The sequence below is a fragment of the Lonchura striata genome, chromosome 2, assembly GCF_046129695.1.
Source record: "Lonchura striata isolate bLonStr1 chromosome 2, bLonStr1.mat, whole genome shotgun sequence".
In the NCBI taxonomy this organism is placed as follows: Eukaryota; Metazoa; Chordata; class Aves; order Passeriformes; family Estrildidae; genus Lonchura; species Lonchura striata.
The window spans coordinates 7,523,665-7,667,843 of NC_134604.1; the positions used below are offsets into that span (position 1 = coordinate 7,523,665).

At 37.4% G+C, this 144,179-nt stretch overlaps 2 protein-coding genes across 2 annotated transcripts; one reads left to right on the top strand and one right to left on the bottom strand.

The window, feature by feature from the left end:
• Positions 1 to 14,194: 14,194 nt before the first annotated feature.
• Positions 14,195 to 67,241, top strand: TMPRSS15 (transmembrane serine protease 15). Its single transcript, XM_077790355.1, is given in 28 exon segments — positions 14,195 to 14,339; positions 16,942 to 17,072; positions 17,359 to 17,426; positions 18,231 to 18,272; positions 20,500 to 20,642; positions 22,389 to 22,433; positions 24,291 to 24,303; positions 25,139 to 25,227; positions 27,131 to 27,250; positions 33,741 to 33,849; positions 36,473 to 36,582; positions 37,456 to 37,593; positions 39,225 to 39,374; positions 41,617 to 41,719; positions 42,160 to 42,310; positions 43,534 to 43,675; positions 46,892 to 46,981; positions 48,236 to 48,361; positions 48,817 to 48,948; positions 50,139 to 50,249; positions 53,097 to 53,229; positions 56,897 to 56,992; positions 60,866 to 60,915; positions 61,349 to 61,523; positions 63,110 to 63,291; positions 63,509 to 63,604; positions 64,496 to 64,635; positions 67,044 to 67,241. Coding segments are annotated over 28 exon segments (3,228 nt in total).
• A 4,073-nt stretch (positions 67,242 to 71,314) lies between these two features.
• Positions 71,315 to 97,514, bottom strand: CHODL (chondrolectin). The gene is made up of 7 exons (XM_021532455.3): positions 97,421 to 97,514; positions 81,837 to 82,149; positions 81,002 to 81,159; positions 77,299 to 77,346; positions 76,845 to 76,928; positions 75,452 to 75,554; positions 71,315 to 71,451 (listed from the first exon to the last, which is right to left on the bottom strand). Exons 1-7 carry the CDS (start codon positions 97,512 to 97,514, stop codon positions 71,367 to 71,369), a joined length of 885 nt encoding a protein of 294 aa, XP_021388130.1. The 3' UTR covers positions 71,315 to 71,366.
• Between the last annotated feature and the right edge of the window lie 46,665 nt (positions 97,515 to 144,179).

Genomic DNA, 144,179 nt, shown 5'->3' on the forward strand with positions numbered 1-144,179 from the left:
TCAAAAAATCCACCAAAAGCAAGCGGGTCTTTTTTCCTCAATTTTTCATTTAGCTAGAATTTTATTGACTCCAAAACAGGGAAGCCTGTCTTTTTCCAAAACTCCCTTTTTTTAAGAATTGAAAGCTTTTAAGAACTGAAAGCTTCTGTTCTTGGCTTAAAAGCCCTCTTTAAAATTATAAAAAAAAAAAATCTATAATTAGTTTACTTACTTTGCCTACATTGATATTTAGGGTCAAGGAAGTAGCAATGGACTCAGCGTGTTTGCAGGGCTGCCAGATTCTGGTTCCATATGCAGCCCACTGAATTGAGCCTGACTATAGGTCCTGAATTTGTCTCCCTTATCCATGCTACATAACCTGTGTATCACTTCATCAGCACCACAATCCCCGGGATCACCTGCCTGGATTTGCTTTGATGTTGTTAGGCAGCATGAGGAGGCCACATGCTGCTTTCTGTGTGCAGTTCAGTGGTATGGGGTGAAGGGTTAATTCTCTCTAACCCCTCTTCAGTCATGTCTGGCTTAGCTGAGCCAGCTCAAGGAGCACAATTTTAATCTGATATAGCCCAGTGGCAAAAAATCCTCTCCTTTAGAGAATCCAGAATGTGCTTAGAAAGCACAAAAGGTGGTGTGACAGAGAAATCTGTTAGGGGTACAGATGGGCTTTGCCTAAATGTGCAGTTAACCATTAGAAGGATGACATACAGGTGGAAACAAGCTATTTCCCACTCACATTGACATATTCTAATGTTGTATTACATATTCTCATGGAATCAGAATAGTCTGGGTTGGAAAGGCCCTTACAGATCAAATAGTTGCAAGTCCCTACAGTGGATAGAGAGACACCTTCCACTAATTCAGAAACTTTCAGAAGTTATTGGAAAAGTTCCTTTGATATAATAGGAGCCTAAAATCTGTGTACATTAACCACTCCTTATGAAGAAGTACTTTAAGCTTAAAAATATATCTTAAAGTGTTCGAAAATAGACTGCTGTCCAGCAGGTCCCAAAATTATTGCTACTGGTATGTTGTTCAGTGAGCCCAGTTGAAATGTTGCAGTCAAATGTCTCTTTCAAATTTGTGATATTGACTTCAATGCACAATGGAACATGACTTTGAAAGATAAACATATTGTAAAATAAGGGATGGTCAGTGTAAATCCTGTAGCCAAAGGAGAAATCCCAGCAGTTCATACAGTAGTATAAAACCTGATCCATGAGAACGAAAAAACTTGTTTTCTAACATGGAAAGAGAAAACCATGTTTTATTTGTCTGAGTTAAAATAAGAATACTGCGCAGAGAATAAGATTCAGCAATAAACACAGTTGCTGCCTCTTGATAATGAATATATTGTTTCAAAAAGGGTGGTAGATCAAGCAAGGAGTATGAGTTTTAACAATATTGGTCTGACTATGAGTTTTGTTAATGCAGAGATTCATATCTTCTTGCAGCTCTTCAAAATTGATCTGTTAGTTAAAGGTTTCCTAACCAGGAGTTTAAAATTCCCTATTGTCTAAATAGTGGTAAGTATTGGAAAAATCCCCTTCACCTTTTCTTTTTTTTCCTCTCTTTACCTTGTCATTTAGTGTCACCAACTGTCACCAATGTGAAAGCTTCATACCATTGAAGTAGATGTAATGGTTATCAAATCTACTTAATTAATATTTATTTACTCACTAAATTGCATCATTAGATTAAGTATTATTCTTTTTATCTATTGTACTGGGTCCAGCTGGGGTGGAGTTAATTTTCCTCCTAGCAGCTTGTATGACACCATGTTTTGTAATTGTGTCTGAAACTCTCTCATATTTTGGCTGTGGCTGAGCAGAGCCGAGGTTGTCTCTATTCCCCATTCTGACTCCCACAGTCAGCAGGGTAGGACAAAGTCAGGTCAGAGGGATATTCCATGCCATATAACATCATGCTTAAAAATGAAAAACATTGGAACAACACTGGCTTGTATTTTATTGAACCTTTGGGATTCCTTGCTATGGTTTGGAAGTGGCGGTGTCAAGGCAAGAGCGATGGCACCTCTGTAGGAGTCACTGGGTGTGTTTGTCCCTATCCAGCTGTACTGCAGATACAGCTTAAATGGGAACAAAGTCACATTCTTTGGAAATTTGGAAGGGAAATTTAGAGCACCATTCCCCAGCTCCCTGTAACCAGGCTCCAGCATCGCAGGCAAATGCACAGCTCTCACACCTTTAGTAGACAGATTTCTATACAAAGTTTGAGAGGTGAACGTGTTTCTCATTCTTCAGCAAGTCAGGATAAAAACATACACAGTTAAAGGGTTGGAAGGGACTTTAGAGACCATCTTGTTCCAAACTCCTGCCACGGGCAGGGACACCTTCCACTAGACCAGGTTGCTCCAAGCCCCATCCAACCTGGCCTTGAACACCCCCAGGGATGGGGCACCCACAGCTTCTCTGGGAAACCTGTGCCAGGGCATCACCACCCTCTCAAGGAAAAATTTCTTCCTAATATCTAACCTAAATTTTCCCTCCTTTAATTAGAACCCATTATTCTATCACTATAGATCTTGACAAAATGTCCCTCCTCAGCCTCCCAGTATATACTCACAGTTTCTTTCAACAGCTTAAGTAGTGCTTAACAGATTCTTTCTTCACTGTAACATGCAAAATTTCACATTACAGTAGAGAAAAGTAAACAATGAGTTTCTTTAAGAAGGAAAAAATTTAATAATTAATTCCTGAATTACTCATAGTTGACAGATTTTTTTCCTAACTTAGTCTATACATTGTGCTGTTTTCAAAATACATTACCTTTTCTCTTTTTTTTTTTCATTTTACCTTTTTTGATATTTCTTGTATTTTTTAACTGGATTGTGGTTTTTTCTAGTTTTCTTGCTTAGCCTTCCAACATGTTCCTCTTTAACTTTCATCCTACCAAACCTAAATCTCACTTTGGACACAATGCCTCCTAATTCTCTGTATTTTTATTTTCAGCGATGATTGAAGACTTTAGTTATTAGAAATTATGTTAAAATTCAGCTTTTTTCCTTTATTTAAATGTTTTTTCTCAATTTCTGTGATTTCTGAATTACCAAGTATATATTGTTGACTTACCCAAGGGTGGTGTAAATGCCATTTACAACCTCATCTGTTTCAAAAGCATAATATTTTTTTATGTATTCATAGGAGACGGCTTAAAAATATTTTTAAGCAAAAAATATCTCTAAATATTTAAACTTGTTTCACTAATTTCTAGCCAATAGAGAACATATGAAATTATATATCAGGAAGAAATTATATTTATAATTCCATTATCCTTTTACTTCTCAAGTGTTTATAATTTTTATAAATATTATCATTTATACAGTTGTACTATTACACCATTTAATAGGCATTTTACTAGCCTTCTTCCCCATTAAACATTACCCTTTTTCTTTATATTTGACTTTTCATGTGTTCACATATGACTGTAGTGAAAATCATTTTTTTGTGAGAGATTATGCTGTTTTCAGCCTCTGCATACTCTTTTTTTTTTGAAAATGCTGCAAAAATACATGTGGTGACACAATTTGACTTTATTATTTGTGACCTTGTTTTTCTCTTGGATAAACTTGATTTCAAAGTCTCAAAGAAAACCAGCAAGATCAAGTATTACTGGGTGAGAGAAGGAAAATGAAGGATCTTAGTGTGCCCAAATGAAACTCTAAGCTCATGGAAGAAAGTCAGACAAGTACTACAGTGTTGGAAAAGATTTTACTTAAGAAATAAAAAAAATAATAATAATAAACTAGATTATATTGTCATATCTGTTTATTTAGTAGCAATCATTAATCATGGTTATTATTTCTTGCTCCTGGAAAAGAAATAGAAGCTTAACATTTGTTATAAAATATGTGGGATTCATTCAGCATTTACAGATTCTGAATGTTACATCTGTCTTGTTCTGCCAACTTAAATCTGTAAAAACTTGTTAGACTTAAAAGTCCTTATTTTTTCAGAGCAGAGACTTTCAGACCATTTTATAGCAGACTCTGCTGAAAGTTTTTGTTCCCAAGACAATAAGTCTAATAACAGTAAATACATATGGATTTATTTCAGTTGTCAGTAACAGGAAAATCTTGCAATACAGTTGTACACTAACAATGATTCCTAAAATTCTATTTTCAACTCAATATAATCTTACCATTTTAAATTCAAGTTCAGTCTTTTGTGACTGAAACAGTTTAATTTTCCATTTATAATTTGAAGAATTGACAGAGGTATGAGAGAGGGAACTGCAGCCTTTTAGCAATAGAATTCAAACTTGGTTCCACTTCTGCAATCTTTCATCAATTCTATATGTAAATGAAAAAGAAGCAGAGATCTCAAATCCATCTGCTGGGCTTGTACTAAATAAGACATATTTTTAAAGGTAAATTGATCCAAAATGTGTTGTTTCTGCAAAGTTAGGAGAAAATCAAAGGGTTTATGGACAATATAACATTTGCAGAGTTATGACTTTTCTATTGAAATAATTGATATATATGTTAGCTGGAAATGCTAAAACACTTGTGTAATTGTATAGTGATAGATGAATACAAGTGAAAATGCAGATATATTTGCAAATTCTTAAATGCTTTTTGCAGAATTGCACTGAATCATCCCATTCCCATTGCCTGTCCCTTTCTTCCTACAAGGGAAAAAATATATGAAATCTGAAATATTGGCTACTTCTATAGGGGTTCTCTAAGCCCCGGTTTTTTACATTATTGCATTTGATCTGTTTCTAATTTTTTTTTGCTTTTGCCATGTTTTAGACAGACTTAAAAGAGCAAGTTTTTTCTCTTTTTGTTTTTGTTTGTTTCTTTTCCTCCAAACCATATGAAATCTGTCAGAGTTGATTTACATTGAGATGTAAATCCTTCCACACAGACTAGTACAGTTGCCCAGTTCTCATTGGTTTTTCAGTGGCAATTCCAATTTTTAAATGATGACAAACTGAGGCTGAAGGCTTGTAATAGAAAAAAGCCATAAAATTTCAAATATCATTGTTAATATCTCTGCTGTGTTTGATATCAGATTATTTTTCCCAATTTACATAGGCATTAAAGAAAAGAAGTTGTTGATAGATTCAACAACAGAGAGTTATAAAACATTTTCCCATTCAGTATCTTGGGAGCGTTTAAAGAGTTTTGAAATAAAAAGTACCTACAATGGGTAATGAGGAATAACTTGAACACAATGACCAAAATTTGAACTCTTGTTCAAATAGATGAGCCCAGTTATTTGAATCTTTGCGAAAGTAATTATATGCTTAGTTGTTTTCAAAATCCAACAGCATTTTCCTCATCCTTCTGTGCTACCTGTCAGCTACTGCTAAAATAATTATTGTGTTAAACATAAGACCAAGAAACCAATTGTGCTTAATTTTGTTTATTTATCATCATGTCAATTTCCAATGTGAAAAGTTAATTTGACACAATAGCTAAATGGATTATCATAGAGGTCTGACCTGAATATCTCTCCACGTGTGTCTAAAAGAATATAAATTACTTTTAGTTTAGTAGTTATTTAGATGGTCATGTACAGAGGACAAGAAAATAAGAATGACCAAATCATTTAGTGTTCTAACTTGACATCTGTGTTACCTGGTTTGGGGAATCTTTTAAAATGAAGTAGAAGAGTTGCCTTGTCATACCTTTCCTCCAAAACCCACACATAATTGTTGTCTTGCTGCTACATTAAGTATAAAGTGGGATTTTTCAAAGGATTCTGCACTGATATAAATCTTTTTCAAGTCAGGCTAAGCTTCTACTGAAAGCTGCACTACAAATTTCAAAAGGAAAGGAGCAAGGCTGAGGTTGAAAGTTTTTGGAAGGATGTGTAGATAATTTTTAACATCAAAAAAATGTCATGCTCCCAATATGCTTTGGAATATCTGTATTTAGAGAGTAAGTTTATTCTCACACTTGACACACTGAGCACTATGTAAATGCTTATCAGTTCTCTTTTACAGCCTCTCCAGCCTCAGCTTTCACCTCATTTTGTGTGCTATTTGGGAGTGAATGGCAAGGATTTCAGATTTACTTCTTCCTATCTTCTCCCTTTATTTCTGTAATCTGTTTCTAACCCACGTATCTGATTTTCCTTTACTCTGCCTGATGTGGACAACAGATAAGTAACCACATGAGGTGGCAACAAAAGGTATAATAATGGAGAAATTTGAGGGTTTGTTTCTTATGGTCTGTCCTGCAGAATCTCAGGCAGTAAAGAATATTATACCCACAGCACAGATACGCAGGAGAACAAATGTTCATAAAGCCAGATTTAATTTCATGTACAGATTTCCAAAATCATTCCAAGCTATCTTTGTATTATTGATTGTGTAAGTTAGCAACAGAGATAATTATTTCTCCTTGAGCATTTCTTACTTCTCATGTTATGGAGATACCTATAGTTAGGGTTTTTCAGAGTCTTAAGAAAAGAGATCAGTTTAAATATCTATTGGTCTAAAAGAGACAGATATTTAGCAAGAGGACCTGAGAATTTTCAAGTACTTAAATTTCAGGGAAACAAATGCTATTCACATTTTTAATAGTTAAAATTTAATGGTCTTTTAAGGAAGCCAATCTGTAGAACAGGGCACAGCAATGCTTATCAAGATCTGCAGTCAAGAGTGTTCATTGAACAGTTGAACTAACACTCATGAAATACAGATCTTAATGGTTTAATTATTTGAATATGAATATTCACATTTTTCATATTTTTTGAGACAAAAATCTCTGAGTATTCATCAAGAATAACAGTTTTCTAAGTATCATGGACAAACTTTGGAAAGAGTGCTGGAAACTACACAAAAGATGAAGATGGATTTTAATGTATCTAACTTTTGCCCAGATTTTTCCCCATATTTTGCAGAAGTGGTTTACGTAGGACACATAGAGGCTAAACTACCCCATATCTAAGTTTCAGACCTTTCCCTGTTCAGTGTTTTGTGGCCCTTTAACCTGCAAACAGAGATGAAGGTTTTCTTTCAAACTTCTTTGGAAACAAATACATGCAGACAAAGCCCTGTGATGTATAGTATAGAAAACTTAGTTTGCATTTATTCTATCATTCAGAACAAAAGGTAAGAATGAAAGAGGAGAACCATTCCCCTGCCACTTGAATTTTATTTTCAATGCTTCCATATAAGCCTACAAGGCACACAAATCTTTATACACAGCAATGTTCCTGTGATTTGTTTTATTCATAGAAACTATTACATTGTGGCAAATTTATTGCTGTTTTCAGTGACTGCTCCACACTGGCATCAATTTACATCAATTAATCAGAGAATTCAGAGAAGCAATAATGCTGCTACTTCCCCTTGACCTTTGTCTTTTTCCTGCCCATTTTGCCATGCAGTGTTATCAGCTGAGTTGACTCTGATTCTTTCCCTTGTGTGCTATATCTGTTCTTAACTCATCCCATTTACTTGTCACAGAGAACTTTGCATTGACATGCTCTTTCCATTGCTCAGAAGGTTCATGCTGCTTTCTGTTTTCTTCTTGATTGTTACTGTCTTCACTTTGTTTTCCCATGATCCACACATTTTTCCCCTGATAAAGGGGAACATAAGGAAGTATTTGCATGTAGTTCTTTAAACTCAGCTAATTAACTCAGTGTGGTCTATCAGTTTATTTTTTGAATACAAAGAATCGTGTTATTCTAATTTTATCTAATTTTAATTTACTAAAAATAAGACATCTATAATAAAATATTTATTTATGATATTTAGTCAGTGTAGAAGGATTTGATTGCCTCCAGAAGCAAATTCTTACCCTCACTATTGGGTCTCTAAAGTTAGGTGAAAGTCTTCCTTCATTCTCCAAGCCTGTTTCTGGCTCTGTGATCACTTCTGCTGAAGTCAACTGGATTAATCACAGATTTTCCTTTCTGGATACTTTTAATTATCCCCACTTTTTATTATAATATATTCAGAAACATATTTCTCTGAGTCTGACTTAAAATAAGATTCTTTGATTCTGTGTTGGAAACTGTTGAGAAGAGAAAGTGAATGTTGAGCTGCAGCCAACTAGTCAGACAAGACACGCCTGACCCAGGAAAGAACCTCACAGTGCTGTCCTGTGAGATCTTCCTGGATGTGCTGAAACAAGGAGAGTTTTTGTTTGCTTTAAAAAGGCCTTGCTCCAAATTCAGGCAAAGGTGATATATTCCAGTTTCACTTTCTGTGCAATTTTTTTTTTTTTTTCCCAAGACAGTCTGAAGAGCTATTGCTAATGACAGCAGTGCCTTTTAATTAATTTTCTGAGATAGACTTGTTAACATGAAAGCAGATTACTCACCAGCAATTTACTTGGATCTTTTAATTTAATAATTCAGCTTAATCCATATTTCTGAACACTTTTCATGGAATGTATAAAATCTGTAAGGGATTTACACTTTTTTTCTTCCTATTTGTTATGGTCTTACTGGAAGTCAGAATTTAAACTATGAGTGCACAAAGCAACATAGATATCTGCTTATGTGATGGGAATCTAAAACTTCTCAGAACCTTTTTTCAGCTTCAATATGGTTTTCCACACCAAGTAAATGTATTGATTACCTCATCCATTACTATATTATCCATGACTTTATTATTTTGCACATTACACATCTCCTCTGTTTAGTGGTCACCGCTAGAAAGCTTGGTAGGTGTGCATGTGAAAGTTCTTGGGCAGTGTCTCAGAGCAAACACCCAGATGACTCCAGGAGAAGATGTTCCCACCACAGTAAATCTTCCAATGTGATGAGACCACCAGACATCAACTCAGAGATTTCAATAATTGCTAGCTCAATATGCACTTAGACCCAGGATTTGGGGAATGTTCAGGGACTGAAGGCAGATACCAGGTCCAATTCCTTTCTCTATCTTCCCACCTTTGACATACCACAGCCAAATGGAGCCCTACATAACCCAGGCCAAGACTTGTTCCATGGCCTTGAAAGCAGGTTGGGGTTCTTTCAGTTTGATTTTGGAGGGCTTGGGATGGTCAATTTAATTTTTTTAATTATAATAAACTGCATTACTTCAGGAGGGAAATGGAGACACTGTTCCTTCATACCTTTGTTTTTATTAAAACAAGTATTCCCAAATTTGTTCTACACTTGTGTGTTCTACAGCATAGTTTTCTCTCCACCTCTAATCCAATTTAAATAAAATAATACTGCTCAATCTGACATCTTTAATACTGCATGCCCTTTTAAATTTTTTTGATCTTCTCTAAGAACCTCAGGATAAGAAATAACATTCCAGAAAACAGAATATTCAACAAGTCCTCCAAGCTGGGTTATTCTGGAAACTGGTGAAAAGAGGATGAATACAAAGACTATGTACTCCTCTGCTCCCCTAACTCCTCTGCTGAGTTATGTCTTGCTGAGTCAAACATGCACGAGAAGATCTTTGAAGAGAGAGTAGCACATTAGTGATGTATATTATGTGACTTTTAGTCAAGCAACATTTAATAATGAATTACACAAATAATTAAGTTTTTCTAACTAAAACTTCTGATAACTTTTTTAGGAGATGAGGTCCATGTTTTTCCCTTCATATGAAGTTTCACAGCTGGGTGACCACTACCATGGACATTTTTCATCCTCATTTTTTTTTTTTTTTAATATGGTGTTACTGCACTCCATCTGTGGGGTCCCCAGCACAGGAGTAACATGGACCTGTTGGAGCACATCCAAAGAAGGGCCATCAAGCTGATCAGAGGGATGGAGCACCTCTCCTATGAGGAAAGGCTGAGAGAATTGGAATTGTTCAGCCTGGAACAGCCTGGAACATCATTGGGATGATCTAATTGTGGCCTTCCAGTACCTGAAGGGAGCCTACAGAAAAGATGAAGAGAGACTATTTACTAGCACCTGGAAGGAATGGATTCACACTAAAAGATGGTAGGTTTAGATTACATATTAGAAAGAAATTCTTTAATTTGGGGGTGGTAAGGAACAGGCATGGGCTGGATGGGGCCCTGAGCAACCTCATCTACTAGAAGGTGTCCCTGTCCATGGCAGGAAAGTTGAATGAGATGATCTTAAAGTTCCCTTTTAATCCAGGCCAGTCTGTGATTCTACAGTTACTGAGAAGTTGTCCTTCCATACGATCTCCATTTTAAACTTCTCCTTTTAAACTGATCCTTTTGGTGTAAATAGCTCATAATCCCTTTCTGTACCTTCACAGCATATTTTTGATTTGGTTTTCTGTCTTCTTCTCTGGATGTCTGCAGAGGGAAAGAGACAGACACCTTAGACATCTGAAAAGAGCAGTCAAAAGAAATCTGATTTTCATTTTTTTGATAGGTCAGTGCAAGTCTGTGGGGGCTGACAAAATGTTTACCCGCAGAGAGCTAGTCATTAATGTAATATCAGGTTTTAAGTATGTTTGTGATAGTCTGGGTAGTAGAGGAATTATCTGAGCACAACAACCCCTCTCCTCCTATGTCAGCAGTCTTTTCACCCTGTGCTGGAGCCTGATCAAGCAAGGATATAAAAGCAGCCCAATAAGGCTACAAAACCTGTGGAGTTGCAGATATGGATGCAGTATAAATGACCTAAATTGTGAAGCCATTCGGATCCTACCCTGTCAATGGCTTATTTCTTTAAAAATATCTAACCTGAAGTTTCACTTGTATGGCTATAGTAATAATTATAAAAACCTAAATTATCAACATTAAATAAGTTGTCATCTTTCTCTGAGTTTTATCACTTTAATAGAGTATTTGCCTTTATATAATTTAAAGTATTTTAAAATCTTGTTGTATTTTTTTGCTCATAAAGTTCATAAGTAGAGTCATAAAACTACAGTTTATAAAATAACATGCAACTGATTTTATTAGTTTCAACTGAGTAATCTAATTTATTTTTAATTTTGCGTTATTTCCTTAGGTGATTAATTTCTTTGCTGCAGGGTGTCCATGACCTGTGAATATTCACAACTTGCAGTGGTGGTAGTAAACTGTTAGTAACAGTGGCTAATGCTCACTCTTTTCCTGAATGGATCATACCATTTCATCAGTTTAGTCATGTAGCAAACCTTCCAAATCCAACTTTCAGGAGTCCTATCAATCCACAAATGAAATTAAAGTAAAAAGCAAATTTTAGGATTATGCCAAAAGTTAAAAAAAAAAAAAATGCAATTAAGACTGCAGAAGAGAAATGAATGAGAAAAGTAATTATATGAGGAATAAAAGTAGAAGCAAATGAAGTCAATGTCTAGAGGGCAGTCTGCAGTCACAGGATGTGCTCGTCATTAAAAGGCATAGAAATGGCCTGGAATAAACTCCATAATGTTCAACCAAGTTCAACAAGTCCAAAGTCCAGCACTGGGGTGAAGTAACCCGATGTCCCAGTACTGATTGAGCCTGACAAGCTGATAGGGATTTCTAATTGCTGCCTCCAGATATCTAAGGGATGATTGCAGAGAAGGTAAATGGACTCTTCCCAGAATTGCAAAGGCAAAGCCCAAGAGGCAACACACATAAATTGCAGCAGCTGATATTCCAATAAGACACAGAGGGGAGAAGAAAATCACTATGCAGGCAGTCAATGCATAGTGTTTATGGAGCCTTTTACCTTAGAAATGTTTAGATCTTGCCTTGACATGGCCCTGAACAGCCTGGTCTTATTTCACTTAACCCTGTCTCAAGCAGGAGCGGGACCAGATGCTTGTCATAGGTCTTTTCCAGCATAAACCTCTCTGTTTCTGTAATTCCTGCCTGCTGGCAAGCAAGCATTGCCACACTGTTGAATTCTGATCCCCTCATATGGAAGGTTTACAAATGAAAACGTGGAAACATGGGTTCTTATATTGTTTTACAACCATCTTATACGAGTTCAGACTATAATATTTTGCAAACAAATTAATCCAAGAACTCACTTTTAATTACTATTGCCTCAGTGTTGAAGGCTTGCATATTAATTATTGCTACCATGGCCTTATAGCCAAATAAAATTGTTTAGCAATGACCTCATTTGCAGGAGTCACGACTCCAACTTGAGACTACCCATGCTAAGTTATGTCTTTGGCCAGACTGTAATCAATCTTTGTGAACTGTAAGTGGCCACGGGTTTTACTCCTCTGGGCTAATCTCTTCACCACTAGAGCATAAAGTCAGAATTTAAAATGCAGTGGTGTCTTTGGGTAATAGTGTTTGTCTTTTATTAGTTATATATGGTATCGATACAAATAGTGAAATTATGCAAAATATGAGAGAGGAATCCAAAGTCCATCTGCACACAACTCCTCCAACTTGAGATTAAAAAAAATATTTGATTAGGGATAAGACAGGACTAAACTAGTATTGTTTCAGGCAGCATGGACAATTGCAGTGATTTAACCTTACCTGGCTGCCAGTTGCCCACTCAGAAAATTCCTCAGTGCTCTTCTCAACACAGCAGGGCAAAAGTAACTCATAGCCATCCTCAGGGGGTGCAGGGAGATGAGGACTGATGTAAAAGCTCTCTGTCACTCCCTCCTCTTCACATTCTTCCCCTACTCCCTGCAGTGGCACAACTCTGCTAGGTGTGGGATAACCTAACAGCTGAGCCAAGTGAATTATTTAGAGACATCATCAATTTGTGTGATAGAGTCAGTGTTCAGAAAGGTGTCAAAACTTAAACCCCTTGAAATGAAGGGTATTAAAATTATTGCTGAGAAAGCACAAAAAGTTACAAAGCCACAGTTTAGCAGTGCTCAGCACTACGAATATGATCTGGTCATAAGTATGCATCCATGTCTATGCATTTGTATTCATATATGTGTGTGTCTGTGATATACAATATATACAAAAGCAATTCCTACTCTATCTAGCATGATGACCCAAAAATCTAATCCATTTGCAAGATACAGACTCAGTTTTCTCTTGCTCTGTAAGGGCAGTATGATTAAGCTGCACTGAATTTAGTTTTAAAAACTTTGGGTATAAGTAAATAATTATTTCTTTTTATCAAGGTGAAATATTACTATATTGCTTTCATTATGGTATGGTATTACACTAAATGAAGGTCAGGCCAGGATTTTGATTTTCATTTAGAACTTTATATAATTTCAAATGGCAATCCTTTAAATACCACAGTTCTCAAAGACTGGACAGAGAACTGCTATGTCATCCAGGAGTCTCATTTCAAGACTTTTTCATTTCTTCCCAATTTATATTATCTCAATTTCTGTCAATTAACAGATGGTGATAGTAGAGCTTCTCTCTTCCAAAGATTGACTCAGAAGTTTCCCTTTCCTTTGACAGGCAGGAATATGGCTGGTGTGCTCAGATTCTCCACAAGAAAGAGTGTCATACCACAAATCTGGGTTTAGTGCTCTGATTGAGAGTCAGAAATAATAACCCCTAGAGCCCAAAACATAGAATCAGTATGACTTTACTTTTCTGAAACTCAAGAGTTTTGACAGATTAAATTTATAACCAAATGGTTGCACTGCTTACTACACTGCCTGTTAATTTACTCCTGCTCTACTATTGTAGTAGCTCTTGCCATCCACAGTGCTTTTAACTTTATTAAGGACTTGCATCCCATAGCACATTTATGCCTGGCAAGAAAATACAAAACAAGCATGCATTTCATAATGTCTTCTCTGATTAGTTCTCCAGTTCTGTGGTCAAAGAACCATGCCTTACACAGATTAAATTTGTGCTGCTGAATTACTTTTCGGTGCTGAACACGTTGCTGAGCTATGGCACGTTACTAAACAATTCATTTCCCAGCACTTCCTTTATAAATAAAATTACTTTTAAAGGAACTTTTTAAGCAGAATGAAGAAAGATATGTCTTTCACTGTTGTCTTCATAATTACCCTCAGGATAATTAAGGAATTATCAAAAGAAAACTGTATAGGCAATAAATTCAGCAGTAATATTTTATATTGTCACTTAAAAATATCAAATTACAAGAAATAGTGCAAATCCAGTGACTAACCTTACATTTCTGTGGGTTTTCTTGTTCTTTATCTGAGACAAGTATCTTCAGTTCTTCTTCTTTGAGTGGATTTCTTTTCTTCTTATTTGCATATCCTGTGCATGATTATGATTGCTCAGGAATGTTGTAAAAACCTATGCCAGTGAAGTTTTATGATGTAATTAATTTACAAGCATATCCTATAAATATCTGTTCATGTGGATTATTATTTTCCTTCTCAGGCTGTGTGTTTTGTCAGTCCTAAATTCACAGAAGTTTTTGAGACAGAAATGAAGCTGCAAAAATCATCTGATAAGAAATATGTTCCTCTTAATAGCTATGAGATTTTCTTTGCTTCTCTACTTGCAATTTTTGTGTGTATTTGTGTTGGACTGATTGTGCTGTCTTGGTTATCAGTCCAGGAGTTGGAGCGAGGTAAGTAGCCAATCTTTAGATGCAGACCTTTAGGAATTCCTTTGAAGGCAGTGCTCTTACAATTGTGGTTGTATTTTTTTTTATTTCATGCTATGTTTTTAATGCTGGGGTCAGGGGAAATGGTGTTCTAGGGTTTATGTGTTTTTCTCCCCTGAAAATTGATGTGAACAAAATAGGGGGGGGGGGGGGGGGGGGGGGAGGAAACAAGCACTGGAATTATGCTCTAAAGGCATATAAAATAATTTTCATGGTTTAGGCTATGGGAAAGGTCCCTAAGATGCAATCCAAGCTATAAAGTTTGGCTAATTCCACCATATTCATCAATTAGTGAAGTTAATATGGAAAACTGTGAAATTTTGCCTTTTTCTCCATTTATGAGTTTTGAATCAGAATAAAAATAATACACTGAAAGGCTAATAATCCCCTAGAGTTTGTGGGGCCTAACTCTTGGAATCTATTTATTTTTTATTGAAGAAATATTTTTAAGTAATTTATTGGTGTGAGAGAGCTCCTGTATCAGTCAGCTGCCTGCACCATGTAAAGCTCAGGTAAAGTCACTCTTAGTCTTTATTCAGTTCTTGGAATGTGATGGAAGAAGTTACTGATACTCAAAGCAAATTAAATTATCAATGTTTCATGATTTTCAATTGGAATTAAAATTTTGGTTAAGAATTAATGTGGATATAAGTGGGAGGGTCACACCTGGAGGACATCACCCAGTTCAGGGCTCCAAAACACATGAGGGATATGGGGCTACTAGAGAGAGTCTCAAAGTGATTTTTGTTGCTGAAGAAATATTCTGTTACCTTGATGATTTTACTGCTTGCATTAACCAAAAATCCATGGTATTTCAGTCTGACAGCTAAATTTTCATGAAGACTGAATTTTCTGTAAGACTTATGTTAAAAAAAAATAAAAATAACCAACCAAAGCCATTATGTCGGAATATCATATTTGTTCCTTCAGTTGCCATTGTTTTTATTTCCAGATTTTAAAAACTGCACTACCTACCAACTTTCTTACCTTCTTACTAGAATGTTACCACACTCCAGTAAAATAAAAGAGCATCTTATTGAATCTAGAGATAGGGCTTTACTTAATGACCTTGTTTTTAGAAGAAAAATAGGCAAAAATTTGTAAAAATATGATTATAAAATATTTTTAATTATAAGTGATGTATAATTTAAAAAGGCTCTTGCTTTTTAGGAGTATTTTTTAAACAGATTTGATATTGTTTTAAGGAAAAGCCTTCAAAGAAGCTCAAAACATTCTAGTATTACTAATTGATATTAAATTTGTGTCATTATGCTATGCCTTCCATAATAAACTGTTCATTATAGTATTTATTGCTTATCTGCTTTTATTCAGTTATTAAATTATTTAGAAATGCCTCTGCTGCCCAAATTAATGTGCAAATAAGACCATATGCCAAAGTCAATATTATGGGTTTTATCTAACAGTAAATGAGATAAAAAGGAAGAAATAGGAAAGAGGGGACTGGGAGGGGAAAGTAAGGTGGAAACAGATTAAGTAGAAAATATCAACACTCCATAGATCTTTATGGCATCCTGTTGATCTTCTTGGTGGTAAGGGTTTCTTGAAAAACACAGAATCCAGTGAATTAATATACATTTGGGCCAGGTTGGAATGCCCAGGTTCCTGTTAGGAGGTGTCTTCAGGGAGGAGAAAGTTTTGGTGGTCACAACCTCTTTATGCAGTTTTGCCATAATGGGAAAAACTCCTTCATAGCAATGTTTAAGCCATGAACTGTAATATTTCAGTCTCTGAGATATGCTTTTGTCTTAAAACTTGCTTTGATATCAACGCCTTCAAACACAATCTAAAATGCCACTGGTACTGCAACTGGTAAGCAAAAGGCATTTGCTATCAATCAACTTTAATTTGGATATTTTCTGAGAATTTCCAGTGTGTTGCACAGTGAAGAATTATGTTTTAAATGTGTAATGAATTCCTTTATGAATACCTGATGTCCTGTAGCATATTAAAATCAAGATTAAATTTGCAGCAAGGACCAGTTGTCTAAATTCTTTATAAATTCTCCCAGAATTTCATATATGTATTGGTGAGACAAGTCAGGTCAAAAATAATTTAACTATTCTGACACTGAATATTTCCAATGCTGTCACTGAAACCAGTTTACACATATAAAAAAGAGCACAGCACAAATACATAAAGTGTGAGGCAATTCATAATACTTTTTTATCCACAACGCATAAAATACTCATAATTCTTCCTGTTCATCTCTGTCCCTTTTGCTAGACATAACTGGGCATGTCATTGTATCCTTTATGCACTCACAGTGTTGCTGGAAAACACATCTAAAACAAAATGGAAAGTAATGCCAAATAGGGGCAAAGAGTATTCATAAAAATATGATTACAATAGTTATAACTATTGTAAAACATCAGAAAACATCTATTTTTTTTCTTTAAACAGCACTAGGCAGAGCATCTGTGATCACAAAGCAGTAAAAAATCTAGAAATTATTGTATTGTTAATCTGTGTCAAATAAAATCTAATGTAATAGTTTTCATTTATTTCTATATAATTAAAACTCCTTTTTTTCTTTTTAATTATCTAGCTGAAGCAGATGTGAATACTCATGGCTATATGGGAATATTTAAAATATCCTCTGGCACATCTTTCAGTTCAACCTTACAAAACAGTTCATCAGCTGATTTCAAAGTCCTTGCCTTTGATATCGAAAAATTGGTAAGAACCTATCAGCTTGTGCTTTATTCAAGAGTATCTGTAGGTACATTAATTCCCTAACATTAACTGCTGTTGATGGGTTTTTCTTTCCAAAGAGTTATTTCAGGTCCTAAGCCTGGTCAGAACCCAATATATTCCTTATTTGAGAAAATCAGTGAATCATCAAATAAGTACCTTGCTTATGTAGTCAATAAAAAGTTATTTAGTACTAAAGCCATTATTATAGTGTGAGAATGTGTGTATTTTTAATTATTTTATTGGTTCAAGATTTCTCTTTTTCGTATAGATACAAAATATCTTTCAAGAAAGTGAACTGAAATACAAATTTGAGAGATGTGAAATTTCCCGGTTCAAGTAGGTACAGCTTAATTTAACACTGGAAATAAATGTCAAAAGTCCTCATTTAGATATTTCTCTCAGAAGTAATTACCTTGATTATCAAGATATCCTTGGGAACCTCCTGTATTATGCTTTTCACACCATACATCTTTCCAATGTGCTCAATTGGACACCGAGTGTGTTTCCCTGGGCAAACTTCCTTCTCAAGCTGATGTGTGTCCCTGCCTTGACCAAACCAGTAAGGCTGACTGCTAACACCCACTCAGAAAAATTCCATATTTCAAAGAACTGCTGAATTATTTTTTTGCCAAGGTGCTGTTTGCAGGGCTTCTGAGCCTTGCCACCTAAAAGAAATTTCAGGTTAGAAATCTCCTAGCATAAGCCTGGAGGCTCAGGCACTCTTATGTCCCTATGGATACAAATCCACTTAATTCACACTCCTTAGGGTGTTATCAAATAAGGCTGTCATTTGACACCAGGAAAAGCTGCAGCCTCTGCATCCTAAAAAATTCCATAAATCTGTACAGTAAGATCTGCTTCATTTAGTAAAGCTCATTTTCAATATCCTGGGGTGTTGGTTGTCCTACTGAAGGCCAGCTGACAAAAATGTCCAGGTTTTACAGCCAGGTCTGTGGTGTTAATTCCATCTTCACTATTCTTAATAACGTCCTGATTCAGCAAAACACCTGTAACACTGTCTCTCATTATTAAACTGTTCCAGGACGTGTCCCCATCCTGTCCAAAACAGTCTAATCTCAATGGGAACTATGTGGTGTTGGCTGTGGTTTTTCTTTTTTATTGTTGCTTCTTTTTCTACAGGAAATCTGAAGATGAGCATGGCAGATTGACATCAGAAACCAGGTAATTTAATATAACAAAGTTTACATAAACTATAGGCAAGAGTCAATGATGCTACTAATTTAGACAGTTTTTCTGTGGACTGTGAATAGATTTTAAAAAAACCAAAACTAACACTTTTAGAATTTAAATAAGGCCCTCTAAAGAGGATGAAGCTTCAAGACATATCTTTTCTCTTAAAACTTCCTTTAGGATTAGATGAAAAAAAAAAAAATGTGATAGTCCCTGGGACTGTCAATTTAGAAAGAAAAATGGAAGAGAGAGAAAGGCAAGAAACTATCCAGAAAGGAAAACATATAGGTTTGTGCTGAGTTTACTCATGTAAAACTGATGAAACTGAGCTCAGATCTCATGACACTACCAGTAACTCAAGTTTTAAATCAAGAGAAGTCTAATGACACACTGTGATAGGCAAGAACAAAACAGAGGACAAAAGATTAAGACTCTAGCAGATCTGAAGAGCCCTGGGAAATGAATGATATAATTGGTTGTCTCGTAGGTGAACCCAGAAAATTAAAGTACACATTGCATGAAAACAGATCAATAGTTCTGTGCTACCACATGTTCTTGTGATAGCAATGTAAGTACATGAAGTTGATAAATATGTAGAGGGGATTAGTTTACTTGAATGACTGTCCCTGAAAATAAAAAAAAAACAAAGAAGATATTGGGATACTATCTGACCATGAATATCAGTAAGTAATGGGAAGCAGATTTACACTGGAACAATCTTTTGATTGAAATACTGAGGACATGACCCCATTAGCTAGGAAGTGAAATATGATCAGTTTATGAAGGATTATATAACATTAAGGGAATGGACTACACAGCAGCAGGAGTGGGCCACTTCCAAAGTGTTTTCCTCATGGAGGTAGATCCAGTCAGGAAATCTGGTTTCTGCACAAAGAAAGGGACTATTCTCATCAAAATTTGGGCATCAAAGATGGAGATATCTCTGAATGGTTTGCTCAAGACTGTCTTTGTAAGTGCTGGGTTTTTAGCTTTCTCATCTGGTCAGTTTAGATGCCTTTTTTTAGGAGGACACCAAATTATGCCAAAGAACAGCTTATTTCTTTCTATCAACCAAAGTGAGAATCTAGATATCTTCCCTATAAATAACTGTGTTGGGCAAAACTCATTCCACCATGGTATCTTGACACAACAATCAGAAATTGCAGAAAATCTGCTGGTTTTGAATGTTGGATCCTGTTTTTAATATGATAGTAAGGATCTGTCTTCACTTCTGCTTTCCATAACTTTGTCTCAGACATTACGTTCTTTTCATTTTAAAAGTGTTTACCCCTTCAGGCAATCTGCTTGGCATTTCACCCTTGAAACGCTGCTGCTGAGTCACAAGGGCGGCAATAAAAGCTTTTGTTTGCTCAGCATGGCCTAGAGGTTATCAGAACTATGCAAGAAAGAGCTTTTCTACATATTGCAAACTGCAAACTATGCTCAGCAAAACAGGATTAATCACTCCTTACAAAGAGCACTACTGAGTCAGTTGCAAGTGGGTAGTTTAAGGATAAAAAAGTTTACACTTAAATTTAAGGAGGAAATGTGTATCTTTGGCAAGTGTCATACTTCAACATTACTTTAGCTGCAAACATAAAACTTCATAACAGTGAATAGAAAGGATGGAGAGAACAAACAGAAAATACTCTGGATAAAATTCATAGAAGTTAAATGCAGTTTAACCACAATTTCTAAATATCTCTGTTTTCAGCCATCATTGTTTCCTTGTGAGAATACAGGCAATCACACCACAGATCTGCAAAAATGCAGAATCCACAGATTTGCTTTATAAAAATGGTCACTTTGTATTATATTTTGCCATATTATACAATTTTTGTAATACTTCCATGTTCACCTTCAATATTTTATGGCTAAACCTATTGAACAACAGTAAAGCTACTTCTTTAGTTTTCCTCAAATTCAGCTCCATTGCAGCAATTGAAATGAATGTTGTCTTGTTTTGTTGTTTTTTTTTTTTTTCTGACAGTGCAAGTAAAAGTAGATAAAGAAAAAACAAAGTTTCTCCAAGGTTCAAACTGACCTGATGATTAAGAGATGTTTCTTTATGTCATCTTTGCCAGCCAATATTTAAAAAACAATCTGCCTTTGCCAATGGAACCAGTGTTAGAATGAACTATTCTCTAGATTATGTCATATTACTGATTTTTTTCATCAGCTTGAATAACTAATTAACTTCTATGTTTTGTATTGGTAGTGTGGTTGTGATCTTCACCCTTTACTTTACCAAGATGGTAACAGTTGAGAAAATAAAAAATGTGCTGGTTTTGGGTGTCATTGCAAATAACCCTAATCCTACCAAGGCTTTGAAAATCGATGTGAACAGCATACAAATCACAGGTAATTTTAGTAAGTTTTTTGTTTGAGGGGTTTTTTGCTTGTTTATTTGGATTTTTGTTTGTTTGTTTTTTGTTTTTAATTCTAAAAATCCTTCAGAATTGCAGGTAGCGGGAATGAAAGCTTTGGCTCCCAGACAGCAACTGGATTGTTACTTTTTCTCTTGGGTGCCATCCTCCCCCATTCCATAAGTTTCAGTAGCAGCAGAAAGAAGAATTTACAACCTTTTATAGTAGAAAGTATGAGCCAGCATTGTGTACATTCCCTAAGGAGGGAGTAAAGGGCAAAGTAGTGGTTTCCCAGTGAAAATGACTCAATTTCACCTCTTATGCTCTTATGAAGCATAATATTTGTAATTTTTGGCCCTCTAATTAAAGCAATTAAACCCCAGCCCTGTTGTTTCATAAGTAAAATACAGTTATAATTTTGTTCTGCTAAAGAATAAGAAAAGAGCTCAGAGCTGCAGTGAGTAAAGACTAATTTACTCAAAAATATGTCCTGAAGAAAAACAAACTGCTTTGGGAGAAGTGCACCCAGAGAACTGGCTCTATATTCTTGTAGAGCCTAGGTAAATGTAAATGGAATGAAAATGAACAGGGCTTTAAGGACTAGGTAGCTTTAAATTCTGCAAATATACAGATATTTCATGTAAGTACTAGAAAAGATATCAAAGTCTAAATGGGAGCCCATCAAGACCAATGGGAATCTTTTTTTTTTTTTTTTACCTGAATAAAGCTTCAAAACAGCCCCTCACTGAGGATGAGGTTAAAAAACAATCTGAATTCTTTGAAGCAGAAGTTGATTAGCTGACATTTGAAGACCTGCTGGAGTTACTATTAAATAAAAACTGAAGAGTGGCAATCTGCTGTGCCATGTCTCTTACTCTATATCAAAAGCTGCATTTTTTGTTAAGTTCTTCAAGTATTCAAAGGCTAAATTCAGAGTCTGGGCATATTTAGTTGTCTTTACTGTTTATTACAAATTACTGCACAACACTGTGGAAATTGATTGCTCTTATACTTCAAAAATGCCACCAAAAATAATTAAGAGCCTCTTAAAAGGTTCATCCATTGATGAACTTTGAAGTAGTCAAACTTTTACTTCTATGAATTATTCAAAGGACTATTTTCATCTGAGATAGCACCTGTCCATTCTACCAGGAGTGTTTCAATAAAATAATTGTAACTAATTAACAATCACAATCATATATGGCACTTTTGCACTGTGTATATCAATATGCTCTGCCAGAGACATTCCTATTTCAAAGAGGGAGAGAGGTGTCAAACAGGTGTGATTTGATTGAAATTACTTTTCACAGTGATTAAAAGTAACTTTCTTTCTTGTAAGCTATCCCAGGTTGATTTTAACTCATTCATCTCTTCTAAATACTGTTCTCTAAGACACAGGTGCTCTGCAAATCTCTATAGAATAAAAAGCCTTGAGAGAGATTTCCCAGGTGAAGACATTCTATGTGCAATACAATCACTAGGAATTGAGGATTGAAAGGACCTGCAGTGGCTTTGAAACCTCATAACCTCAACTCATTTTTGGGATCTTTTCTCCTTGGGAAGATCATGGAGTTTGAGAAAAGACTGGGTAACAGAATGAGGCAAAAGGAGGGAAGCAGGACACTGACAGGGATTCAAAGAGAAATAGTCACAGCTGGTTTCTTTTTAATCTTTATTTCTGTCATCTAAAACTAGACACTGTGCGATAAAAGAAGTTTATAATGAACTTGCTTTCTTCCAGAAGCTGCTGAAAATCCTACTACAATGATGCCTTTAACCTCATCAGGTAGGTATCTTTCTCAAAGCAGGCACTAATTTTAGCTTCCAATACAAGACGAAGGAAAACAAGACTTGCTGTTCAGCTCACACAACTTGGTAAAGCTGCTCTGGCTGCAGCTGAGGCTTGACTGCCAGGGTCCATTCAGTGATAATTAACTGCTTCCACCATTTCTATTTGAGAAAGCAGTGAGTGAACTGTAGTCTGTACAAAATCTGTAGGAGCTTAATTAGAGTATCAAACCAAAAGCTGAGTCTCCTTTAACCAGCTGAGCTGCAAGCTGAAGATTTTGCAGATTTAGGGAGGTAGATCAGGCTGGGGAGTCCTGCTCTCATGTTGGTGTTATTGATTTGCTAAACAACAGTGACAGACAGATTTTCCTTCCACTATCCCTGGAAATTTTACGATTCTAAGACATGAAGCAGACAAACTTAGTCTCACAAACCTGCCAAAAGTCAGCCAGAGATATAAACAATACAATAAGTGCTTTATAGCACTAGGTGCAGCTAGTCACATACAACTACAAGCAAAGTATCACATACAAACTCTCCAGGGCAGGGTACCAGAGCAGAAGCTAAACAACTGCCCCTATAAATATAGGAGACAAGTATTTATTGATATTCTAATTACAGCCATAGTAATGAAAGGGTTACTATTAGTCTGGTTACAGGTCTGCCAATGTGCATAGTCCAAAGTGTGCAAATCCTATAGGCTATTCCCAGAGATACAGTTTAAACTGCTAACATTCAGTTTTTTCCCCTACCTGTCCCTTCCTCTGGTGTGCTATCTTAATGCTCCCCTGGTCCTAAGTTCAATGTTGTTAATCACCCTCAAGCAAAAATTTGGAGACTGGGGAAGGTTCCTAAGGAAAGGGGAAGGGAGTTGGGAATCGTCAGCACCCAAGGTTGGAATGGAAACCATATTCCTGGTGTGAATTTCCTCTCCCTTGGCTTTGGTTTTGCTTGAGGTCACTTTTGTACTTTTTGTTAATTTTGTCTACCTCCTTTTTCTTTCTGTTTCAGTCCAAATGTCACAATATATCCACGTTTTACCACATGTGTACATTTACACATTCTGGATGCAGGGTTGTGGCCCTGCTGACCCTGAAAACATCCTTTGCCATCTCACCCTGTTACTTTAGTGAGATTTTCTAGTAATTGTGCTTATATCACTGCTGCTTCTTTCACTGTCCTGTGTTTTCCTTTAGGGATTTTTCTGTCAACTTGTGCTTGCACTTGTGGGAACATCTGTCAACAGTTTTGTCAGTTTTTTGTGGGAACATTTGTCAACAGTTTTCAAGATGTAGCTCCCTGATAACTGTTTCCTTAGAATTGTTTGCTCCTGTATGCATCTAGGTTTTAGGTCTTGGAACGTTTAATTCCTTCTAAATTGGTTATCCTGTAGTAAATGTATAGACAGATGTGTTGAGATAAATATATATATATCTTTGATATATATATATATATATATATATATATATATATATGTTTTTTTGTGTGTGTATCTCTTTGAAAACCTGTGATGGTATGAATTAAGCTTTTTTTCTCTACAGTAGCTGTGAGAACAGTCCATCTATTCACTGGTCTTGTTTTTCTCTGCCAAAGAAACTGTGTCCCTAAATCTGCTGACACAGAATGCACAATAACCAGAATGGTCCAGTTTAGTCTAATAGTATTTGCTAAATAAGCATGTTTTGATAAAAAATTGGTGGGAAATCCTCCTGCAAGTTTGTGCACTAGATCTGGGAGTGCAGGAATATCTAACAAAAGTGGTTGATGGCCAGTGATCAGAAACTTCTGCCCACAAATCTGATAGGTGACAAACTATAGAGAAAGCCTTACTGCACCTCCCACATTATTCCTTCAGACCCTTAATATTATAAACCCTATATACTATATCCTGCAGGTACAGGATCCAGTACCTGCAGTGACATGGGGATTGTTTTCAGTTGAAAACATCATCATCCTACTCACACATTTGAGTCTTAATTTAGAAACTAAAAATAGTAAACAGGGATGCTAAAGCAAATTCAGAGAGGAAAAGAAAAAAGACTGGGAGCTGGAAATGCCAGGTGCATCCTCGATGAAGTGGAACTTCTGTTGGAGCAATCACAAATACACATTCCATTTTTCCAGAATGTTTTGCAGTTTACAATCACTAAAAAAATCTGCTTATTTACCTAGGCATTTGTTCATGTGTAAATAAGTACACCCACAGTTTATATATATATGTATACACCTGTATGTAAATGGACAAATACTAAATAGATTTGAGGCTCCTAATTTACTTGTAGAGCAATTTTATTTGTCAGAAAATGTAAATTTATCTTTTAGTACTAATGTTGATGTCATCACTTTTCTTGTTTCAACAGATCCCACGAGTTTAATTACAAGTTCCCTGACACCAACTTCAGGTCAGAACTTTTACAGGGGAAGACAAGAAAGAATTGTTCCTGTTTTAGTGGGGGGAAAGTGGAAGGAGGAAAGAAATCTTTTGAAGTTATTGAAACACTTGAGTTTCACATAATTTTTCCTGTGTTTATTGTGACACTTGAGCTTCATGACCAATCCACTCAAGCTGGCACTACCAAATCATTACCTGGAGTGTGGGGAGCATTTTTTGTTTGTTTGTTTGTTTTAAATATCTGCAATAATGCAGATATAAAAGCAGATTAACTGCTGCTTAATTCTGCCCAAGTAACCACAGAGGTGCTCCCAGAGAGCAAGAGGTAGTGTTCTAACCTTGGGTTGTGTTTGTCCAGGTTCAGGACAAGTCACCACAAGCAAGCCCCCAACAACAGTGGGTGAGTAACTGTGTGTGTGGAGGAGCAGGGAGGTTGCTCTGTGTAAAAAAAAATTGCTCATGTACAGCCCCTCCTCACAGCATCTAATCCTTGTATTCCACTCCTGAAAATTCAGGACATGCAGGTTTACCTTAGACCAATGAGACCTCATAAAGGAAAAGGGACTTCTAAGACTGTATGTGCTACAAAAGTGCTGCATGTGTACTGCATGTTGATGCACACATTGACACTAACACTAGCTGCTCTTTTTTAAAAAAGTTTGTATTATTTCTTGACTCTTATGAGGAAAATAAAATAAAATAAGCAAACTGATAGCAAAGTATAACTTCCAATGGATAGAAAGCTGAAGATGTTTGAATCTTTGAAAAAATTCTCCAGCCTTCTTATACGGTGAAATATATTTGGTATCTACAAGCAGCCTAATGTGTTCGAGTCATATGTATTTACTGTCCTTATTTATTTGAATTGCAGCACTTACAGCACATTTTAGGGTAATTTGCCATTTAAAAGTCAGAATGTTAAAGTAGGAAAAGTTGATTTCTTTCAATCCAGGAGGTGGCAGTGCTGTTTAGTTTTCTGAGCTGAATAAACCAAGAATTGATCATGTTGCATGTAAACAATGATTTCTTGCCTGATGGGGCTTGAGCAAAATCTCTTCCTGGGTTATTGGTTGTAATTTTTGCTCTGGGTATGGAATGCACAGTTTTGTCTCTGCTCATCTGTGGAAATTCATTCACTGGCCCTGTGTCACCTCGAACACTTTACTGGAGTATGTTTGGTTCATTTTAATTTCCAGTTGGATGCAAAATGGTAAATCTTGTGGCTTTGTAGCATTTTCATTGCCAACACTGAGAGTGTTTTGTAAACCACTTTGAAATGTTACAATACATCCATGCCAATATCAGTCTGGGACACACAATATAATATCATACTAAATCTGATTACAGAACTAACAGATCTATGAAAAAGGAATTAAAAAGATAAAATTTTACAAATTACTATTTTTTCCTTCTTGCATCAGAAGTGCTGACCTTTTTCTGTAAGCATTTATTGAAGTAGAGATAAGGAACTGTGTGAATATTTCTATAGAATTTAATGCAATTTTAAGAATTTTCAAATTAGTAGTTCTCCAAAGTTTAGTTTAGCTTCATGTTTCTGTTCACTTTAATAGGACCTACTTCAATTCTACAGATATCTAAGGCCAAAACCCTCTAAGGACTAAGAGGTTTTTTTGCAGTAGATGAATACTTATGCTCTAGGAAAAGGCTATTAGTAGAATGCACAATTTCAAGGATCTGCCCATGTATTCTTCTAACAGAAATTTGCTCTTAACTTATACATTTAATTTGTAAATCTGAAAAGAATATGGTTTCTCATAATTCTGGTGTTTTAGAATGTAAAGTCACTTTTTTGTAGGATACACTGGTTGAAAAATCAGATACCTTAGCATGATGAGGTGCAACAGTGTGATGTGTTAAAGTTGAAGAAATAAATTAAATTCTATTTACCTAAACTCAGAGCTTTTTCACTGTTATTTAAACCAAAGTAGAGTTTTCTCACATTATTTAAACATAAGAAATTGGAAAATGTAATTTATTATATTGCATAAAGTAGTTTATTATTGTAAAGAAAAAAAAAAAAAGGAAATCACAGATATTTTCTTTCATCCTTACATCAAGTTTAGTTTCAAAATATATTTTACTTCTGAGAACTGTCTCCATTCTGTGCCAAATTTTAGTATGTGATATTGCATTCCAGGCTTTTAAAAATGCAGCTTTGTAAAACGCAATAGAGTGGTTGATTTGATTAGTGGTAAAGCAACCAGAGGTAAGTCAATTTTCTTTTGTAGTGAGACTACATTAGTGCTATAGTGTTATTGCTGCTCTCATTTTTATTATTCCAGCTGAGTGTTTGCCACCTGCTGAACTCTGTGCTGATGGTGCAACCTGCATTAGCAAAGATTTCTTTTGTGATGGAGTCTTGAACTGCCCAGATGGTTCAGATGAATCTGAAAAAAGATGTGGTAAGAATGTGCACTCCTGTAAATCAGTCTTTTTAAACATCTGTTTAAAATACTGTCAGTAGTTTGAAAATAGTTTATGGGCAATAAACTGCACAGTGAAGTCCAAATCAATTCTACTAAAAATAATGAGTGATTTTTATAATATTTATCTTGCAAGAGGAAACAATGTTCTGCAAAATCCTCACTAATGAAGAATATGCTTAATAAATAATGAAATATTAGAGTCCTTCTGTTTCAATATAAAGTTATACACTTGTTGCTTAATATATAAATATTACTAATGTAAATCCTATGCAAATTACAAAATAATATGGAAATTTAATATGAAGACTTGCATCAGTGATATTATCTTGATGATCTTAGAGGTCTCTTCCAACCTCATTATTATGTGATTTTGTGAAACAGTGTTCAGACCAGATGACCTATACATGTCCCATTCAAGCTCAGCCTGTTTCTGATTCTGTGAAACTACAGACCTGAAACCCCACTGGAGTTTAACACAAAGAATTCTTATCCTGCAGTGCTGGTCACTTTGTTTGCTTTTGCCTTATCTTCAAGTACTCTGTTCATTTCTGGGCCCCTCACCATAAGAAGGACATTGAGGGCCTGGAGAGGGTCCATGGAAGGGCAATAAAACTGGAGAAAAATCCATGTGAGGAGCTGGGAGAAAAGGCAGCTCAGGGATCAACTTCTCACTCTGTACAACTCCCTGACAGGAGGATGGAGCCAGGAGTGGGTCAGGCTCTTTCCCCAGGCAAGCAGTGACAGGACAAGAGGAGATGGCCTCAAGCTGTGCCAGAGGACGTTCAGGTTGGGCATCAGGAAGAATTTCTTCACAGAAATGCTTGTCCAGCATTGAAACAGGCTGCCCAGGGGGGTGGTGGAGTCACCATCCTTGGAGGGGCTCAAGAAATGACTGGACATGGTCTGGTTGCCAAGGTGGTGATCTGGCACAGGCTGAATTCAATGACCTTGGTGGCATTTTCTAATCTAAGTTATTCTGCTCTATGATTCCATCTGACTTCCTGGTTTCCCCAAGAAAATTTTTGTACCAAGGAGTTTGACTACATTGCTCCTTACCAAACTCCTCTGCAGCTTTGCTGGGGAGGCAAAATGCTGCCTGCATTGCTCTCCACAGCCTCAGCTCTCAGTTAAAAGTCTGTCAAGCTGTCTGACAAAGAGAATATTGCAAATGTTTTAGGAGAAATGGGAGCAATTAACTCCCTGAGCGTTTTGTTTGCTTGCTTGTTTATTGCTTTGTTACTTTGTTTTTTGGTTGTTTTTTTTTTTTACTATAGAATTTAGTGCTAGAAATCTGGAATGCTTCTTTTCATTTTGCTGTGACAAGAGGAAAACAGGGAGGACAGTCTGCTTCAGCTTTCAGAAACATGTGAAATGCTGGGCTCTAAAAACAAACAAGCTTGTAAAGGACCAATTACCTTTTTAAAGAATCTGAAAGCTTGATCCTGAAGGTTTGTGACAGGCTGAGCCTCTCTTACATAAATGTAATTTTCTTCAGAAAAAAGGAAAAGAGAATTGCAGATTTTCTGCCCATTACCTACATTTTTTTCTGACTGCAGTCAGCTCAGGACTTGGCTGAATATTTTAGGGAAAATATCCATCAAAATACTTCAGCAGTATATTCACTGAAGCACATCAAAATGTCTACTTATCATAACAGCTGCATCTATCTAGATCATAATAATTATTGACTGAGTTGGTCCTTCTATGGTTGAGGAAATCAGAAGGTCCTAAGGTTCAGCTAGATCTTATTTCCATGGAAAGCATTAGGTAACATAACCCCAAGAAGTTATTCAGTCACTCATTTCTACCATCATACTTTTTTTTTTTTTTTTTTTTTTTTTTTTTTTTTGAAGCAGCAATCTTATTGGGGGTACTTGTTGAGTTTTTTGGGGGTTTTTTTTAGGTATTGCTAAATAAGAAAAATGTAGACCTTTATACTCATGAAGTGATATTACACATCTCATAAAATGAATGATTTTTACTTACCATCATAGAATCACAGAATGGCCTGGATTGGAAGGGACCTTAAAGATCACCTCGTTCCAACCCCCTGCCAGGGACACCTTGCACTATCCCAGGTTCCTCAGAGCCCCATCCAACCTGGCCTTGGACACTTCCAGGCAGGTGACATCCATATAGTCTCTGAGCAACCTGTTCCAGAAGTATTTTCCTGGTATTTGGCCTAAACCTATTCTTTGTCAGTTTGAATCCATTTCCCCTTGTCCTGTCAGTCCAGGCCCTTGTGAATAAACTCTCTCCATCTCTCTTGTAGGGTCCCATCAGAAAAAGGACACAATTATTTCACCCCAAAACCTTCTTTTCTCCAAGTTAATACTCCCAATTCTCTCAGCCTTTCCTCATAGCAGAAGAGCTCCATCCCTCTGATCAATTTGGTGGCCTCCTCTGGATTCACTCTAGCAGGTCAATGCCCCAGCTAGGTCTGAATTTACAAGATTCCCCCACATTGTATTGAAGATATTACATTCATACCTGTTATGTATGGCAGAATTTAATTAATATTATGCATTGGTAGATACAGACAAAAATAAGCTCAAATACTTGAAGTCAATGCTGTGCAGACATGACTCAACTGTGCCTTGGAGACCACACAGGGTTTTATGTTATGAATTCTGCTTGAGTTGAGGTTTTCAGCTGAGGCATGAACTTTTATGCACATGGCTTTTGGATGTGATTTGCACATCTCTCCAAATCTCTACCAAATATAATTTGTGAATTTTTTCCCCTTTGTAACTGAGGATGTTATTCCTCATTACAGTACAACTGAGCTAAAAAATTCAGGACTTTGCATACTTAATAAAAGAAGTAAATAAAATAAATAAGTACAAATAATAAAAATAATAAAAGTGAAAGTATGAAATAAATATTAATAAGAGTAAAAATAGTGTCAGAAGGGAAAACAGCTGTAGTTACAGTCCAGAGAGCTGGATGATGTGCCTCTGTTCATCTTCACTGATGCCTGGTGTTTCCAAACAATTTGGTCAGTTACCACTAGTGCAGCAGTTTTGGCTCATAACCTTATAGAAGTACAGTTCTGGCTGGAGGACAAATTCTTGATCCATGTTTCTTATATCACATTGTCAGTCTTTCCTATCCAAAACCTCAGAGCTTCTCTAATTTTTTGTTTTTAAGTTTCTAAGCAGATTTTATAAAACCAGTGGAATGAGGGGTAAGAAGCTGGATGCACCTTTGGGATAGCTGCCAATATTTCCACATCTTTAATATTTCATTTTTGTCCCATTCCTAGAAACTTAATATGATCACATGAAATCTAAAATTGTTTAGATTTTCAGAAGTTCTTCAGAGTTTCACAATGAGATTTATGGACAATTCATAATTCACTTCTACAAGTGTTCCTGCATATAAAAGTGTTGTTGTCCTCTAAAAAATTTGGGTTTTTTTTCATCTTGGTTGTTATTCCCTCTAGTATCTCTGATTTCATAATGTCAATGGCTTAAAACTATAGAATTAAAAAGTGAATTTTAGTAACATTTTTCCTGCATTAGAGAGAATTCAGTAAAATCTCAGATTCTCAGGAGAGATTCAAGCAACTGTACACCCTTTTGTTTGTTTGTTTTATTGATTAAAATTATATTGAAATGTTTCTTCCTGGCTCTGCAATGCAGTGCAGTAACAAAAGGCTTCACAAAAGTAGAGCTAGAAATTTCAGTGAAAGGGTCTCCAGAGAAATGTGAAATCTGAACAGCAGCCACTAATAATGACTGGCATTGCTGTAAAGCAGCCACGTATCACGTAGGGGTACAGAAAGGGAGACTGGAGGCTGATCCCAGGAGGGGTTTCTGCAGACTCTTTGCAGTTATTTTATGTCAAGACTATCATTTTGTGATTACTCACCTCACAGCATCACTACAGCACTGAGAGAGATTAATCAGAAAGTAATGAACTGGCCTTTGGCAGAGAGATCCTGTCAAGTGGAATACGTGGGCTTGATTTGGCCAGTTTGGGGAGTTTCTCCCTCAAATTCAAGGCTAACAGGATGAAGCCCTCATAATGTCCCATGTATGGAACATAAGTAAATAGAAGTGGACAGCAAGATACATGTTGAGGAAAGAGTAGAAGTAGCTTCTTCAAAGGATATCTCCTGTCTCCTTAGATGAACAACTGCAGCTTTTCTTTGGGCTCCAGGATGAGGCAAAAATGTAATGACTCCCATGCCCATCCATCTTTGACCACAGCTTCTTTCTCCCTGCAAGGAGGAAGCACTAGGATGTTCTCTAGGGAAAAAGGAGCAGTCCCTGTCCTCTTCCTGCTCATTCTTGACACACTAAGCACTGACTATTGCTAGCCTACCTAAGGACCTGCTTGAATTTACTCACTGTCTCTTAAGAGATAAGGAAGGTATAAAAGGGAACAATACGATAAAAACAATCATAATAATAGAAGGCTGAAGCATCTCTCTTATGAGGAAAGGCTGAGGGAGCTGGGGCTGCTCAGCCTCAAGAAGAGACTGAGAGGGAACTTCATCATGTCTGTCAGTACCTGCAGGGTCAGAGCAGGGACCAGGCTCTGCTCAGTGGTGCCCAGCAATGGGACAAGAGGCAATGGGCAGGAATTGATGCACAGGAAGTTCCACCTGAACATGGGGAAGAATTTCTTCACTGTGCAGTGACCAAATACTGGAATAGATCACCCAGAGAGGCTGTGGAGTGTCCCTCACTGGAGATATTCCTGAAGTGTCTGGAAACAATCCTGTCCCATATGCTCTAGGTTGATCCTGCTTGAGCAAGGAGGTTGGACCCATTGTGGTCCCTTCAAACCTGACCCATTCTGTGATTCTAAGATAAGTAAATGAGCAAACACTTGTTGTTGATTTTATTAGAAAAGTATGCTTATCTTTTTTATTATTGTCCATACTATAAAATTCCTTTTAGAGCAGATTATGTCCTACTTGTTAACAGCACCACTTTTTTGTAATCTTCATTGTTAACAAAGCTGGGTGCTTTCCTTCTTCTCACACTGATTTTCTTCTTCTCATTGGTAAGGACAGGAAATATGTGAATTAAAATGGAGGAAAAAGTACCAATACCCAGCTCTAATGCTAATATAGAATAATAACTATCATTCATGGACTTTTTCCCTCTATGTATTTAAAATCCTATGTGTTCTGTTTTCCTCTTAAAGATTGCAAAAGGGAATATGTTTCTATTTCGGCTCATGCATTAGGCTTGTTGGCAAAGTTCATTTATGGTGTACAGCTGCCTGAAACACAGCTTGACTTTTATTTTGTGTTTGCTACAATGAAAGGCAGAAAGAATATTACACTTATAAAATGAACACACAGAGGGGCCCAATGTATTCTTTTGTATATTATTTCCCAGGGGAGGAATGTGTTCAATAAAATTCCCATTTAATTTTCAATATGATTGGTTATTCGTAATTTGGACAGTCATTATAGGTATGATTTCATTTCTGAAATTAATTAAAAGCTCTGTATAATTTCTGATCATCTGCCTCAAATTGATGAACTTGTCCTTACCTCTCCAGATACCACAGTGTATCATAGGGAAAAAAAAGTCCTTTTAAGCCTCAGCACATGTGTGGTACTGATTTTATCCTTATGTGGAAACCCTATAATACTTTTCTTAACAACTGAAGAGAAAACATGATTAGACAGATTCCTAACATAATGTTCAAGAGATGAAGCAAAACCTTCAGCAATTTTTCAGTGTCTGCTGAAATAAAAATCTCTACATGAATTATCATTTCCAGTCTTGCTGAGGTTTAAAAATACTCTTTTTTTTTCTTTTTCTGGAGTGAAGAATTTTCATAGAATGATATACCAAAACCAAGGAAAAAAAAATTATTGAAAGCCCTTTGAAAAAATAGATGATGATAAATGACATTTATCTCATCTGAATGAATTCAATATCTTGCAGGAAAACTGGGAGATCCACTTATCTCTTCAAGTACTCAGTAATATATAAGGCAAGGAACCAGGAAGCTCATAAAAGTAGAGATAACAATAGTCAACCATGTCTCCTTTTGTATTTATTCACATGTCTCTGGTAGTACAAACACAGTTTTCTGATTTAGAGTCATTGTAGATAAGAACTGGTAAGGCAAGATCCTGTTTCCTTATAAAAGTATAGAGTAAAATGAAAGTGTTGGATTATCTAAATCCAGTTGCTGTTTTTGAAATATTTGGATTGGTTTAGACTAGTTTGGATTAGTTGGATTGTGTCTAATTTAAAAATGAATTTTCTGTACGCTTTTCTTCTCATATAGCACTTTGAGATCAAACAGTGATAAGAATTAGAAATAGGAATAAGTTGATATTGTATTTTATTTTTTCTTCTTATTGTTGCTTACAAAGCAGTTCCAAGGTAATCCATGTAAATCAATATCCACATTTGGTCACCCACATTTTGGCTCTAATTCTGTTTTTCAAATGTCATTCTGACAAATGTTCTTCATTATATCTTTACAGCTGCAGTTTGTGATGGAAAATTCATGTTGACTGGTTCCTCTGGGTTTTTTCACTCTATGAATTATCCAAAGCCATATAATGAAAACATTGTTTGCCAATGGATAATAGTGTAAGCCATTTTCCAATAATTTTGTAGCTAACATTTTTTTTATTATGAAGTGATCTTGTTTCCTACAAAATAGTCTTATGCTATTTGCTTTTATTCTCAAGTACCCCAGCACAGAAAATATGTAATACCATTTTCTCCTGTGTTTATTTAACTTTTCTTTAAAAACTTTCATGCATAAGCTCAATAACTATATCAATAATTCAATAATTTTTCCACTTACAAAAATTCTTAGGTACAATTTTAAGAAATTTTGTGTGTTATATACATCCAGAAGAACATAAGTGTAAGTTCAAAATAAATCACATAACTCAAAATAATTCAATTTTTTTTTTCCCAAAGGATTATATTAAATAGTAGTCATCACATAATGGCTTTATATGAGATAATTCTTATTTAAGAGAGTTTTCAAGAATTACGTTATCACGTATGTGTAAACGTTTCATATGTGAATTAAGAGTACCTGTGTACCTATGTAATTTAGAAATATGTTTTAGAATTGCATAGTTAGTATTTTACATAATAGCACCAAATGCCTGTTAAGCCTTAGGCAAAAGAAGTGGATTTTTTTTTTATCAAGGATATATACCTACAGACAGGGACAACTCTTTGATTTTGACTCTCTAGGTGCAGTTCTTAGGCCAAGGAGAAAAAAGATAGCCACACTATATGATGATAAATCTCATCCAAAACTACATATCTAAAAAAATTGGATGATCATAAGTTATAAGGTCCTAAAAATCCCTTCTGTGATTGTTAATTCAGATGTCACTGCTTTGAAAGGCAGCCATAATAATGGCTGTTCTTTGATTCTGAGAAGTATTAATTTGGCAGAAGATTTCAAAGGAGATTAAGAAATTGCCTTTAAAATTGCAAAAGATTTGACCTTCTCATTCCAAGGGCTCCTTTGAAAGTGCTAGGCTTTGATTTTGTTCAGAACTTTCATCTTCACCTTGAAATCATGTTTTTCCTTCTGTTTAGTACATTTTTTCCTTCTCCTCCTCAGCGGTACTGTTCACCAGTAATTACTGGCAGCACCTGGCTTTAAAATACAGGTGTGTCCCAGGAAAAGAACAAGAATTTTTCCCTTCAGAATATGTCTGCCTTGTTCCTCATTTCATGGCATTGCAGAATTTGAGCGCAATAAATAAACATGGCCCAAGTGCCCTCCCTCCTTCTAAACTGTTGATGTTGCTCCAAGTGCTGGAAGCACTGTACTAGGTAGATATCCATACTAGGTATGTAGCTAGTACAAACTTCATTTTGGAAAGAATCATGAGCAATTGCAAATTATATGGTAGAGGTTCTGCAGATATGTGCAATTAGAGATTGAAAAATGACAAAAAAACAACCATCAGAATTTATTTTCCACTTAATTACTTTAAGAAATCAGGCAACACTGAGAGTAAAGCCCTAAGAAATTCAAAGTGGCACTCAATTTTTTGTTTCAAATAGAGTTTTTTTCCATGAGGGAACTTTTGGGTTTTCCAGTAACCTATGTTTTTTATTATCCCTATAAAATGTGTTAAAAGTCAACCTATAATACATCCGATATTAGATTTTCTTGTGCCTGCCTTTGTCTAAAAATATTTTCCCATTACCTTTAGGAAGAGCTTTTACATTTTTATGCCCTTTAACTCCAAATGAAGATCCAATCTCCTCTCCTTAAAGAGCAATATGCTCAATATTTCCCTGAAAGTTTAGCTTCCTGAACCTTCCAACTATATGTTTTACTTTTCTAACCAAAGCTATTTCTTCCATCTGGAGAAATATAAAATTACAACAACAACAACAAATTTTAAAAGGCAAAATATCTAAGTATTTATTTCACACTTCTCTACTTATCATTACTGATAAACACCAGCAGATTGCTGTTAAAAGCTTATTTTCTTTGAGTCTCTGAATTCTGAAAAAAACCCCACATGGTGGTAGCTAAGCTGGTAGTGTTTTAAAATTTGGACTACCATATATGTCGAATGGGAGAACAAATTAAATATAGAATATTCATTGAGCATAACTGTAGCAAAATAAGGCCAAGTGACTTCTGTCATTAAACTTTGTGTGTGATGATTCGGATTTGTAACAATTTCCCAAAGAGAGGGTTTGAGATCATCAAATCTGCATGCAAATCCTGTTTTTGTCATAAGAGACAGTGTTCTGGACTTCCAGGAGAGAGATTTTGATATCTTGCTGCTCATATTCATACCTTGATACTGTTCCTCTGGGTTTGGGAAGTCTACCTGAGCAGTGAGGTACCTAAGAGTCATAGGTATGGAAAAAATTATTTCAATTCAATGAGATGCAGAGGACAATGAAACCCAGCCAAAACCTCCAAAAAAACTCTTTTAGAACTGATAATCGCATTCTAGAGTTCAGAACATTCAGTTTCTAGAGTACAGTTAATTCCAGTGTGTAAAGGTGTGCACACACTGTTACAAAAGGTTTACACCTAATTCCTTTGGCAATTTTACAAGTTAGAAAAATAGATCATCTTGATTAATAATCTTGATTAATATAATTTCATGTTGATTCTGAACTTTTCATTCAAGCACTCAATGACTTCAATTACTTTACCGAAGTCAAATACATTTTCACTTTTGAGTTTGGGTTTCTTTTGTTGCCTTAGAGTGCCTCAAGGGTTGTCCATTAAACTGAACTTCACTTCTTTTGAAACACAACCATATGAAGATGTGTTGAGTATTTTTGAAGGATTAGGACAAAATAAGATTTTAAGAGGTAAGTTTATTCTTCAGCTAATAAGACTAAAATCTAAGTGATAAAATAAGCATTTTTAGGTATCAAAAACTGCACATGTATGTTTAGGAGAAAGACTAGATCTACATAAAGTTACCCTGTTAGACAATTAATCTCAATATACCTGTCTACCTTTTAATTTGACCAGAAAAACCTTTACACATTATGAAATTTCTACTTGTTTTTTGAGATCTTATTTGAATGATCTTGATAACTTCATCAGCCTCATGGTCTTGTGGGATCCATGTTTCATTGGAAATATATTATCAGAAGTTCCTGTAGTATCACACAGAGTATCATAAAATTAAAGCATCTAAACTGAACTTGGGTGGGAAAATTGTTACAAAACATCCCAAAAACCTTTACAAGTATGGCATTGTTTTCCTCACATCTTGGAATACAGATGATACCTTATCTCTGTCTCTATGTTCTACTCTGAAAATTGGGATTGTACCCATTTTCCAAAAGACTCAGCCTATTCAGCTGAATTCCATCAGAAACTGAAAACATATTCTGAAGATAGATAATAGGAAGTTAAGTATATCAGAAAGACATATTATTATTTATCCTTATTTTTGGAAATAGACAGACAATGGAAATGAGAAATGGTTAAAAGACTAGCTGATATCCATATTGGTGGATATGAGAGATGGAACATACAGAATATTTATATGTCAGCCAAACAGCTAAATGCTTAAAGAGTTTGAAGCTATTGTTGCAGGATTGCAGCAAAATAGGAAAACCATCCCTTAAGACTAAACTAATACACTGTGCTTTTGTGACAACACTGGAAATTTTAATGTGCTTGTGATTATTTTCTCTCTGACTGTATGGGTTTTTTTTATTTGTTTTCAGCTTCTCTGTCAGGGACCAATCTTGAAACAATTTACATTTTTTCTCATGAGGCTACAGCACAATTTATGTCTGATTATTCAGAGAATTATAATGGCTTCAATGCAACATACACTGCATTTAATGCGAGTGAACTAAACAGTAAGTGTTTTGCGTGTGTGTGTGAGAGAGGGTGTGTTTGGGTTTTTTGTTTATTTTTTATCACAAAATTTTGGTGAATCTACATTTTCAGTTTGAGAAAATGGAGGTGGAAAGGGAAACAGCATTTTCTAACCTCAGTCCAAAAACTAGATCCACTTTGAAAAAATTCATACTGTTTTATAGATCAAATAAATTATTTCTGTAAGGCTATTCACAGGTTTACAGGCCTGTATCAAGCAGTAGGGTGATGTCTTAACAAACTCATCTGTGTAAATAAAACTGTGTCTGCACCTCAATCAGATTCCTCTCAGACAATTTGTTCACTAATCAACACTATGAAATCATGGAGCTCAATATCTTTATATTTAAAAAAAAAAAATCAGAACAACATTTAGCAATAACACTCAGGAAAAAACAGGCCTTAGGAAAAGTCTGGATGAGGTAAATCTACAGTGACAACAAAATGAAGCAATGTGACTCATGCTTTGGTAATTGGATAAGTGAAGGCTTCTTTGGCTGCTAAATTTGGAGCAGGGGGTGAACAGGGAATGTGGCTGGGATGGAATATGCTGCAGGAAGCATCTAGAGGGTGAGACACAGTGAAAAGTTAACAGAGTAAAAATTCATTTAGATTTAAGTGAAATGTGCCACTTTAAGCTTACTAAATATTCTGTTTAGTTTAGTAAATGTAGGCCTAGCAAAACTACCCCAGTTAAAGAGAAAGAATGCAAATTTCCACACTAAAAAATAACAGATAAGAAAGACTCTTCAGACCTTGAAACAGACAGGGCAGAGTGACCCAGGAATTCTTTCTGTACTTTCTGACAAAAACTGAGTACAAGTGTAACTAGTTGTAAGTGTAATGTGGAATCAGCAAAATGAATATGCATTAACCTATTGTAAAATTCTATGCATATAGAAATTAGTAAAAGTAATAAAAAAAGATCAAGAGTTCTCAGAGGGACGCATGTCCATTAAAAGGCAATGAGTCCCAACATGCATCCACAGCTCTGTAAATAAACATACCCATTCCCTACAGATCTTTATTAGAATTGTAAAATTTAATTTTTCATCCGTGTTTCAAGGGCCAGTTCCCTCTAGGTGCAGAGGGAAGAGGTTTTCCCTTTAGAAAACAAGTTCCTGCCATGTGGAAGCCCTGCCTAAACTGCATATTAAGGCACCACGGGCAGACACTGAAATACCATGAGAATAAAAGTGATGAGGATGCTGCAGCAAAGCCATGTGAGAAAAAAGGAGCAAATGAGAAGAAAGGAAGGGGCATCCCAGGGGCGTGGAGCACAGCACTCTGCTCTAATGGTGAGCCCTTTCTGCTGGAGCAATCCAGGCCTTGGCAAAGAAAAGAGGAAAAGAAGGAGCAGAAATGAAGGTTGGCGAATGAGTGCAAGAGTATGTTGGGCTACCCTTCAAAAATAGTGTTTTATTAACAAGTACAAACAACACACTTATTTGAGTAATTTTGTTGCATTGCAAAAAGAGGAAATTAAGTCACTGTGGGCTGGTTTACAAATGTATTTAAAAATTTACATTATTCATCACTTCTTCCCACGTAATTCTAAGAAAAAACTTACCATCTCTGTGATCTATAATTTACTAGAAGTTCTTATTCACAGATTATGAGAAAATCAATTGCACTTTTGAAGATGGCTTTTGTTTCTGGATACAAGATTTAGACGATGATTCAGACTGGGACAGAGTTCAGGGTCCTACCTTCCCCTTCATGAGTGGTCCTGAATTTGATCATACATTTGGCAACTTTTCAGGTAAGATCAAAAAAATGGCTTGAAGATTAAAGGAAAAACTTGATTTCGCTTATATCACTGCATTATTCTTCATAGTGTATTACTAGGATGTTGTATTATCCTGCCATAAAAATGTCAGGGCTACCAGATAAAATGTTCTGTCCTGATTGTCTGATTGCCATCTTGTGGAAGTATATCAAAACTAAAAAAAAATAAAAAATAAAAAAAATTTAAAAAAGTAAAATTATTTAAGTATGAGGTACTAAAAATTTCAATGATTTTATTACATCAAAATGCCTTATCTGAGAAAAGAATTTCTATTGGGTATAAAATGTTATAGGTCAAAAACCTGCATGTTTAACTTGAAGGAAAAAAGGTATATTTGCATTATTAGGCAAATCAGTTCTGTTTCATCCTTCTCTACAGCTGACATCCTCATGGTTGTCACAAAATAATTTTGATTCAAATAAAGTTGACCTGCAGTTTACAGGGAGCATCTGTGTCCCCAGTTACTGCACAGCAAACACACCAACTGTGCCAAACACACAAACACAGATATTTAACTGTTACAGTTAAAGAATTTAATTGGAAGTGTGGTCATATCAAAAGTGGAATTTATTTAAAGAGATAATACTGATAGGAATTGGATTTTGACTGTATTATGAATCCTTATATCAGCTTTAGATCCCTTAAATTTTTTTCTGCTTCAACAATAAAGCCAAACAATCACTCTCTCAGTTGATTTCTCAGTCCAGCTAAAACCAGATAAAATAAAATTGGATTTTGCAATGGCTATAGGTATTCTATACAAGACTTACATGAAATTTATTCAGTGACAAATAAGTGGAAAAATTGCAAATTATTCTGAAAGAAGTTACTCCTCAGAAAAGAAAAATATTATTCTGCACTTTTTATCAGACAGAAATTATTCTGAGTAAATTCACATTTTCTAAACAATCTCCAGAACACTGTTTTGCCTTCGCACTTGGCTTCTAGAATGCAAATCCGACGAAATAATGAAAAATTTGTTTAACAAAGCACTTGACGATGATTTCTCTCTCTCAAAAATATTAATCCATTTTAGGTGCTCTCTGTTTTCCTGTGCCAAGTCTAAGCTGACATATATAATGTCCCTGTGTGTAATGTTACTCTTGTGTTTCATGTTTAAATTTCTGTGACCTGTATTTTGAATAAATTGCATCATTATTATCAAGCCATCACATTCAGTGAAACTTTTTTATTTGGATTTTTTTCTGCTCCTGAAAATAGAGGCCTTAATACACTAAAAATTGATTCTGAATGCTCAGAGAATTGATTAAACATAGACAGAGAACTGTCCCTTTGACTATATGAAGAACTTTTTTCTTTAAGTTAGACACTGTGTCTATTTTACTTCAGGCTCTCTAAGCCAACAGAGGAAATTAAAGGCCTGATTCAGATTTCAGATTAATTTTCAGGAATTTTAGCCTGCCACATGAAAAAACTAGATAATCTGGAAGTATAAATAACAGAATACAGTGCATATAATTTAATAAATATAATTAAAATTATAATTATATTAATTTGAAAATTCCATTACTATAATATTTGCATATATATGTATTAGCTAGATAGAAGAAAATATGACATTACAGCCATTATTTCAATAAAGAAAGAATTTTATTTTAAAGCTGCCTAAGTTTGCATTTCTTATGACAAATCCCAGTGCTTCTATGGCCTGACCTCATATGACAACAAGAAGTCCAAATTCCCAGCTGCAACAAATTATCTCAGAAAAAATGCTATAAACACAATTTCACAAATAAAGAGGGAGTTTGTTTGTTTATAATCCCTCACCTTGCTATAAAATATTCACATAGTCATTCTGTTACCCTCTCAGCACACAATCCATATTTCCCATTGTCACATGAATACGAATTATAAAATTGTTGGGAAATTCTTCTGCAAAATCACAAGAAATGTCAAACATAAAGGCAGGATAATTTCTGCCTTCACAGAATATAAGGCAGGATTCCCACTGACTTAGAAAGAACTAGTTTCCCAGTGCTTATCTAGTTCTGAGGAGTATCCAAGCTTAAAAGCTCAATTTAATATGTCATTGACAATTAATATATCTTGGGATAATCGTGTCTGGAATCTTCCAAATCATGCAACACTATCTGTGCTTCATGTTATTTTAAATATAAAAATTATAATTCAATAAGTGAAAAACTAAAAAAGAAATTTCTTCTGTCCTGGCTAAAATGTGATCATTTTCTTGCAGGATTTTATATTTCAACACCCATTGGACCTGGATTCATAGAAGAGCGAGTCAGAATTCTGAGTTTGCCTTTGGTCCCTTCAGATACATATTGTCTAAGCTTTTGGTATTGTTACATAATTACTAAACTTGTGTTTTGTTTAAGAATATACCCAGAGGGCTTTCTTTCATTTAAAGTATTAATCCCACTCAGTGTGCCAGCAACACCAGCCTGGTTCTGTTTGAATTTCCACAATCAGTCTCAGCTCCAGGCCTGAAGTTGAACTCCATAGCTTTGACTTTTGCAGTTAGCTACAATGTATTTTCTTTTTCACCCTTCATCCAATATTAATTTCTATACAAAAATAATATTACGAACCCCTGAAATGTTTTATTTTCATGAAACATAACTAGGCCTTTACAATTCCAGGTGTAATTTAAGGATACAATTAATATTATTTTCATGCTTGCTTCAAATTAATGCTAATTTCATAAAACATAAAATAAAAAGAGTTTTTCATGAAATCTGACTTTTTCTAATAATACCAAAATGTTTTTCCCCCTTAGGTATTTCATGTTTGGGATTAATGTTTACCGTTTAAGAGTTAGCATAAGTGATGAGCATGGTCAGGAAAAGATAATTTTCAAGAAAGAAGGAAACTATGGAAACAACTGGAATTATGGACAAGTAACTTTAAATGAAACATCTGATTTTAAGGTTTGTTAAGCCGTTGGATTTTTTTTTTAATTTATTTTAGCTAAACTGATATCAGAGATTTCTGCAAAATGAACCCAAAATTCCACTGTTCCAAAGATTATACTTAGTATAATTTAAAAATGCCTGCCATCAAATAAATATTAGCATGCAGAAGATTGGAATCCCCAGCTGAATTCTCACAGCCCCTTTTCCCTACTCTGGAATTTAAAGTATTAATATTTCATAAGACGGAAAACATAATCATTGTCAAGGAACGATGAATGTTATCATGAGAGCTTCTCTCAAAACAAGAGTGTTCAAAGCTTATCAAAATCTGCTGTGGAATATAAAATCTTGACTTTATATGATGGTGATGTTCTGTGATGATCTTGATTTTATGTGATGGTTATGTGAATGAAGCTTTTAGCTATGAGAAGATTTAAGTTTAAATTGCTTCAGGTTGTGAATCTGTGTTTTCACTAATTACTTACAGATTAATCCACTGGAAGTGTGTTGCAGATGGAAGTGGTTTTGATAACATATGATTTACAACTGACTTGACTTACCTGTAAAGAAAAGGAGGAGATTTAATCCAGACAATTCTTTCAGCATCTCTCGCTTGAAAACAATTTATTTTTATAGGCATTTGGGATGGTTTGTCCCGTTGGAGTAGTTTTGATTTATTTCTGGCAAGTACTGCTAGAAAGATGCATTTAACAACTGAGGAAATAAATGCATCTGTGACCTGGCTGCATCAGATTTCCAGGAAACATGTAACCATATATGATCTCTAGAAGATTGCTAAATCTAAGTGTAGTTCACCAGCACTAACTCCTTGTTTGAAGGATTACTTTAAATATGTGGCTACTAAAGAGCAGTTAAGAACAAATGAGATTAATTTTAGCTTTTTGTGTAATTAGTTCAGAAGTTTGGGCTGATGAGGAATGCAGAATTGTTTTTTAAATTACATTTTAAAAATATACATAAAAAGACAAGGTATTGAAGAGTTTTAAATCATGTTCATCATTTAAATTACATTTATTAGAATGATCCACTCAGTTTGAATAGTGCTGTTTTGTTTTGTAAGAAATTCTGTCGCATCCCCAATGCCTTCCCTTGAGGGTAGCACCAGTGTAGATTACAGTGTAAATAAGAGCATTCAAGAAAAGACAGAATGGTACAGCATAGGAAGTTGAAAATTCTTAATTAAATTATGAAATTCTCTTTTTTTTTCCTGAATTCAGGTTATTTTTGATGCCTTTAAAAGGCGTGGTCCCAGTGATATTGCCATGGATGACATTGGCCTGACGAAAGGAAAGTGTAATGAAGAAAACTATGTAGAGCCAACTGTGAGGCCAACTGCTGCTACCACCCCATTAGCTCCTAGTAAGTAAACACCAAATCACTTTTGATTTCCTATTGCTGTCTTTGGTTTTGAGTGGGTCAGAATTTTCAACCTCGGTTTTATAAAAAACTCTGGTCAGCATTATTAATTTCATCTCCAGGATAACACTAAGATCAAGTTCCATGCCTCTCAAGACAGACTGTCCAGCTTGGTTCAGACCCTTCTATCTGCAGAGTATTTTGGGGAAAGCAAGAGGTTTAAGCTTCCTCAAAGCATTCCAGTTTCACAGAGCCAAACAGGAAAATGTCATAGGAAAAAAAGTCAGAGAAAATACCTGTCACTATCCTTATAAATCTGGATAACTTATATAAAAGAGAGAACAAACATTATATATGATGTTAAGTCCAAGCACATTCAAAACAAAAACCAATACATATATAAAGAGAGCTCATGGAAAAATCATTAAAATATCTGATAGGGCTTTCTTTGTGAACTATTCTGCAAGTGGATTAAATTTTGGAAAGAAAAATCTTCAAAAGGCCTATTCAGACATACCTTTAGATCATTAAATCAAACACTGAGCATGTTTCAGGACTGCCTCTTATTAGATTTATTCTGCCTTTCAAAGCACAGCTGGTTTCCCTCTTGACAACATGAAAAATTTTAAAAATAGTCTAAATGGTCTAAAAGTAAAATAATAGTAAGACTGCTCACATTGTATTGATGTTGAAACACTGTATACTATTATTATTCTTTCAAATCCGTCACCTCCAAATGTACTGCATCAGGACAGGTAAGCAAAAACCTTCTAAATATAAGAGTAAAATGCAGTTTTAGAGCTCCATCATGAGACACAGGGAGGTAAAGTTCAACAAGGCATGTATGTCAGCAAAATGAAATTTTAATAACTGTAGTAATTTCAGTCATAGTTCCTCAAAATGAGTTTTGGAATTCACTAGCAGTTTTTATTAAAGTAATTTTGCGGAGAGATGCTGATGTCTGCCCCCTCCAGCTAACCTTCAGGTGCTGTGGGTAAACACAGCTCACAAGTTAGCACCAGGCTAGTGATTAATGGTACAACAATTTATTGTGGTAAACAGGAGCTGAGTGCATCTGAGAAACACCAAAAGAATATCAAACTATAGATCTCTGCCCAATGCATGGTCAGAAAATTTTTCCATTCAAAAAAGGGATGTGGTAATATGGCTTATAACTCCTTATGAAAGAGATTAAAGAGATCCATGATACGAAAGGACAGTCTAAGCTGTTGCTGGGAAAAATAATTTGTTTTCATAATTTTATTGGTACATGCTACTAAGTGCTATCTGTAACCTGATTTAAAAAAAAACTGATTGTTATCAATCATCTTCAAAGAAGTATGAATTACTTTGATGAATGTGTACAAGCTTACTAACACTAATGATTTCACTACAAATGTCATGTCCATAAACAAGACATAAAAGAGTTTGAGCTGAGTCAATTTCTTTTACCAGAATTAGAGCTTCAGTACAAGTCACTGGCATCATTCACACTGCCACAAAAGCTTCTTGAAATGTAAAAAAGGACATTTTTGATGGTGGCATGGGAAAGCCGGATTTCCTTTTGTCTTTTGCACAAGTCTGTCACCTTATGCTTTCATCTAAACCAAAGATCACTTTCATCTTCCTGGTAATTTATAATCTATCTTTTAACACAAACAACGGTGTGGAAAAGACAATGCACATTCCACACTTATATTGATATAAACTGAAGTTTTGACCAAAGCACAGAGATACAGGTCGTATATAATTCTAAAATATTGAGAAAGGCATCTGCTGTGCTCGACCAAGATTGTTGGTAATGATTATTGCTTGGTTTTCTAATGAGTAACAGCTCTATGAATAACTCCATATGAATTTATGTTCAAAGACCACTGAAAATTTTTAAAACATTGTTTCAGGACATGAGTAAATTCAATTTCTTCTCTCATTTTGCCATGCTAGACAAAGATCACTATTAATGCGCCTTACATGTAGTCAAGACCAGATCAGATTTCACATGCTGTAATAATCCAATAAAAAAAACCCCAGTGTAGTCTTTGTCTGTTGTCCATGGTAATTATAGAAAATAATCTTCCTTCTGTACCATATAGCTGAAATATAATATACTTATTAATCAGAATGAGATTGTTAACACTTCCTTTTTCTTTCTGAACATTCAGCTTTTATGACAGGAGTGATTTGGTGAAACAGAAAGTTCTAGAAAATGGCTGTTGTGAGGAAGTTCAAGTTTTTCTTGGTTTTGGGTTTTTTTTGTTTGATTTTGGTGGTTTTTTGTTGGGTTTTTTTTGGGTTTTTTTTTTTTTTTTGAGCTTTCTTCCTGTGGGATTCAGTGGTCAGACTTGGCAGGACTTGTAGATTTTGCAGTCCCCAACCAAAGGGCTCCTCAGAATGTGAGATGATATCAGACATCATGGCATGCAAATTTGAGCCATAAAGGGGTGGGGAGGAGAGAGTTGAAGTTTAGCCAAAGTCTGAGAGTTTAAAAAAAAAAAGCAACACAATTTTAATTCAAGGAATAAAACATTAAAAAAAAAAAAAACACAGAAAAACAACCAAAGAGGGTAAAGCTGTTTTGCCTTAACTACGATTTCCTGAAGCAAGTGAAGAAGTACTGTTCATTTTTGATTAAAGTAACTGTGAGCAACAAAACTGGGAAAACACCAAAGTTCATTCTCATGGTTCATTGAGTCATTCTGATGGCTAAAATGAAAATAAATAATATTTCTCAATATCAAGTAAAGTTTTTGAACATGAAGCTGACATATTTGGGATGTCAACCACCATCAAAATTATAATTGAATCAATATTGAATATATAAAGTACAGTTAGCTGTGTCCCTGTTGTGAGTACATGTATATGCGTGTGTACACATATATACAATGTTTGTTTTTACAGAAATTGTATTATTTTTTACCTGTAAGTACATATACATCTTTATGACAAAGGTCTTTCCTACTAGAACAGTTATTCCAAGGAAAAAGAAAATTACTGGTTTAACCACTAAGAAGCTGTAAAATGTTTTGGGGTCCTGAAGTAAACAAAAATAATGGTTTGAGACATATGACTGTATCATATTATTGTCTTCATATTTCTATCATGGTTAGAGTGTGCAGACCAATAATCATGAAAATTACTTTTAGAAATTATTGTTGTTACCACAGATTAAAATATTAAGACAAAATGTTAATTATGTTTTTGAAATGTTTTCTTTTTCAGCTGACTGTGGAGGGCCGGTTGAACTCTGGGAGCCAAACAGTACATTCAGCTCTGCAAACTTTCCAAACAATTACCCTAATTTAGCTTTTTGTAAGTCATTCTTTTCCAAACCCTCAGGAGAAGCTTAAATATATAAAAGTAGAGATACTAAATCTGCTTTTCCAACTCAGATGTTGTCAAACAAACAAACAGAAAAGATCTGAGGTATATACAGTGGGATCTTTTAACTGCATTCTATATGGTACTGAATTAAAGCTAAGGAAACGTGCCAGCTGATTAAAAAGGGATGAAGACAAACATTATCCAATGGAAGGGGTCCAGACAGGCCAATTCCATCCTGCCTACTATGTCAAATATCTTTATATCAATCCAGCAGCACATAAGGTGATGAAAGTCCCCATTTTACCATAACCTGGTACATCTGCCGGGTTAATATCATCACTTCTGCTGTTAAATAGCTCACATTTTCTAGAGGCAAAGAATATGTGCATGCATTTTGTAAAGAATCCTCTCTTTATTGAATGTTTCTTAACATACTAGTCAGAAGACATAGTTATTCTACTGACATTACTTGATTTAGATTAAATGAGAGCTGGCAAAAGTGAAGGCTTCAAGGTGGTTCACTATGTCTTGATGAATAAAGCAAGAAAGAGAGCTTTGTCATTGCTTCTTAATGAAATTTTAATTATTTATTCTTTCAATCCTGGAGAATTGTGCTGGGATGGTAATCATAAGAATTGTCATTTTGTGTTTCTGTTCTGCTTGAGGTATGGCTCACATTTCCAAGATTCATTCCACAAGTTCCCAAATGAGATTTCTGTTAGTGAGAAAATACTTTTCACTCCTTAAAAAAATATATTTTTTTTACTTTCTTTACAAGATTTCTATAGTATCCACACCTATTTTTAATATGATAAAGTATAGTCTAAGCAAAGCAAAGAGGTACTTTAACTTCAAAGACAGGCTTATGTGACTGATTATAAAAATTATCTTACTATCAAATGAGACTTAAGTGACAAGACTATTTGTCGCATTGTCACTGTCATTAAAAAATGAAATTTACTACCTTGGGGAAACTCAAAGCTGACATGAATGATTAAAAACAAATGTGTATATGTTGTAGAAGTCTAAACTTAGTTTTAAAATATTTTAAGAATGAGAAACTATAGAATTTTGGATCTTGGCAGCTTTTAAATACAAGATTTAAACTTCTTAATTTCTTTGGTGATTATTAACAGTTTAGGAGATTTTTTTTCTCCCCACAGCCCTTCAACAGAAAAATGGCACAGCAAATATATCACTGAAAAGGTGATTTTTATGTGTGTGTGTGTTACTATTTTCCAGGTGTGTGGTACTTAAATGCTGAAAATGGAAAAAACATCCAGCTTCATTTTCAGGTTTTTGATCTGGAAAGTATTCATGATGTAGTTGAAATCAGAGATGGCAGAGGACCAGATTCCTTACTTTTGGGCAAGTAGCAGCAGTGGGTACTAAAATGAATGTAATCAGACAGCTGGAGCAAACTGATGGATATAATACCATGGAAATTAAATTCCTCTCATTTCATTTGCATTTTTTTGGGCCTTATTTCAGAGGAAATTCAGAGGAAAAATTGAGAAATCATACTTTATGTGATATCAGGTTTCCAAAACATTTGCACACACACCCAGCTCTCCGTGCAATCCATCTGAAATAAACTTCTCAGTGAATCAGACTGTTTATGTGTGTGGACAAACAGATAGATAATCTCTTAGCTGAACCTTACTGCTCTATGCTGATTAGTCAAATCTGGTGTTGGAGTGTGACCATGGCAGTCTGAGTGCAGTTAGCTTTTGTGGTGGCACTATTTGCTTTTGAACCCAGAGCATTTTGAAACACATATGACCAAAATAGGCTGAATGTACTCATGTTTTCCTGGTGAATAGCTGTCTACACAGAGAGAGGCCCACTGCCAGATGTGTTCTCCACAACAAACCAGATGACAGTGATCCTCCAGACAGACAAGTCTGCAACAAGGAAGGGATTTCTTGCAAACTTTACTACTGGCTACCATCTAAGTAAGCATCTCACCTTTGTATTTAAGAAATTAAACCACTGGTCAAATGTATTTCAGAAAATGGAGAGAGTGCAAAGTGACTCTCAGCACTTGCTCAGTAGAAATGCAAATGTTAAAGAGGAAAAGGCTGGTCAATCATCTGTACTTTATATTTCCTGGAATTAAAAGTGATGGGTTTGTTTCTTAGTGTCATTGGAGCAATGTCTAGATCATGTGCAACTCTGTGATACTATGTGGAAAATTGCTCAGTATTTTGACCAAAATCTTTTCAGATGTTAAGAGGGCAAATACTAACCATTGCCTATAAAAAACCCAGGAAAAAGCAACAAAGGATGTCATTAAAGGGTGTTTAAATACATTTGTAAAATAATTACTATTTATATCATGCACTAGAAGAGAAAACTGTATGTGGTAACTCTGATCAATATTTGCAATATGGTTCTTCTTGCATATTTAAAAATTTGGTCTTCAGTGTGTGAATAATCTGAGTCTCTTAAATATTTGGACAGCAGTGTTTCTTGTTCCAGCCAGATCCCTTCTGAAAGGCTCTTGATTTTCTTGGGGACTGCAATTAGACTTGTCACTCATAATTCAGCAATCAACTCACCAAAATATGCAAAATGAGCATAATGCAAATTGCATGAAACAGTAATATGCTTAGCAGGACAAATAATTATACTAACTCGAGGCCAAATCTTGACTGAATTAATTAGAGGCTTTGCATTACTTTTGTGGAAGTCTGACAGGAGAAAAACAGAAAAAGAAAAAGCAGTATGTATTGAGAGATGTGTGAAGTACCATGCACTTACCTGAACAGAAAGTCAACAAGGATCTAAGCTCTTTTTCTTACTTTAACTCTCAGAAATGGCAAGTTTCTCCCAGTTTGTTTAGCCAGTGGCAGATTTTTTATGAATTCACAGTAGTAATAATCTTACTTTTTAAAATATTTTTAAAATCTTCACTTTTGATCTACATTTATAAAATGTACTCTGTTTTTATTCTTAATTGTCTGCTATTTCTCTCAAAATTATCTTTATTTTGAAAGAGAGATGAATGGAAATGGAAAGAAAAGGAAATCAAAGGCTCTTCATGCTATCAACACAGTTTTCTTCAGATTAACTGTAAGATATCCTGTGAACATCAGCCTTCCTCACAACTACAGATGAATTCTCCTCTCTTGTTTCCCTTTAGGGGCTTGTACAGTTGATGAGCATCAGTGTGGTAGTGGGAAATGCATCCCATTGCACAACCTGTGTGACAACATACCTCAGTGTGAAGATGGCTCTGACGAAGCAAAATGCAGTAAGGCTTCCTTCATACAAAGAAATCATAGAATAATTTAGGTTGGGAAAGACTATTAAGATCATTGATTCTAACCATTAATCCATCACTGCAAAGTTCACTGATAAACCATGTCACTCACTGCTACATCTACATGTGTTTTAAACCCTTCCAGGGATGCTTTGCAGGTTGACATGCTTAACAGCCCTTTTGGTGAAGAAATTATTCCTAGTATCAAACCCAAGTCATGCATATTTGGCAGGAAATGCCTAGAAAAACAGCCCCAGAACCTCAGCTAATGTAGACCACTGCAGATGCACACAGGCCATGCCAATTTGCACAGCACTACCCCACTGATTTTGTCAGGGCCAGGAAAAGTCACTTTTCTGATAAGTGTATGGAATATGGTGAAGAACTCTGGAAAAGGTAGGAAGCTTCTCTGTGCTGAAAACTGTAGTTGTTTATAATGGCCTCAAAATTAAATGAAAACTCAACATATACTTTTCTTCTGTATTTATTTTTTATTTCCAAATTATACTGGACTTTGCTGTAATTAATTAGAGTTTCACAGCAGTAAAAATTCTGCAGTGCAGGATAGAGAATAAACGCGTTTTTGGTGAAAATTCCCAAATAGTTTTGTGAGTGTGAAGCCAAACTGTAACACTTCCAGCCCACCTGGACTCCATGGGGTGAATGGGTGGCATTCATCAGCAATGAAAGCAGCATCCATTGTTTACTGCTATTCCTCACTTCTCTGGTAAAGTGGCTCTTTCCAAAATGCATGTGTACAGTATACAAATTCATTTTACACAGCAGGGAAATAAAATTCCCTAAAACAATAGTTTAAATATAGGACTAATGCTAAAATCATGTTTGGCCTAGCACAGAAGTTAAACTGCTCTTTCTGACAATCTACTTTAGAGAACTAAAGGAAGATTTAAAAGTGTTCTTTGAGCTTGGCAAAATTTCTTTGTTTTGAAAAGGTCTAGTAGGGATCAGATATGTTTTTTGATGTGTGCTGACAGTCAATTGCTGACTTCAACATTTTTTACATGTATATATATAAAAGTATGCATGGCATATGTAAATACAGACAGATGATAGATAGATAGATAGATAGATAGATAGATAGATAGATAGATAGATAGATAGATAGATGTCTGAAGCACAGATTCACTCCTCAAATCAGTGCCATTGGCTATTTTGTGGCAAATATATTCTTCCTTTAAAACGTATAGTATAAAATTCACTCCAGTTTCTTCGTAAGCAAAGAAAATTTGAATTTAATTTTCCAGTCATTGATGAAGAAGAGCTGAACAAGAAAACCATCACCTACATTAACATGATGTACATTTTCCCAAAGATTTATTTTGCTACTGATTGTCCATTACTTCATAACAAATTATCTCACATGAAAAGCCTGGGAGATTTGTTTCAAAAAATCCATTTAATCCAAACTTTGGCTAAATCGATCTACATCTTAAAACAAATGAAAATTCAATTAGAAACTCTCACATTGAGTCTTTCCAGTATCCAAAAGCCTTGCTCATTTTCCTGAAACAAATTTCAATGACTTCTCAGAAGTGGCAGTTTGAACTAGACAAACTGTCTTTTCAAATCCTCCAACTTCTGAAACTTCCAGGGACTGCAAGGAAATGCCAAAATTCTAAAATATATGATATCTGCATTAAGCAGTTGTTGGATCCTCAATGACTTTATTATTCCTTACCAATAATGTATTTGGAGAAGAACATGGATCTGATGAGGAGAAAGGAAAAGGACTTATAATTCAAGTTCTCTCAAGAGGACGGGTGTCAAAAGTAATTTGGAGAAATCTTGTAATGCATACAATTCCAAGATGCTTAAGAAGCTCAAAAATTTAATTTAATTTAATGTTATTTAATCTAAAATTAATTACCAGTATAAATCACCTCTATCATTCATGCACTCCAGGTGTCAGAGAGGCATTTCTAAAAATCTAAATGTTTTATTTACTATGGTGGGTACTCTATGTGTAAGCATTTTGGTGGAAAAAGCTTTTTTTCACAGGTAAGATTTTTAAAAAAAAATATTTTAGAAAACAATATCAGTGCATTGCATGCTTTTATCTACTTCACAGTGGCAATACCTGTAATCTGCCTAAAATGCAGCTGTAGCTGCTAAGACATATATGATACTCTGTTTACATTATTATATATAAATTTAAGATTATATAATAAAATTCTTATTTTATATACACGAGATTCTGTTGGCTGTGCAGTCTAACTTCCTTAGTCAGTACACCAATAAGACTTTTTACCAGTAAGTTAATGAGTTTCTGAATTCTTGTTCTCAATATTTTATTTTGGGAAAAGTTTTTATAGAAGGGCTATTTTTCAGTGAGCTTTAATTATAAGTATGAATGTTTTAACCATAATTGCAACAAAAACAGTGACAATTGGAAGTGGAAATCTATTTTTTTTTCATTAAGACGTATTTTAACTTTGTTTCCAGTCAGTATTACTGACCATCATGGAACTAAAGCTTCACTAATTATTTGGAAATTATATTATGCTAAGAAAAAAATGTGCATTGTTTAGAGTTAATGGAAAATGTACTGTTTATTGTCTATTTCCAAGACATATGCAAAATACAAGGTATGAAACTCTCTTGTGGCAGAAATATAGGAAATAACAATAGCATTTCCTTCCTGTGGGAACACAACATCCTGGAGATGCTGAGTTTATTACCTCCATAATGCATTTTTACCTTTTTTTTTGTGTTCTTCATTGGCAATAATAAATCTCTTTATATTATATTTCTGTTTTCTTGGGGTGGGGGAGTGGTTTGTCACCAATCTAAAATGCTTCTGCCTGTTTTGCTCTCCAGTGAGATTACTCAATGGCTCTCTGATCATTGAAGGGCTGGTACAGGCCAGGGTTGGGAAGATGTGGCACCTGGCATGTGCAGATGATTGGAGTGGAGAGATTGCAGACAGTGTTTGCCAGCTGCTGGGGCTGGGGTGAGTGATAAATATTCATTGTTCTTTGTAACTTGTTTGCAGATTTGTTGAGTGCATTTTGGCATTTTCCTCCTCATTTTACTGGTGTACTCTCCAAAAACATGGCAAATGTATCTGTCTCTGTCAAGTGGAGAGCTTGGTGTGCCAACAAATTTGAGAATGTGGCAAACCCTGTCTTGATGACATTCAGTACAGGATTGATGACTCTGAACATGGCAGGCTGGGCATGAGGATACATATTGGAGAACACTGGGAAAGTGTTGTGGATGCATCATCCTTTTATCACTTTTTATCATCATTTACATCTTCACTTTCATAAGGATGGCTCAAGAGTAAAGCTGGAGCCAAGAGCAGCCTTGTCTCCTCTGCCTTTGTAGTGCTGCACTTCATTCCTAGTAGAGATAACCACATGGATATTCTGCTAGAATAGAATGGAATTCTAGAATTCTGCTAGGTAGAATGGAATTTCAAGGTAGACTTAGAGCAGGAATGAAGTAGGGAAGTATGTGGCAGAAAAATAGATTTGGCTTTAGTCCCTGGTCAGAAGAATGTTCAAGGGAATCATGGGGATTGTTGAGTGCAGAGTGTTGCATTTTTCAATCTATGGTAAAATTTATGGCCTAAATTTTGGCCTTACTTATGTGCTACTCCACTTCCATCCACTGAATAATAATTAGTTTTCCTGCAATGCTAAGGTTTTTGGTGAATATCCCTCACCAAACTAATAATCAAACTAAATTCTGAGCTTGGAATTCATTATTTTGGTCACTGGCCAAAGAATGATGCCTACAAATCCCATTCTGATAGATTAATTGTAGTAATAACAGAGTTAGAATGACTTAGAAAAATATCCGAGTGTTATTTCAGAAATGCTTTGAATTGGATGAATGTCTGCTGGTTTGTTGGGTTTTTACTTTCTTCCTTTGGGTAAGTACTGATTTTACATAAAAATCAGGTAGTACATGCAGAAATCCCAACTAATTTATGTACACATGCATGTAAGAACATACAAATTATGTTTAAGTGTGCTTCTGGTCAAATACCTTGTTCCTTAGCATGGCCAGTGGTCTTCTTCCTCTGATTCTTTCTGCCCCTGCCCTGCCTCTTTTCCCTTCTGGACAGAAGTAATTTTGTGGTCCACTCATTTAATTGACACATTTGATAGACTAAAACAAACTTTACCTTCCATGGTATTCTAACTTTTAACTCTTACTTAATGCTTTTGTCCCCATAACATTCTGTGGCAATATCTTTCAGGTTATCTCTGCAAACTGAAAAAAAAAAGTGTACTCAGGTGCACTTGCTAAAAGAGTTCCTAATAATCTTCCTAGTTATTTCTTATTTATTCAATTTCTCTCCCATTATCAAGGGAAAATATTTTTAAACCTAACTTGTATCACTTTTTTGTAACCTGGGTGCTACTGCTGTTACAGCACAGGACAAAATTCTCATATGGGTGTGTCTATATTTATGTATGTATTGATATATGAATGGGTGTATATATATATGTGTAATTCCTGTGAGCCTTCCTTGAATCCCCCTGTAGCAGCATATTTCTTTATAAACATCACCATATTTGTTACTAAATGGATGTTTGCAATAGCAGGTCCTGAGTAGGAGCTCATGCTCCTACACTGAATTACAACCTAGAATCATGTTTTATTAGAAAGACAGGCTAAAGTTCATCTAGGACAATTTAGCTTTACTATTAATTGTTTATACATTTGCTAGTCTCACTTTCTGTTTCATTTATGAAAAGGACTGAGCTGATAGGAGTCCTATATCATATCCTGATTATTTATGTACCTGGGCTACAAAGTGCAATGTTCCTCACAGGTTCTAGTAAATCTTACATGTGAGATTTTGCCTCCATTTTTCAAATATGTGACTCTTGCATTTGTAATTTGTACCAAAGAAGCCAGTCTGGAGACATGCTTATTGTGCATCTGCAAAATACACCTCAGGCAAATAATTTACAAATCTTCTTAATGAGTCTGGGCTGCACGATGAACAAATTGATGCTCTAGAGAAACCTGAAAATAATCCTTTGCAAGCTACAAGCTTGCACTTGTAGCTGTGTGCATCTGACAGCAATGCTAAAATCTGCTTGTCACCATCTTATTTCCTGGAACCAAGAAAATCACACACTGAGCTTTCCCCCATTGCATTGGGCAGATGCAAAACAGTCCTTTTTCCCTGGGACCAGAGCCAGCTGGCTCTTTGATGAATTGTACCCAGGAGTAATGGTAGACCTGTCAATTTTGTCACACCTAAAAGTCCAACAAGAGTGAGAGTTTAGGCTTTACTCTGAAACCCTTCATTCCATTTTCTTCATGAACTTGCAACATTCTTCAGAAGGAAATTCATTCCTGGGAATACTTTGCTGGTCTCAGCAAAGTTCTTCATCATAGAATTTGAGTCTGACTACCTGGCTTGGAACTTTACTTCTTTTTTCAGAGTGTCTAAAAGGCACTTCCAGGCTGAGAAATGCAGCAGTAGTGACTTTTCCAGCGGGTGGATCATACAACTCTCCTGGTGGCACAGCAGGGTTGTTGAACACCTCTTTACTTCATACACAGCAGATTTGCAGGCAGATTCCAGACTTCATCCTTCCCAGGAGAGTGAGGTTTAGTGCATTTGAAGAGAAGACACAGTGCAGGTGCTCCCTGTATTAAACAAATGGTTCTCTTCTTGCTCCTGAGATGTGTAAGGTTAAAGGGCCAGATGTGAGGCTGTCATTCCCCCAAAAATTATGCAGTCTAACCACAGCTATCTTTTTTTCCCCATGCTTCCTCAAGGGAAAGCACATATGTTTCAAAGATATATGTTTCAAACTGGTCATATGACATATCACAAAGTGCATGAAGCAGAATGGACTATAAAGTAAATCTGGATATGGCTTCTAAATGTCAAAACAATTTGTATCACTAATAGTACACAGAATTCTTAGTTCAGAAAATCGTTGTTACAAGAAAAACACCAAAGTTAGTCAAAGAATAGACTGATTCCTTTAAATTGACTATATGACCTTTAAAGGTACCATCCAACCCAAACTGTTCTGTGATTCTGTAACTCTATGAATATATCCCACTCTTGATCAATAGCAAACATAACACTATTGACTTATTCCACAGCTGCTCTGATTTCAACAGATCTATGAGGTGAAAATTAACTTTTTTATTTACTCCATTAGATTCTTCATTGTACAAAATATAATTTAATTTCTTTCCTAGCCAGCAATTGCTAGTTGTACTGCATCCCTCAAAAAAGCAAGACTGTGATACTCCAAGGCTCAGCTATTACTGCCCTGTTTGGCATACTAAGTTCTTGCTCCATACATTTAAGAATTGGTATTTCAAACCCTTCATTGTGGCACAGAAAAGCCAAACTAAATATTTGCTTCTGTAAAAAGAATTAACTGATATTCCTTTAAATATTAATGTAGCATTAGAAATCTTAGAATAAGATGTAAGACTGGAAGACACTCACATTTTAATCTGAAAAGTTTCAAGCCCCAAAAATCCCCTGCTAAAGGGTCATTATTTGAGGAGAAGAAAAAAAATTTAAAAACTGGTGTTTTTTCTATCAGCATAATCATTTCTAAATATTGCTCCACTGGTGGAATAGGGTATATATCTAAAAATGTGCATGTGTCTTTTTGTCCCAGGGATGCAAATATGTCATCAGCTGTATTATTCACTGGAGATGGTCCATTTGTCACCATCACCAAAGGAGGCCACCACAGCCTAATTTTTACAAAAAGGTGGGTACAGTGAGGTTTCTTCCTCATACAAATTATGTATTTAACTGTTGTGGTGATTATTTATGCACTAATATATAGCTCAAATTCTAATTGACATCTCTATTCATTTACTGTGGAAAGGATATGCTCTTTTATCAAAATGTTTCTTGTCTAGAAATCTCTAAATAATGAGTACATAATATAGTAGAATTAAGACTACCTATATGTAATATAGAAGAATTAAGATGGAGTGACATTCACCTATAGTTATAGAGTAATTGTCACAGTAGGTTCTCTCTGTAATCAGCAGAGAAAAATAAGCACTCCAAAATGTGATCCATCAAGGCACCTCTTGAAATATGATGAGTCACACTCTATACTCCTTTGACTTTATTGATATAGACTTTGGACACAAAGGATTGCTAATTTAAGCCATCCACAGACAGGAATCTATATTTAAACAAACTATCCCCACTCAAAAAATGACTTCTGGATTTGTCTCCACCTTTACAAATGAATCATTAGATGACATGATCCTCAGAATACATTTGATTCTATTCCAACCTTTCTCAGTCTAAATAACTGCTGAAGGGGCTCTGAAGGGTACTAGAAACTGGTAATTTCTTGTAGATTAAATGAAAATGTGATATTAGCCCAGGATTATATCCTCAGGATGTATAATACAACCAGAAAGGCTTGCCATCATCAGTTTAAAGAATTGTAATTACTTCAATTACTGCTTTCTGTTTATAAGAGGCTTTACTGTATAATTTTTTCTGGATTTCTACCAGAACACTGACCCAGAAAATTACTGTCTAATTGCTAAAATGCTGAAATCGTGTTAAGGACAGTAAAAGTCCATGTTCTTTCAGTTTCCCTTAACAAACATACCACATAGTAACAAAGCGGGAGACGTGTTAATTTTCTATGGTCTATTATTTTGTCTACAGGGAAAAAAAATAAAAGTTACATTTTCTGTTCTAATTATACTCTGTTAACCCCAAACATTTATCATTCTCATGTGTGGTGAAAGTATCTTAAACTAATGGAATATCATTGGAGGCTATTTTTCTTTTTTTCTTGAGTAAATCTAAACCAGCATTGCCACAAGACATCTTGAAGAGCTGTAATGATTTAAAGACGTCTTCTGTTTGTACCTGTTAAACACTAAAAGTGATTAAAACAGGAGGAAATGGAATAAATTCATTTATCTTAGTTGTATTTCTCTTGCAGAAATAGGTGCCTTCTTCCATGTTTCAGCTGATAGGAATCATTTTGCAGGGTGACATTATTGCAGATTCACACACAGTTTTTCTACATATAATGAATGCTAGAAATATCACACAGATTTGATAATTTAAGTAACTGAATTCGTTAACTGCTAATCCAATTATAAAATGTATTTCTCACATTTGTCTTTGTTTTTTATTCAAGTGCATCCATCATTGAAACAAAGGAGGGCACATATAATAGGGCTTGAAATCTGTAGTGACAGAGACGGCAAAAGAATTCTCTGGTGCCCTTAGGTAATGTGATTTTTGGCAGGATAGCTTTGTAAGAGCCCCAGATCCTGCCTTTTAGATACATGTGAGCAGATTCCACAGGGACTAATTGTTTTTGCCAGTTCTAAGTGAAGATCATGCTCACAGATATCCTAAATACTCCAGATTTCTGCCTGGCGTGCTGCTTGACAGCTGACACTCAGAGAGGCACAGAGGAGAGTGTTCAGCACATGCCTCTGTGTCAGAACTCAAAATGTCCCTCAGACATTTTTGGATGTTCCGGGCCCAGGCCAGAAGCATTTGAGACCCTGGCAGGCAGCTGGAAACAGCTGTGATTTTGGATTTGAACCATGGAATGATTTACCAACCTTGCAGGAAGAACAAGAAGTCACAAAAGTTTAGATATTATAGTAGAAGTAGTCACAAAGTAGAGGGAAGAATTTTTGAGTGCTGTACAGGGGAGTTTTAGTTTTGTACATGGGGGTCAGAGGTTTTAAGATGGAGGGATTTGGGCCTGCCCTGTCCTCCCTCTTTCTCCTTCCTTACCTCCATGTTCTTGGTGATGTTGGCACTCACAGGTTGGTTTAGAGTAGAAAAGCACCATTTAATATAGGTAACAGGCATTGGGGAAAAACTGTAAACATTTAAAATGTAATGTACCATATAAAAGACAGCAGCAGCCCTGGGCGGGGAGAGAAGAAGCAGTCGGGGTCAGAGAGGATGTCAGGGTGTGTGTGTGCCTCTGCCTGAGCTGTGAGCAAAACACAGCAGCCCCAGAAGAAAATCTTTTAGATAACTTGCAATAAACTGCCTTGATACCGGACAACAGAAGACTATTGTGCTTTTTTTTTGAAAGCACGGGTTGGAGGAGAGATTTTCCACCACAAGGAGCCACCCCTGACCCAGGGTGAGCTCTGGCACCTCTGGTGCCTTTTGGCCAGTCCTGGCAGACCAAGAGGCAGCTGGCAGCTGTTGGGCTGAAGTGCAGGCAAAGAAGTGCTTCTCCTGCTGGGAGCTAGCTCCACTAAGAAGACAAAGCAGAGGCAAATGAAGCAATTTCTACTGAAGCAACCAGTAGGTACATGTGGTGGGACAGGCAACTCCCTTTACACTGAAAATGTAAAATTATAGGAACAAATCTGACACTTTGGTTGTTAGTTCAGGTTGTTTATGCATCTACCTATGAGAAAGCATAGTATCAGATACAATACCTAATATACAGCACCACTGATCCCCTCTGTGAATGCCTATGAAGGCATAGTGGAAAAAGGTATTTAGTTGTTATGATATTTATGCAGAGGTTTTTGCTTTCTTGCATTTTTGGTTTCTTGATATTTGTCGGGTTACAGACTTGGATACATGTCACAGAAAATGGTTTCCTACAACTTTAAAATTAGGTACCTACCTTGAAGAGGAAAACATCAATGGGAGACGATTCAGGGCCAGAGGAATAACTCAATTGCACCCCACTATAGTGAAGGTCTAACTGGGGAGGTGGTTGCAGTTCTCACTTTATTTCATGTACCTCTGTGCCACTGGGAAATTATTGGCTCACACCTCACTCACAGCAGATATCAAATATTGGAGCAAACACAGGGAGGGATACATCATTCCCCATCATGTTTAAAGTATCCTTCACCTACTCTATTTAAAAATGAGATGTGGAAATACTCGCTTGAAACAAAACACTGGCAGAGCTTGGTTTCGTTTTCCTCTCATTCTTATTTCTGTGTGTATCAGATTTGAATTGCTAGCACACACACTGTCCCAAGTGTTTCAGATTCATTACAGACTATGAACATAATATTAAAACCTCTGGGTATCAGAAATGCTTGAGCAGTTTTGATCTATGGTCTTATGCTCTTCAGACACTGGCTTTAAATATTTGCTAAATAATTTCTAACCTAGCATATGCAACTACATATTTTAAAGTAGCATTATTTTCTTAGTAAAATGATACAGGGATATAAAACTAACCTATTTAATTCTTTGGCCACACTGATCTCTAGTGGTAAGGTACTGAAAACATCTCAAAAGGTAGGAAAAAATATCATATGCAGCTAGAACTTTATTGCAAATCTGTCTGGGACAGATGACCCATTTCCCTAAAACATGTGTCTACTTTTATTTCCATAATATCAATCAATTAAGTGCCCACTGAAGATGAATATGTACATTTAAAGTTGCATAACCTATAATGTTGTATACTTGTAATTAAAGCATAATTTAAACGTAGCATTAGTTATTATACTTAACAGGCTGATACTGCTAAATGAATGTACTTTCATATATATTATTGTATAAATTTGTGTGTGAATGTATATATATATATTTGACAGTCAGAGTTATCTGGTGTGCAGGTACTTGTGATTTAATTGCACTTTCATTCTAGAGAACACTGTTTGGACAACCTGGTGGTTCATCTGCAATGTAACATTCAATGTAAGTACACAGAATCCAGGAATATTTCACAGAGAGATCAAATAGTTCAGACCATAAAGCTAAATGTTTATAGCTTGAATGGAAAGGTTAGGGAATACACTATAAATGCTTTATTCATACTGATATAAACAAAGGAAAATTTAGTCTTCATTTGATTTCTGTGTTAAGTGTACACTGGAGATGGATCTGTAGTGAAAACATTTATAAAATAAATGTATAAAAATTCCAGAAGGTCAGAGGAAAGAAAACATCTAAATCCAACTTAGACAGTTGCATCTTGATTTCAGCTATAAAACCCAAGCTTTTTTCCACAGTATTTTTGGATAGGAATTCAGATTCTACAGAGCCTTGTTTTTTACAAGAAAGCTGACTAATCATAAAATACACAACATCCCTTTAATATTTTATTTTATTTTATTTTGCTTTATCTTAGCTTGTGGAAAACACCTGGCAACTCAGAATAATGGAACAAGAATTGTAGGTGGAAACGATGCCAGAAAAGAGGCTTGGCCTTGGATAGTTTCACTCCATTTTAATTTCCAACCCGTTTGTGGAGCTTCCCTTGTCAGTGATGAGTGGCTGGTGACAGCAGCACATTGTGTCTATGGGTAAAGTTCTTTTATGTATAAATTCACTGAGGCATCAGATTATGAACAAATTGTGACACTGATATGAAAAATTAACAACTAACTCCTGTATAATTACAGTGTTTTGAAAGCTCCTTTACTTCCTGGTAAACCCTCAGTCCTTACCCTAATGCAGAGAATTCTGGAACTAAGCAGCATTTCCTGAGTAATAAGGAATTGCACTTTAAATGCATGGTATTAATACTGAGCATTGGTACTTAATCCATAATTATTGTGGGCCTCCATAAATTAGGTGAATCCCTACCAGTGGTATAAAAGGTGACATCATATCCCATAAATTAAACCCACCATTCTTCCTGTATATTATCCTGGATTGATCAAGATTTACTGTGCATCACTGGAATGAATCTTAAATTAATCTGTGCATTGATTAGGCAATCCACTCTATTCAAAGAAGTGATGCATATTGAAATATTTTCTAGGATTTGCTTTCATAATATCTACAATAAATACAAGTGTTGTAAAAGACGTATAGAAATTGGAATGGCAAAAAAAAAAAAAAAACACAGAAACACCCCCCCTCCCCCCCCAAAAAAAAAAAAAAATCACAAAACCAAAACCAAAATTAGAGTAGAGCTTTCACTACAAATAGCTAAATGGTAAGGCAGTGGAGACTGTGCCAAAATCCTAATGCTGCCTCATGGCATGACAGGCACTACATTCCACACAAAGACACTAAAATGAAAAGGATTAAGCTCTCTTAGTTTCCACACGATAAATCTACTATTGTCTTGATATTTCTTTGTCACTTGAATCACCTTTCTATTTTCAACTAAATCTAATTTTAACATCTTGCCTTTGCTAGAATTTTCCTAAATTGAAGCTTGAAGTTTCACACCTTCTAAACATTTTAGTTGGACACTCTTAGTTTAGAACAAAAGAACCTCTTGATGTCAAACCAAAAGATGAGCAGAAACAAATTCAGTCCAACAATCAGGCTGATTTTAATCAATCACCATAAAGTGATTGATTAAAAACCAGAAAATATTTAGGTTCCCTGATGAACACAGTCTCAAACCAGCATCTGTAGATTAGGAAAAAAAAATGCAGATTATGCCAAATTTTTTCTTAGCATATCTTGTTTGATTGAGGTTAAGAAGTAAGAGACTAGCTTTCTGAGTCTATGAGCTGCAGCATTTCCAAGAACACCTCAGACTTCTTATTCTTTAGACATTCCATTGCAATTTTCTAACTGGGCCCAATATTAATTGCCTGCTGGGCAGACAGTGGTATTCTTTATAGTGTTTAAAAAGCCATGGTAATTTAGTTAATGTATTTTCCTCTGCTGCACCACTACCTGATTAATTCATTATAAATAATGCATTATAAGCTCACCACAAAAAAATCAGCAACACATATCTGCAGCGTGGATGTTTAAGACAGTGATACAGAATTCTAAGCACATCTACCCTGTTCTATTTATTTGACAAAACGTACACAGGTCATGGATTACCACGAGGCTGAATCTCAGCATTTTATCTGACACAAATTTTTCAAAACTTCCATTAATCATTCCTAATTGTGAATACTCCCCTTGCAACTTCCAGGAGACAACAAAAGCCGTCCCGCTGGCGAGCGGTTCTGGGCTTGTACAGTCAGTCAGATCTGGCCCAGCCTCCAGCAGCAGTTCAAAACATCGACAGAATCATCATAAATCCTCATTACATGAAGCAAACAAAAGACAGTGATATTGCTCTGATGCACCTTCAACACAAAGTGCAGTATACAGGTGAGTTTTTATTTTCCCAAAAGATCCATTTATTCCCATTTATTCTGTTATGCAGAACAGTGCTAAGCATATGGGGGTGATGGGGAGTCCACTCAGTACTTCCTGGATATCTTGGCAAAAAAAGGGTTTGAATTAATGAATGTTTTCTGGTATGACTTCATAAAAACCTGAATACAGGGAAGAAGATGAAAATTGATTACTTGTTTCTCATTCACAGATTACATACAACCTATCTGCCTACCAGAAAAAAATCAACAGTTTTTACCAGGGATTAACTGCTCCATTGCTGGCTGGGGAAATATCAGGAATGGAGGTAGGTCACCTGCTTGGAAAATTCTGACAGGCTGTGAGGAGAATCTTGTTCCTATTCCACAGGAGTAGATAAGGTCAAATAATTTAGAGAGCTACTCTTCCATAATGAAAATTTAGGAACATTCCCATTCCACTATTCCGTCAGCAAAATGATGGTTATAATGGATCTCTTAGAAGAAAATATGCATATCTAAGTTCATTAGGCCATGAAGAAAGCTTCCTACATCCACTTAGATGTTATGATGACTACTTTTCTCAACATGAAATACGTACATCTCGGTTCCCGATATTGGGTGGGGACAGAGGAAGATTAGTCTTTCTGACAATGTGCAAATGATTTTCCCCAGAAGTCAAGAAAACTGCAGTGTGAAATGTATGTTCTGTTTGTATGTCACATGCTCCAGATTTGGAATCTCTCTGAAATAATAAATATGCCATTTCACTTCCACAATTGAATACATTGACTTCTACATTGAATTGAATTTAAAATTTTGGGTAGCAATCAATAAAATAATTTAAAAAAAAACTTTAAATAAGCAAAATTACACAATGAATAGTGAGGAAACACTAGACAGCCCATGTTCCTTAGCCTTTAATCATCTCTTAGATCTCCCCACAGTGAGTTCATAGTCATTGATTTTAGCAACCCTGATTCAATTGTAACCAAATTCAGTCCCATTACACAAATGAAAGACACAATTCAGTTAATGATCCCTGTTTAATCAGTGACTGTGTTACAGGGACATAAGCCTGAATAGTATAGCAGTAAGGCAGGGATTCCTGCTGCTCAGGAGTGCGCTGAGTATGCTGGAACAGGAACAAAACCATCAGCATTCCCAGTGGGATGCGTGTATTTGATACTGCAGGTAAATGCACTTTGTATTTTCATCAGGTCCCTCTTCAAATATATTGCAAGAAGCAGAGGTCCCTCTCCTTTCTAATGAAAAATGCCAGCAATGGATGCCAAAATATAATATTACTGAGAATATGCTCTGTGCAGGATATGACATGGGAGGAATAGATTCCTGCCAGGTAAGTAGAAGCAACTAATTTCCACTGATAGCTTAAACCTCATCTAGTTACTGAATAAAATGCTTCCTGATCCTCCACTCCTGAAAAACAGAACAATCCCTGTCTGTTAATGTAATTTCTACTCATGGTACTTTGACCATTTGTCAGGATAATTTATCAAGATACAAGTTTAAATTTTGTGTGTGTGTGTGTGTCATCTTGCTATAAACAACCATGGAGGGACATAAATATGAGCACTGGGAATTTTTTTGCGCTAGGCTTTGAATAATTCCTGCTGAGTAATTCCATGAAGGAGAGAGGCACATGCTTAGAGAAATGCAGAGAACAAAGAAATAAATACCAAATAGACTAAAGTCTCAGAAATCCTTCATTATGGGAAAGAGAGAGAGCAAAGCTGCTTTTCCCAGAATCTGTAAACTCTGGAGACCTTTCCTAAGCAGACACCAGAGTATTTCAAAGAGGCTGCCCTTCTGCACTGATATATGCTCTCTGGGTTTAGTTTTTATCCATTCCAGCTCTCTTTATAATTCGCTGCTTCTCTTTGATGATGTACTCAGAAGTGGCTGCCACATGATTTTTCTCCCAGCAATATGAAGTCTGTGGCATGGAGACTGGCTGGCTTCCCTCAAGCCTGATGAGGAAGGAGCACTCTCATCTAACTCCTATTGCCTTGCCCTACCAACCTAAGCCTTCACCACATGCCCTGACTTTGCCCAGTTTAGTCTAGAACAAAGACTCTATTCAAGCCTGATGTCCTTTCCTGTTGGAACGCAAAATGTCCCTCAGATATTTTTGGAGGTTCCAGGCCCAGGTCAGAAGCATTTGAGACCCTGGCAGGCAGCTGCAAACAGCTGTGATTTTGGATTTGAGCCATGGAATTATTTACCAACCTTGCAGGAAGAACAAGTCACAAAAGTTTAGATATTATAGTAGAAGTAGTCACAAAGTAGAGGGAAGAATTTTTGAGTGCTGTACAGGGGGGTTTTAGCACCTGTTCAGGGGAGTTTTGGTTTTGTACATGGGAGTCAGAGGTTTTAAGATGGAGGGATTTGGGCCTGCCCTGTCCTCCCTCTTTCTCCTTCCTTACCTCCATGTTCTTGGTGATGTTGGCACTCACAGGTTGGTTTAGAGTAGAAAAGCACCATTTAATATAGGCAATAGGCATTGGGGAAAAACTGTAAACATTTAAAATGTAATGTCCCATATAAAAGAGAGCAGCAGCCCTGGGCAGGGAGAGAAGAAGCAGTCGGGAGTCAGAGAGGATGTCAGGGTGTGTGTGTGCCTCTGCCTGAGCTGTGAGCAAAACACAGCAGCCCGAGAAGAAAATCTTTTAGATAACTTGCAATAAACAACCTTGAGACCGAACAACAAGAGGCTGCTGAGCCTTTCTTTGGAAGCTCAGGTTGGAGGAGAGACTTTTCCACCACACGGAGCCACCCCTGACCTAGGGTGGGCTTTGGCACTTTCTCCTCATGGTTTTTCTCTTTCCCTTTTTCTTTCTGAATCTTAAACTGAACAAAAACAAAACAATAACAACAAAACCCAAAACAAAACAAAAAACAATTCAGTGTAGCACCATAGGCTGATCCAGAGTACAAGTGACCAGCACTGTGATCAATGACCAGTCAGCCATGAGCAAAGAGGAACAACTGACTCCTGATAGCACATCCCCCTCTAGGCTGCTGTCACAGCCTTTCTCATTCTGAGATGCTCTAGGATATGGGCAGAAGTATTTTAATGGCTGAGTCCTTGCAGAATTCTCTGGTAAAGATTCATTCACAAAGCCTGGAGAAGACACAATTAGTACTGGTTCAACTACCTTGACAGACAATGAAAAATAGTAATTGTTTTCTTCCTCATCAAAACAAGACACCCATGGCTGACTCATTCCCACTCAAGTGAAATCAAATTCAGTCTCTATTACAATGGTACATCTGCTAAACTATTACAAAGGAGATGAGAGAAAAGGACACCTTCTCTTCTGGCAATCTTGCTGTTTATTTCTCGAAATTTGAAACTGTGGAAACTCTGGGTTGACTGAAAATAGAACTGTGTTTTGGCTGAATATATTCAACTGAAAAAAAAACCCTCCACATATACCCAGGCTTTGTGAAATATGAAGGCCTGAACAAAAAAGAAATAAGATAAAAAAAATCTCTTGAAGTCCAGTCCTGTATTGCAAGACTGATAACAGTTTAAGCTCATATCACTTAAAAAATAATGAAAAAATAAATTAATAATTTCATTTTTTTCACATTAAAATATTAATATTGATCTCACTTCCTGGTGCCTGGGAGATACAGGGGTAGAGCACCTATGATTAAGAAACAAAATGGACAAATATCATAAAGAGGCTCTGCCTAAGAGTTGACATTGTTCACGTTAAACTCTTGAATTTGTTATTGCAGGGGGATTCAGGTGGCCCTCTGACATTTGAAGATGGAGACAAATGGTTTTTAGTTGGTGTAGTATCATTTGGAGAAGGGTGTGCACTTCCCCAACAACCAGGAGTGTATGTTCGAGTCACCATGTTTGTGGACTGGATCAAAAACATCATCTATTAGCTTGATATTTTTTTAATTATAGCAATGGAATTTAGATGTTGAAAGTAAGACATTGCATAACGATGTAAACTAGGCTGCCATTTCAATCTTACAGAGAAACTGAATAAATACATAAATCTTTGTGAGGAAAACATTGGTAACTTCTTCTACCAATGTTAATAAGACCCATTCCCAAGTGAGCAGAATATTTCAAAAGTGATGCCGTGGTTTTGTTAAGAAATAGTTTTGTCAATAAATAGTTCTGTCATTTTACCTTTTGTTTTATATAGGATCTTGGGAAAACAGATTCTTTGAACATCAGTGCATTAACCGCACAGTGGAGGGTTTTACAAACTATGGGCATTAAAAAAAATGTTTGCAAACTGTAAATGCTGTAGTGGAAAAGAATCAAAATTGTTAATAACAGGTGAAATACTATCTGGTTTATGTTTTTACATTGTGTTTTTCAATGTGCAATTTCATATCAATGCAGAGTCAACTCTTCCCAGCAATCTCTCTGGATTTCAAAATGAAGGTGCTTTAACTGGGCTCATGAGAGTTCCTCTACCTTGCCTTTTACAAAAGGCTCTGGAGTGAGGTTTATGGATTGTGCAGAAAGGCTGACCAGGGATCATGCTGCTTTCTAATGAATAAACTGAATGTCAGCCAAATGTTCTCTCTTGTGTAGTGTGTTTGGAATTAATAGAGTTAAAAAAGGATTGAACAGAGCTTTTTAGTTTTCTTTCTAGGCAAGTGTTTGGCAATTATTCAAACAATTATAGAGATGGGCTTTTCCATGCCCAGCCACAGACTCATAATACTGCAACTTCTTCTCATAAAAAGTAATGGTTTTAAAAACATTTGACAATAATGAGTACCAGTTCTCCCTCATGAATAATAGTGTTTCTATATTATATGCTTTTTCTGTGCTGGTGAGCTTTAATAAACATTTTGTGCTTTGTGAAAAAACCAGCAGGGTATCCCATTACAGTATTCTAAATAGGAAAGAATATGAAAACATGAATAAGGGGTTTATCTTCTTGAGCTCTTTTATAAATATGTTTCTATTAAAATATAATTACTTACTTGTTCAAATGCCTTAAATTCTATGATGTCTTAGTGTAATATGGTGCACTTCTTTATTTCTGTTTTCAGACCAGTGTAGAACTTTGATGTGTTTATCATTCCACTGTACTGAAACTACAAAATGCATTCTCGCTGTATAAGTTTATCTACACATATACACACAGGTGTTATAAGCTCCTGGATTTGGTTCTTACAACCCTAAATGCAGGTATGAAGTGCTTGCAAACAGAGGTTTGCAGTCACTAATAAGAAAAAAAAAAAAAAAAACCAAAAAAAACCAAGTCCCAAACTGCTTTCGTGTCTTTGTAAGAATTAGAGAACCAGGTCCAGACCAAAATCTGCAGCTTTATCAAAACATCTGTGATCACAAAGAACACAGATAAACATAATTATGATAGAGAGAAGGTAAGAAAATGTTTCAGACACAGGCTCTCATATGAAAGACAGTTTTTTTAAAATTAAAATGTTAGAGTTGCAAATTTTATCTTTCATAGTGAACCATTGTTTCTCCTATTACTCTAAAAAGAAGAGTATTTTCCTACAAGTATAAATTTATTTGGATGAAGCAATTACATTAAAATGCTTAAGTAAAATGTGACCTGATATTTGCATTATTTACCATACATCACTATTGTATATTGTGCTTCAGTCTGTTAATGAAATACAAAAGCCACCTGAAAGCAGATCCAGTCACTAGAAAATGTACTTCCCAGGAATACAGTAAGATTATTTTATTTGTGTGTTTTTTCTTGCTTCCCAAAATGTGAAGCATAAATGTATTTTGAGATATACATTGATAAACTGCCTCATCAGACTGAAAAAGTTCTGTTATAAATCCTGGCATAAAAAGATACATCCTATAAACTATTTTAATTTAAAAAGCCATTTTATTTTAACTAATTATGTCTAGATAAAACTAACATAACCTTAATCAATCATATATATCCTTTGGTCAACATCCACAGCTTCAGTTGCTTGCAAATTAACCTATGGAGGAACCAGTCAATACTATGTCAAAACACTTGGGCAGATTAATTGCAATTATAGTCAGTTCCAAGATGCTTTGAAACAAAGGATGGGTATGGTGATAAATATGGAATTATTTTGTCCCAATAGCCATTATTTCTTATTTCTACATAAAATCTGAGCACACTACAACAGAAGTGCTGGATGCCAAGTTCCCATCTGCCTTCATAAGGTATAGTTTGAGACAGGTCTGTGCCAATACCTGCCCAGCCATCACTTTCACTCTGTGAAAAGCTCTCCTGAAGGTGTTTTCATTCTCCTAACTCCTGCTTCAAAATCACTTCTACTGCCATATTGATAGTGACAACTTTACATGTCCTTTGGAAGTATGAAGCCTGAAGAAATAGTTAATCCTTAAGGTAAAGGGAGTGAATCCATCAAGACCATACAAAGGAACTAAGTTCTTTTTACCACAACTCATCTTAAGGAAGAGGTCTCCACCTCAGCTGAATTAAATCAATATTTACATCTGGTCTTGGTAATTTCTCATTGCAAAGGAATCTGAAGTAGGGGATTGAACAAAGAAAGAAGTTCCTACTGACTGGAAGAACTATAGAATATTTTAAGTAGGAATAACGATTCTTAACCTGAACTATAGGAGGAGTTTTCTTTGCAAAGGAAGCAAAACCACTGCAGCTTTGATACTTCCAAAAGTGCTTCAGCAATTGCACAGTCAGTATTAATGGCAACTTTCTAATTTTTTTTCTGTGCTCAGGAAAAATTTAGAAACATTTATGTCTGAAGTGATGTGGTGAACATCAGCCAGCACAGTGCAGGCAATCCTTCAGTTCTGCTTTGGTCAGTCTCTCCCCAGCCAGTGGTAGTTATAAATCTGTGTTAAAGCCAGCAGGGTTTAACTCAGGGTCTTGACATTTTGCTGCAATGGCAATAAAATCCTTTAACTTTTGCTCTGACACCAGATTGTCACCAACAAATCAACCAGAGTGCTCCTGCCACCACCCCAGACTGCTCCCAATGACTGGCACAACCATTCTTAAGGCACAGAAAGCTCTTTACCAAAGAGAATGGACATTAATGATCCTAATCATAACTCCAATATGTATCACAGTTACCTCTAAATCTATCCATCAATTAATATAATTAATGTGTTTCTAGATAATAGTCTGAGCAATGTCGGAATCAATCTATGAGTGCCATTTCCAAGAAATAGCCTTTGTCTTCTCTTTGTTCCAACATTATTCCTAACAAACTATTAGCTATATTTAAATGACTTTTAATGTCTTTTTATGTAGACTTACTGAAACAGTAATTTTAATCTTGCCCACTGTGTTTTTTTTTTTCCATCAGAAAAATAGTTTACTGAAGTAACAATTAATAGCTGCTTTTAAAGGGCACACTGTTAATGAGGTATCACTTTCCAAGTTATTTTTGTTGACCTTGGGCCAATATGACAAAAAGTTATAGTCATTCCCTGGCAAAATGAATTCATTCTATGACAGCAAAGGACTTTGATGAATCCTTGAATTTTGCCACATCAGGCTGATGTCACAACATGGTGACTGTTTATGTCAGCAACCATATCATTATTTAATAAAATAATATTTGTTCCTGAGGTTCAAAAGCTGTGTCAAGTGTGCAAATAAATACTAAACAAATATTTTGTATCAAACTTTTATGCAAAGATAAATAATTGTTACACTGTAAAATTGTCAGTTCCATTTACTGTACATTGACTATACAATACAATGCATGAGAGACTAAAAGAAACAGAGGTTTGTTTAACTACAAACAGTCTTAAAACTGACATACACTGTGAATATTTCCCCATAAAAACTTCAAATGCTCTGTTCATTTCATTGCTCACAGCTAGCTAACTTACATCTCTTAGCAAAATAAACACATACCCTTTATTTAGCATGGCATATTTTGTTACTAAATTAATAAACAAACATCATATAAAAATGATCTGAACATTTGCCTCAAGGGGGAGCTTACAGTTCATTCTTGTAGATCCTTTGCATTTTCAAGCCATTCCAAGCTAATGTTCTTTGATGACATTATAATACAGCCTCACTGCAAAATGTTATTTTTGCTTTGTTTTCAGTCACTAAATCATTATACCTCCATGCTACTGTCCTTCCTAGGCGTCTTTGAAATCCATAGCGTGGACTGGTTTGGACTGGTTTTTGTTCTTCCTTTACTGAAAAATAAAAATATAAACTATTTTCAGTGCATGTGTGCCTTTGCAGTTCTTATTCAGCTCTGTGATCAGACCTGAGCACTCCAATCTCAAGGCCACATTTGGTGCTTTCACAGTGTGGGTTCCCCACCCACAGTGGCACTGTTACCAAAAATAACAGACCACCCTACTTAGCAGTGCTGCTCCCAGGAACTGTATTTAATTGGCCTGGATGGCTTTTTTTTTTTTTTTTTTCCAGTTCCCATCCAACCAACTCTGTACCTCTGATACAGAGTAGACTTTTCAGAGGATCCAGTTTGACCAGGGCTGGTGGGAGCTGAGCACTTCCCTTGTCTGGGGGGAAGCAGAGCACCCACACCCCTCCAAATCCATGCCCAAGGTGCAGCCCACCCACCCCGGTGGGTACCACACCCCTGCCCACCCTGGGACACCAATGGGTTCACTGAGCATCCTGCACCAGCAAGCCCCTTCCTTTCTGGGCTTCACCTGACACCTCATGAAGTGATGGCACATGAATCAAACTCCTAGCAATGAATGACTGGTAGAAAGCTTCCTTAAGGCTAGTTTTCAGTCAAAACTGTCAATAGTAGGTTTTGTGTTTGGTGTTTTTTCAATTAAAAAAAAAATAAAAATATAAAACTGGTTCCAAAGAGTACTTGCTCTGCAATACTGCTGATGTGTTTGCTCTGAGGCACCCTGGAAGTTTATGGCAGTATTTCCACATGGCTACAACTGCCACAATACACCATCTTCCCTCCCTTGGATTGGCATATGACAGGGCACTGCAGACTACTGAAATAGGAGCCACTTCAGGAGCCATTTCAATGAAGATGCTTCAATCTCTGGATAGAGTATTTCACACTGATGGGGTTTTTTTTCCATTTAAGTAAAAACCAGAAGAGGAGAAGTAGCCCTACTTCTGTAAGGTGGAAACCTAAGAGTCCCAACAGTCCTATACATTCAGTTTTACTCCTTTCCTGGTGTGTAAATTAAGTGAGTCTGAGTTGATTTAAAAATGTACTTCGAGGGTGCTGAATGCTGCAGTAGTTTTCAGTCCCTCCAGACTTACCTCTGAAGTCCCACAAAGTACTGCATTATGTACCTGAGCCCATTGGAGTGATTGAAAAGACTCCCTTTGGCTTCAGTGGACTTTAGATCAGGCCACAATGCTATAAACAAAGCAATGGCAATGAATCAAGTGGTTCCAGATCTTCCTTCTTAAAGAAACGAAGTCACTGCCTCCTTCCAGATTAACCCAGCGAAAGCAGGCAGAATTAATGATTAAAGGCTTTGAATGGAGAGTCCTTGCCACACAGCAGGAACAATTTCTAAATACCTTGGATCAGAACTAGAGCTGTACCAAATGAGGTTATCTTCAGCAAACCTACGCTGATTTTCACTGCTGGTTCAGGAAACAGATTTTAGTGACAAAGGTAAGATGCAATAAATTGGTTATTGGTGTTTTGAGCATATTAGTGTTTTGACCATCAAATGCAATCATAGAAACTGAGAAATATACCAGGTTGGAATTTAAACTTTCTGCAAGGCATTCAGATGATAATGGAGATGGGTCTTTGAAGCAGTTTCTCCTTGCTTCCCTGGAAGAAATGAAAGGGAGAGCATCTAAGCATGAATGAGCTGATAATTTCTGCTAGCTACAGGGACGAGGTGTTGCTTTGCCTTATTACTACCCTTCAAGAGCCCAATGACAGGCAAAATTAGTCATGACCTTTCAAGCTAGGCATGTCCTGGTTGGCCATGGGTTGTGGCTTTCAGAGGAAAGGTCACCATGTTGTGGAAGCCTAAAAAAGAATGAGAAGTCAGGTTCATGTGGAAAGTTGGGGATCCCTCCTTCCCCAGCAGGACAGAATCCCTTTGCTAAAGTTCTACAGTGTCCAGATGATAAGTTCAAGTGATTGTTTCTTTTTTTGATTTGTTTTTTGCCCAAGAACTGCATATTTGTGATGAGCCAAAATGGCTTGCAAGGCAGGTCGTAAGTGGAAATTGAAAATGGATAGGAAAATATTTTTTAAAAAACAAAATTTTGTTTCAAAACATAAATTACTTAATTTTTGGTAATTTAAATGCTTTTTTAAAATTGTTTAATTTCTTTAATTAAAGGTTTTGCTGTAACTCAAATTGGACATTCTGGGGGTGGGGTAGGTGGAAAACAGCCAAACAATAAAAAAAAGAACCGTGTTTTGCACCAAAATAATTTTGTCCTTCATTTTTTTGTCATTTCATCTATCAAACTAACAGCTAACAGAAAAAAGGGAAATCTTCCAAGGTGAATTTCCAATATCTGCATCATGCAATTTTGAAGTCTTGGAAGTTCAGATGAATTATTTCTGGATGAACTGCTATAGCATCAAAGGCCTGATCAAAGCCCACTGAAGTCAACACTACTTTGATTTCAGTGGGCCATGAACCTCTCACTGCTTTCCCAGGAGTATTCAAGGGCTGAAACTTTTCTCAGAAGAGAAACACCTGCCAGAAAAGCTACTAAGATGTACCATACTTACCAAGAAATCCAGGGCCACTGTCATAAGGGTTCCAGAATTCAATTCCTATGCAACTGCTAGTGTTATACATATTATTATTTTACTACTCTTTTCTGCTTTGACCTTCCCACCTTCTGCAGCCTCAGTGGTGAGGTTTATATATAACATTTCACAGGCTTATATTTGCCTGTCATAAGACAGGTTAAAAAGTGTTAATTTTCCTTTTCTTTATAGAAAATGCATAAAATAAAAACACAGTTAAGTTTGTTATGCAGACTTCATAACGTCTGCTCTTTATGGCTACTTGTTTCAATGAGGCATGATACCAAGGAGTACTGAAAATATCACTGTACATTCACTCATAGAGACAGAAACAGTCTTCACATTTGGAGTGTCTTCTCACCTGAAATAAGTTACTGCAGCTATTGGCAGGAAATACTATGTAAAAATCATAAGGAAAAAATAAAGAGCTAAAAGCAAGGAGGAACCTTCTTAAAAATTTCTTAAGACCGTGATATCATATTCCTTTTAGTTATTCCTGTTCTTCAAGAGGGAAAACATGTTACAAATCTGCTTATTATTCTTAATATGTTATGTAAACAGAAGTTTTTTATAAAACATATTTCCGTTTAAGTTCTTCTGGATTACATTAAGTTGAGAACACTTCCTGAACTAAAGGAAAAATGATATTTGAGAGTTTCAGAAATACTAGTTCAGAAAAAAAAATTATATGCTGTCATGTCTTTATGTAAATATATCATATTTTGAGAAAAATTAAAAGTCCAAAGAATTTTAAAACATGAAGCAAATTATACTGTATTTAAAAGGCTGAAATGTTTCTTTTTTGCATAATAGTAACCCTGCTTGATACCACAGCTATGAATACATATCTATTTATTTTATGCATCCTCTTTAGCACATACATGATGCACAAAGGATATCGCCCTAGTATGTGGCTCAAAGCAAGCTTTTGCTTTTCATTTTCAATTTCAGTGCTCCAGTGGTCCATCTGTTGTTTGCATGGTATGTGCAGTGGAACAGGATTAAGCAGCTGCTGGCCCTTAGGGTTGTCCTTGGAGTAAATTCTTACTTTAGCTTAGAAAGTGAGTCCTTGGGTCCACCCTGTATCCATGAGGGACCCCTCTACAATTTCCCACAGCCCAGGTACTTTGCAGGTGGTAATCACAATGAAAGAGGTGAAGCCAAAGTGCTGACAACTGCCCTGGCTATTGAGTGGTCTGCAAAGAGAATTTCTTCAGAAACAGGTGGAGTCCCAGCAGCAACATTCTTTGAGACCTGGAATTATTTCAGCATGTTGTGGAAAAGCCTGAAGGTGAATGTTCAGCTGTAACAGCTGTAAGCTACTTGCATTTTAATAGATGAAAAGGCGTGTATTTGCATATTTGGGGACAGATGTAAGCAGTCTTTCAGTGGGAATAGCTTGCCAAAGGAAATATGAATTCTGCATTATAAAACCACTATGGATGAGTATATTTTACCTTTTATGAAGCATCTGGAAACAGCAAGTCCCAAAAGCCACCAGTATCAACAGCAGCAGTGGTATAGTGGGTATTACAACATAAATTAAATTTGGAATTATACCTACAAGATAAAAGTTCTCATTAATGTTTCCCATGTTGAAAAGCTTTTAACCACGTGAGTAAAAATTGGGAGTAAAATACCAGGAATACATTAACTTATACAAAAGAACACATATATTCCTTCTATAGGAAGATCTCCAAAGAGAACTCAGCAGTATCAAGGATAAAGCAGCACTTGAGTTATGTGCAAAACATATCTTCAGGTCTTCAATTCTGATATTTTCCAATTTTGTAATCCAAAATTCAAGTGTTTTAATGGAATACATCTCACAGCCTAATTTTTTTACGGTCCATTTTAACTGTAGACTCAGTTGTCCCTTGTATGTGGATTCCCTGCCCATGCAGGACCACAGGAGGAATGATCCTGGCTCTTCACTTTCTCAAAGGACACATAAAGCCTCTCCTTGACTAATGAGGAGAGCTAAAGGTGCTCCACTGCAGGTTCCTGCACAAAAGGAGTGGGAAAAGGTACAAGAAGAGACTCTATCATCTGCCTACAATAGAGGATGAGGTCTGCAGCTTCCAGAAGGGTACTTTTTCCCAGTAACTATATGCCCATGTTCTGTACTAGTACATATTTAATGTACAAATTGTGGAGATTTGTTTACCTATTGTCCTATTTTGAAAATATTTTCTCTAGCAAGAATAAATGTGAATATTCATTTGCACAGTTTGTATTAAAAGGAATTATTGATTACAAACCAGAGTTCCTCAATATAAGAATTCCTCTGGAGTTACAAATAATGGAAACACCAGTTAGGAAGCTGGCTCAAATCCAGACAACCAGTGGGCAAACATAATCCCATGGTGCAACCCTGTAAAATCCAGAGCTGCTCCTTAGACATGTTCAGTTCCTTGAAGCAAACCCAGGCTACAACTCCTCCTGAGCCTCGGGGCTCTATTCAGAAGATAAATTGCTGAATGAAGCAGCCAGGGGCATTGCAGAATCTGGGCAGTAGGCACCCATTTCCCAAATATCAAGTGTCATCTCTACTGGGAATCTCAGCAAGGCACTGAACTCCTCTTAGCATGTGGTTTTCCAAAAACACAGGGTACCTTGGGGAGCTATGGACACGGTGTTTATTCTAAGTTTGGAGAGACAAGGAAATAATTTGTTTCAACAGCAACTAAGAGGACTAAGACTCTTGAAATTTTATTCAAATATATGTACTTTCAGGGCTCTTCCCAAGGAACCAGACTGTTTCTTCCTATTGACAAAAATGGAAACTGAAATATTTAATTCCATTGTTAATATTTTGAGCAGAGCACTATTTCAACATGAACACATTACCTGTTTCAGTAGCAATAATATGATACTGATCTTCTGGTTTGCTTGTGTCATAAGGATTTCCTGCTGGCACTGTTGGAAAAATATCTGAAAAGGAGATCAGACATTTTAGGAAAACAGTAAAAAATATGGCCATTATGTTGTTAAATAAATTAATAGTAATTACATTTTCATTTATATTGTTAAAATTAATATTTTTTATGATTTATTAAAAATACATGTAAACAGGATTTTATTACAAAATTGGAATTATATCTGGAAGAAAAATTACAAGCAATGCTATTCTGAACAACAGCCATATATTTGTAGCTGTTGCTGTCTGAAGAATTCATTTTTCCTATGTTCCAGTTCATAACTGTGCCTGTTAAACTTGAGTAATTTTGGAGGCTCTTGAATGCTATCCTTATAATTATGCATTCACCAACATAACAGAATTTAATGTGTCAAAATTTCTTACCGTATTCTGGCTCTGCTCTGTCTCCTAATTCTTTTTCTAAGACATTATCTGTTAAATCAATATTTGAAATTGGTTGTTGAAGAATGAAAAATGTGTGCAATAAAACAGATGTTTCCATTTTTTTTCATGCAGTATCACAGAAACGGATACATTCCCCAAACAATAATTGCTTAATTCTTCAGCATTTCATCTTCTTACCAAAGACTCTTTGCAGACTAGTGTTAAATCACCTCTAGTTCATACTTTTTGCTCCTTAGAAGAAGGCTATAGTTTAGTTTCAATTCTTGGTGGGACTGATTTAATGGCTAATAGTTAAACCCTAACTTCTTGTGCTGAATATAGTGCCTAACATATCCAAAGTTTCATTTGTGCAGACAGTTCTAAAATATATGAAGTTCTCTCTATCATAATAGTGCTATGAAACTACAGTTCTGAGTGTCTTGATAAATACAGACTGCTAGAAGAAATTAAAATAGCAATAAAGACAATTATTTCACCTGCTCTGGTAAAAAAATAGCTACATTTGGCCTTATATAAAGAAAGACACCAAGATACCCCAAAGAACTGAGCTACTGTCTCTTGAGAGCAGAAGAGGAGATGAGTTTTTAATTTGATTGCATAATCAAACCTACAGGAGCTGGACAAGAACTAAATCTGGTTGCAATTACCAACCTATAATTAAATTTAAGATTGCTGAATGATCAATATGATCCAAAGCCAGACTGAACACTGCAACAGTAAACACTGTCAAGGAAGGGCTTGGAAAAATAAAAGTGTCTACCAGAAACGTAGCTGCTGCTTGAGCAAGGCTGTCTAATGAGGACTGTCCTGGACTTGCTGATGATACAATTAGATGCAATTTTATCAGAGTCACCTACAAGCTGTTTTGGCCTGTGGCTGGTATCACATATTGAATACAGACAGGAGAGTTGTGAAAAACAACATACTCAGATAATAAACTGAAATTCAATATGCATGTGGCACTTTAGCACTCCTGGTGAAATGGATGCATTTTGCACTCGTAAGAGGTGACATTGAAGCCTTTACAGTGATTTGAGGGGGGAAAAAGGTCATTTGTAAGTCTCACTTGGTTTGAGATCACAAATGTAATTTTCCTATAAACATTTTGTAACTTTCTTCAGGCAGTGAAAGAAATGTCATATATCTATTTATATACATTTCTGCATCTACTCATTTCCTCCATGTGACAGAAAAATACATTTCTGGAGAATAGTCTGTTTTGCTAAAGAGCACAATTCCCATACTTTGAAAAATAAATAGCGACAATTCAGTAGTACTTTATTTAGCTGCATAACAATGTCGATACTAACAATAATCTACCTATACATTGTTTGCCTTATATGCCTCATCATAAACTAATAACCTACTTCTACCTAGAGAAAGAAATATAAATGTATTTTCATTGTTACTGTTATCACTTTGTTTCCTGACAATCCAAAACACCCAACATTTTCTCAGATGGCAAAAGCACTAGAAAAAGAAATTTTTTATCACATCTCAACAAGAATAGTAAGTAGTTCACTAGTACAGAATAATTATCTAATTTAAATGTGTTTCCTTTTAAAGTTAGGAAATACACCTGAAACCAAATCATTTTAATAAAGCCCGCAATTTCTGACATAAAAATGTTGGGGTTTTAACAGCATAAAATAATTTTATTTTGTTAGCCTATTTCAAAATATTTCAAACACTTCTAAAAGTGATTAAATTGTCACATTTCCTTGAAAGGCTTAGGATGATTACTGATCATCATAAAGGAGTGATAACCACTGAATTTCAAAAGCAGGAACAGATTTAGTGGATGATAGTATGCCAAAACTATGTCGGTATATCAACTCTGCCAAATAGTTAATATTTGCTTGCAATATTACTGTTAATATCCTCATTAAGTGACCAGAAAGTGAAAAAGTTATGTATCCACCAAAACCAGAGGAACAAAATAGCCTGGATCTCTACAGACAGACCTCTACAAAGAGAGTGATTATTTTTTGATCATCAGCATAGAGAAAGGCAGAAGGAAACTGCAGAATTACATAGCTCAAACAGCTGCTAAGAGTAGGATTTCATAGAATTATAGAATGGTTGGAAAGGACCTTAAATAATAGCTTTTTTCCAACCCCTTTCCATGGGCAGGAACACTTTCCACTAGACCAGGTTGCTCAGAGTCACATCCAAGCTGGCCTTGAACATTCCCATGGATGGGGCATCTACAGATTCATTGGGCAACCTGTGTCAGGGCCTCATCACCTTCACAGCAAAGAATTTCCTCCTACTAACTAATCTAATCCTACTCTCTGTCAGTTTGAAGCCATTCTCCTTGTCCTGGCACTCCAGACCCTTGTAAATTGTCTCTCTCCATCTTTCCTGTGGGTTCCCTTCAGGGACTGGAAGGCACCAAGTAGGTAATCTCAAAGCCTTCCCTTTTCCAGGCTGAACAACCCCAGTTCTCCCAGCCTCTCCTCCCAGCAGATCTCTCCATCCCTCTGCTCCCCTCGGTGCTCCTCTGGCCTGGCTGCAGCAGGTCCCTGTCCTTGCTGTGCTGGAGCCCAGAGCTGATGCAGCCCTGCAGGTGGGGTCTCAGGAGAGCGGGGCAGAGGGGCAGAATCCCCTCCCTGCCCTGCTGCCCACGGGGCTTGGCATGAGCCCAGCACACGGCGGGTTCTGGGCTGCCAATGGCCAGGGCATGGCCAGCCTCTCCCCACCAGCACCCCCAGTCCTTCCCCCAGGGCTGTTCTGGATCTGTCCATGCCCAGCCTGGATTGGTACTGGGGCTGCCCTGACCCAGGAGCAGCAGCTTGGACTTGGTCTGTTAAACCTCGTGAGATTCCCATGGGCACTTCTTGAGTTTTTATTAATTAATAAATGAAATAAATCCATAATTTCCTATGAATTCTGACTTTTAGTTTAGTTTTGTAAAACAAATACACCAAAAGTTGTTTGAAAACATTTGCATGATCCTGCTGAAAAACACATTTTTATTTACTTTAAGTACCACCAAGAATAGAAAATTTTACAGGCTCAAACTGGAAAGTTTACTTTTTACATCCTTTCTGGGTTTGCACCATGTTCTAGTTTATAGTTCATTTTTCCACTATTGACATATACAGAACTTATGTCATGTCTGAAAGTGCAGCCAAATTGCCTAAGATCTGTTTTTTCTGTCACCATCTCAACTAGCATGCATCTGCTTTTCCCATCTCTCTAAGTCTACATGCATGAATGCAGAAATTTTTTCCTGCCATTCTGGACTTCCTTCCTCATGCCATAACTTTCTTAAAAACCCACCACACATAATTTGGTATAAATGGCAGGGCTGCAACTACAAGGACAGTGCAATATTTTCTACAGGAGGACCAAGATGTCTTGGTCATCCTACCTAGAAAGTAGAAACTGTACACTTAAAACTCTTTGTGAAGTAAGGGAATTAATTAAATAAAAAAAATCCCGGAGAATGCATGATAGTGTAGCTAATTTTGAAATAATTCTTATTAGATATAAACAGGCTTATTTAAATGCATTAAAAATGTATTTTAATAGTTGTTATTGACATATAATATCCCCTGTTAATGCCAGCTCAGGCATGCACCAAAGGAACCAGTACCACAGGTCAAAAGATACTTGAAGATTCCCTCACAAACAAGACAATGTCCCACCAGTGAAATATAACTTCAGTTTTACCTACCTGGGGCATATTTGCAGATAAAATTGTGCTTCATGTTGCATCTATCATCATTCCATTGATAAAGGTATGGCCCTCCCAGACCAGGGTTTGCAGTTGGCTGATGATACATCACCACACAGGCTTCACTTCCACAGGAAGGCTCATCTGTGTACCAATTTCTAGTTTTTGAAGATAAGGTCCATCAGGATGACAAAAAAAAGAAAAGAGTTTGTATCAATGAAGAAATATCAACCCAGTCTCATCCTCTTCAAGACATCCTGCATTTCCCACAACCCTTCTGTGAAAGGCCCAAGCCAAACATCTCTGAATCTTAAAACAATTCTGAGCAAAGCACATCTGCAGAAGTAACACCCTTTCCTTCTTTCCTCCCTATTAGAGTCGTTTTTGTCCCCTTGTCTTGAGTTCTGTGAGTTGCTGCTACTCTGGCCTTTGGCTTCATCAGGAAGTTAAAGGCTTTTCAAAAAGGGTAGAAACAGAACAATTTACGCTAAGCACCTCACAATAATTTATTTGGTGGCTGGAGGTGGCCAGAGCCTTGCAGAATTTACCTGCCTGCTTTCAGACCACACCCAAAAGACTCTGTGTCTAGCAAAACAACCTCCAAATGTCATGCAGAGGCAAATTCAATGTGTGGGAGCAAAGAAATTTGTAGGATGAAGCCACACAATGCCATCCTATCACAGCTTCAAATTCAAAACCCCGATTGCCAGCTACCCTTCATCTGGAGAAATCAAGTGGGAGATGCCACAAATTTCATGCCATAAAGCAAGGTTTGTCATTTCAGGCTCCATCCCTTTCCGTGGAACCTTCTCAACAAGCAGTTTCACACATTTACCTGAAAGGTGACATACTTCCATCAGCCCACTGGTAGAGGTCGGGGCAAGCACTCGAAGTGGCCAGTCCATCCCCACTTCTCCACAGCCCAATCCAGAAGTCGCCATCAGAAATCCCGGAGCCTGATCTGGTGAGGTTTTGCAGCATGTTTTCTATGAGCTGCTGCTCAGCTTCACTTTCCAAGCTCAGTAGAGCCCCGCCATCGATTTCACAAGCCTGCCGGGCCTCCTGGAAGCCCACGCGCCGAGACAAGTCCTGGAAATAGGCCAGTTTGTAACACGAGTGCTTGAAGGCCCCATAGCACACCTTCTGGCCTGAAAAACAAAACCATGGGACTGCTCAGAGTACAGCAATGAATATCAAAGCTGCAAGAAAAGAATAAGCACATAATGCATATGCTGGTGAAGGATGGGAGATTTTTGCCTGAGAGGATTCATGGTGATAACCTAGCACCACTGAAGTCCTTTGCTCTAATTTAAATTTCTAATAGCACACAGTTCATGGGAATCTATGCCATCTTGCTGTGGCCTGTGAAACTCTCCAAAACACTGAAAATTCCCAATAGGTTCTAGAATAATATTCTTTACTTCATAATGACTGTACCATCAGGACTCTGTTATAGCCAGGATCTTTTCGGAGGGTATTTCCTTGACTATTTCATACTAATGAACCAACTTCACTTTTATTGTATAATCAGAGCTATTCAATTTAAAAATAAAAGTTTTAAATACACATGTTTAGTGGCAAGAAATTGTTTTTTTTATCCCCTAAGTTAACCTTGAGAGGCTGTATATGAGAGAAAATCAGCCACTCTTCACTACAATGTGCCTAAGTACAACCTGTAAAGGTCTATGGGAGGAGAGACTCTGCTCCTTACAGTTCTTTGTCTGAGAAAGATATATGTCTGTTTCCTCAAAAGGAAAAATAATTATAATTTTCAACTGCTAAGATTCTCTAGAGTTTTTTCAAGATATACAAGAAGAGGAATTAACACACTCACTTATCAGCCACAACTGAAATCCAGTATGTTTATTCAGGGACAGAAGTCTTCTAAATATAACCATCTCTTAAAAAAACTAAAATCAAGTTTTTCCCCTATTGAAATCTATAATTGGAAAAGAAAAGTAGGAAAATTTATTTTGTTGAGGAAAAATGACTGAAGGATACCAAAGTAACAAAAACTACCAGGCATTATTTAGACTGTTTAGAAATCAACAAAAGTCATTATTTTACTGGAAAATTTGACAATCACACAACATGCTGAGCTGGAAGAGATCACTGAGGACCATGGAGTCCAACTCCCAGCCCTGTGAAAAGAAGCTCAAGAGTCACACTTTGTGCCTGAGAGTGTCCAGATGCTCCTGGAGCTCTGTCAGGTTTGATGCAGTGACCACTTCCCTGGGCAGCCTATTCCAGTGCCCAACCACCCTCTAAGGGAAGAACGTTTTCCTGCTACCCAGTCTAAAACTCTCCTGACACAGCTTCAGGCCATTCCCTTGGGTCCTGTCACTGGTCACTGTTGGAATCTGAGGTATTGATGATTCCGAGACTGTAGAAAGTCTCTGTCTCTCAAGCCCCGCTGCCAAAGCAGAAGCCATAATTGGTCTGTGCTGGTTTCCAGGTTGTTTATTCTGTTTATCTCTCACATGTTCTGCTGCCCTGCCCAGCTCTGTCCTGCAGGGCAGCGTGTGGGGCTCTGCCCTCAGTGGGATGTTACAAACATTAAATACCAGAAACTCCCTGGGCTGCATTTACAATAACGTGCCAATATCTGTCACCTACGTTGGACAGTGTGTCCCCAGCCTGAACCAACAGAAAAATGCCAACACCACAGTGAGACATGGAGGGCATGAAGAAGGAGAAAAAGGACAAGACACACCCAATTTCCTCCATCTTGTCCCCTTTGGACCCCTCATCTAGAATCCTAAAATTTTACTTTTGCACCCATGCCACACTTAATTATTGCTTATATCAAACACTCAGAGCTGGTAATTCATGCTGTAAGATTGAAAACTCTTTTCCATGGACAGAGATGACAGACAGTGTCTCTGGGGGCTCTGTCCAGGGGGGTTCCTGACCCCTGCCAGGGTCCCAGACCTGCCAGGGCAGCCAGAGGGAAGCCCTGGATTCCCACAGTCACCAGAGGGAAGAGATCAGTGTCTGCCTCTCCCACTCGTGAGGATGCTGAAGACCAAAATGAGGTCTCCCCTCAGTCTCCTCCAGGCTGAACAGACCAAGTGACCTGAGTGAGTCCTCATACGGCTTTCCCTCAAGGCCCTTCACCATCTTCATAGCTCTCCTTTGGGCACTCTTTAAGGGCTCTATATCCTTCTTATATTGAGGCACCCAAAACTGCTCACAGCACTTGAGGTAAAGCCACACCAGAACAAAGTTCAGTAGTCTATTGTACTAGATCAGATTTGCATTTGAAAATCTTGTATGTAGTGTCATTTTTAAGCAAAACCAGATACATGACTCATGTAAATAACATTTGAACAAGACTTATCCTGTTTCACCTTAAAAAAAAATGTAATTTGTCACTAGGAAACAGCAACATCCTCGCATAACTTCATCTATATTTATGTTTTCCCAGGAAATTTTTTTCTATGCACAAAGAGTAAACATCAAAGTAAATAAAAACCTTTAAAGCTACATAAAGTTCATTCTTTTTACATTAGCATTGCTTCATTTTTGTATTAATAAGTAGGATATTTCCAATAGCAGACAGCACAAGGGCTGAGTCAAAGACATCTCTGTATTTGCACAGAGCATAGTTTCAAGTACTTGCACAGAACAAGCAGATTGTATCAAAGATACATTCATATAGGAATGGAAAAACATGACAAGCTCTTGAATTTTAGCTAAATCTGAAACTAACTCTTATTGTTTTGAGACCATTTCTGTTGTAGAAAGCTACATTATAGGGGCAGTAGGCAGATACTATGCTTAACTTTCTCGGGTTTCCTACAAGTCTTATAATCTTTCCTGAAAAAAAAAAATAAACTCTGACATCTTCACTTTATAATACCCTATTGAAGTTCATCTGGAGAAGGACTATCAGGAAGAAAAGCAACTTTTTAATCTCATTCTTACCTTGGCAGATTTCTGAAAATTTAGTTGTTTATCAGTAATTAATGTACCAAAATAACACAGGAACAAGAACAGTCTGACAAACTTGTGCCACAAGTATGGAAAAAAACAGGCTCCAAGATCAGGCAGAGAGCCAGTTTTGACTTTCTCTGATAACATCCTGACAACACAATGTATGCCCCAATTTCTTCCTGGCATTTCTCTTTATTCATATAGGTTAAGAGCCTTGCCCCCAATAAATGTAGCAAGGGCCATAGTCCTAGCTGGGCAGTGGTGCTGAAGAAGCAAGGGACAGAGCTTTTAACAGAGATTCACATGAAATAAAGGGCATCCTCCTAGACTTTGTGACCAAAAGAACTACTATAATCAAGGTAACAAAGTGATAAGTCTAAATTGTTGCAAAGTGGGAAGTGCAAGAGCAAAACCTCCATGTGACATCCCAGATCATTCCCTTCTTCTACAGTGCTGAAACTCCAATTTTGTTAGCATGATCAATTTTCCTCAGGAGATCTGTCTCACTGACAGGACAGAGTGCACAGGGCAGGAAGAGTTGATCAACATTTTGACCCTCACTGCTGGGTGAGTGGCAATGGCTCATTGCCAGAGTACACATGTGTATATAGCAGCACAAACATCCAAAGCCGAGCACTGAATTGTTCAGGACATTAATCACTTCCAAGGAAAAGTGACCACACCTTTCCCTGTAGCTGAAGATTGGATTCAAAGCATTAATTCAAGATGTACATGCAAATTGAGGATGAAAGCTTTGTCCGTTCTCTTGCTCTTTTTATTTTCCCAGACAATCTTTGAAATAAACTCTCCCATTACTCCTTTCATTCTGTGCACATACTTCTCCTTGAATCAAGTAGTAATTTATGAGCAAATTCAGGTGTCAAAATATCCTGGTCACAGTCTCAGTCATGCAGGAATATTCAACCAATTGCAGTGGGCAAGCTGATCATTATGGTTAATAATTCCTGCGCTGTTCCTCCCTCTCATGGGAAAATATCATCTTTGCCTTTATAATACACAGTCCACTCCCCATCCCTGCACGTCTCTCAGGTGCTCCCCTCACACTCTGTCCTCATGTACAGCCTCTGCTTTTCTGTGACTCTCCCAAAATCTGAATCAAACCTTCTAGCAGAAGAAGTGGATCCTTGCTGGCTACCCAGCTGAGCTTTCTCAGGATGCTCATCTGCCAGCCAGCTGCTGTTTGGAGACTCAGGTAGAATCATAGAATCCTTTAGAATCCTGGCAAAGACCTTGAAGGCCATTGAGTCATGGCAAGTGCTGTTTCTGACCTGCTCCAAGGCTGGTATCCAGAAGCTGTGCTGTGTTCTTGTCCAACACAGGGGCTGCATCAATGCTCAGCTCCATCGCCCACACCAAGGAAACCAGCTGAGGCTGTATGGAGCAGCAAGGAGGATGACAAGCATTTGTGATGCACAAAGGCAAAGAGCTACTGCAGCCCCTAATATGTGCCCAGCTTGCCACCATTGTGCACTCAGAGCAGGGAGTCCTCTCAGAGCCATCAGAATTTAGATGTGAAGGCCTAATTTCTATCCAAGGGTTTCCAAGTTAAAATCTTGAAGCTTTGTGGAAGAAATTTTCTTTCTTCCCTTAAACTGACCAGAATAATTTTTAAAGACACCATTTTTATTGCGGATATTTGGACAGGGTTAAGTAACTCTAAAATCAAGTTTTACAACATGAAAGAATTGAACAAATTAAAATTTGCATGAAATCCAACTCCTAAATTACTGCTCTTTCATTTTTTGCTCTCTCTACCTGTGGTAAAAGAAATAATTTCTTCCTCACAGGCTGATCATTTCTGTGAGAATATATGTCCAGAAACCAACAAAGAAAACAGCAAGAAACAAAGAAATAATTGGCATTAAGACCCATAGACCCAAAGAGTGTGAATGAAGCGTGTGAGGCAGAGCAGTAAGGTTTCTGGAAGAAGCTGTGAATTTCTCTTGTTCTAGTTAATTTAATCCCTGTGTTTAGGCAGTGACCTACACTGAATCTTTTCTTTCTTCTTTTGAGCAGACTTTGAACCAGTTCCACCACGGCAGATAAATGTGTTAATGGAAATCTGCAGTTGTGCCTTAATAGCTGGCAAATCATTTGACATTTTAGTGCTCTTCTCGGAACACGCTGAGATGTCAGGTTTTAAAGCTTCATTTTTTTTCCCTCTCGCTACTAATTTCTGAACTACAAAGCAGAAATAATTTACCGCTGAAAAATGACAGAATGGACAACATTGTACAGCAGACAAGTATGGAAATATCAACTATGTGCTACTTTACCTTATTCTAACATATTTCTGCAGACTCCACAGTTAGTTCTGAAGCAACATTTTGTTATTTCAGCTCTATAAATTGAGTTCTAATTTTCCTGTCACAATTAAATAGAAACTAGATTTGTAAGCAAGACTATCGGAATGAATCATGTTAAGATATTATGCAATGTGAATAATCTTTTATTTTTTTTTTGTCTCATCATCCCATTAGCTGATGAAAGCAAGTGAACAGGATTGCTCCAGAAAGTGCTAGCTACCATTTCTATCCATATGGGTCAATTTTCATCTTTGGGTGTTTCACAGAAGCTCCATAGTAGAATGTTCACAGCCTCAGGAAAAAAAAAAAAAAAGTATTTTTAAACTAAATTACTCATTAAAATACTTCTGCAGATAATTCTACAGGGGGAAAAAAATCTAATTCAAGAAACAAATAAATAAGCAAATTGCAAGCTGTTATTTCAATCAGTTATATCTCCATTATGTTTTAATAACAAATCTTCATTAAACAAATAATAGGTTCCTTGATTACTGTCATGACAGAAGTTACAGGAAAGTGTCATTTAGAAGCAAAATTGCTGATAAAATACCCAGGCAAAGATTTCTCTCCCTAAGAGCATCAGGCTTATTACTAAACTAAACCCCTGCAGGCCCATGGGGGGCACAAAGGTCATTTTGAGTGACACACCTTGCTTAGATGGAGTCTTTGAAGATATCAGGTAGAAGATAAGCTCCCTGCTGATAAAGCCCATTCCTCTTCCTCTTGAACCTTACAAACTAACATGCAATCCAGGATTTGATGCCATTAACATCCACCTAGATTAGGTCAGCCACTGCATGTGCACAGCATATGTGAAGAGAGACAAAAATGAATGCACAAAACCTGATGTACTGAACTCCATTATGTTTTTGTATTTTGACTTTTTTTCTCCCCAAGGCAATGGATTCAGCAGAAAAATCAGAAGAGCATTTGGCAAAAACAAGTGTGAAATATTTAACATTAACCAGAGCAGCATGATCCTGATGGAGACCTCTGAAAACAAAGTGACAAATAAAAACACAAGGACTTAAGTTAAAGAGATAATGAAATAGCAAAACAGAAATTTAAGGTAATTGACCAAAATATTCTCTGCCTGTGCTATGAAGACTAGTCTTGGTTTTGAGCTTGCATGAGTGCAGTGACCTCAGGGATGACTAACCAGCATCCAGGACACTGGGCACAATTTGTTTTCACCTGTCCCCATGTCAGAGGGACACCAAGTCCAGTGATGCAGTCCAGAATGTGGCCAGGAAGAGACTAAATGGTAATAAATTTTCTTAATCACATTTTGTTTCAAAGCTGATGCATCTTGTCAGATGGTCTTTGCATCATCCAGTCAGAATTTGCCTGGATTCAGCTGCTGGTCATATTTTGCTATATTATGTTACTGCTGTTGATGTTTTACTGTATCATATTTTCATCCATCCACCAAATATAATTTTTATGATTCATATTACTTTTTAAAAAATAAACTGTGATAACATTTCATAATTACATTCTGTCTGCATTTATGATAAAATCAAGTTGCCATCTTCTCTCCCAAAGTTTGTAACACTGAAGACACATCGTTCTCCAGCTGAGTCAGTGTTCAAACCACTGATGTTTCTCAGCTCACAGTCCTGAGCAGTTTAAGGAGTTCCACATGCATTCAAATAAAATCTGCTGTACAGATCACATGCCAGCCTTTATCTGTACTGACAGCTTCATAGCAATCTCTTCCATACCTTAGCAGGTAATTTATCCTCCAATCCTCCTAATAACCAAGCCTTCTGAGAGAAAAGAAAGTTGTTACTGGTTTATTCTGGATTAAGGATTATGCCTAAATTGTTATCACAGTTTTTTCTTAAGTGATCTCTCAGGGTGAAATATTTTCAAAGGTTCTAGGTCATTTTTAATGGCTTCTATAAAAAACCCTGAGGGCCACATTTGTCTATCCAGCAGCTGTGCTTCAGGCAGACATGCACAGCAGACAGCTTGTGTGCATCATATCAGAGCATGCAGCTCATGTCTAAATGGAGGCTGCCCCCAACCTCTTGTGCAAAACTCATCTATCCATCAACCATTCTTAAAATACTTCTTGCAATGGAGTATCTTTCTTGCTAAATTCTTGGGCAAGTGAAAGTTATAGATGCATTCATAGACAAGAAGTCTAAAATGATAAATAGGATTTTTTTTCTATTCTTTCTCAAACACTGGCCAGATAATGTAACTTTAGCCATTAACCATCCCATATCTTAGCAAAGATGATGCAAGAAGTCTTTAGACACCAAGGAAATAGTTGTCTCTAGGACTAACACAACTTTTGTAAAAAGAAAAAAATAAACAGGGATGATGAAGTTTTAAGTAAAATCAAATTGCTGTATTATATCATTTATACAGAGATTTAGTACAGTTATGCAGCTTATGAAGCTACACAAGATGCATTTGTTCTGTCCAGTCCTTTTGCCATGGAAAGTGATTTTCAGTACATTTATTGCTGAAAATGGGGCTACACCTTAATGTCAGCCTTCACTAGTTCAGTTATTGTGTTTCTAAGCACTTTTGGGGATAGGGAATGGGCTTATTTCTGAATTACAACTGTTCTCAATAGACCCATAATAGCTACACCTTTAAAAAATCAAGCAATCAAAAAGGAGACAGTGCAAAGGAGCACCTGGCAGTGTCCATTTATATATTAAATATTCCTCATTCCTAACACCTGGATGTTGCCATCAGCTGAATAGAAGTGCAATTAAAATTGGATTTGAGAGCTTCCATGCACAGTGCAGAAAGATTGCTGGTAACAAAAATGGATAGTTAAGAGTACACATATGACCCCTTATGACAAGTATTGATCTAAGAAGGTTATTTTTGGGGAGGCTTGTCAAAGCCTCTGTGTGCCCTCTTTTTTAGGTCTTGGGAGGATGCAGGAAGATTCCTTGTCCTGCAAAATCTTCTTCATCAGGTTGAATAAATTGGCGGGAGAATTTGTCTTTTCCACAGCAGATTAAAAGTTTTTCTGGATTTTCAAAATCCCTGATGTGGTGCTTCAGGCTTGTTCTTGGTGTACTGGGAACTGGAATACCAGAGGGTATGAAAGCTGCCATCTTCACACAGCAATGATATGAGACTTATTCACTCATTTCCCAAAGAAAGCAACACACATTTATTTCTTGTACCTAGCTTCTTAGCCCTGGTGCACAAAGGAGGGAACATAGGCCATTGATAACAGAGATGTAAAGAACTAGCTTGATGTCTAAACCTCATTAGAAGCTAATCAATACTTCACCCTCCATAATTACCATTGCAGGAAAACTACAATTACGTGAACCAATTCAGTGTGTCTTCAACTGGAAAATTAATATCCATTTTTATGAAAAGGTTTTAGTCACTTATTCAAATTATAACTCAGAGTCAAAAAAAAAAATCTCCAAAGTATTTCCCAAAAACTATTTCTTTTTTTTTTCCCCCAGGTCAAATCATTAAAGCCCTGACAGCTTTCCTTTCTTCTAAGTGAAACATGCCTTCATTTTGGCATCAGTTCTGGTTTCAGCTATCTAACACATCATAAATTTAAAGCATGAGATCCATTTAGCTTTTCCTGTAATAACTATTCCCCTTTCTTCTGATCATGTGAATTTACAGGTGTATATCACAGGGCTTGCCATGGCAGTCAGCCACTTCCTTCTCTAAAGGGCCAGCTCACAGTTGCACTGTCCTGGGGGTTCACAAAAAGTGGCAACATAGGTGCTAAAACAACCCCCTAAAGTTTCCAATTGCCTTCCCTTTTTTAAGGAAAAACTTGGACAGAATCAGGCCGATGATAACACTCAAGTGTCAATGGCATCCATTTGAATCTATTCAAAAGAGGAAATACAGTGTGTTGGAAAGCTCTACATATCTACAAGTCTGCTCTGGGATGTGGATTATTTTACCCAGAACTTTAAAACCCCAGAACAAAAAATAGCCCAACCAAACAAAACACCCCCTTAACAGCTGAAGCTGTTAGCAGTGAGCTTCCTTTGTTTTGATTTTGTTCTTTTTTTTTTAATTCTTATCAACACAGTAACACAATACATTTTTATATATAATAACCTAAAGAAGACCAAGTACTCCATAATTTCAACAGTTTATTAAAAAAGCATAAACACTGACAAGACTGTCCCAGAGAAACTGTGGATGTCCCATGCCTGGAAGTGTTCAAGGTCAGGTTCAATGAGATTCTGAGCAACCTGGTCTAGTGTAAGGTGCCCCTGCCCATGGCAGAGGGTTGGAATGAGACCTTTAAGGTCCCTTCCAACCCAAACAATTCTGTAATTCAAATTAAGCCCATTCATCAATAGTTTTCTGTGTAGCCATGAAGCCCAGACCAGAATTCACAGAAGCTTTAAAGATAGGCATACTATGCAGCTAAATTGTTGTTAACTTGCTGTGGAATAGACATAATTGACAAAAATTGTAGTCTGAATGTCTTAAGTATGTGTGCCAGCCTAGGGGAGCAGAAATAGTTTTTTTCTCCTATTCCAAATCAGCAGATTTCCACAAATACCCACTTTTATACTCATCAGTCAGTTCCTTCAACAGGTTTTCTCCTAGGCATAAATGTAAGCACTTCTTACGGTTTCTGCTGATGGCTTATTTCTTACTTTTGCCTCTAGAAGGAAATAGTTCACTAACACTTTGGTCATAGAATCACAGAGTACCATTCATTTGGAAGAGACCTCCAAGGAGCATCAAGTCCAACTCCTGGCCCTGAACAGGACCATCCCCAAGAACCCCATTTGCCCAAGAGTGTTGGCCAACTCTTCCTGAGGTCTGCCAGGCTTGGTGTGACGGAGCCTGTCAGGCAGTGACCACATCCCTGGGGAGTCTGCTCCTGTGCTCAGCAATCCCCTGGGTGAAGAATCTTTATTCCTGATATTCAGTATGAATCTCCCCAGTCAGCAGATCCCCCCTATGTCAATTAAATTAAGAAAAAAGGAGAACAGAGAAAACCTACTCCTTCTCAATTATATTTCATAACAAGCATCATCCATTCTCAGTAATTTTCAGTGAAATTTGAATGTCCTTTTTCCAAGTAGGCGCAGTTTCATGAATTTGTAACCAAAGTATTTGCAATAGGTGTAGGTAATATATATGAGTGCAAATTATATTAATTTCCTTGGTTTAAGAGTTTCCTAGGGTGTAACACCCTTTATGCATTTCAGGAGTGTGGAGTGCTTTCTTTTTGAAGCAGTTCCACAATTAACAGAGAAACCTAGAAGCAAAGCCTTACTCGTTCACCTGCTCCTAAGAAAGTAGGAAAAGTCAATCCACATGGAATCATAAAATAGGTGACAGTTTACTTAAGGCAAAAATTGAGGGGAAGTTTAAGGGGAAGAAAATATGTTAAAATATTATAAAGGATAATTTACACTAAGAGAAAATTCAAAGGTTAATTCACATTATATGTAGTCTTTGAGACTACATGTAGTGGGATTAATCTCACCAAACTTCAGTTCTTTCCCAAAAACCTGTTCATACCTAAACTGACTTACTGACCTCCCTGTGTAGACAATTAAACAAAACAAACACAGATAGTGTTTGTTACAGCAGCTCTGCAGTATATTCAAAATCCAAATTTAAATGAAATTAATCTCATTCTTAAAATACAAACTTTTTCCTTCCCTTCTTATAAAGAGAGCCTCGAGTCATCAACTGGATCCTGCACCTACATTCAGATGCACTTGTAGACATGCCAATTTTTTAGTTAGGACTCATTATTTCTTAAGATTGCTTGAAACTGAAGGTCCCAGTGTTTGTCAGTGGTGGCAGGAGTGACTGCTTCAGCAAGAGACTCAACTTCCAACTAGTGAGTGACCAGTCATAGTATGGGATTAGAGTGTAGCAATTACTATCAAAGGATTGTTTCATCTTACCTATTGTACATTAGCATCTACCATCTCTGCTGATCAGAGATTTGCAATGAGAAAACCACTGTGGGAATTAGTTTCAGAAAAAATAATGCTTTATAAAGAACTCTTTATGAACCAAAGTATGTTCCTCTGCAAACATCTTCTAATCGAGAAGTTTGATCTACACAGGATCAGACCTGAAGTACACAGAGTTAAAATCAAGGTACAGAACATGAGTTCGACCAGGGAAGAAACCAGATTTCTCTTTCTGGGAGCAAGAAAAGCCATGTGAAAGCAAGCAGGCTGTCTATACCATTCCACAAGGTTTTTACCATAGCTCCTTCCATGGTAGGCATTTCCTTTTGGACTCTTTAGCCAAGTCAGTGCCTTTCTATTTTTGAACAAAATGCTCTGAGCAAAAAGCTGTATTCCTGGGAAAACAGCATGCTGGTCTGAGACACAGCACTAGGATTGTCTATGTATCTTTTCTTGTCCCTGAACAGAAATGCAGCCTGGCCAACCTGCACAACTCTCACCCATGGGAAAGGTAAGCTATACATGGTTGACAAAGGGGGAGGAGAGTCACCTCTAATACAGAAAGCTGACTCTAGAAACTGATTTAAGTACTTGGGTATTTCTACCCTGCACAGAAGGACTCCTCCACCATCAGAAGTCTCATCAAAAATGGGTTCTCATTCCACAAGGTATTGTGGAATTTCTTGGTTTGCAGCAAGGTGTGTTTAGCAGAAATATGTATTATATTCAAAAGTCATCCCCTCATTTCACTCTAAGAGCCCAGCTCATTGATTTGTCCCCAAGAAGTCAGTGCTCAGTACAGCTGAATAAGGATGGGAAATAATAAAGGAGTCCATGGGAATTCAATGCCCATTTTCTCCTGCACCTCTCTGAGTCTCAGCTTTAGTGATTACTGAGGCCTTCAACTGAGCAAAAGAATCTTGTACTATCTGGGCATGCCTATCCAAGAAAAGCTTTTTCAGTATAGAACTAAATGCTGGATATTTCCAACAAAAATAGTTTAACACACACCTGTTGCACATACAGATGAGATGGCCATTTTTTTATCAGATATTTGCAGCTCAGAATTTGAAAAGATATAGCATCTTGAAACTTATACTTCACACAAAAAAACCAATAACCTACAACTGCACAGTAGAAGGTTTCATCTAGAGAAAATGCTTGCACTTTGACAGACAAAATTCAGGTGTAATAAGCAGGCCAAGCAAATTCAATTAAATGAAATTATGCATCTTTTGAGAAAGGGTTTGTTATCTCTAGTCAGTCCAGTATCCATGAAGACATTGCTTACTTTGCAGTACTTTATGTAGAACACAAATCTTATCATAAGCCATGTGAATGAATATATCCACTTCCTTAAAGGCATCTGAAGCAACAAAGTCTGTAGGTTAGGGGAAACTCTGGTAGTTTCCTGACTCACCAAGTGTTTTTCCTATTTAGTGTTTTATATATCCGAATACTTTTGCACCAAAATAGATAAATATTGTTTTAAAATACTACATCACTATTTAATCTGCTATTGATGTACAGCAGTAGCAAAGAGCAAAACTTTAAAAGCCATAGAAATACAACTAGACAAACAGCAGTCATTAAGCTATAATATCTATGATTAATACATAGGCTGTTAAATGATTAGTAATAAGATTAGCTTGCATCTCTCCTGCCCAATAGATACTTAAAGTAATTGCATCTTTGCAAACTGCATTATCATCACTTCATGTACTTTATGATGTCATGGCACAGCAAGGCAGACTCAGCACTTTCTCCTGAGCCTTCTTTGGGTTTTTTTCTTATAGGAATCAATTCTCTGGCAACACTAGTTGGATATGGAGGCTGTGAGCACTGCTCACAAAACGTCTGTCTAGATATATTAAAAATTAAAAAACATTTTGCATCACTTTTTAAACTTCCCAAATTAAAGATGGCAAAGAAATAACACCAAAATGCAAATTGTTTGCTGCCAACAATAGTTTTAATTACATCCTAGGAAAATTAACATACTTGGAAAAAGCAGCAGAAACTCTTTACTTTAAAAAAATGGCATTACAAAAAGACAGGCCTTTTCTTCTCTGTCCTCTTGATACTGTGATCAAAATGGTAGCAACTTTGCAGTTATTGCTAGGTCTGCTGCAAACTTACTGCAGTCAATGGGACTCTTCACAAAGTCCAACCAGCAGTCAAGCAGTCTCACAAACAGCTTAGGTGAGTAATAGGAGCTATATATTTATTTGGAATGAGAGCAGTGGAATTTCCTACTATGCCAGATTATTAATCATGACTGAAGCATAAGTAAATTTTTTTAGGAATAGGTCTGTTTAAGATATAGACTTATGATTTCAAGCATTAGCTTGCTTAAGTCCAAACTGCTAGTTCTTATACAAGAGAAAGGTAAGAAGAGGTGACAGCACACACTGCCCAATTATTCAGTGGTTCCACTTCTTGCCTAAAATAATGTCAGCTACTGCTAGTACTACATCTATCATGTGCATGGCCCAGAACACGGGTGTGGTCCTTGAAAGAAAGAAACAAGGGGAAGAATAAAGTTCTTCCAGTACATAAAAATATCTACAATAAGCAAAAATAAATAAATGTGGTTGTTATTGCCTAGGAAACCTTTATCTAATGAATACAACTTCAACAAATAAAATAATAGTACATAAATGGTTCTTTCTGTAAGTGGCTTCAAACCCTCTCCTGTACTCTACTAGACAAGTATTATCAGCATAGTACAGTGACATGAGGCTCATCATATGATTTGAAAAGCTTCAGGGAAATATGGGGCAGAGTCTATGTCCTCTCAAAACCCCCAAAGCCTAATGTGCATCTAGGAACCGTTTGACAAGGCAGTAAACACACATCACACATGGCTTTAAAAGCTGGTCCTGTTTCCTATGTCTCTGCTACACACAGAAGCTGCAGTTTAAGATTAAGCGACTGGGTTTCTTCAGCCACACATGGATTCCTGCACTGACACTGCTAATGCCAAACGCATCTCATAGATAATTAATATTCACTATTCCTTAAAAATAGCAATGTTACATAGCAGTCATATAAATTGTAATACTTAGGACTTTGATGCATCATATAAGCCAGTATAATTCACAGTATAACAGAGGTATATTAAATGTTTCAGGCTATTGTTGAGGCAAACAAGCTTTTTCAAAATGTTGGAAGTACTGCTACTTAGATATTATTTCCTGAAGATATTGTTTTACCAAAAGCCCAAGAGCCCATCTCAGTTGTATCATTAGAACTTGCTTCAAATAGAGCATGATCAAAGTGGTCCAGTGACTGCCCTCCCTCAGCAACTAAAAAAGTTATCTGAATTCAGCAATCAAATGCTTGCAACAAAAAAAATAACCTACAAAAAAGTTTTGTTGATATGCCACTGTTACAGCCACTGAAACAATAGTACACAAATAATTTGCATTGTTCTGGAGACACTTTGTAAGAGCCATGTTCTTACCCACGTATAGACACACATAACTTGCTAACAAGCAGAGTGGAGTGTGGAAATCTTTGTTTCCAGGCAAATGCATGGATGTATAGGCACATGCAACATACCCCAAGTGCCTGCCAGCTTAATCTGGAGGGTCTGAACCGAAGTAAGCTTAAAAGGGGTCTTTTCATTAAATTTAGCCATTTCTGAGTATATGCACCTGTATACTGCACAGTGGGAATCCACAGCTCTTAAACTAAACCCAAGCTCCAGTGTCACATACAGCTTTCTAAAGTACTGTTTCCTTTTGGTTTTGAGAGTTGCGGGTGCACCCACACACAACAAAACTCTTTATGCCGCACATTCATAAAAGTTTGCCCTCTCCCGAACAATATCGCAGACAAAGAAGAAAAATCCCTGCCCGGCTGCCAACAAAACTCAGCGCACGGACGCTCCTCGGGAAGACGCTCGATCTTTTTAAGCAATTCGAGCGCAGCCGGAGCGCGCCGGGGATGAAGCAGCGCTAAGAATTAAGAATTCGGGGCAGGACAGGAGCGGGGCTGCCGCAGGAGCCCGCAGCTACCGGCCCAGGGGTGAGCTGAGCATCCCGCAGCGCCCCGGTCCTCCGCAGCATCCCCGCGTTCCCCGCAGCATCCCCGCTCCGCCGCGGGGCAGCAGCGCCCGGGAGGCGCCCCCAGCGCTCGCCGCCGGTGCGCGGAGGGTCCGGGCAGCGGGCTCGGTCCCGGGTCCGCCCCGCGCCGCTCCCGGAGCGCTGCGCTCCCGCGCCGGCCCCGCACCGCGCACTCACCGCTGAGGACGCGCCCGGCGAGCGCCCCGGGCCCGCACAGCACCGCGGCCGCCAGCACGGCCGCCAGCCCCAGCCCTCCTCCTGCGGCCCCCATGGCGCTGTCCCGCTGCCGGCTGGCTCCGAGAGGCGCTCGGGGCAGGGCGATGCCGGCCGGTGAGCGAGGGACGCGCACCCAGCTCCGCTGCTGCCCTCCGCCGCCTCCCCGCCGTCCTGCCTTTATCTGCTTCCCCCGGAGAGGGACCGCCCCCGCGCCGCCCCCAGCCCCAGCGCCCACCGCCCCCAGCCCCTGCCCCAACACCTATCCCAGCCCCTATCCCAGCCCCTGCCCCTGCCCCTGTCCCTGTCCCTGTCCCAGCCCCTGTCCCAGCTCCTATCCCAGCCCCAGCCCCTGTCCCAGCCCCTGCCTCTGCCCCTGCCCCTGCCCCTGCCCCTGCCCCTGTCCCTGTCCCAGCTCCTATCCCAGCCCCAGCCCCTGTCCCAGCCCCTGCCCCAGCCCCTTCTTCAACCCCAGCCCCTGCCCCTGTCCCAGCCCCAACCCAACCTGTCCCAACCCCTGTCCCAGCCTGTCTCAGCCCCTGTCCCGGCCCCAGCCCCTGTCCCAGCTGCAGTCCCTCCTGTCCCAGCCCCTGTCCCAGCCCCTGTCCCTGTCCCAGCCCTTGTCCCAGACCCAGCCCCTGTCCCTGCCCCTGCCCCTGCCCCTGTCCCAGCCCCTGCCCCAGCCCCAGCCCCAGCCCCAGCCCCAGCCCCAGCCCCAGCCCCAGCCCCTGTCCTGTCCCAGCCCTTGTCCCAGACCCAGCCCCTGCCCCTGCCCCTGTCCCTGTCCCAGCCCCTGTCCCAGCCCCTATCCCAGCCGCAGTCCCTCCTGTCCCTGCCCTTTGTCCCTGTCCCACCCCTGTCCCTGTCCCAGCCCTTGTCCCAGCACCTGTCCCAGCCCCAGCCCCTGTCCCTGTCCCAGCGGCAGTCCCTCCTGTCCCAGCCCCTGTCCCAGCCCCTGTCCCTGCCCCTGCCCCTGTCCCAGCCCCTGTCCCTGTCCCAGCCCCTATCCCAGCCGCAGTCCCTCCTGTCCCAGCCCCTGTCCCAGCCCCTGTCCCTGCCCCTGCCCCTGTCCCTGCCCCTGTCCCTGTCCCAGCCCCGGTCCCAGCCGCAGTCCCTCCTGTCCCAGCCCCTTCTCCGAGCTGCCGCTCAGGTACGGGCTGCGCTGTCGCATCCCTCTCCTGGTTGGAGGCTGCGGGTGCCGGGTCCCTCCCAGCATCGCTGCCGGGTCATTTCGGGTTACTCACTGTCCCAGTGGCTTGGGAGTGTGATCCAAACCCAGGTCTGTCAGGGTTTCATATCTGTTTGAGGGCTTTGCAGACCTTCCTGGTCTGTGTTTGCTCTAAGAAGAATATAAATGTCCTGTTGCCAGCTTGAAAATGTGGGAATATAGGTATACAGGTATATACCTGGAAAGCACACATACACACTAGACTATAAGTATATATACTGGAAAGTCCCCTTTCCTCATTGCCCCAGAAGATACTGTAGTTAAATCCATGTTGCTGTCACTCTGAAAATGCACTGGAAATTCTCTGGATCTCTTCAAAGGACCACTTTCAAGACTTGTTCATTCTTCAGAGTCATGCTGAGGATTTATCTACAAATACAGTTCAGACATTTCTGTGATTACTTGTGTACTTTATGTATTTTGCTTTTAAATAATACATCTGCACTGTACTGCAGATGTGCTTAAGGAACATCTTGTATGCAAATTACTAGATGGTTGACCAGTTAATTTCTTCTTTCTCAGAACTCAAAGATCATATATGGCATATTGTTAAGTCATTTTCCCTTTGGCTGTTTATAGACAGGTTTAGAAGTCAATACATCTCAGACTATTATGGATTTTAAAACATTTGATGGATTCCTAGCTGCCTTAAAGCTACCTGGGATCAGTTTTAAACTAAAAAAAGCCCCAAACCCTTGAGGTTCATAAATAGCATTGGAAAATTATTTCAAGCACTGTTGTGTTTTGCTACCAATTTTTTCGATTTAATAGCAGAGCTATTTGTTTGTTTGACTGATACAGATTTTTCCCAATGAATTTATTCTTCCAGGCAATAACTAATTTTTGTCTGTGTCTATAGGTAAGTTGAGCTGTGATCATACTGAACAATACATTCTGAAATGGAATAGTTACCTTAAATCTCCATGGCATCTGATATTCAACCTTTCCTTCATGTAAAGCTGATGGTATGCAGAAAGAGAAGAGCATAGTCCAGACCCAGAATGAATACAATGAGACTTTTAAAACATTTTTGGTAATGTGCATGCTTTTAACCTTCTCCTCTGTTGCTAATATGAGGGAGTCCAAGTTTCTTCAAAAATCTTGGATCAAAAGTGATGTCCAGACAAAGGAGGTGGGAGAATTTAGAAAGGTGTTAACAAGTTTTCTGGAATGTGCAGTCTCCTACTCTCTCAGAAATGATGAATGGATAACAAAAAGTACAAACCCCTCTAAATTGATGGGAATCATATGTTGAATACTACACATAGACACTGAAAAGTCTTCTTTTTCTTACACCTTTGCAAGTTTTCTTAGCTTGACAGCCCCTAAAGTCATTTTGAAATGCAGCAATTTTATATTTGCACAGCTAAAAAAAGGCTCCAGGCATCCCCACTACCTCTTTTCCAATGAAATTAGCAGGATACAAGGGAAACAAGGGAAAATTCTCTCTTCAGTAAATTGTGCATCACCTTTCTGATGTGCTTTGTGCTGGTTTGTTAGCCAAAATTGTATGCACAGTGCTGTCAAGTGACTGGGCAAACTAGAATTTTAGCAAACACAGTAATTGCATTCTAACTCTGAAGCCTAATGATACATAATTCAAGATTTTGGTACCCAGAATATGAACAACATCCAGTGCACTAAAATTTTATACTTATTTTGGCTAAATCCTAGCAACTTGTATGTCCATGAAATTACTCTTTGGATGAGGACTATATTTTCTCTGGCATTATTTATTTGACATGTTGCAAAGTTTTATTTCCTCATCTGGAGAACAAGAAACTGGAAAGAGAACAGTTTATCTGAACAAAAAGCTTTCAAAATGTTGTTTTCTTCAAATCAAGGCTAGGTACTTTTCTAAGGTAATTTTTCTTCTGAGTGAAATTATTTAATAAATCAAAGAAGAAAATATGTAAAATTGAGCTGTGTTGTTCCAAAAGTACATAAATCAATTTTAATAAATATAATCATTAAATGCTTCTCATTGCTTTATGAACACTTGAAGGACCAGATTTGGGCAATTTTAAAAGATGACTATTATTCAATATCACTAATCAATTTTCAAATAAACCTAGAAGGGTAAAGAGTACATTAAGTTGGAATAGTTGCTCTTTGCAGCAACTTAAGAGTTCCTCTACTTCATGATTCCCCAAGGTGATAGTGCTCTATACTCTGCTTTCATTAAATGCTGTTAAAAACCTGAGTTACAGCTGTTTTCTGAGTTCATTTCTCTATATTGAATGTTTTAAAAATTTTTTTACTCATTTATAAAATTCTCCCGACATTTGCCCATGAGCTTGGTCTTTGGAGCTACCCTGGTACACAACTGAAAGTAGGAGGAGAAAGCAGTGGCTTGCACATGGGTAATTTATTAGATAACTGCTAGAACTCCATCAATTTGATATCTCATTGGCTTACAAAAATGGTTTAAGCTACTTAGCTTCTTCTGCCAAGTTTCTTGGGGCTATAATGGCATGATATTTTTAATGGGTAATTTATTCTGTAGTTATGGAAAAGAATTCAGTACTTATGTTAAAAACATTTGAGAAAATATAAGATATACTAGATGAGGGAAGGGGATGGCAAAAATTTTAAGTTTCCTTCACCCCTTTTAGCATTTACCCATAAATATTATACAGATCAAAAGGAAAAAAAAAATAAAAAGAGGAACAGGAGAGGAGAATGGAAGTGTACCATTATTTGGTATTCAAGTGTCTTAAAAAACTATGTCCACCCTGCACGATAGGGTGTGGCTTAGAAATTCTCAACCTACCTGTGAATTAGTGGTTTGCATAACTGGAGCCAGTGGTCCCCCAGTTCCCCTGGCAGTGTTCCCACCTCAGCCTGTCCAGCTCCCAAGCCAGCAAATTCAGCATTACCTCGGGTGTTTCTGCAGAGTGCTGCATTGCACAGCACAAAATGCCACTGTGGCTCTATGTGCAATGCAGCAGGACTGACAGCTACAACAACTTCTGCCAAGGAGCACCAAAATAATTGAATTTCCTTCTATTATAATCCATTTAGATGTAACATATAGCAGAAGTAGCTTTAAAAAAAAAAAAAGAATAACAAAACGGTTTAGATAAACAGGATTTCTTAAAGGCCACAGGACTTTTTTTATATATTAGTACTAAAGCTTTAAGTTCACAAATTTTTTAATCTTCTGAAACTCTGTTATCTTGCATCTACTAAAATGACATGCTTCCCCCCACCACCGCCCCTTAAAGTCCCATTAAATCTAGTTCCTCAGCAAAATCTTCATGGATAGAGACCCAGCTTATTAATATCTCTTGGGCTTGGATCAAACTAATCAGTAATGGAACTCTGCATTTTAATTAAACCTGATTCTCAAAGCAGCAGTGATTCTAAGTCAGCAGCAGTTCTGTCCCAAACTGAGATAAGAAACTGAGTTTCAAACTGCCAAAAAGAACATTTTGACAACTTTAAAGCTTTATTATGAAAACATATTCAAGGCAAGGAGGCAAATGAAAACAACTAGTGTTTGAAAATGTATAAATTTATCTTTCTGGATAAAAGTACTTGTACACTGGAATTCACAGCTGAGACAAATTTCTAGCCTTTTCTTTCTCTGTCTTCTCAGTGGAAGCAACAAGTGCATAGCAACATTCCCTTAAAACATGTGCCTAGTTTCAAAGTCCAGCTGGTCTCCACTGGAGGAGGTTAAATTCTGTCTTTGGATGAGAACAAGCATGTGCATATCTTTACCTGATCTTTGACTTGAATGAGAACTCAAGTCCTGGTTATTTCTTTTTGCCAAATCCACACAGCAAATTTGTGAGAGTAAAAGTATTAAGATTAGTATTCCTCTTTCACACTTTTATCCTGCATCCTCTGCATACCAGAGGTGATGACAGAACTTCATTTAGCTGCTGGAGTCTCTATATGTTACAGCTACTAACAGTATTTACATAAGCCTTGTACCCTGCATGAAAGGTGTGCTGCATATTTCCCTCTTTCTGTGATCCTTGTGATTGTTTAATCTGATTTTGTGCTTATTTTCTCCTAAAAACTTTCTCTGTTTCTTAAAACATGACCACTGGGCCAAAACATCCATTCTTTCCTTCTAAAGTGCTTTCAGGCATTTGAAAAGGAAATGTGATTTAAAGGAGATGCAGTGGCCAATAAAGATGACTCAGGTCTGCTCAGCAGCAGAGATTACCTGACAGTCTCAGGATCTTTCCTTTCCATGTGGAACTGAGCTGTGGGTTGTGTTTTGCAGTTTCTTCTTTCCCCTGGAGGCATTTGTACCTACCAACAGAAAGGGTTCAAGGCTGTGGGGACAAAAGGAGTGTCATGTATTGTTTTGGGGTGCATAGTGATGTTTTCTTTCTAGCACTTCATTGCAAAGCTTCTCTTTTCCCTTGGCTCTACCAATACTTCTGTTCCTCTACTCCTCACCCTGTTATCCAATTTGATAATTCTGAGCCTGTTTCTGCAAGAATCCTGCAATGTTACCCTGTCTAAAGCCTCTTCCCTCAGCAGTTGCTCTCCTGAACTGTGCAGATGCTGATAAAACTGCAGCTCATTTTTGCTCCTCCTGATAAGTCTGAGCCATGTCCTGCAAGCCCCATAATGCCATGAAAGCAACTCAGCAGTGCTGTTTAGTCCTGGTCTCCTAAACAGCAAGATTCTGTTAAGTCCTGATGCTGACACATGGAATCCACCATCAGATGAAGAAGTGAGAGTACTCAGGCAGCTGTGGAGTAGGAGGGATGTCTTCTCTTTCTTCTTCTCTGGAAAGTTCTTAGTATTTCTTAAGAAGAACAAGGAATCCTACTTGTTCCTCTGTCTTTGCTTTTGTCAATGTCTGAACTTTTTAACAAACTAAGCTAAAATCAGCATTGGAGTAGCAGAGAAAATAAGACCTTTGCTTCACAGCTTTGTCTTGTTTTCTAATACATTCTGATCAAATTCTGCAATTTGTTTGCAAACACTCTCACCATGGCTTTGTGCTATGAGTTTGTGGTGCATGTGTTCCTCTTTCTTCCAAGCAGGAGAAGGGGCAATGTTGATGCTGACATTACCCCAAGTCTTCTTCAGAGGAGCTGCTTATCCAGTTGGGATAGATCAGCTCATATCTCTTAGCCAGGCTGACTGATGGGTTTTCCCATGGTGCAGAGGGAGTGAAAGGGAGTATGTGTGTGCTGTGTCAAAGCAGACCAAACTATGCTCAGTATCAAGCTGGATACACCCACAGTGCAACGAAGATGTGTGCAGAGATGACTTCTGACACCTCTGCTGCCTGAGCTTTGTGGACTCTGAGTTAATGGAGGCAAGACCAACTGAGGCTGAAATACAAGAGCAAAGAAAAAGAAACACCAGAAACAACCAAGATTATCTCATGTGGCTCCAGAGACTGTCCTATTTGGATGTCAGCAGCTGATGATTCAAGATTTTCCTGCTGCCCTTCTGGTCCACTCTTGCCAGCCATAACAATACCACTTAAAAAAAAAAAAAAAAAAAAAAACTCAAGGAGAAATATATTTCCTGGGAAAAAAACATTATCCTTCTTGAAGAGCCAAAATTCCAAAATTCCATGAAAGAAAAACAACAAAATTCCATGCAAGAGGCCTGACACAAGTCAGCTTACATCAGTGCTATGTAGTCAGGGCTTCCCAGCCTTGTGTGAACTTCCAGCCTGGCAAGGCCTCTCTGCCTGGGACTGAAATAGAAGTAAGAAATCCCTGGATCTCTCACCTGCATCTCCCTGCTGGCCTTGAAAAGGCTCATGGCTTGAAATTTTTATATTGCCTCCCAGCTCATGACATCCTCATGTGCAGACACCAGATCTGATACATTTCTGTCACTGAAGTCCAGATTTCCACTAAGAAAGTGCTCAATTTTTGTGGTTCAGCTGCTGATGACTGGGTGCCAAGGCAGCTGTATGCCAGCCTTTCTGTCTGAGCAGTCAATGCCTCAGACTTGTGTACATTTGGAATTTTTTTGTGTATTGGAACAGTTTAAAAGTAAAAGTTTTCCGTAATGAAGATGGGCAGCTTGTATGAATACAGCTTGAGAAAGAGGAACAGGATTGGGTGGAGAAAAACAAGAGTCCAGCTGCTACCTAGATGCAAATTAGGCAAAACCTACAAGCACAGACTTGTTAGATTGAGCACATGTATCCTTTAAAATTCCAATTATGGAAAATGCTCAGCATAGCAAGATTATTGCCTTTCCTTCATACCCTACATTGCCCTGTTTACTGGCTTTTTAGCATTTCATTTAAAAGACTGAACAGTATGGCTCATTATTATCATGATCTGGTTCTCTGACTGGAAGCAAATGAGCTGTGATGATGATGCTCTGGAAGAAGCTGTCCCAAATGTCATATTGCTGTTCTAATCTAACAAGTAACACTAAACCAGTGACCTCCATGGATTTTTTTGTCTTGAATAAATGGTGGGGCTTTCAGATGCAACACTATTTACATCTTAGGGGACTGTTCCATCATAGATCTGCCTTCATGGGGAGGGCTACCATGGCCTCACAACTCTGAGTATTTCAGATGGTCGTAATGGTGGCAGTGACTCCTCGCTGTTTTGGGATTCTAATTCCTGGAGAGCTGGGCTTAATTCAGTTGCAGATGTCAATTGTTGCTAATTCAGCTCTGCAGCAATAAGGTGGCTGATTCAGCAGGACAGAGAATTCATTTTCTTCTAGACACATATCTGGTATCTCTTTTCATGAGCTAAGCTTTTTGTGATCCTCCCTACCTTGCAGAAGCAGGAGTGCCAGTTATAACTACTGTTCTTGCATTCCCAATGAGGTTTAATCAATGCTAGGGATGCCAGGAACTCGGGAGACTGAGCTTTCAAGCTTCTGTCCAAAACTGGGCTTTGGCAAGTGACACCATCTGAACATGCTACAGCTCTTAAATTGTTCTGTTCTCCTCCTTTCCATCGCTTAATCCCTGTAACTTCTTGAAGTGCACCTGGGGAAGGAGGAGGTTAATCCACATAAAATACCCTGCATCAGCTAGTTGAATAGATAACATGCATGAAATTAAAAAAAAAATCCTCTCTCCCAAGCCTAATTAGTAGATTTTACTTCATCTTTACAGAGAAGACTGAATAATCTCATGAGACTACATTGCTGAATTGGAGTTTCCATTCTTTCAAAAGTCAAAGATTTTTTTCAAGGAAAGAAAATTAATAGACTCTGCATCACAAAAAGAAATCTAGAAATTAAGGACATAAAAATTCCTATACAAAAAGTTGGATCTGTAAAATCCTGGGAAAGAATATATAACTTTATGGAAGAGAAGATTCAGTTCCTAAAGAACATTTGACAAAGCTTATTTTTATTGCAAGAGAATATACTACCCAGGATGCTCCTTCAAAAACAAAATTCTGAGGGGCTTTATCTTAAGTAAACCTAAGTAAAAATAAACATAGGCACTTCAAGAGTGCTGGCTGCACTTGGCACAACAAGAGCTCTATGTAATAAGCTTGTGCAATACATTCTCTGACTTTAAATATGTGGCATACCTTAAGGATATATGCTCATTAAAATGATTCTTGTCAAAAACTATATTGCACGAACTGACCCATGGGTTTAAGAGTTTCCGAACTTGGAATGCCTTCAGCTCTCCAGAGTTGAACATCAAATGACAGGTAGTATCTATGGGGAGATGGGATGGAAATTGCTTCATGTCCTCTTGGAGGAAATTTGCTGCTGAAAACTGATTACAATGCTTGTTATTTCTTTTGGAGTCACCAGGCCATTCTTCTGTATGTGGTGCAAACCCTTGCCTTCAGTTTTGCAAATGAGCAGCAGAACAACTCAGCTGTTAGGGAATGGATGTAGTGAAACTGCTGACAGTACTGCCAACAAAGCTTCCGCCGTATGGAGAGTTCCACAGGTGAGAAAAGTAAGTTTAACCTTTTTGGATTGTCTTCCCAAGCAAAGGCCAGTGTCTCTGGATGTGTTTGGATTCTCTTTTTATCAAAATACTGCTAACAAGGACTTTGGTGAGGTAAATATGCTACTTAACCAAAAATAAAAGCTAGTTACTTTTCATAGAGGAGCAAAATAGAATTAACTAAGTTAAAACAGTAAAAGAGAAGAATAAAGGCTAAAAGTTACTATGGAGTCAGCCTGTGGGGTCTATTAGCTTAGCTTTGGAAGCATTCAAGTAGTAGAACTGCTCATGAGATTTTAAACTACACCTATAAGCAGCAACAGAAAACCTGTCCATTCATCTTTGAAAGCTCACATTACAGAAAAAAATATCTGTTCTCTTGGAGCTGTTGATTAATTAGGATTACTTCAATAGGAGAAAAAGCTTGAGAACTAATTTTTTTTTTAACATTTAGTTTTAGGGAGATACAAATATATCAAGTATTAGAGAACATGTATTATATAGACACACACACACACACACACACACATATATATATATATATATATAGTTATTCTACATGTGTGTACATATTAAAGTCCCCACAGCTAAAATAGAGTGATAATATCTATAAAATAATCAAGTGCTGTAAGCATGAGTTTATCTGTCATAAAAAAATGCAAAAACATTCTAATTCCTATGTTCTGCAGAAGCTTCTTCAGCCATGAAACTGAAAAGAACATTGGTCATGTCATTTAGTGCATGTATCCATCTTTTTGCTGTAATTTAAAGAGTTCTAGAGGCATATCTGATACAATCAGGAATGTTAGATTGCCATATCTTCCTATCTTAACTTTAGCCAAGTGATCAGGTTTAGGTACTTGTGCCTTTTTTAAGTGTTTTGATTGTTTGGTTGGGTTGACCTGGGTTTTTCTGGAGGAAAATAAAGCTAAACAAGCAATTAAAAGATTAAGAGTGTGCCTACTGGAGTCAGAGGGGTGTCAGGAAAGTGTCTTTGCACCTGTAAATGCCCAACTGCTACTTTTTTATTACTACATATAATTATTTTCTTAAAATAATATCAGGCTATTTTCCTCTTCTTTCTTTGTAGATTCTTCTTTCCCTTCTACCTGGATTTTTGCATTAGGCCAGACTCCTTTCTTACATTCAAACTGGGCAATCCAACTCTCAACAGAACCATACTGTTCTATCCTCACTTTTTCTTTCTTTCATGTTTAAATATTGTTATTCTTCAAGTTAGAAGAAAATTTCCCACTCAGGGAGATAACTTCAGTACATCATGATCTCTCACTAGATGAATCTTCTCCTTTGGATGCTGCATTACCTCCCTTTATCCCTCTTTATGCCCCAACTTCTACCCCACCAATATTTGTTGCACACAATTTCTCTCTGTAGAGAGCAGGGAGCAAAATTGATTAAATCATTAAATGCAAAAGATCTTAGTGCTTGTGCCTGTTCCAGCTGCCTAATATGCAAAACCTGAGAGTGTTTTTTCAGTAAGATGGACTACAGAATTGCAGCCAAGTAGATGCATGGATACTGTGATAAAATTAGTGGTCTTAGTTGGTTATGGAAATGTTGTGGTGCTGAATTAACTCAGGAAATAATTGCTCTTGTCTAGTTGTTAAAAACATCAGAAAAATGCACGAGATAAATTACATATTCAGTAAGGCACTTTATTTCTAACAGTCTCCTGAGCATGCTAAGGAAATTAATATAACCACAAAGTATCTTTAGAACTTGCAACAGCTTTGCTGTAGGCATATCTGAGAGGAAATGAATTTTTACTTTAAATTTTGGTTTTCTTGTGTCTCCTGAAGTGCTCTTCCATTCACATTAAAATTGTTTTCCATCTTGAAATGCAGAGGCTGGGAATGAGAGGTTCTGCTGTCTGCTATGGAAGCTGGATTTCAGAAGTTTTGAGTTTCTGTTTTTCTGATCTGTTTTCTGACCTGTTATAAACAAAATCTGAAAAATCTCAGGGGATCCTATTCTAATCACATGGGTGTGACAGACCTTGCCTTTCTTGCCTTGAGGCCCATGAGGTGCTTGCTGCTGACTTGAATAACCCAAGATTTTGGAATCCTTTTTCCACAAATAATACAAACTCAATATCTCTTTGGGGCTTTATTGATCTTGATTGACATGATGCCACAGAAATATTCCCAAATATCCTACATATGTTCCCAGGCTGCCATTATGGAGCTATATCTGAGATGGTTTTGAGCCACTTGATGGGTTCTTCTGGAGATGGGTGGATTCCTCTGTAGTCCATGTGAATAAGGTCACAGACAAAATTTGATTTAAAAAATAATACCAATAGTTAAAAATCATTGCTGATAAAAACTGGGCAAAAATTGTGACCTTCATACTGCTTTCTAGAGTGTCCCTACACTGCCATTCTCCAGGGGTATGAAGGGAAAAGAACTAAAAGAGTGAAACATGAACAATGAGCTAAAGGAAAATATCCTCTATTTTAAAAGGCTCAAAAAGCTCCTCAATGATTTTTCACACTAATTTGCAGACACCAGGAAAGACAAGGATGTTAAATTCCCTTTTGTTCCTTCTTGACCTGTGGATAACTTCTACAGCATCATTCCTGATGATTCAGTACTCCTCTGTTTAATATTTTTGCTCTAACCTTGTAGAGCACAGAAAAATAAACAAGAAAGTCTGCTTCCATCTTGAGGCCTTTCCTAAACCAAATATTTTCACAGTTCCAGTACAAGCTGTCAAAAGTTACTTAGGAAAAGTTCTTAATTTTGGTTAAAATCTATTTGAGTTATAAGTTTGAGGTTTTCCTTCTGCATTATGAAAAAGAAAATTTATTTTATAGGAATAAAGCTTTGTTGTAAGCATTAATCTGTAGAAGTCTAATGGTTGAAATCCTCCATCAATTAAATCCAGAGGAAACTATTATGTAGAAAATATCTTGTAAAATTATTTTTTCCTCATGATTATAATTAACCTGGAAGCTAATTGTCACATTCTCATTTAAAAAAATAATGAAAACATAGTTTTCTTCTTCATATTTCTTCATTCTGTGCTATTGACAGAAGCTGCCCTTTTCACATTGCTCCTTTCCCATTAACACTTTCCACTTTATAACAAGCTGGAACTAGATATGCCACATTAGAGCTTTCTGCAGCAAGAGTCAAGGCTTCTGAGAATCCCAATGGTCACAAGGAGAAGTTTGACAAATGGTATTAAAAAAAAAAAAGAAAAAAAACAAACGTATTGTGATAGTGTGTCAAAAGAACTCTTTACAATTTAGCCTACTTCAAGCGATAGACTTCTCACTCGCTTATGAGATCATCACACATGGTCCATATTCCATAATTTATATTTCATCAAGTTTTCAGATTTCAGATCTACTTGCTCATCCATGAAAATCAATATAACTTCTGTATCCATTTATTAAGCTGTGGTGGAAAGGACATGAATCATCAGTGGCTAACTTTACTTTGTTCAATATGATACAGCATTAACTTAATAGCCTCTGAAGATCACATTTAGCTCTATCCCAGCACTGTGGCAACCACTTTTCCTTTAATAATGATTTGTATGCCTTAGCCCATTCCAATGCTGTTAATGTGTTTCAGGCATTCAGAGATATAGAGCTCTTCAGATGTGCAGCATTCACGTGTATCACTGCAGACGCAAGGTGCAAAACAAAAGTGGCAAAGGAATATACATAAATGTTGGTTTACTTCAAGATTTTGTATTTTGACAAAGAAGCATATCATTTTCTAAATGTCACCTTGATGCCATAGAATCCCTATCGAATCATAGAAAGGTTGGACCAGGTTGCTCAGAGCCCCATCCAAACTGGCCTTGGACACTTTTCCAGTGCCTCACCACCATCACAGTAAAGACTTTCTTCCCAATCTCTAATCTAAACCTATTCTCTGTTAGTTTGAAGCCATTCCCCCTTGTCCTGTCATTCCAGGCCCTTGTAAATAGTGTCTCTCCATCTTCTTTGTAAGCTCCCTTCAGGTACAGCGAGGCTGCAATTAGATAGTCCCAAAACTGCTCTTTTCCTCATGGCTCCAACCACATGACGCTGAATTCTGCCCATTCTCTGCAGCCAGGACACTGAGGAATCATCCACAGGAATGCCATGGATTCCAGAATCTCATAGTGTTCAGAATTTCATCGTGTTTAAGTACCTCAGATGACCCTTTGATTCACTGATGAACTTGAGAGGCTCAGTGAGGCTGTTGTAATAAAAAGGACTTGAGGCATCACTGGCTGACTTTTCAGGCTTAGAGAGACTGAGACAAAACCCTTCAACAGTTGCCTCAGCAATAAATTTAAAGAAATTTTGGGTGTGCTAGTAAGTTCTTGATGAAAGCTGCTTGTATTTGTACATTAACTAAATATGAGGGCTTCCTGTTCTTTTGTGGTGGGACAGAGCAGGTAAAAGTGAAGTGTCAAAACTAAGATGGACAAGATGGACATAAATCCCAGTTTTGCAGTCTGTAAGTGCAACTATCAAGTTACTTCTGTTGTGGATGCTGAGAAATGTTTACCAAACTGCTAAAGAGGTCTCCAGATACACTTTCACATGTGTTTTTATTAATTTTGGATTATTTGAGGCAAGAGTATTGGATCAAAGCTGTTTCAAGTCTTTTTCAAAGGATTGTGTTAAAGACCAGACTATGTTGGGACTGGACACGGGGCACACCTGTAATGTGGTGTTGTGAAGCCAGTTAATGCTGTTTCCCATTTCACTGGACCCAGACCCATTCTGCAGCTGTTTAACAACCTCTGCACTGATATAACACTGATACTTGCAGCCAGGGCAGGGGAAATAGATCTGATGAAGGAGAAGAGACTCACACAGGACCACAAATTGCACCCTGGACACCTTCTCACCTGAGAGCTGTGCTGCCCATTTGCAATATCCCTATAACTACAGGCAATTATACCATGTGAATGGCATCCTTGAAAATTAAATCATAATGAGTATTCTGCTTTTTAAAACATACTTCCTGAATAGTATCATGTGGACATTAATTAATTCTGGTAGACTCAGAAGAGGATTATGAAACTACTGGCTAGTCTATCTAATCAATTTATTGCATCAAAGCAACAAATAAAGAAACAGAAATAGGAAAAAACCATTCTGGCTACAGACTAGGTTTTCTTATGCTGTGATTAAAAATATCAATTCCCTAAGGAGGAAGAGAATTATGCTGTAAGTCTGCCATAGCATTCATGGTACCAGAGCTAATATAATAATCATTACTCACGTCATCTTTGTGAAATAGAGGAAGAGAACAAAGGTGAACTAAATGGTCGTAAAAAGTACTAGAGTTAGGGAAGGTGCTTTTCTGGAACACAGATTTCTCTGCATGCTATGGATTTCATTTTGACAATTTAAATAGACCTGATCAGAAAGCAGAATTTTCCCTCTGGAGGAATAGTCTAATTTTTCTACCTGCAATTCCTAAAATGAAAAGTAAATGAGAAGACTCAGGAACAATAATTACAGTAAGAGCATAGCAAATGTATAAATACAAATCTGAGCAGTAATGCCTTACTTCTAATTCATAATGAAAGCAAAGTATTTAACCTGAAAATGAATGCTGCAGTGGAGTCACCTACTAGGAAAATCAAAACAAGTGAAGTTTTTCTTCTCAGAATGACCATTTCTGAGTCTCTACTCTTGCCAGTGGCCAATTTCAGGTGACAACAGTATGACAAAGAATAAACAAGGACAGCTGCAGGAAGGTGGGAAGGAAAAATCCCATATGAAACTAAATTACGCTGAGATTGATTAATAGCACACATAGACCTTTTCTGGAAGATCTTTAGCCTGAGGTTTGTTTCTAAGGGAAGTCAGGAACTTAAGGGTTGAAATGAGGCTTAAGAATGTGTCCCTCTGCTTCTCAGAGATCTGTGCTGCAGCTCCTCAGGACATTCCCAGCCACAGGGCAGATTGGCCCATTGCTGGTGCTGGGTCAGACTGTGCTTCACATGCAGGGAAGTGTGTCCTGGAAGTGCAGCACATGCTGAGGTCCCAAGGGTCTCTTACACATCCTTCTTGTGCTCAGCAGAGAAATTTTGACCTTCTCTTCACTGTTTTACCTTTGCTCCAATTTCATAACTCACCATAACTATGGTGGGTTGACCACCATAATTCTTGATGATGGCCTGGGTTAGAAGGGACTTTAAAGATTAATTCCTACCCCCAGACAGTTTTCACCAGGCTAGATTGCACAGAACCCCATCCAAACTAGCCTTGATTTCTTCCAGGGATGAGGCAGCCACAGCATCTCTGGGCAAACTGTGCCAGCACCTCCCCATCCTCACAGTAAAGATTTTTATTCCTAATTTTAATTCCTAATCTAAACCTAATCTCTTTAAATTTGAAAACATTCCCCTTTGTCCTGTCCAATGATAAGAAAGGGCAGTTTTGTCACTGTGTCCAAGCTTTGAGATGAGTTTCATTTCTAGCTTTTTCAGCATCCTGGAATGTATCTAGCAGTACTTCAGATCCCAGTCAGCAAAGTAAGGTTGACAGTACTGCTCTTACCCCAGTTATCAGTATTTTATTTTAAAAGAAGCATCTGATTTGAGGCAGGCAGGATTTCCTTCTGGATCATCCTAGCAGAGGTGGAAACAACAATGATCAGAGCATCTGGGCAGCTGAGAAGTATAAATAATAATGCTGAGCACAAATCATTCCAGCAAAGAGCTGATTGCATAGAGGATCTCTTTGCTTCTATTTTATCAGTAGTGTTTTGTCTGTATTTTCTTTGCTAAGACATTGTGCTTCACTGCCATAGTGAAAACAGAACATTAGAGCAGAATATTCCCTGTTGATAAATTTCTTCTGCAAATTAGTCAGCCTCATTTCTTCTCAAAGAGAAAAATGTCTCCTTTCATCTGCCATTTGGGTTGGTTGGTAATTAGTCTTCTGAGCTGTGTCACTGGACATCATCAGGCACTTGGAAATCTTGACAACCTCTTCAGCTGGTAGATAAGGCAGAAAAAACAGTTCTGTTTTTCTATTGTCTTCAATATTACAAAATATCAATATTTAATATTCATAAGTTAGCTGCTAAATATTTACATGTTTAGTCACTGCAGTATTTGAACTCTTACCATAATGCTAACCAATGAAAAGAATTTTATTTTTTAAAGAATTTTATGGTGTATTCACAGACTGTGTGCAGTATGCCATTTGCACAATTAAGCTCAGTCTGAAAAAAATGTCAGTTCAGAAGAACTAGAAATGATAACAGCAAAAAATGCATTCAGTACTAAAAAAGGTGCAGTGTTAAACACTATAGAAAAAAACTTGATGAATGTGTGCAGACCACAGTCAAACTACACAAAATTTGTGTCATTATGAAATTGTCAGAACAGCGATTGGGGAAAAAGACTTCTGATTTCGCTTTATCTGAGTGCTCCTGTTGCATGTCTAAACGGAGCAAGTGTTGCCAGGTATGTGGTTTCTTTTTTATTTCCTGCTGCTGTGCCAATCCAAAAAGAGAATTATTTACATTTGGTTGTCAGTTCTTCTGCCAATAACATATTTGCCTTTATATGTGTAACCTCCTTATCTCTTACACCTGTAAAATTGCACAGATTGAAGCCCTTATTAAGGACCAGACTAGTGCCAGTTTGAGCAGGGGTGAAATTAGGCCACCAGAGACCTCATTTCTCCTGGAAAATGCATGAGCTGGGAAGAAAAAGTAGCTTGGCTTTCAGATTTAAGCATGCTCTGACAGCACTGCTAGTAATAAAATCCAAACAAAAAGCACTGTTTTGCATGTGAACTGAACAAATGTAATCTGGAAGTTACCGACCCGCGGCGTACCCAGAATCCCCAAACCAGCGTGGTGTGGCAGGGCCATATGGCCCGTCTGAGAGAAGTTATTTGCAATACCCAAGCCTTGCATACCATTCCTTAGCTTAAAGAAAACTCTTAAGAGTTTGTGCTGGTTTTGGCTGGGGCAGAGTTAATTTTTCCCCACAGAGACTGGTGTTTTGGGTTTGTGCTGAACACGGAGCGGATAATATAGAGATGTTTTTGTTATTGCTGAGCGAGGCGTGCACAGAGCCAAGGCCCTTTCTGCTTTTCGTACTGCCATGCAGTTTACTTCACAAATATACATGTGTGCCTCTTCATCTGCCTGTTTTTTAGTGTACTGATAATGCCCACTACAGATGGTATTTTGTTCCCATGGATGGCGTGATGGTTCCATCAAAATTTTTGACAGAAGCCAGCCCGAAGGTTGTCTAGCCAACCACTCAGCCCACACACTGAGAGATGAGTCCACCAAATACATCCCTTTGCTGTCTGGGTTTTTCAAATTCCCAGCAAAACTTCTGAAAAAAATAAAAAATAGAGTGAAACCTTCCTGCCAATTGCATTAGGTAGCCAAAGGATGGCTCCATTAAAGTAAGCTGCTGGCCTGAGCATGGATCATCCTGGCTTATGCTGAGACATCCAGAAAAACAGAAGATACACAGCTTAAGTGGCTGTGGATATTTATTTTATTTCTATAGCTCCCCTCCAGGTCATTCTTTTATGTAATCATATAGTTTTAGTGAGTCTGGAGCTTTTAGAATATAGAGGTCTTCATTATAGATTTTCTGCCAAAGCCCTACTAACAATAAAGATTTTTTTAACTCTTTTTTAAGGAAAATTTGATAAAATGTATTTTCTATTTAAGTCAAAGGAGCAATTCTGTAAGGGTGAGGTTAAAACAAGCTAAGGCATCCTAAGATATTTAAAACTGACATTTATTAGAGCATATAAAAGCACAGTTTTATTGGTTCACTGCAGAATTTACAACTACAGTTAAGAATATTATCTTACAGTATATTTCAAAGAATTCTATTTTCTGTAACATACTAGCTACCTTAGCTGGTAAAAAGTTTTTCTGATATATGTACATTACTTTATTGACTTGCACTTTGCTCCATGATAGATTTATTCCTTTAAGTGACACCGAAAGTAATAAATATAAGACTTCAAATGAAAAACACTTTTATTGGCACACTGGGGAGAGAAAGTAAAAGCAGTGTGTAAAATCTTGGTACAAGCAGTCTGCATTTGTGAAATGAGACCAAGTTAATGAGGAAAACCAGTTAAAATGGAGCTTCAGCATACTGTTCATTTTCCAAGAGTTAAAAAAGAAACCACTGAATGCTTGGTTGTAAATTTTTTGCTGAAGTACATGCAGCAGTATATTTTATTGTCATATGGAAAACTGAGGGGTTTTCCCGATTCCAAAAATATCCCACTGCACTCCTTGCCACAGTTTCTTATTACTGTAGGTACTGCTCAGACCTGGGCTATGGAGATGAAATTCACTGTCAGAGTTCATCAGGCTGTGTAGGAGGGCTGGAAAAAAATGCCACACATTTCTGTTGCAGTTAGGTTAGTTCAGGTTACTAGCACAGAGGCAGAGGTCTGGTCTTATGTGCACAGCAAGAAGCTCAAGAGCTGTTTTGCCCTGAGGAGGTGCCAGCTCTTTTCACATCCCGTAAGAAATGCGCTCACAATGCAAATAACTATACATTAATAGCCCAAAAAAAGGTGATAGTAGTTATAAAATCTTTTTTCTGATGCTGGGAGCCCCGAGGAGATTCCATATGAGAAGGATCTATGGTCAGGGCACAACTGGCAGTGCAGAACCCACCCAGTGAGGTTCACCAGCTTAAAGATCCTGGAATTCTGACAGAGCCTTGGTCAAAACACAAATTCCTCAATCAGTGACAACAGCCAGGACTGGGATATGCACTTAGGTTTGAAGAGTCCCTTGGACATGCACTTTAATCTTCTCATTAATAAAGCTGCAGTTCCTGAACAGGTGCATACAATATTCCAGTGGAACAGGACAATATGCATTTACTCAACATTGATGCACGTTGACTACAGGTACATCTACAAACTGTAACTGACTGTACAGATATTGACTAGACAGCTGTCACATGGCATCCACAACACACAGCCACTCACCTAAATTAACCATTGTGGGGATCACAGACTCCTGTGGTGTTCTTCCAGGCTAACCAGTGCAAGGGCAGTCTGAGCTTTCTTGCTGAGATCTGAAATAAAGGCAAGCTACTGTGCATAGACAAGAAGATTGGCAGGTTTTGGGAAAATTGAATTGCCAATTAAAGTTAATATAATAATAATAATAATGTTACAGTTTTCAATATCTAGACATTAGTGATTTAGAATAATGAACCTCAAATTCCATTTTATCCAGGAATATTTATTTCAATGATACCTATATTATTCAAATCCATGAAGTGTCTTAAATTTTCTGTGTTAAACTTGATTGCTCTCCCTGTACCTTACACACTGTGCTTATTTAACTCCTGCTTTCCCTCACTGTTTAAGAAGTCCCCCTCTGAAGTCTGAAGAGGAGGACCATGGCAGAGATCAACCTGCAGCCTGGAGAGGTCCATGATAGAGGAGGTGGTGGATTTGCTTTTATTTCTAATTGCCCTACCCTGATTTGATAGGTAATAAATTAAATTCATTTCCCCCAAGTCAAGTCTGTTTTGCCCATGATATTAATTAGTGAGTGATCTCTCCCTGTCCTTTATCTAGACCCCAAAATTTATTCTGTCCTTATTCTCTCTCCTGTGCAGTTGATGAGGGGAATAATAGAATGGTTTTGGTGGGTACCTGGCAGCCAGCTGAGGTCCAGCCACCACAGAATCAGTCAGTGCAGGGTTTCAGATGGAAAAACAGCTTTGGGCAAGCCAATATTCCCTGGCCAAAACAGACAGACAATTTCTAGAGGCCAATATAGACTCAACATTCCAGGTGTACAGTTCTCTGCACTTCTGCTTCTGCTGGTCATTCATCTTCCAGCAGCCAGGCATGTCACACCTAGAAAGTGTAGATCTTCTGTGATGATAAGCTTTTGGAACCAAATGAAAATGGTCCTGATGTTTAACAGAATAATAAAAATTAGTATATTCTAAACCCATATCCTTCCTTTAAGGAGATCAAGCCAGATCAATTCAGTAACAGCAGATAAATCTCTTGTCCCTTTTAACATTTACTAGCAAAGGCAGTAATTAATGCAGTTCTTTATCCTGGCTTTAAGGCTGAGGGAGTTTTGTTAATTTGAGACTTCTCCGACCACCCAGAAGGGTGCCATCCTGGATCATTTGAAATAAAGGTGTTAGCAGAATTTTTCACTGTGAAACTTTGGCTGCATAAATTTATCAGTGTCATTTTTTGTTTCTACATGGTTAATTAGACCATGACAAATTTCCTGCTTTAGCAATAGTTTCTAGGTTTCATATCATAATGTCATAAAACTTGTACTACGCACACTTTCTTGAAAGGACCTAACAGAATCTAGGAATCCAGATTAAATAAATAGTAGACATTCTTTCTACACATTCCAGCTACAAACCAATTGCATTTGTTTTTTTATTTTAACTTTTTTTTAAGGTATTAGAAACTGCAAAGAACAGGCAGAGTTGAACTGGGAGCACCCCTACCAAGCAGTCAATATGATCTGATGATAATCTGATGTAACTTTTCCCATAGCCTTGCAAATCAGCCTGATCTGCTCATTCACATTGTGTGTTTGCAGTGATAGGGCTAATACTTTCCTTTTTTTAACTAGAAGTAGTGACGTGATGAGAACTATCAGTTGGCATCGGTGATTACAATTTTCTATTAGCAGATGATGCTTATTTAATAAGAAACTTTGAAAAAGCAGATTTCTCTTTCACTGGTTATTTCATTAGATTTTGATCCTGAGTTAGACAGAATAGTGAAAATAATTATACATTTATCTTTTGAATAAGATATTTTATGATAGTTTGAATTGTGCTGTTCAGCTCTTTCTGATTAGAATCACTCAGATTTGAGATTCTAAGTTGCTTTGTGGCTGAGATGGCACAACCAGACATCCTGGCACTCAGAAGCATTCTTTTCTTACTAAATCTTTTGTAAACTCCCTGTCTAGCCTAAACCACTCTAGATGCACCAATCAGCATCAGTGGGAGAGTGAAGTTCATTATTACTGAGGCAGTGCAGTACCCTAACAGTACTTCTCCTTTAAAAGATCCTGGTTTATGAGAAGATCATAATCACAGAATGACCTGGGTTGAAAGGAACATTAAATATTATTTAGTTCCTCCTCGTTGCCATGGGCAGGGAGACTTTCCTAGACCAGGTTGCTCAGAGCACTGTCAAACAAATGGGATCCCTCACAGTAAAGATTTTTTTTTTCTAATATCTATTTCCTCTAGCCTTAAGCAAATAATCTTTTCAGAGGGGAATACATTGATCAGATAACCTTTTCAGTTTTAACACCTCTGAGCACACCTGTAGTTCCATTATTCTTACTTGATTTTCCTCTCACACTTTGTCATTACTTGTGGTCTATCCAAACATAAGTTCATAATTCTGATGGACTTGTAATGCTGACTGTCTATATATAGTTATGGGAATAGGACATGCTGGAGAATTGTAGCCAGAGTCAGCAGTTAACATATCTGCAATGAGGAAGGCAGGAATTTATGTTGATGGAATTGGAATCAAGCTCTGCAGGTGCCAGCCCATAGAAGTTCACTGAAACTTCGTGGCCAACAGCCACAGAAATTAAATATCTGCTGAATAGGGTGTTAAATTAGCAGGGCTGCTGAAGCAGGCTTGCTGATACAACGTTGTCATATTTTAGTGTCAGAACTGTTTTGTGCATGTTTCTGACAAAAAAAAAGATTAATTTCACATGACAGATCACTTGTTCAAAGAGAGCAGGGCGATTAAGCTGTTAATACAGTTTTCTATTATTCCTATACAAGTATTCAAAGAGTATTTCTTTAAATACAGCTCGACGTTGTGTGGTAAAGGTTGAGGCACCTGTGCAGCAGTGAATGAAGGCTATCTAAATATGAATGACTAATTATCAAGGAACAGGAAAACACTAGTTGTCTTTCATGACTGAGATGGCTTCATCCTATTCAGAAAAATCTGTTGGGAAAATAATTAGCATAAAGAAGATGGAGTTTTGATAAATAACTTTGATGTTCATAATTATAGTAATTTTTTGTATAATTTCTTTCCTTTATGCTTATGTTTTATTTCAGGTTTTTTCTTTCAGTCATAAAAGCTGATATTAAATATTAAAGCAAACCTATCTCATCTCACTGTAGACAGACTCCTTAGGAAAGATTCTCATCTTTGTATGATAACAGTGGACTTAGCATGGATTTGCTGTTGGGATTTCTTTCCATTTCTCTGAATTTGTCTTCCCTACCATAATAAATCACACTGATTAATGTATCAGGAAGGATGTAGAATTATTAAATTTAACAACACATTTAAGGAAACCTTTTTCCCTTTACTTGTATAGTATTTTATATTTAAAACTTTATTCTAAACAAAAATTCAACCTCTGAAGCATTGAGCAGAGTGGAAATACTTGGATCATTTTGCCATCTAACAACTTCCTAACTTAGCTCCAGATTCTGAAGGAATAGTGACTGTTAGAGGGCTCTGGATGTTGCCCGCTTGAATGGTGCTTCTTGCTGTGCTTCATGGTATAAAAAGATTCTTATTCTGTCCCAGCTTTCTTTAAGGCTCTATAAAACATCTTAGTGTGCTGAGAAATACAATTTCTTTACACAAAAATTAAAAAAAAAATCACTTTAGATATTAGTAATGCTTTTCAGATCTATTTAACGATGACTCTATAGAATAATTGCTACATCTCCTCTCTCATTCACTTTCTAAGGAATTAACTACTGGGTACTCCTAGTAGCTAATTTGGTGTTAAATTGCTCATATTGTTCTTCCTATCATAGACCAGTACTGACTGAACAGTTATTTCTTTCCTTTTTCATTTATTCCAGCATTTGTGTACATGTGTTTTTTAGTAGGAATGCTAAAATTTGGGTTGCTTGCTCTCTGAAACCCTGCTTAAAAACACCATGTTGTTGTAAAGGATATTTTAATGCTATTTTTTCTCCACAAACCCTATTTTAAAAAGTCTATCAGCTTTCTCATAGGACATGTAGTTAAATTCTCTTCCTGTCTACTCACAACTCATCATTTAGGAGGATACCTATTTATGGCCAGCTATGCTACAAGAAGATGCATGAAACACAGAAGAGTGAAAGGATTAATTGTTGCATGTGTCCCATTGAAATCCAGAGAGAATTTAGTGCCATCAAATGGTTGTTTTGCAGCTGTGAAACAGCAGTGAGTGAAGATGAAGTCAGAGATAACTTGACCAGCACAAGTCCATGGAATCAACCAAAGGTGATGACAGATCTGGTCAAGGTCCTTGCAAAGCCACTGTCATATTTGAAAGGGCATGGAAATCACAGGGACACCTCTGATGAATGGGGAGCATAAATGTCATATTCATTTAAAAAATGGCCAAGTAATCTACCCAAGGAACTGCAGGCTGGTTAGCTGAACTCCAGTCCCATGAAGGAATCTACTTCAGAATGTATTTTAATGTGTGTAGAGCAGAATGTGGTGATGGGGAACAATTGTGGATTTACAAAGGGTAAAATCATGCCTAAGCTGTCTGATTACTTTCTGAAGTAAAACACGTTGGTCTGTGAATTCAGGAAGAGTAATAGATACAGAACCATAGAATGGTCTGGTTTGGAAGGGACCTTAAAGATCACTTAGTTCCAGTCTCCCTGCCATGGGCAGGGACACCATCCACTAGACCAGGTTGTCCAGAGCCCCATCCAACCTGGCCTTGAACACTTCCAGGGATGGGGCAGCCACAGGTTCTCTGGGCAGCCTGTGCCAGGGCCTCACCACCCTCACAGGGAAGAATTGTTCTAATCTAAATCTACTTTCTGTCCGTTTGAATCCATTCCCTCTTGTCCTGTCTCTCCAGGCTCTTGTAAATAGTTTATTTCCATCTTCCTTGTTGGTTCCCTTGGAACCTGGAAGGCCACAATTAGGTCACCCCAAAGCCTTCCATTCTCCAGGCTGAGCAATCCCAATTCTCTCAGCCTTTCCTCATAGGAGTGCTGCTCAATTAAATACCATTTACCTTGACTTTATCAAAACTTTTGACACTTTCCACTTTGACACATTTTTGTTCAAATCACAGTTTTATGGCCCTAATTGTAGGCTATGAACAAGTGGAATATTGATGAAGATTACCCTGGGATCTGTCCTGTTTGATCTGTACCTGCAGCCTGAGGACAGGGAGACAATGGAGCAGGTTGTCCAGAGAGATTTCACAGACCCCATCCCTGAGGTTTTCAAGACCATCCTGGACAAAGCTCCGAGCCACCTGTATGACCTTGTAGCTGACACTGCTTTGAGCAGAAGAATGAGCAACAGACCTCAAGAGTCCTTTCCAAACTGTGAACTTAAATATGGGGTTTGAGTTACGGGAAATCACTGGCTGAAGGATCTGCTAATAGGTGAATTCCATTAAATTCTCCTTTTCTGTAATCTTGATTTGGTGTAATTAATCTCAAATTGCAAATTTTTCTATAATATGGCAGAAATAGCAGAAAGGATAGAAAGACATGTGGCAAGTGCACTGATAGTCTCAAAAAGTTGATTTGATTTCAATTCTTTATTTTTTTTTTTCCTGATTACTTAGTGCTTTGGACATCATGGATTAAGGGGAAAAAAAAAAAACAAAAAAAAAAAAAAAAAAAACAAAAAAAAAAAAAAACCAAACAAACAAACATGTATTTGGCTCCTTGAAGCCAGGTTCCTTAACCCTGTACAGTTTGTATTCTAGAAGCACATACACATGTTCCTGCACATCAGGGTAAAAGGAATTATCATCCCCAGAAGCCTATGGTAAAAATTAATATCATTCAAATTAAATTGGTGTCCTTAATAAAAAAAAACATTTCTTATTTTTTTAATTTATTTATTTTCATTCTATGTAAGTCCAGTTGCTACTAGTAGTATGGAATGCCTTCTTAGGGTCTTGCTACTACCCACACTGTCTTCCCACTTTGCTGACTTCTTAGTAATTTTTTGGTTCCTTTGAAATAGGAATATTCCTTCATTTTTATTAAAAATGCATTTTTAACTGTTGTTTGAGGTGTAGTTGCTCAGAATAATTTTCCTGAACATTGAGTTCCAGTTTGGTATTTCTGATGTGTTTGAGACCTCTGCACAAGAATGCTTTGATAGCACAGCTGTTTCCTAGTAGTTCCAGATTCTGGACCATGGGGATAAAGTGAAAAGTCTGGAGAATATCATCAGGGAAGTGGCTTTTATTTCAGGGTCTGTTTAGCAAGAAGTAATAGGAGGGGTCTGCACATGTTTCCCTGAAAATTATTTCCCAGTTTCATTTGTGTTTGTGAGAGGATGAAATAGCAAAATAAAGAAGATTTTATCTGATTACAATTTGAGCAATTGCAATTGATGATTCAATACTTTTTGTTACGAAAATTTGTAAGAAATCATGAGCCAGACTGTTGTGAAATTCAAAATGATTAATTTATTTATTTGACACCAGTGCAAAAGAAATGTCATGAAAGGAGTGAAGATTAAAAATTCTGCTTGTTTTCATCAGTTGTGATGAAGAATGTAAATGTATGATAAAATAACCTTAGGGCAAAGTAGAGGCATATTCAAAGCATCCAATTAGCGAGTCTGGCAATGATATTAAAGAAATAATGATGAGACAAAACGTTTGAAATGTTGGCTAAATGATAGCGATGAGACAATTAGAAACTGGTGTGGCAAAGTGATTCAAGCCTTCACCAAAAGCTGTTTTACCAGTGATGAGAATCTGTTTTACTGCTATTCTCAAGGTCGTGTAATCCACTGCCTTCAACAGCAGCATCAACAATTGCCACACAGCTGGGGCCATGTGCAGGCACACGGAGCTGTGCTTGTCAGCAAATCCACAGGCAGAGAAGACCCCTGCCATGTCTCTGGTCATTCCATTTCTCAGATTCTTTACCCTTTCTCACTGTCCTAGCACTTCATTCTCCTACATAATTCCTACTTTTTCCCTTGTGTTAATTCCATATCCATGTGTCCATTTTTTGTCTCCTTCTGTCTGCATATAAATCTCCAATTCACCTAAGACACTTACACAAACACTACTTTAACACCTCATTTATCCATTGTCCTGATTCTCAAATTTTAATATTTCTCTATCAAAATTACCTCTGTCATTCAATTCCTTCTCCTCATCTGCATCCTGCCATGACACTTGTTTTCACCAGTAACAGCTTGACATTTAAAATAAAAGCATTATAATCCTTTTACCCACGCTGTTCAATTTTATTAGTACCTGGATTTTTGAGCATACCTTTTATATACACTTTTTTAATGTTATTGTGCATGTAATTTCTCTTAAATTACTTTGATACTCCAAGATGCCCATGGTCTTCTATCTGAAAGAAAAATGAAGAAATAAGAAGGCTGAATAATGTAATTACTTGTGGGGATTTGACCCCAGCTGGACATCAGGTGCCCACCAAAGCCACTCTGTCATTCCCCTTTTCAGCTGGACAGAGTAAAAAATACAGGAAAAGGCTTGTGGGTCAAGCTAAGGACAGGGAGTGTCACTCCCAGTTACCAACAGGGGCAAAACAGACTTAACTTGGGGAAAATAGTTTAATTTGTTATCAATCAAATCATAGTAGGATGATAAGGAGTAAACTCAATTCTTAAAAACCCCTTCCAAGCAGCCCTCTACCCTTTGTAGGCTTAACCTTTTCCTAATTCTCCAACTCTTCCCCCTGCACACCACATGGGGATCGGGAATGGGGGCTTTGGTCAGTTCATCTCACATTATCTCTGATGTTATTTCAAATATTTTACAGCCAGGCAGGAAAAAATTATATGCAAATTGCACAATAAAAATAATAAAAATATTAAAAAAATAAAAATAAAAATAAAAATAAAAATAAAAATAAAAATAAAAATAAAAATAAAAATAAAAATAAAAATAAAAATAAAAATAAAAATAAAAATAAAAATAAAAATAAATTCAGACATATATAATAACTGTAAGTATAAATATATAATACATATATAATGCATAAAAAAATAAACCAAAAAAAAACCACCTATGCAACAAAGTAAAGACAGTAGTATTTCAGGTCTAGATTTATCCTTCAGGTATTAATTGCTGGTACAAAACACCAGCACACGATTCTGGAATAAAGAGAGTGAGTTTAAAACAAAGCACCATTGCAGTCATAAGCAGGCATAGGCAGGAGAGACACTGTCCTTGATGAAGAGATTCTGAGGGGATTACCAATCACAAGTATTCTGCAATTATCCATGCTGAATTTTTGATGTATTAAAACTCCTGCACAATGTAACCAATGCTTTAGTCTTACAGTGAGCCATTATTTATTCAGACAGAAAAATATAAGAGATTATTCTGCCATGAGTACGAATGAAGATAATTTGTCATGCTAAAACATCATTGATGCTGGATCTTCAATATACCTGCTCTGAAAAAAAAATGGGTTTGAACTATCAAAAAAAAAAACGCTGGATCAGATCATTATGATAAAACTAAGAGAACTCTTCCCTTAAAAGCAGCAATATTTTTCAATCTAAACAGCCTCCAAAAAGCCACTCCATTTTGCTGTGTTTATCTTAAACTACTGTGATAGCCTGAATGCCACACTTGCTTGGTTATTTGTGCTGGTGGAGGCCTTTTTTCCCTCGTGAGTGTCCTTTCTCTGAGAGAACCTCAGAACACTTATATTTGAAACTTAGGGAGGTTCATTTAATTAAATCCCTTTTCTATTATTGTATATGTATACTCTATTTGTTTCAAACAAGAGTAAGATATCCTATTCAAGTTGTACCATGAGTTAAATTCATGCTGCTCTGACTTGAACAATCCACAACATCAGCCAGGCAAAACTGGTGGTGTGAGCTCCAAATTGTATTATACACTTTGCCTCAGAAAATCTGTTGAGACACTATTGCAGTGACTTGTCCCCAAAGAGGTACAGCAAAGGCACCCAGAGATGCATTTCAGATTAGAATTTGCCTCTGCAGAGAATCATAACTATCATTCAAAGAAATTCTGAATACCATGTTGTCAGACTAAATGATCAACTCAAAATTCATTATTTATTGTTTGTCTCTCTTCCCTGATACAAAACAAGGAATCTATTGATTTTTTTTTCAAGCCAATTTTTATTGTGGTGCAAGGCATCAAAATTGCTATTAACTATAATATTGTATGGGCAGTGAAATAGTCAGTGCTATTAGTTAATGTGCAAGCAAATATCGACCAGCAATTTTGAACAATAAATATAATGATACGAGACATGAGTGTTTGTTCAGCATTTATTCTTACAATCCAACAACTGAAGAAAATCTCAGAGTTGGAATCTAGCTACCATTAAAAATTATGCAGTGGTTTCTTTTCATCTAGGTTTGGAAAAACTGGCTGTGATCCAAAGGTCTGATGACTTTATCTTTAGAAGAAAATCAATGATATGCAAATAGTTATTGAATTGTCCTAGACTAAGCAAAGCAGCTCAAAGATTGAAACAAAAGGAGGGGTTTTAATTCAAAGAACAAATAACAGTTAGCTACTATTTCCCTTGGATGCAGCCAATGTTTGTATTAGTGGAGATTTTTTTGTTTTGTTAAGGAAAACTAATGGGATGCTGAGTGACAGGCACATCTAACAGTGTAGTTACCACAAACTTGTGACAGAAGGAGAAATATTTTAATTTTTTTATGTGAGAACACTTCTACAACAATCTCTCTGCCATGCCTAAGTGCAACACCGTGGCACAGTCTCTCCTGGTGCCCCTTGGCTTCCTGCATTCCCTTTTCTTGGGAAGGCTGCACTTCTCAGGCTCTGCTCCACTGGTGGCACAAAGATGAATGCAGTTTGTTACCCAATAAATATAATTTTGTACCTGCTACTGGAACTCCACAGTCCCTGGGATGAGCTAACTTGAACAGGTGTCTCATGGCCAAGTCAATGGGAATGGCTTGCAAGGATAAAATAAGATTTAAAATCACAATTCAGAAAAGAAATTTCTCAGACTAAATTATTGTATAACTGATGAATCTTTAACACTAGCAGAATTGCTTATTTGGTGAGTTATTTTCATGCATACGTAATGCTCCTTTTCAGATTTGAATATTGGAATTAGAGAGATTGCTGCTGGAGACCTGCTGAAAAGTGAGAAATATTTGCTATCTCCTTTGTGTAGGGCAGGATGTGGTGAAATGAAACAGAAGAGTAGCTGACCTCTTTATTGAAAACCAAATGATTTTTCTGTTAACATTAGCTTATATCACTAAAAGATGAAAGATTTATTATTGAATTACTAGGAAACACAAAGAATACAATTAAGATCTGAAACTGTGGCTGCATGTTTTTAATTCTTCATCACAGGAGGGTCTTTCATAAATCATTCATCTTTTATGAAATACATTATGAGAATATGCGTAATGCTCATTTTCTCAAAAAAGAAATTAGAAGGAAGTCAATTATTTCAGTAGACTATATTATTTTAAAACACTGTTTTCCATCAGTTTTGTCAGTTTGTCAGTGCAGAATAGCTGCCCTTCATTTTTTTTTAATTAATAACATGACACTGTCACTCAGGAAGTGTCTTACACTTGTCACTGCTGGGAGATATTGCCAGGGCTAATTCCCAGGGGTGGTTCCCAGGGGTCTCTGGACTGCCTTGGGAATGAGAGGGGCTGAACTGTGTTCCCAGAGTGGCCCTGCCCATCTCCTGCTCCAGGAATGCTGCCGGGGAAGGGGCTGGCAGCCCCAGGCAGTCCCTGGGCAATACTGGGGGACTGTGGGGCAGCTTTTGCTCCTTCCCAGGGAGCAGGGGGTAGGGAGAAAGCTCAGGGGAGAAGCTGTGGAATGAAGTGGAAGGAGACATGAGATTTAGAACACCACCACAGGCAAGGGGTCAATGCTAGGAAGGTGGTTTTGTACATGTAACAACTTTTACTGTGTTATTAATAAGGCTTTTTTTTTTTTTTATTAAATAATTTGGAGTATTTGATTGTGAAAATGCTAATTGGACAAGTATACTGCCTACTGCCTATTCCCATAACAATATTTAGAGTGCAAGAGTATTTACCATACTGTCTCAGTTTAGAGACAAATTTAGGAGAAGATACTCTGGAATGGGTCATTAACTCTCTTTCTACCAACATAAAATAAATACTAGTGCAAAAAAGTGGAAAAGGAAAAACCAACAGTTTATTATCAAACTGAATGTCCACAAGGCATGGCAAAAATAAGCAAAGCAAGGTGTCCAGTTTATCTCGAAAGATTGCCCCAGGATTGATGCTGCAGCTTCTCCAAGGCCAGGGGAAGGAAAAGCTTCTTGCCTGGTCTAACAAAACCAAGCTAGCCAAACAAAACCCAGACCACACCTCAGCCCAGACACCCGGGGAGCGAGGCTTTGGAAAAAACACCAACAAGCCCAAGGCTCATCTCTGCTCTAGAACCCACCTCAAAGATACAGCAACCATTCTGGGCATAAAGCAGAGGATCAGGGAATACATTGTCACCCTAAAGCCCCTCAAGGCATATAGACAATACTCCTAATTTATATTAGATGCTAATTATTATAATTAAAAATTAATTTGTTTTTAAAATTGTGTTGGAAAGTGCACAAGTGATTAACTCTTCCTCTTGTATGATGAATAGTTAAAGCAATCTTGTCCCTCAGTTAATTTGTACATCAAGGACTCTTCTGGCATAATTTGCTGCCTGTTCTCATTTCATGTGAACTGCAGCAAGCCATATATCTGTTCAGCATCTCAAATACCTGACTTTCTCACTGACTCCAGGAAAACATCTTTACAAAATGCTTGAGAAACAGGAAAACTTCTATATAATTTACCACCCAAGGCATAGAAACAATGGTTTTTGGAGTGGGAAGTTAAACCCTGGCACTGCAAGGCTCAGGGTTCAGGTACTTACTGCCAGTAACAGCAAAGCTTATCCATAATTCTACTCATTCCTAAAAATATGAGTGACCATAACACTGATTGGGAGCTGTGGACAGGAGCAGAGACAGGAAAAGGATGCTGCTGGTTGCTCAGAAGAGCTCATGGTCTGGAATTGTATCTGGTCATTTACAAACTCAAATTCTGTCTTCAGGACCTCAGATGTGATGGTTCATGTCCAAAGATTCCTCTGCCTCTGGGCAGCAGGGTTTTGTGCACTGAGCAGGAGTAGGTTTTGAGGTGAGTTCTCTACAGAGCTGCAAAACCATCTTGCATGCACAGAAGTGTTAAATCCTTGTTGCTTTAACAACCACAGTATCCTCAGGCTGACAGAACCCGTGGTGGTTGTGCAAGACTTCACAGCTGACAGAGCCCAGCTCCACAGCTCCCATGGCCACTCTTCTGCTTTTCCCCACATCACCAATGGCTCAGAAAGGAGTGGGTGTTTTCCTTCTCCTCCCCCTCACAGTGAGAGGTGCTCTGGCAGGGAAGAGAGCAGATTTCACAGGAATCACTGTCTCTTTAGCACCACCAAAGTCTCTCTCTCAGAGAAATATCTGCCAGATAAAGGGTATCAAAGGTGATTTTTTTTTTTACAGGATTCACCAGCAGAGGTGAAGATGGTACATTAGCAGAAAGTATTTGCTAATAAAATACTACTTCTCGTTTGGCTTGAAAGCTTTTAAGTGGAGCAGATGGCAGCACTATCAATGTAATGTAAGATAAGGGATGTTGGCTCATACTGGAATACTACTGACCTGCTTGATACTATTTATGCACTTGGAGATTTATTTTTTTATTTTTAATAACTTGATTCCCTTTACCAGGCAAGAGTTACTTCCAAAGAGGCCCTGTTGTTGTCTGGAAGTCATTTGGAAACTATTCAAATATTGTAAAGGTCAAATTAAATGACTGGCCTTATTTCCAGAGTGATATACTTCAAACCATAAGATCCCTTCACAGCTGAAGAAATTATGAACCTTTTCTTACAGAGAGAGTGGATTTTTGATAAAGAATTATTGGGAGAGTTTTCTAAAAATAGGTGAAAGCAGGTTGAGAGCATTGGAAAAATCCAGTTGGTGCAGACATGGATTCACTTACTTTGCCTTCTTAGTTTCAGTACTCATCACTCAAGAAGCCACAAATAAAAGCCAGTTATCCAAATTTTGGAGTATTTCAGTGTTTGCTGGATCTGGAAGCCACCATTTTTTAAAAACTAGAATTACTACTGTGTATCTGAAACAGTGGAGCACATAGACTAGTACTAATGTATATTAGTATCATATTTTACTAGATGTAAAATATTGGACTGAAACCACAGTCCTGTTTGACCTCTAGTTAATACACATTGCCAAAATATTGTCTGAATTGTAATTGTTAAGTTTGGGTTTTCTACTTAACCTGTCTTGTTCATAGTGATTGATGAAGGACTGTAAGATCTTTAAATTTTGACAAGTAAATCAAATATCTTTGCTACAGAATCCAATACAGAATCTAAACCTATTAGCTTTTAAGGATATCTCGCCAGTAGGAAATTATTTAATCTATTTATTTTAATTCTTCTGCCTGTAGGACATCTCTCTATGTCTTGGAAATAACATTTGACAAGGACTTCAAGATTATATTGTTAAGATTATAATAATAATTAGATCCATTTGCAACATTTCCTAGTCATATTATAATACAACTGTACTGTAGAAAGAACTATTTAGTGCTTGGAAGAAAGAGTCTGACTGTTGTCTTGTGGACATTGCAGATTTTCAGGTGCTGTAAATCAACATTGCTTCCAAGAGCTAAATATCTTGGCTTCTATGCTTTAAACTGCTTTGTTCACAAAAAGCATTGTGATGGTAATTTTTTCCCTGGCAATGATCAGTTTTCCATTTGCAGGTTTGCTTTCCTCAATCTCACTTTCATTGAAAGTGAAATGAAGGAGGTTGGTTGGTTTTTTTTCACTTCAGCATTCCTTTGGTGATTTGATAAATGATGCTTAGTTAGCATAAATTTTGCTGACAAGAGGAGAGGCCTTTTTAATTCTATGTTGTCCCAGGATAAATGTCATAGATCTTTCATAAGTAATGGTGATTTTAAATTTCTTAGATAAAGTAATAGGTGTTAGACATTATTTCCAGTTATTTACATGTATATTGATGTGGGCACTGTGTTAAAATGTCCTGTCTGAGATCTGACTAATAGGTTTTGCTTTGTATTTTTACACTCAAAGTGAAATCTTACACATGAAATAGTAATTCCAAACACTGAACTTTGGCTCCCTGTGTCCCAACTAAACTCGCTGTCAGACTTCTTTCCCTCTAAAACTTTTCTGTCCATAACTTTTCTGTTGACATATCTGTTATTAGCTGTTAGTCTGTGCAAATATCACGTTTCTTGTCTCTCACTCAGTTCATAGGTCTTTCCAGCTTTTACTCTGGTTACAATTCCACTTAAGTATTTTGTGGAGCAGGTACACCTGCTCCCTATATTCCTTCCTTCCTGAAGATCATTTATGTCTTTTTTCATTCTTTCTAAAGAGCCACCTGTTCTCCAAGGTGACAGGATGGCTGTTTTGCTCCACTCCTCCATTCTGCACTGATTTGCTCATTTGCTTCACAGTATCTGAATTTCTCTGGCATGTTCATTCCCCTCCTCAGTCATGCTGATCTGCTCTTTACTTAATCAGGTGAGTCTTTTCTCCTTTCTGCAGGAAATATCTTTAGTGATGAGCAATATTTGACCTAACATCAGAGGTCTTAAAGACATTTTTTTTTTTCCACAGGTGGTTTTAAATTAATCCTAATCCCCTGTAGATTTCTACAGTATCAGGCTTCCAAAATTATGAACTGAGCCTATATAACAAAGATGTTGACTGAAAAAACAGGATATGATGTGACAGCCACAGCAGTGTATTAATAGGGATGAACTGTGCAGACTGCAAAAAATACAATTTCTTAAATGCATGAGGTAAGATTTCTTTCTGCATATTTGCCATGGATGGGATCATTTACATGGTTTTGCTCTAGCCATGGTCTGAGATGAAGATGTGTTGAAACCACACAACAATGACTGTACCCGCTCATTGGGGTGGGGTGTGGGTATAATTCTGTCTCGTACACCATAAATCCTGTTTGGAAAAGGGTGATTTTGACTCTGAAATGGATTTCCACATGAACAGCAGAATGATACAAGCACAGTTGATGCTCTTTTTACATACTGAATCTTTGCAGTAAACTATAGAGGGTAATGTCAATGTCAAGAGCAGGTTGCAAGAATATATTATAAATGAAAGTGTTAGCTGGGTTTGGCATAGTAGCCTTTATTCTCTCCAACGAAATAGTAGTTACTTCATCCAGAACTGTGTAAGATATCAGTACATGAAGACTGAGTAGATGTTTGCTGCTCTTTTTGGCAGAATTTGGTGCAACAATGGGGCCATTTCTGGAGCACTGTCATGTGCAGCACCATCAGCCCCCCTGTGGATCAGACGAGAACCAAGATGTAAAGGTTGCTTAGGCACACTTTCAAGCTGATGGAATATTCTGGAGAGTTTAACGTGCCAAAGTAAACAGTATCTGAAACAAAAATGTAATGAACTCCAACTGGCCCCAAAGGACTTTTAAGTGCTTTTAATTTTCAGGCAGTTTCTTTCAACTCTTGGCCTCTGAAACACATTGTTCGCTTCTCCAAATAAGGATTGGCCTCAGTTAATGACAAATGTTTTTCATTAACTACGTTGTCGTGAGATAATCATCCTGGTTCTTTGACCTCTTAAGTGAAAGACAATTTCTGACACTGTAACAAATCTTTATCACTTTGTGCTTGCAAAATTTTAGTTATAGGACCATGTCTGTAAATTTAGACAAGGTGTAGGTCAAGTGTGACTCCCTCATCCTCAGCTGATGGAAAAACTGATGAACTATTAGTCTCTTTTTCTGTTTTTCCCTGTTTGTTGGTTTGGTTTGTTTTTTTGCCTCTGTGATTTGCAAACTGTAAAAATCATGAAAATCATCACTATTTCAGTGTATACGCTTGCTGTGCAATTTTGTTACCTGGCCACTTCAGAAGTTGACTGTCAACACTATTTGTTGCCTGTTCTTTATGAAGTAGAAGCCAGGTCACTTTGCTAATTATTAGGGATAAGCAAGCCAAGCCAGACAGACAAAATGCAATACAGTATTAATAATGAAGTTTATAAAAATATTCATAATAAATAATGTAAATTTGAACAAGTTTTCTAGTATTAAACAAACTTTCTAATGAGTGTGTTGCAGTAACACATGGTGTAAGACCAGAACTATTTCCTGACCGTATTTTTCTCTCACTTAATCCCTGACAGTCCATGGGAAAGGTGCTGCCTGGAGTGACTACTGAGATGACTCATTTTTATACACATTTCTCAGCTTGCAGCTTGCCTGCAATGTCCCTAAGACTTCTAATATGTCTTTTGTCTACTTTCTTCAGGGAAAAATGCTGGAAATGTCATCCATCTACCCTTACGGATGCAAGAGTAAGGCTGTTGGATTCACAGAGCAAGATGATGATGTGTGTTTTGAGTCTCTTGAGATACTCGTCATGTTGAAATACACTTAGCAAAATGCCTCACACTGAACAAGAGAATAAGCAAGTTGCTGTCTTTGGACAGCAGATATGACCTGGATGAGGAACCTTTGCACTGTGTTCTCCATCTCCCTTTTTCCCCTTACAGTGGCTGGGTTGGTGGGTGGGCAGTTAAGAGAAGGACAATACAGCAACTACAATGCCATTTACCACCATTTCCAGCTATTCCTAAGTAGTTTCCTAGAATTGTCTGAGCAGAGATCAATAAAGCTTCTTTAAGAGTAAGCCCAGGTTTCTATTGGCATTTCTGTCTAAGAAATTGTAGAGGAATGAAAAAGAAGTTTTAACAATCCAGGCACCTGAAAACAAATAAAAATTCATGGAAACAGAGAAGTGACAGCATAGTTTGGTTTGTTGGGTTTTTTCTTCCCAGTTAATGAAAGGAAGAGGGGAACTGTGCATTGGATAGCATCCAGAAGAAGGATTTTTGATGTCTTCTGTAGGGCAGGTGTATGATGGAGCCAGACACCCTGGTTCCTGGATCATGCAGCCTGCATGCCCTTCCCATGACTATTCACCTAAGCTTTCTCTTCTAATGGAAACCTGAGTAATGAGGTTTCCTTGCACTATAAATGACTTTGCAGCTTTGCAAACACATTTCCAGTTACAGAGATCCAGGCAGTATCTGCATCATTTTGGGCAGTGGCCCTGTTCCTCCACTGTTCTTCCAACACTTGTTCTTCACAAGTGTATGGGTCAAAAAACACGGTCAGGGCATTTGTGTCCCATGTGGCATTGAAGATCAAGGTTCACTTCCTAGAAATATGAAACAATTTCACTGAATGCAATTCCTATTACTGCATTCACAAAACTTTTGATGATGGCAGGCATCTTAGATATTGGCGCTCTATAATTATATTTAAGTATGCAATAAGGTTTTGGTCTTTTGTGATTCCTACCATGCTTGTGAAAGAGAAAGAGATTACAGGGCTGGGATAAATGGCACCTTGTGTCTCTATCTGCACTTCCCATCCCTTCTTTCTTAGGGGTGTAGGGAGCTCAGCTTGAGTGCCCAAGCCACTCTTTTCAGTTTGACAAATTGCAAAGTGAATGAACATGTTAACAAAAGTCTTGGGCATCTCTATCTCAAAGAAAGGTGTTGAAGTTTGTAATTTAAAATCTATCTCCTTCCTTCACACAATCCAGTTGAACACAGTGAGACAAGAGACAGAAAGGAGATTTTGTTTGAGTTTGACTTTGGGAGAACTTTTCCACTGAATAGTTTTATTACAAATTTTAAAAATTATTTCTCAAATCTTGCTTAACCTCCTAACTACATTTTTAGTGAACCTGGCTAGCAACATCATTAAGATCACCAAGTAACAACATTGCTATTGTAACAATGCTGTTTATAAGAGGGGAAGCAGTTCTGGAGGGGAATGGGGGAAGCAGAAGATTCATACAAAGGAAATCAGGGCTTTCCACCAGCAATTGTGTGATCTCACCATGAGAAATGTGCATCTGAGAATTTGGAAGGGAGTATAATCACTGTGCCTTTTACTGTACAGTATCGAGGAATCTTTCAGGTGCTACAGGATGGTATCCCCTGTAAGAGGGCTACAGGAGATTGCATCTCCTGTATTAATCAATGGAGATTGCATCTTCCATTAATTGTGTCTAGTTAAGGAATCAGTATCAATAAAGCTACTAATAAAATAGGGCATTTCTGTTTCCTAAGCAAGGATATTCTAAAGTACACTCAAATGAAACACCTTGCTTCTCCTTAGTTATGCATTGCAGATGGGCTATTGCTGTGGGAAAGAGCAGCATAAAGCAAAATATGATACTACAAACAAATAGTAATGGGAAAAAATAGTAATGGGAAATTGAACTTTTCATTCACCTTATGAGTAAAAGCATTTTTACACAATGGGACACCTGGTATTCTGCCAGAGTGAATTAGCAAATCAGTATTGGTGGAACTTGAGAGAAAGAATAGGAAACTGCATGTTTTATTTGCATTCTGCCAAAGGTGATTAGAATAGCATGTCCTAGCCTAATGACTTAAGCAGAAACAGAATATATTCTTTAAAAAGTGAACAAATTCTTAACTTCCTAACTGAATAGGTTCTATGAGTTCTAGCATAAGTATAATAAATACCCATATTGCTTACTTTTACACCATTTATTTAGTATTTTCATGGACTCTTCTCATGTATCAGTTACAAGAATTTCTGTGTCCTGCTTTTCATAAATGTTTCTGCTGATTCCCACAAGTCCTAGTTTCACTGTCTTTCAGCAGAGATGGGGATAACAATTCCATGCACTGAAAAAGAGGCTGGCAATTTGACAGAAATTAAAATGACAGGCAGTGGGATCGTTTCCATCCTCCAGCAGAGCCAGAAGCAATATAGCTGGATCAGTAGAGCAGTGAGCCAGAGGTGCTCAGTCCATCCCAGACCATAGCAATATGGCAGGATGCTTAGGGAAGCAATAGATTATTGTCCCTATCCCATTTGGTATCAATTAATAGGTTTTCTGAACTCTTCTTTGCTCACTATAGATGTCCCTGTAAATCTTTGGAAGCACAAAGTCCACTGCCCTCTTTTTCAGCTCTTAGTAAAGCTGAACTTTAATTACACATTTAAACTCATCTTTGGAAGCTTTATGGTGTTCATATATGATGAGTTCACTTGGCTTTATGTTTGACAACAGGCAATACCTGAGTTTGGAAACCAAGGACCAGATTTTTAGCCTCACTGTACTACTATAAAACCATTGCTTTTTAGCTAAGGAAGCCACAGGTGAAAATAGTATAGCTATGGGATGAATTAATCAAACAATGGCCAAGCTTAACACTTTAAAGTAAAAGTATGGTTATTACAAACAATTCAAGTAACACATTGGCCAAAGCTGCATTTAAACATGACAGATCCTTTCAGATTTCATGGAGTCTTGTGATCAACTCATTCCAAGGTATTGATTGGTATTAATTTTTGCTCTTTATCTATTTTGATACATCAATTTTATTTACAATTGAAGTAGATTTTTTTACATATAAGCCATGAGTTAATCAGAATATATTTTTTCAGTAGTCTAAGGTAATGTCATTGTTTTTCAGATGTGCTTATTGCTATGTTTCTGTTTGAAAGCAGAATGCAAGATAGCCATCCATTTTACTCTAACAAAGAAAATTGAAGGAACCCTGCTCATTTAATTCCCCTCTGTGTGGCCAAAAAAATTTACATTGTCTGTAGAAACGATTTCACAGCACAAGAAAAAGAGGCTTCATCTGCAATTTTCATAAAATTTCTCTGTGGATTATTTTGCTGGTAATAAATTGATTTGAAAAGCATCTGTGTAATGTGAAGATGAGCTAGTACTCCTACAATTATAATTTCAACCTTTTGCCTGGTAGATATTTCTACTCATCTAGACTTTTTATCAACCTCTTGAAGCCATCTAGACCACATGCTAATCTATTGTGTCTTCCCCTAAGCAAGATCCTTTCTTTCTTCTTCTTTTAATCACACCTTCCTCATCCACAAGCCCATCACATCCAATTCTTATCACATCCATTCAAGTGCATTATGTAACTCAGAGTGGCTTTCTACATAATGAGAGGGGAATTCTTAAAATTTCAGTAATCCTACTGAAATAATCCACGAGATTTAAATTATATCCCTACATTTATCTTGAGTTTCATTTGTAATTTTGGAATACTAATTACTTAGTTTTTGCTAATCTCTCAAATGGTAGGTTTTTTTATGTGGTAGCAATTCTTGTTTTAATATACAATAAGCATAATACTGGATTAATAACAAAAGTAGCATTACTTTACTTTTGGGTCTTATTTCACTGAAATCTCTAAAAATCCACTGAGGAACCCAGGTATCATTCATAATCCTGTCCTTTGTGAAGAGATAAAATGTGTCTCTATTTTAACAATAAATTACTTGTATTTCTGTGATAAAATAGATTAAAAGCCATCATGCAGCAATGAAGGTCAAAATTCAAGGTGCATGGCTGTTGCAGATGGCAATAAGTAGAATATTCATTAATCCATAAAAAGGAGGTGATCTTTTCAAAATTGAGGTGATGGAGGGAGAAGCTGAGTCACAGAAAGATGAAAGAGTAGCCCACAGTTGCCTCAAAGAGCAAAAGGAGAGCAGAACATCAAATGCAAAATTATATAATATCCCAGGCTCTATTGAGTAGCTGCTCCATTCATCTCTGCACTCCTCAGTGGAGCTCTGAAAGAACTAAAGAATATGTAAATGAAACATTTGGTCAAAAGCATCCTGAATTTAATTCCACTGTTTTTACTTTGTCAAAATTGCTCTACAATTTAGATTTCTCTAAATCTATGCACTGCTAGTGAATCCACTTGCTCCTGCTAGACATCTTTTTCCAAAGAACAAGGTCAGTTTTAGTCCTTAATCCTACTGGGATGATTATTTGTTTTGCTCTAGGAGAATAACATGTATATAATTATTAGAAAAATCAGAAAAGACAGGTGTGTGTAAGCTCAAAACTTATACCTGATTCCTGTGTCAGCTGTCTTAAATTTACCTGTGATCAGGAGCTCAATAATTTGTGATCATCTGCATTACCAAAGATGCTTTATGAGTGCTAAAGCTAGATCAAATTAATTTTTCAGAATCATATTGATATCATTTTTAGATAAAGGACTGGGGTGTATCAGCGACAAAGAAATGTGGGATGTCAAGGTAATGTTAATGGGACTAAACCAAAACATTTTTCAGATAAAATGAAGCTCCACAAGAAAAAGGAAGGTAACAACCTTATTTCAGAACAGAGATGCTCAGGTCTGCTCTGTAATTCCCCCAGCTGGACCATCCCATTTCAGGCACTTACTCCACAGAGGGATAAGCTAAGGAGAATGCACAGAATGTGCTGCAAAGTTAATTACTTAGGAAAGCTTTTGTTTATTTACAAGTTGCAAGATAAAATAGCAAGAGAAGAGATCACAGCTCAGACGGCTCTTGAAGGCTACACAAGAAATTGCTTTCCAAACCATTTGTCTCTTACTGATGGGGCTGAAAGAATGGTCTCATTTCCTGCCCATATGGGATGAGAGCTTGAACAAATGTACAGCTTATTACCATTGCTTTACAAGCAGTTTTAGAAGCAGTTAGGAAAACTTCTGCTTTCAGATCAGAGTGTGGCTTCGTCAAAGGCCAGGTTGTCCAGAGAGCAGCCACACAAAGTGTATGTAGCTGAAAGAGATAAAAGAGGATTTGTTTCCCCATGTATCCTTGCTTCCAAGTCTCCATGCTCACTTGAATAGAGGCAATACACTTCAGAATCGTTCAAAACTTTTGAACTCCAGAACCTAAAAGAAAAAGCTGGCATGTTCCTGACATGGTCATTTATGTGAGTTCATATAAAATGTGTGAACATTAACTCTTTCTCTATGGTCTTTCACTACATGCTCCACTTACCTTATTTAAACTCTCCAAAAAAAAAAAAAAGGCAGATGAAAACTCCCTTCATTTACTATTGACAAGAGCATGTAGTGACAGGAAAAGGGGAAGTGGATTAAAACTGAAAGAGAGTAGGTTTAGGCTGGATGTTAGAAAGACAATCTTTACTGAGAGGTTGATGAGACACTGGGACAGGTTTCCCAGACAAGCTGTGGCTTCTCTGTCCCTGGAATTATCCACAACCTCTGACACAGGGGTTGTAGCAACCAGCAAACAGTCATAGCTCAAACATCCACCTGCTTAGGGAATGTATTTCAAAGCCATGGCAGGTATGTGGTAAAGAGAAACCAGCTCAGGGGGGCTCTGCTGCTACAGGGAAGGTAAGCTAGTACATACTAGGGAGTTACTAAGCCTTTACATCATCCCTGGTGGATTCCTACTACCCCAGCTGAAGGTTAATGGGATAATCTGCCCATAAATCCAAAAATGGGAAGGCTGAAGAATTCCTTGAAACAGAGTTCTCATACAGCTGCTGGAATGCCTGAGTCAGGTCATTGCTCCATGTGCTGCCTAAGTGTCCTTTGGGGAAAAGGAACAAATCCACACCCTGGCTGTGCTGGGTATTGTCCCACTGTAGCTTTTAAGGTCCACAGAGTGAACTGACTCACAGATTTCAGTGAAATATTACTGATTTAGCAGGACAGGTTACTTCTGAGTCAGTGCTCAGGTCAGTTCCCCAGCAGCAATTACGATGGCTGCTCAGTGCAGTTGTCTGGGTGCACAACCAAGGAAGGCAGAGGAAAATGAGGCAAAACCCCTCAAAACAGAGGCTTCTTATGATGATTTCACAGCAGAAGACAAGTTATTGTGAAACAACAAAATTAAGCCATGGTTAACAGGCAATACCTGAGGGCTTTGAATCAAAATCATAGCATAATTTAAATTGGAAAAGAACTCTAAATCATCAAGTCAAACACTAACCCAGCACTGCCAAGTTCACCATGTCCCTCAGTGCCATATCTACTTATCTAAATACATCCATAGCTCGTGATTCCACAAATTCCCTGGGCAGTTCAAATGCTTGACAGCCCTTTCAATTAAGAATTTTTTTGCTAACATCCAATCTCAACCTTGCCTGGTGTAGCTTCAGCCTGTTTCTTCTTGTGCCAGCTCCAGCTTCCTGTCCAGTATTGTAGGAGTGAAAAGGTCTTCCCTGAGCCTCCTTTTTCCCAGCTGAACACCCCCAGCTCCCACAGCTGCTCCTCACCAGACTTTGTGCTCCAGACCCTTTACCACATAATTATGTTGCCTTTATTATATTTCCTTTATTATATTACCTTTACCTACTAATTATGGTAGACCAAATGTCAGCTGCTTTCAAGTGAATGTTAAGCGAACTGAAAGCTCCAAGTTTTGTGGGATCAGGAGGACTTCACATAATGCTTCAGGTGGCCAAATTTTTCCAGGTACTAGTTTTTAAAACAATTTTTTTTTGATGGTATAGCTGTGCCATTATCCTTGTGTGCCCTACAGAAAATAAGACCTGACTAATGGCAAAGACCACAACAAGTGAAAGAGCATATTTATAGATACCAATGAAATTTTGCACCATGCTAATTTGCACTTGTAAATTTGTGGCCCTTGCAAAGGGTTTTTGGGCTTTTTGGTAGTTTTTAATGTAATTCACTATTCTGAAAACTTCTAGGATGAACTAGGTATCAGACTTGAAGCCAAATGTCCCCCACAAAGAGAGTTAAAATTGGAAGAATACAAGTTTAAAAATAAACTTTAACTCATGAAAATATTTATGACACGATTTCACATGAAGTATTTCTGGTTAAAATCTTTGAAAGTCTTTCTTGGTACAAAACAGGGAAGTTATTGGATCCAGGAAAAAAATTTGCTTAATGCTACACAATCTTTTGTCTGGCAAGGCCTTAAATGTAGGTGTTTAAGTGTACATTGCCTTTCCAATTCTTTTCACACTGTTTTCAGTAAACATGCAGAACTGAAATAAGGATACTGGGTATTTCTCTAAATTACTCCACTTTCACAAATGGATTCATATTGATTTTGTGAATGCATCTTCCAAACAAATAATCTGTTCCTGCCAGCTAGATGTGCCAGGCTCTACTTCAACTTAATTACCACACAAACATGCAAGAGACTGAAATAAAACCTTGCTAGTTGAAAATGAAGAAATTTTATCACATCTTCTACCCCAATTTCTTCAAGCAGATCATAGAATAACTGATTGATTTACACTTCTTCCACCTCCCTCATGAAGCCACCCCTCCCCAGTCAAAATGTGAATAATACTGTGCTCTCTGCTACCCAGGTTTTACAGCAGTGCACAATTGGCTGTGAGTGCTGCAGCTATTGCTGCTTCCTAATAGATTTATGTGTTATCTATGCAAATCCCTTGTGCTATGAACACAAATCATGCTTCTCATGAGCTTAAAAATCCCTTAAGATAATGCTGCCTAAATTATAGCCTTGCTGAAAATACCTTTTCGTTTTTTGAACAGCTGTGTGTTTGAGCTCACTGCTAACTTAAGGCAATTGGATCATCCGGCTGAACTTTATTTCAAGGTTTGCTTTGGCAGTATCCTGGTTGTTAAATATTGATGAATCTGTATTTGAAAGAAAAACTGTGCAGAGGTCTCAGCAGAGAGGGCAGGCAAGGAATATCACTCGGGACTGCAGAGGGATGCATCTGTGTTGGACAGAGCCCGTGCTGCTGCCCTGCTTGCTGTGTGTTGTATGAAGGGGAGTTTTTGGGAACAGGAGTAACTCTGCCTCTCCCCCCTGGTCCCTTCCCTGTGCACTGGCTGAGGTGATTCCTCTCTGCAGGAGCTGATTGTGCCTTCCCTGGCAGGAGTCAGGGATGATTTGGGGAGAGAAGCTGCCACGGTGCAGAGCAAGGCAAGGAAAGAAACTAAAGGGGAAATACAGAAAAGGAGGGAGTACAAAGAATAACTGCAGAATCCCTAAGAACATGAATATATATATATATACATATATATATATATATGTATATATATCTTATATATGTATATATATCTTATGCATTTCTGCAGTGACTGCTGAAAGAAGTGGCCAAAGCTCCAGCTCAGAGTCCTATTCCCATCACTCTGTTTTAGGAACACAGGACTGCCAACACTCATCTCATTCCACGTCTCACACAACACAGTTCTGAGCACCAGATTCCCAGAAGTTTCCTGCAACAAGTTGCTATAGAATGATTTCTCACAAATCTAATATCTGGGTCAGTAGTGAGGTTCAAACACATAAAAATGAAAATCAGTCTTTTCAAAGAAAAAGTGATCCTATCAAAGGGAAGATCCCATCTAAAACCAGAAAATTGCTTTTTAAATTAATTTTCGGAACTTAAGGAACAAAGATGTATGCTACTGTTCCCAGACTCAAAAAAAAAAAAAAAAATGCAGTATACTGTACTAGAGGAAAATAGGCACAAAAAAATGTCTTGTTTTCCCACTGAAACTCAAATAACAACACTGGGGAAATGTCTCATCATTGGCAGCTGCCAGTGCTGTGCCTGTTAGTTTCAAATGACCACTTTTAATTACATTGCAGACAGTAAATGGAAGAAAGCAGGTGGGGTTTAGTGGAAAACTGGAGAGGCCTAACTTCTTAGAGTTTTATTTTAGTTTAAATCTCATAGAAAGAGAGAGAGATTTGTAGCTCTACTACACCCAGAATACAGGATCCAAGAAGATGGGGATATGTCATCCTAAAAGTTATTCAGCTGAATCTAAAAATTTTAATAAAATATCAGGGCTACATTGTGCCTACATCTATTTAAAAGTCATTGCTGCCTCAAAATCAATTACTACAGAACTGGAAACTCAAAGACTGTGGGATTTTAAGTTCATAGTACTATTGGCAACTGTTTCAGGTACCAAAACAAATTTTGCACCATATTAAAAATGTAAATATAAAGAAGATACTGTTTAATACAATTTTATGGATTTGAAAATATTTGTTTGAATAGCTGTTATCAAATTATAATCTGAAAACATTCCCACAGCATTTTGCTTTTATTAAATGTTTTTATGTTTAACACAGGAATCATGCAGTAAAAGTAAAACAACCAAATAGAAGAAAGGACTAGATTCAGGGATGCACTTTGAATTATGGGATCTCTTATATGAGAGTAAAGCATTAGCTTTCATATTTGTAGCATTTAAAAAGCATTCTGCAGCATTGTTAGTAAGTATACCTAGTGCAGCATCGTGGTGAATGAGCATTGAAATTTTCCAGCAGAAAACAAATAGAGTCAAATTCCAACGTATGTAAAACTGATGCAAATCAATTTCCTGTCTGGGCTGAAAATCAAAGCTGGTTTTGATCCAAGTACTGTGCATAAATCAGGTATTCATCATATGTAAATTGGTACAGTTTCACTCCTTCCCTTTCAGTCATATTTTTCCAAAGGATAATTTTTCTGCTATATACATATGTACCCCACAAGCTGATCAGTTTAAAGCTCATCCAACTGTATATTCAAATCATTCATGCCTTCACAAAAAGCAGTGAGTCACATAGGTGACTTCAGTATCATTCTTGTGGCTGCAATGACATTAATGAGGTTCAGTGCTTCACACTGTCCTCAGGTGTTTCCATTCAATCTTAATCCCTAAAAAATAGGAATTGAGCTTCTAGAAAGAAAATATCCCCTGAGGAAGTAACTTTTGAAATATATCATAAATAAACCCATGATACTGACATTTATGACAACGAAGAAGAAATTTAGATTTTAAATGGAGTCATATTTAGAAAGCTTCATCAGGTATAGGAGCACTGCTATGAAGCCATTTTTAATCCCATTGTGCTCAAAATGAAAGGACATAATCTTTGTTCAGTGATGGGTATGTTTGTGAATAGCTTTGTCTTTGGAGGACTTATTTTTTAAATTGTAGATGAGTTCAAGATTAAATTGGGCAAAACACAGAAAGAAATACATATAGAAACTACAAAAAGTACATAGAAATACTGGGATTTCCTGAGTTAGTTTAGTTCAGATCTCAGATTTCAGCTTCCATTTCCACGGGTGCCAAAGTTTGGGTCTTTCTACGGATAACAAACATGAGAAATGCTGGAATTGATACAAGCCAGGAAATTCACTTCAAAGGAAATTAATATTAGATCCAGAATATGATAGACCATGTTTTGGCATCATTCTCTAAGGAGGGAAGATAAGAGATCATTCTGTATACAGTGTGGTAGGCTGGTGATTCATGGAAATTGAAAAAAAACAGCAATGTATTTATGGTTTTCACGTAACAAAGACACTGTGTTTTTATTATGGAAGAGCTTAAAATAACCTTCAGCATGAAGCATGACCTCCCCTGGTGACATAGACCATGTTCATGTGACCAGCTGGACATTGTTATCTAAATTGCTATAAGTCAATTTGTTCACTAATTTGGGACAATCATGTCTGAAGGCTCCTGTAATTTATCAGCAGGGTTTTTTCAGTACTGTTTGAATAGCTCACATTTATCTTCTCTGCAAGCCCACAAACCCTAACTCCTTGCACAGGCTAGAAAAAAGTTGCATTCCACAAGAATGATGCCCATCACAGAGTCATGCTGAGGGTGAGACATCATTGGACTGAAATTTATTTAAGGCTATTGGACCTGCTCTTTATCTTATATTAGATG

What these genes read in the sequence shown, in the direction of transcription:
- CHODL (XM_021532455.3), bottom strand. Translation starts at nt 97,514, where the DNA reads ATGGGGGCCGCAGGAGGAGGGCTGGGGCTGGCGGCCGTGCTGGCGGCC. An exon ending in CGCCGGGCGCGTCCTCAGCG is followed by an intron (nt 82,150 to 97,420) that starts GTGAGTGCGCGG and finishes TTTGTTTTTCAG; the next exon opens with GCCAGAAGGTGTGCTATGGG. An exon ending in TATTATTGCTACTGAAACAG is followed by an intron (nt 75,555 to 76,844) that starts GTAATGTGTTCA and finishes TTTATCTTGTAG; the next exon opens with GTATAATTCCAAATTTAATT.